We start from the raw sequence: 110,665 nt of genomic DNA, 5'->3' as shown, positions 1-110,665 counted from the left end.
TGGGGGGGGGGGGGGCGGTGTCTTCTGGTTTTTTTTAGCAAAATTTCTTCTTGTTTTCCCCCTCCACCCTCCCCCCCCCCCCCCCCCCCCCACTGGCAAGGAATGACAATTCACAGGGGTCTTCAGGGAGCCAGGACGGAGGGAGGGAGGAACGCGGCACAGCGTGGCTGCATGTGGCAATCAAGCTTTCCCACCGCCACCCGTCCCCAGGGAGCATCCCAGCTCCTGTTGTGGAGAACGAGCGGCGTCTCTCCCCCCACCTTGTTAATCCCCTTTCACTGAGCTCTCGCCGCTCTGCTCCCCACCCTGACCCCCGGGAGCCCTGGGAAAGCAGCGCCCGGTCCCGGCTGCGCCTTCTCCCCTCTGCCTCACTGCGATGTGGCGCGGGAAGGGGCGGGAGGAGAAGGGGTAATGTGCGTTTTCTTAATTGATTTTGGTGGAAAAGGCAGGCAGCCGCGGTACTGTCAAATTAATTAGTTCCAGAGCTATTTGCAGTTATGAGCCACGTAAGATTAGTGGCCATTGCGTTTTGGTGCTAGGGAGCGGCGGGGAAGAAGGTTTTGTAAGTTTTTTTGCTCTTGGAGCCTTCCTTAAAAACACAGAAGAAAATAAAAGAGAAAAGAGCCCTGGCTGCCAGCGATGCCCCCGGGCCACCTCCTGTCCTGTCGCAGCACAGAGGATGGGGGTGAAGTGGCCGGTTTGGTCCTTGTGACATGCTCTGCCCCAGGTTGAACAAGCTGCTGGCCAGACTTTCCCCTCCTCGCAAGGGCTAGCCGAGTCCTAAGAGTCACCCCGGTGCCATCCCTGCCAAAATGTGGCGGCAACACCAGCTCCTGCATCCCTGCCAAAGCGTGAAGCCGGGCAGCCAGACACACCAGTATCACCTCCGGAGATGCTTGGCCCCTCTTGCCCTCTCCCTTCAGAGAGCAGAGTGGGCTGAAGACTGGAGGAGAGGCTCCGAAACCCCCGGGTGCGGCTCACGGGGCTCAGATCCCTGATTAGATGCGAACGCCTGCTGCAACCTGATAACAGGGCAGCATCTGACAGGGAGGCTCCGGCAGCGCTCCTCGAGCCGAGCAGCGCCTATTGTTTCGGGAGATATTACCCTGCACTCATGCTTACATCTGGATATCGATAAGCAAGCCTGTTTATGCATAAACACAGTACAACATGCAGCCACATACCTCCGCATTCCTCCTCCCCTCCCTCCCCTTATTCCTTTATCTCCTTCTCATCTGCTTTTGCCTGTTAAACGTTATCTCTGCTCTTCGTTCAGAACCGAGTCCCGGGAAAGGACAGTTCTGGTGGGTCACACAAATGGGATGCTGAGGAATGGCAAATATTTCAGACAAATTTGCAAAGTTTTCAAGGGTCTGGGTGGAGGGAAGCAAGGGAAGACAGTTTTGTCAGACCACAAACCTGCCAAATAGAGTCCAGCCAGGGTAGGAAAATGCAGCATGGTTTGGCCAATATATGCAGTGTGTTCCTGAGTCTGCTTTGCCCTGGGCTTGCACCCTGAGCCTCATCTGCCCAGCCATGCACACAGGCACCCATGGCCCTACATTCGCACATGCTCTTGTGGCAACAGAGCTACATCTACTGCAAAAGCAAAAGAGCAGGAATGTGGATGTTACAGTGATTAAAAAGTATTTTAAAAATATCATCTCCCCCTTTCCTGTTCCTTATTTGGTAAAAGAAGGTCTGAGAAAAGAGCAAACGCCAGGTGTACCAAACACCACCCTCAACACCTATGGCTGTCCCCACAGACTAGAACTATCTCTGAGACAAAACACTGCCAAAACTGCCTGCTCTGGGCACACTCCACCCTGGGAGATGGGAAACATCCAGCAATGCTCTCAGGAAGGCCCAAGCCACTTTCTTCAGAGAAACACATCAGGAACTCGAGGACTTGGCTTTGCTGAAAGGCTGGTGTACATTATTGCAGGTGCTGCTCTTGGCCCTTGTGCTGGACCCTGAAAGTGAACCTTGGTGCACAGAGGAGCCTCAGTGTGCTGCCCCACACATGCCACTGGAGTTGGGGCCTGTGCACAGGGGGCTGCAGGGCACTGCTCTTCAAAAAGCAGTCTGCGGCTTACCCCGAGACAGCCAAAGCACAGCCTGCCCCAAGCACTGAGCCCCGGACACTTGTGCAAGGACAGGGAGCCACAAGGTCTGCGGGAACCAACTGCCAAGCCCATCCCCTTCACACTCACTGTGTGCTGAGGGCTTGGTCCACTTGACTGGGAAGAAAGGCATCCCATTGCATCTTCTGGTGCTCCCCCAGGATTTATTCCCAGCTCTCCTTGCTCAGACTGTCATAAACTCTGCCCTCAGCAGGACAGTAGGTTGGCACTGGGTGTTACGTCCCCACATTAGGGCTTCAAGACCAAAAGCTTTGTCCTTGGCATGGGCTGGATGAATCCTAGAAGCAGGCTCATTTCCAGTTCTCCATCTTCCTAGAAAAAGTGGAAAAACACATAATGCCAAAGGTGCTTACAACACTTAGGCAGTTTATCCAAGGAACTTTGTCCTGGACAAACTCAGTGACAGCTGCAAATCAGTTATAGAAACCTAATCTCAACCCACCTCAGAATCAGCTTGACACGTTAAGCACTGCTCCAAGAAGCTCTCCTCAAGCTCTCCGCTCACAGGGGTAACTCAGCTCCAGGGTGGGGGACACAAGTGGGATAAGTGGAAAACTGGGGGAGGGACTTGTGCATTGTTCAAAAGCTCTATCATTCCCACTCTGGAGTTCTCCACTGCAGATCAGAAGCAATGCTGCTTCGACTGATTCCGTGTGTGGGACCAATTTGCCCACACAACTCCTGCTGCTCACACACAAGGACAGGGGTAAGACCATGGAGCTCCTCTGCAAGCACCGAGCAAGGACACTTGGACCACAGGTAAATGCAAGCAAATGGCTCCTCAGTGAGGAGGGACTGTCCCTCCTTCCAGGAGCTCATCTTCAAAGACCTCTACTTGTTCCCTCACTGCAGTGACTCTGGGCAAATACTGTTCCACACTAGTGCTGGTTTCTGGGCTGAAGCAGCGGCAGGGAGTCCATGTCTGTACATAAGCAGCAAACCCCCAGCGCGCACGGCATCCCTGGCCAGTGTGTGTGTGTGTTTCCAAGCATCTGTGCACACACACGCACATGCAACGTTTTGGGAGCCAGGCAGGGCAGAAGGGCTCCCTGCAGGGCGTGGGTTTGAGCAATGGGAGCAAGGGCAACTCGTGAGCCCAAGGCAGTGTGGCTGCACTGCATGCAAGCTCTCTGGAATGGGGCTGTATACTGAATTTATGAGCTCTTAAGTCATCACATTTACAATTTATATTCTCCAGTCTTTTAATCTCAGCAATAAACTCAGACTAAACCTTTGCTGAGGCAGTGTGGAAATTTCACTGTTCCCGGCAGCCCTGTGTACAAGGTGCCCATGGGCAGGACCAGAACACACTTCCTGATGGCTTCAGTGTTCTTCTCCAGTTCCCCACTCCCAGTAAAGAAATTGGTGATTGGTCAGTCCCTCACCTGCTACCTGGGTTGCCCAGGCCCCCCTTGTTAGACATAAGTGTAGCACATTAGAAAATATGGGGGCACAGACGCTTACCATGCCTCCTGCATGTCTGTGCACATCACCGGGACCCTCACCTAAATTTTGTACCACTTAGGACTCCCTCCTTACCCTGCAAACCAGCACCACTGGTGCATTTTTTACCCATCCAGATTTGCTTTGCTTCAGAATTCCATATCAGTAAAACATCTCCAGAAGGTTTCATCTAAACAGGGATGAGTCTTCAAAGTGAGCACCTTCTTTGTAAACAGGCCTCAAACTGAGATGAAATTAGCACTGATAAACTTACTAATGGAGTCAGGCCCTCCCTGCTTGGATGAACCCCACACTTTCAGAGGAGGGTGGCATCATTTCTGCAGAATGCTTGAGTGGCCTCAAATAACACACTGATCTGTCAGGCACGAGCCCAAGTGATGGCGTGAGCCAGCACTGAAATAATGAGAAGCTGATCTACAGCTTTTCCCCTCTGGTTTATTAAATGAATGCTCCACATACCACTTCCCACTGACTGGAAACAGGGAGAAAATCCCGGAACAGTAACTCATCATCCTTTCTTCCCCTGCGAAGATTCAAGGCTGTGGCTATGTATGGATGTTGTGAAGTGATAAAGTTGCTGTGGCTTCACGAGTTACCACACATCAGCTGAACTGTGCCATCTGACCGTGCTCCTGGCTCCCTGCAACTGGGTGGTAAAACATGTTCGCTCACGATGGGGCTGGAGCAGGTACACCGGCAGCGGGCTCCAGATAAGCATGCTTTGCTGATAAGCAGTGCCTCATTAAGCCCCAGGACTCAACGGCTTGCAATGCAATCCTTGCCCCAGAAGTCCCTCCTCTTTTCAAGTTGTAGCCCTCAGTCATGGAACAAGCAATGAGAAACTCCTGTGGGAAAGTGGTCAATATTGGATTAATTCCTGTGTGTTACATGGAGAGGATTTAGGGCCAGGGACCGTGCCAAAGAGGAGGAGTGGTAGAAGGACTGGCCAGCTGTGTTGCTGAGTACAATTCAGCATAGCCATTTCTGGAGAGGATACTGCAGAGGACACGTGGAGATGACCCAGTCAGTGCAACCAAAGTTCTCTGAGTTCTGATGGGGTCGGAGTTCATGGACATGAGTTACAACAGCATTGGGGCTTTCCAAGACGGAAGCAAGGTCCAGTCCTGGATAAGGGGCATGATCTAACATAAAAAACACATTGGGCTCATTCTTGACTCCACTAAGTAGGGCCAGGCCTCCTCTTTGTCTTCATATCTCAAAAAAGAATGGTTTTGTGAGGTTCCTGCCCTTCCTCACTACCACTCAGAAGAGACGGTTGTCTTCTTGCCTGAACCTTGATTTAGACTTAAGCCCCAACCTGAGTCCCAGAAAAGCTGGAAACAGACCCAGCTCTGTGTCCCAGCCTCTGGGGGCCACTTCCAGTCAGCACCCCCCAGAGCCACCCCATCTCCCATCCCACATCCAACCTCCGTGCTGAGCTCAGAACACGGGATCAATGCACAGAACATGCTGACGCTCCCTCCTGTACAGAGTAGGGAATCTGTGTCATTAAAGCCTTTTCTGCTCAACATTCACAAAAGAAAAACAGCAGGCAAACTCCCGATCTCCTGAAACGAAGCACAGGCACCTACCCCTCTCCACTGCTCCACCCACATTCTCTAGGGATGGGAGCTACACACATTCAGGATGGGTTCTCCTTATCTAGACGTTGCTTTTGTATTTTGAGAGGTGAGGAGACATTCTTCAGGGCAAATTCTCTATTTACTTTTTAGCCTAATTCTGAAGTCAGGCAGGTCCCTCTGTGCCGCCCCAGCGGGAGGTCAGCCCAGTGTGCCTATCCCTGACTGTCATCCCCGGGAACGTGGCTCCAGGGCTGAGCACAGCATCCCTCCTACAGGGCTGACCTGCAGGGAGGCATCTAATGACAATTTGACTGGTGGAGCAAAGCACGATTCATGTTTGTTTGGATAGTCAAAGGACTTGGAACAAATGTCTCTGCCTTGTGTTGGTTTAGATAAAGGGACCCCAGAATCGACGGGGCTGATGAGAAATCACTTGTGTAGACCTCCTCTGTTCTCAGCCGCTTTTAAAACAGAAAAAAACCATAACAACAACAATAATAATTATTCTTTAGGTTGGAAAAGACCTTAAAATAACCAAGTCCAACTGTTAAGCCAGTGCTGCCAATCCCACCACTAACCCACCACAACCACATGGCTTTTAAATACCTCAAGAGATGGTGAGTCAACCACTGTCATGGGCAGCCTGTTCCAATTCTCGACAGTTCTTTCATTGAAGAAACTTTTCCTAATATTTAGTCTAATCAAAATAATAATAGAAAAATATTTTCACAACTTGGAGGTACTCAATCCTTTCTGGACTAGGGCTCACTGGGGTGCCAAGAGCCAGATCAGGGATTGGGGCTGCATGATTGGGGTCACCTGTCATCTGGGTGACCAAAAGCTTGGGACATTTTACTGTGTGGTGCCTTCTGCTTTGCTCCCTATCCTGAGCTGTCTGACAATCCCTGCTTTTACAGACCCAGTGTCTGGCTGTGAGGGAAGAGAAGGTTGGACATGGTGGTGCCTGGAGTGGGGAACTGGGGGGACAGGGACTGCTACGTCCACATCCATCTGGCATACTGAAGCAGGGAATGAAGGAAAAGGAAGGGGGGGGGGGTAGAAAAGAAAATCCCAAAGATCCTCGGATAATAAGCACCATTAAGGTTAGTCTGTCTCATGATTGTTTCTTATTAAAAAGAGACTGTACTTTATCTGTGCAGGATATGCTGTTTGGATGAGGGAATTAGCAGAGTGACTGCCTCCATATCATCTAATTAGCAAAAATGTTGATAAGCAGATACAATCACATATGATTAGGATCCTTTTAAAAAGCCACTCCATTAATTAAATAGACAGAAAGGCCGCCTCCAGCCCTCGCGTGCCACTGATTAGAATACAAATATTTACACTAATCTCACCTCCATCAGCCATGGGACACTTTTGAGTATTTTTAGTGACATCAGATTACTATTGATTTTCATCCCCAATGTCAGACCATTTTGTTAGTATCTGAAAGTGCTGCCTTCAGTTTCGGATGCTTTAAATCATGTTAAGGGTTTATCTTAATGACGCTGCTGATAACCACTGTTCAGGTCACTCGTACTTTCTCTTCAAAGAACACAGTCTGGGCTGGTTTTTATTGTTTGTACTTGAGATTTAAGATACGAAAAACATTTCTCATTTCAAAGCCTTGGTTTCTAGGGATGGGGCTGCCAGGCCAGTTTGGGTCTAGTTACTTGATGTGTGCATGTCTAATTTCCCTTTCTCCCTGCCTCTCCTCGACCCTTTCTTTTTTCCTTGCAAACCCTTTTGGCTCACAGCAGTGGCCTGTCTTGAACGGCTGCTAATCACTGACGCCTGCTGCAGGCAGCAGACAGACAGGCAGTGAGCATCCTCCATTCGGGGATGACAGGAGAAAAATACTCCCTACTTTTCAGTTGGGTAGGATGCACTAAATCTAAGACAGATAACCCAGTCCGCCAGCCAGTCTGAGATGGGCTCTCAGCATCAAAAGAAAGTCGGGGAGGAGACGCTTTGCAAAGACACAGCAAAAGGCAGGGTCACCTCCTTCCTTCTGTGCACAGGCCCACTCCCCGCAGTTGATAACTGGCCTGGAACCCTCTCCAACAGACTTTTCTGATGTCCCATTTTCCCTTCTGGGTAATAGAGAGTAGGAACAGCAATACTTCTTGAAATGTCTGCCAAGCATCTGCAAAAGGACCATGCTGGCAGTGGCTAGGAGCTGTTGGCACCTTTTGGGGGCTTGTGGGGTGTAAGCTTGGATCACCCTCAAGTCCAACGGACAATCCTTAAAAAATCTAGTTCCTTTTGTGAAGATTTCAAGCATAAGACTACAGTCTGAGTCAGCCATCAAGTCTTAGCTCTGCCCTCAGTGTAGAAGACCACTTCAGGGTGTTTTGGGAATGCAAAGAGCCCTCTGAGCTCAAATAGGCAGCAGCAGCTTGCTGTTGGGCCCAGGTTACTTTTGCCATTTCTACAGAACAAACAACACCCAGCAGAGAAATAATTCAGGTGGCACAACCACCCTGTGGTTAAGAAGACTTCTGTGCCACAGGAGGCAAAAGCTGAGATCTCCCCAGTGGGGTGAGCCCCCAGGACCACGAGCTCCTCTGCTCCTTTGCACCTCTTTCAGGTCCAACCCCCAGGACTGCACTGCCCTGCGGCAACTTTTACTGCCCAAATCTGACAAGTACCTCTGTGCTACTGCCCCATCACTGACCAGTGAGAACACCAGCAGTACAGATATCTTTCCCAACATGTGTCAGCTCAATTGCCTTCCTCCCTCTGTCACACTGCTGTCTCTAGGCTGACATGGCTGCCCCTTGCTTTCACAGCCCTACCCAGAGGGTGTGTGTTAGGACAGCAGCCAGCTCATACGCTGTGCACATGCTCTTTGGTCTGGCTGGCTCCTGACTTCTTCCCAAAGTGTGGGATAATGGAAAAGAGGGCAGCGATCTGCAACACATGCTGCTATTAGTAGGTGTTTATGACACTGTGTTATACACAGATGAGTTCTCATTACTGGCACTTCCTTGGAGACCTTCTTCATGCGATGATTCCCTCTGAGGATATTGTATTTCCCACCAGAATGGCAAATCCAAGGAGCAGAACAGATGCAGGATAACCCTAGATTTGATCGTCTGTGTCGAGTTCCTGGGCCATCCCTGTTGTACATGCATACACACCTTGGGACAGGTATCCAGAAAGGCACATAGAAAAGAGGCTAAGGGTGGTAATTCTGAGAATTTAATTTACTACCAACATGAAAATGAGGCTCTTCTGAAAGTGTTAGGCTTGTCTATAAATTCAGAAAAATTTATGATGGCCATCTAATCATGATTTCAGGAAAAATTCCCACACAGGGTTTAAAAATGGCCACATGGGGAAGTTCCAGTGATTCGCTACCTTCATAAAGAAGGATGTGCAATGTATTTTGGGTTTAAATTTGGCTAATAACACCTTCCAACTGCTTTTCCTGGGAGCCTGAAGATCCCTGTGGCACTGAATTTCTGTTCCCATGCAAGTTCTTGCTGATTGTTATGTAGCTGGCATTGAACTTCCTCTTTTCCCAAGTCTCTCACTCCAGAGCGTATTTTCCAATCCCTTAGTCACATTTTGTGGCTTTTCCCTGGGCTTTCTCTGATTTATCAACACTCTTTCCAAATTGTGAGTAGCCAAACTGCAGCTTCCCTATAGCCACTGCCATAGGGAATTGTGTCCCATGGGATAGTATGACCTGACTACACCACACTTCCCTGGATTGCACACCAATCAACACTGAGTATCTGAGAACCCCACTGTAGGGCAGGTTCAGGCAAAAAAGTAATCTGGCAGTGATAAGGGTGGTAAAACAGTGAAAGACCTGTCCCAGGGAAGCTGTGGATGCCCCATCCCTGGAAGTGTTCAAGGCCAGTTTGGTTGGGGCATTAAGCAACCAGATCTAGTGGAAGGAGTCCCTGCTCATGGCAGGGGGTGGGGATTAGATGACCTTTAAAAAAGGTCACTTCCCACCCAAACCATGTTATGATTCTGTGGCAGTCCTACATCACAGCTGTGTCAGCACAGTTACATCCAGCAACTACACCACCACGGGCATGATCTACATTTAAAAACAGAAGGCCATTGACAACCAACTCTGCCCTAGAATGTGGTCAGGACAACTGAGCCGGGGTTGGCTGAACCCCCTCTGAGGTCACAATCTTATGGTTTGTGAGATACAGGTTTGAAAAGAATTTCTATGGTCAAGCAGCTCTCAGTGGCCTCGCACTGCAACAGGACAGAGCAGCTCATGGGGTGGACTGAGCAGCTCCCCACCCCTGAGGAGTGCAGTGCCATTGGGTGTCCAGGAGTCTCTGCATGCTGATCAACCTTGGTAGGAAAGAGGTAACCAGGCATCTTCCAAACAACCCCAGCGTTCCTCTGAGATGGTGGATTACTACAAGATCCTTGAACTGCAAGAAGATGCCTCACAGGATGATATTAAGAAATCCTACCACAAACTGGCACTAAAATGGCATCCTGATAAGAATCCCAGAAACAAGGAGGAAGCTGAGAAGAAATTCAAAGAAATTGTTGAAGCATATGAGATTTTGTCTGACCCTCAGAAGCGATCACTCTACGACAAGTCTGTTGAGGAGAGCAGAGTCCACAGAGAAAGAGCTGCAGCGGGTTATAACAGCTTCTTTGGTTCCCATCATGGATTCCCCCATCAAGAAGAGGTCTTTGAAAGGATGTATCCATTTACATGTATTTTCTTGAACCCTTTTGACATCAGAATCAATGGTGAAAACCAGCAGAGCACAAGTGGAAGAGGAGGAAGGTCCAGGGAGCCGTTTGTGCATTGGAATTCGTTCTGTTCCAGTGGTCACCCCACCACCTCCTTTACTGAAAACACAGCTGGGCCATATGGTGTCAGAACAGTGATAACCACTACTGAAGAGGTCAATGGCAAGACTATCACCACCCAGAAAATCATTGAAGATGGGCAGGAGACAAAAGAAGTGGAAGAAGATGGCAAACTGAAGTCTGTGATAATCAACGGGAGAGACTACCTGAATTCTTAATGTCACCAGCACAAGCATTAACTGCAAGCTGTGGGATGTGCTCTCATAGCTCAACTGATGGGATCAACTACAAGCAGTATTAATAAATGCTGAGTTCATGACACAACAGATGTTGCAGACTTCTCAATGGCTGGGAACAAAATATTTTGCAGGTAAAGATATTGTTATGCTAAACTAAAGAGTGTGACTCCTCAAAGCCTTAATGAGGGGAGAGATAGTGATTGTTCAGTAAGTACGTATCACAGATACATGTGAAAGCCACCTTGCTGGTTTGCCAAAGAGACCAAGCGGATTAATACAGGAATAGGAGACAGGCTGGTTCATGGACAGGTAAGAGAGCCCTGTAACAAGGCTATAAGTTCCCTTCCCACTCCTTGAGATGCCAGTGTTAAAGTCTACCAGCTGGATGAATAAAATCTTGTGTGACCCTCATACACAACCCTGACACAAGGGGAAGAAGATCCTACCTACTTTTGGTGTATGAGAAGATGCATATCCACAGAAAAAAGGTTTTTATATACTGGCAAGAAGATAGGCAGGGGTCAGTGGGACATGGAGAGCCTAGAGGAGAGAGAATGGCATAGAAAAGAACAAAAGAAGGAAGAAAATGTCATTCCTCAGACTGTAAAAGAAAACTGGGGATTTTTTGAGAATGCCCTGCAAATTATGACCAGAGGTCCTGATGGAAGTCTTGCATAGTTCGGGGGTTGAAAGTGAGCAGGGAAAAGGTGAGAATTTGGCTCTCGGACTGGAACAATCTATATTCCCTCTCTGCTTGGAGTCATTCAAACACAAAGAGCTAAATTCAAGCCATGAGCCAACAGATTCCAGGGGGCTGAGTTTAGCTCCCTCTTTGTGCAAAGCTGGATGTGGGGACTTAGATGGTGCTTTACCATCCTTATTGTCTTGCTCACAGCTGCAAGAGCCAGTTCACAATGCATTTCTTGCACGGCCTGCCAGCACACTGCTCTCATCCTCCACTGAGCTATGGAACATGCTCCCCACGTTTCCGCCCTCCCCTGGGCTGGCACGAACTGCTGAGCCTTGTTTCTTGCTTGGCCAGGTCACCTTAAGCATTTAAAATCTTACACACCTCTTATTTTCAGTCCCACGCTACATCCCCTTGAGTTTCCCAGCTTTCCCTGCCCAGTGATGTCTCCCTGGAGACTGGAAGTAGTTTTCAGGGACATTTTCACTCTAATCCAGATTGCAATTGCTGCCTGTGTTTGGGCAGGTCTTTGCATCTGTTTCCTCTGCTGTAAAATGGGAGTAACAGACTCCTTTGCTTTGAAAGAGACTGTGAGGTAGTGTTGCTAGTACAGGGCTTGGAGAACTAACCAATAAGTTAAATTAGACAGAATGCTGCCACCCCTTATTCAAAGCCGTTTTCTCTTGTAAAGACAAATGTAGCTTAAATTGCTGTCCTTAGCAATTGATGACATGTCCAGCTTGGAAAAACAGACAAAAACTGTATTTGTTATGTTAAGGGCTGTTAAGCCCCTCTCCCAGTGAGAAGACGACAGCACTGGGCAGCAAGTGAAAGCTTAACTGCAAGCTGGGTACATGGTGGGAGGCCAGTGGCAATGGGAGCAGGGAAAACCTCCATGCGGGGACAAACCGTGTCTGCTGCTCCCCCACAGTTTGGGAGCCACCAGCAGTCCTGCAGGCACTGGGACTCTGAGAACTGCAAATATTTAAGGAGCTTGATACAGCAAGATTATTTTGGTCAGAGCAAACACGAGTCAATATTTCTACCGATACCTCTCCTGTGGACACCATGTTCATGCGACACGGCTTCTTGAATTTATGTAATGCTGTCTCAGAGGAAGTCCAAGGTAAAAAAAACCAAAACAAACAAAAAAACCCCAAACAACAACAACAACAATAAATATCAAACTGCACATTTTGGATCGGAAACTGAAATGGTCTTTGATCAAAATAACATGTTTGGAAATCTGGACCAGAGTTGAATTCTCAGCTCTCCAACATTTTCAGCTTCCTAGGGCTAAAAATTTGCTTCAGTCTTGTCTCTAATGGAATATTTATTTATGTACATCAATATTTCTTGATCTGAGACAAAGGTATGCAAGTCTACATACCTCTTAGACCTGTCTTGCCTTGGGTCAGCAGCTCCCTCTCCTGTGCTGGTATCTAAAGCAGCACCTAAGAGCAAATTCTTCCTTTTTCCATCCCTGGTTCAGAGCATCTCTTGCTGCTTGCAGTAGCAGAGAGCTCCTGGGGCAGCTCTGGCAGCTGCACATATCCAAACCTGCTGGGACAAATATGGGAACACAGACTGGGAAGAGACCCAGCTCACCCAGAAAGTGTTGAGTCCAGGAGGACCTGCAGATCCTCTTCCATTTCTTTCTGTGCACTGCAGACCACAGAACACCCTGCAGCACTTTCTGTGAGCTAAATATCTGAGATTAAAAAAAAAGACAGGACAGTCATAAAGGTCTGGTGGTAAGAGAGCAGGTCAATCTGCATTAGCAAAGTCCTGCATTCCTGCAGTAGCAAGCAATCTGCCAGGTGTGCCCAAACCACCCCGGGAATGGGTTGTGTCTCTGTTACACACAAAGGTAAGTGAACCCCAACACACCTCGTCTTGGAAGCAAACCCTGTTCTGTCCCAGGACATTGGATCAGACTAACACTGAGCCTGCCAACAAAACACCAACACATTCAAGGAGTTTTAAAAAGCTTTTTCTCATGCCATTTAGCAGCTGCAGCACCGGAGGAGGCAGCACCAGATGTCTAACCAGCCACAGCACAAACTTGTGAGTCTTTGCCTTGCCCAATTCCAGTTCTCTGTTCCTCTTCCAAAAATGCCTCTTCCCTCCAAAAACCTGTATTTTGGGACCTTGCCTGGTCAGTGGTGAGTCTTTTAGGTGTGCTCATGGCTGAAGGTGTTTGCATGCACTTGCACATGCAGTCGATCCCCCTATGAGGACCAGGGGTACCAGCTGCACACCCTCGTGCTCAGCTGCTGATGGAAACCAGCCCATCATCCTTCCAGTGACTGCTGGACTTGATGGGCTGATTTCCAGCACCAGCTCTGCTTGAAGATGTCACACTTGGGGGCAGCTGGAAGCCTCCCTTCTGACTGCAGCTCCAGACCCAAGCGTGTGGCCCTGGCTGCCTGTGGCACCAGCAGAGCAGGGAGCGAAGGTGGATGGAACTCCGTCACCGAGCACGGCCAGCAGCCTGTGCTGAGAGGCTGAGTCATTATTTTATTAGCAGGGCCCACAACTACTTTAATGTGGGCTTAGGCTGCAAAAACAAAAACATACATAAAAGCATTTGGAATTACTTCATAAAATGCTAAATCACGATATTAACCGACTGACCTTTGCTCTATGCAGACCTGCTAATTTTAGCAATTACAGCCATCAACTTGAACATATCAAGTGGGCAACTGTTTAACAATAATGACATCTGCTTGGGAAATCAAATTATGTCTAAACATCTTTAAATCCCCACTAGGGGATACCTGCTTTCTTTTTGCAACTGTTAGTCCCTGTTTAATAGGATTTTAAACTCACAGCCGGCTGCACACTGTGGTGGCAGCGGCCTCTCTCCCCGGAGTGACAACAACAGGACAGACATCCCATTAAGCAGGGAGTGAGTCTCTCCTCGGACAGTGATGGAAGTGGTTTGGGTTTTGACAGCTTAATCTGATAGATGGGTGCATTAGCTGGATCTCTTTGCTCACCAGTGCCCCTGCAGATATTGCTCCCCTCCGCAGCCCCCCGGGTTATATGTGCTGGACACATCCAGGGCTCCACTGGCTGTTGCTTGGGAAGGACCTTGCCACCAAGATGGGCTTTGCAGCCCTCAGTGCTGTTTGTGGAACAACTGTCATGAGATTTCCTCCTGCGATGTCCTCAGACACAATCCAGTTTTATTTTCAGTGATGACTTCTGTTTCTTCCCTCTCTTTTCTCCCTTCTCTCCTCCAGTATCCCCAGCTTAAATCCCTCCCTGCTGCTCTCTGCTTCATGGGTGAAACTCCAACACTGAGATCTGTTCTTCTCTATAATGGGAACCCCTGAAAGACAACAGCTCTGCAGTTGCTGTTGTAGCCACATTTCAGGCCTGTAGGTTTTTCTTGCCAAGAAAAGTGACACTGGAAGCAAATGGGACCAGTGAGGAAGAGTGAGCACAACAAGACCACCCAAATCTCCACTGAAGCACACCAATGCAGACCAAGACCCTCCACTGTAAAATCAAGCTCCGTATTCAGTCCCCAGTTAGGTTGCTACAACGCCCTGAGCTCTCTGCTGATCTGGGAACAGTCTCAGCTCCATGGTCCCACTCCTGATCACTTAGCACCCTGGGCTGCAAGACTGTTGTCAGATATTTGAATTGAGATACAAGAACAGAAAATTTCCGCCCCTTCTCCTCCCTCCCTCTCTCTCCCTCCCCGGCCAGTCTGGCACTTTTCTGATGGAGCGTGCAGCAAAATCACAATCACATGTTTGCAGCAGTAGGAGGCCATTGGCATGGAAGTGGCTGTGATGTCACTACAAACATTTCCACCCTATCCCATTTCTCCAGAACAGTCTCCGTTTTTATGACCCCATCCTGAGATCTGCAGGAAATCAAATTGTCCTGCTTCTATTTTGAGCGCTGGTGTCATGGCATCAATATATAACGACGTGGTGTCAAGCCGGAGAGGCTGGAGCGCTCCGTCGTGGTGCCGCAGCCGTTTGTTTTGTGCGGCTCACGGCCTGGATCGCGGCCCCACGGATCCCGCGCTTGCCGTGCTGGGGCCCTTGGGAGGTGTGGGCTGAGCCAAGGGGGTGAGCTGAGCAGGGCAGGCCACAGGGCAGGCCTGGCTTTCATCCATCAGCAGCTCCCTCACCCCGTTGGAGGTTAGCAAATCCTGGAGCACCACGGTACCAGGGGGCAGAGCAAGCGCACAGGCACGCGGCATGCGGTTCCTACACCCAGGCACGCTGGATGCCAACCACCCTGGGGGCTGCACGCGAGGGAAGAGCATGATTGCAAGGCATTCGTGAAGGGCAAGAGGAGATTTGGGGAAAGACAGACACTGGCAACTTGCCTAGGACACAAAACCAAATGACAATCTGACCAAAACAGGGAGAAACAGCACCCAGCAGCTACAAAGGCTTGTCTGAACTAGGATTGCCATCTAAACAGAATGAGCCATGGGTTAGATACCCCTGTCTAGCAAACTGAGATTTAAACAGAGGTTTAGATTCCGCTGTGCTCACAAAACCTTCCTCTGATACTTCCTACCAACACATAAACCCCTGCAGACCGGAGCTCTCCCTTGTGCCTGTGTCTCACAGGGAAGAATAAGGTCTTGCAATATCTTTTGCCAATTAAGCTCCAGTGGCATCCCTACCTGATTCATCTCTGCACCCAAATCTTATCTTCTCCTCAAAGAACATCAGATCTAACACATGGCATACACAAAACACTCCTGAACTGAGATCTCCAACAGAAGAAACAACATCTGCAGCAAAATTTTATCTATTGGACAAAGCTTATCCTGGAAGAACGTAAGAGCCTGCAGAGTCCCCTGGAGCAGAGCAGGAACAAGCACCAGTTTGACTAAAAATAAGCAGTGGGAGAGACATGGTGGTGGCCCAGAGCTCCTAGTGAGTAAGAAAATAGGAACTGCTTCTCAGAAAGTGTAGTGGGAGCTTCTCTGTTATTTCTTCTAACGTAAGGGGCAGGACAATCCCATATCTTTAAAGTTTTTGCAGAAGGGTACAGGTTTGAATCCTACATTAAGAACAGCTCCTCTAGGAGAAACGTTTTTATCAGGCTGTACTATGGAAAGCTAGAGGCTCCTTGTGAAGGCAGAGGAGAGCCTAGTGACAGAATATGAGCGTCTCAAAGCTGACACAAAGCATACCAAGTGCTCATGTGTGCTTGCTCTCCAGAGTACCAGAAAATACCATGCTACAACCCCAGAGAGGAAAGGCTATTAACCCTTGAGGCACTTTGTTTCTGATTTTGCTTTCAGGCACATGGTGTGATGGCTGGGGTGTCCTGAACAGAGCCAGGAGCTGGGCTCAATGAGCCTGGTGGGTCCTTTCCAACTTAGCATATTCTGTGATTCTGTGATAAAACTGCACTCTCTCATCTGAACCTCACCAAGACCAAATGTGACTTTATTTGCCTTTAGCCATAACTGCTAAACTCACTGCATCCACAGGAGTCAGTGCTGAGACCAGACAACCGTTCTGTAACCTCCTGTATGGGGAACATTAGTAATTGGAGATAGCGTCCAGCAGCCTCCCAGCCTGAGACAACACGTCAGTCCCCATGAAATTGCTGGGTCATTAGTCATCTCCTCCAGCTTTCATTTTCAAGCCCTCCTTTATCTTTGGCTATGATTAGCACTCAATTGCATTCACCTTTGGTCACCCTCCAAAAAGCACCAGGCAAAAGAGCTCATGGGACTTGAATACCACCCACTTCTGAAGCATTCAAGAAAGTTCTTTACTGTTTGACTTCAGTATCTGCTTTCCCATCTTCCATGGGGCTATGCCCTGTAACTCTTTCTTCGTGGCTGGCAGAACTTTGTGCCCTTCCTTCCCCAGGCTCAGACCTCCCTGGTGCCACCACAGGCAGCTCTTCACTTTCCCATGCCCTTGATCACTCAGCATCTTGGCTCAGTGATGCCATCCACCCCTTCCAGCTTCTCTGCTTCCTCACTTTACCCTGAATTCCTCTCACCTCCCTCCAATGCTTTCCAGGAGCTGCTTTCTTGCCTTCCTCCTGCTGCTTGCAAATTCTTTCCTTCCCGCTTTGGACACTGCACTCCTGTAAATAAATAGTTGCTTGAACTGCTCAGTTAAGAACCTGGCCTCTTCCCACTACCCATGGCATGAGGAAAACCCTCAATGGTGTTTAAGCAGCTGCAGAATGAGGCCCAGCAGCATCGAGTGACTTGGCAAGGAGTGACATCGGTGTTACAGAGACACACGTTCCAGCGTGGTCAAAGTGAGGAGACCATGTGGGGTGATAAGATTTTCTTAATCTAATTTTTTTATTTTATTGTTCCCTCTCTTGTGGTTCCTCCCGTTCCCACAACGAACAGGGGTTTCTATTGCTGGGGTTAAAAAACACGAATTTGCATTACATCCTGGCTCCTGCTGTAATACTTCAGTCTTGTTTCTCTCTCGTCCCCTCTCCAGAACAACTGATGCTATCACAGCCTGATTTAATTTCAAAGACGGATTGTGATTTGGCAGTCAGGGAAAAAAAAAAAAAGCCAAGTTAATCAAAAGTCACCATCTGCTGCGTTGCCATGGGGATATTCCTCCCCAATAAATGTGCTCTTTGCCAAAATCACAGATAACAGCACTATAAAGGGTGGGAGGTGGAGGGGGGAATCAAAGAAAGAAGTTCCGACACTAGGGGGGAAAAAACGAAAGAGAGAAACAAGGGATAAACAAGAGGCAGAGAAGAAGTGGGAGAGGAAGGAGCACGGACTACTGAGGAAAAATGACAAATGGACCAGCTAGGGACAAGGAGGAAAACAGAGAGACTAACAAGCAGCTGAGGGTGACAAAGTGCTGGAGGGAGACAGACAACTGGAAAAGAGGAAAGAGGAGAGACACCTCGAGACACCCTGCTGCATAGTATACCAAAACAAAACAAGCAGAGATAAGAGAATTGCCCTCAAAGCTTTGTCTCAGGGGAAGGGGAGAAAACTGAAGCATCAGTGAGAATTCTCAGGGATGTTGGTTGGAGCTCAAGTAGAAATCTTACCACTACTCACATTGTAGTTACCAAAAATAAATGCCTGGATGAGACGAAAGGTAAAGCGTGGGCATGACAGGGTCAGGTCCCTGGTGTTTCAGCAGCCCGGATGCTATCAGGACCCTGTGGTGAGCTGGAAAGGGTTCTCATGCTGCAACACAGCACCAGGACCTGGTGGGATAAAATACAAATTATCTGAAAATGAGCATCTTCAAGCATCTTGAGATGGCAGAGAGACGGGGGCTGGTCACTCAGTTTAATTTCCCCTTGTGATACTGAGCAGCAATTTGGGATATGGAATGTAAGGGCAAAGAGTGCATCTGTGCAAGGGGACACTGCTGTCCCCAGTGCTCAGAGGGGACCAGCCAGGCCCCCACAGCACTGTGCACCCCAGGCACAGGGCAAGGCAGTTGCCCAAGGAGAAGTGGGGTCACCTAACATGAAATGAGTAAAAGCTGTCAAATTTCAGGTCACAATGTGTTGGCTGCCCCCTGACCCTGCTTAGAGTGTGCTTGTGTGTGTTGAGTGCCCCTATTAACCCCAGCAGCTAACGGAGATATGGGAGGCATCCCACCCCCCTCCCCAGCCCCAGTAGGAGCCAAGCAAAGGGGTCACTTAGCACCCAGGCTGGTAGGATGGGATGAATTATTCACAACAGAGGCACCACCAGCCTTTTTCTTCCTCCTTCCCTGTTGGGGAATAATCCCGGAACAGATCACAGGTTGTATGAATTCTTCACTCAAAAAATAAGTGAATGACTTCTGCATGAACTTGGTTTGCAATTCAACACTAGCACTGATAAGAAATGGTCGCTGCACAATGACGGGAGAAGCACAACACCTCATTGCCCATATCCAACAGTCGAAAACTTGATCAGTTCTTCACTCTTCCCTTTGCTCCCACCTCCTCCCCACACTAAGAGGTGCTGTAAAAATCAGAAGTCTTAAACACAGTGTTGGATGACTTTTTCTGTATAATCATTTCAGGGCACTAGAGTCACACTTCCATCCTTCTCTGCTCAGCTGCATAAATGTTTTGTTTTGAAGGAAAGCTAAAGAGACTCCCATCACACAGCTCTGAGAACTGGGGTTTAGAAGTGTGCACTAGGTATGTCCCACAAGGGCATTAATGCCACTTTAACCTATGCACATGGGAAGAGTGAATTAATTTTAAAATTACAACGAGAGGTATTGAGTAATATTTTTCAGAGTAGCTTTAGTGAAGACTGAAGGCATTGGGACCTCTGAGCTCAAATGGCCTCACCTGTGCAAATGGAGCCAGATGGGCTGTCAGAACAGCAGAGTTTCTGTATTCCACATCCCATCCTCCCCCCATAACTCTAACTCAAGCCTCCCAGAACACCTCTCCCAAGCCAGGCAATGTCTAGGGAAGCAGAGATGGCCATGGAAGTAATGAGGCCCTTCCAGACCCAACATCCTCTCTCTGTTGGCACAGTGGAACTCACCTCTGGCTGGAGCTGAGAGAAGGTCCAACACATTGTCTAAAATCCTCTTTACCCTCTGCAGATGCAGGATGGTGCCCTTAGGGAGCACCATGGGACTTCCATGTCATGCCTCCCCCTTTCCTCTCATTGGACTGTTACAACATTTTTACAGTGCTGGAAGAATGGTAGTTTCAGCAAGACAAGGGACAAAAATAGGAAACAACGTAGATTTTTTTAAATTAGAGAATTTTGTTAAACAAAACCTTTTCCTATGCAGTCACCCTATTGCTACTACATCTTTTCTCCCCCCCCTCCCTCCCCAATTAAACAGCAAATTATACTTATCAAAGAAAAGAAGGTAAAAAGAAATCTGAAAGACTGTAAGAAATCTTTAATTATTAGTATTGTGGCACGAAAAGCTGTTGATCCCCTTAGAAACATACATGGCCAATTATAAAAAAATATAAGAGATGCAGACAGAAAGGTTTGTCTAATAAGTATGAATCGCAGGGCCATTTAGAACATCAGTGTTAAAGCATTAGAGTTAAATGGAAAAGTAAAAAGGGGCTGATGGTTTTAACTATTTCACAGGAGGACAAGAGGTTGATACTGATAAGACAAGCAGTATAGTGAAGTTAATTATCTGCAGCCCTTGGTGCACAAAGCTTTTTGAGCTGGTGATTAATAGAGATAAACCATTCAAACTTCACATTTCTAAGGTGAATGAAGATGGCAGAGGAGCTGCACAGCCCCAGCATACCAACAGCATACTCGCAGCATACTAACAGCACCCTATCTCCTCTGACAGTGAAGGGCTGGCTGCTGCAGGGGGCACTGGGTGGGTTTATCAAACCTGATCTGCTTCCCCTCCTCTAATGGCAGGGAGGTTTGGGAAGTACGGAGAAGGGGTGGCCACACACCCCCAATGCCTCTGGGTGTTGCTTCATCGGAGATGGCTGGGGCAGCTTCCCTCTAACTTATACAAATCATCTTTACAAATACTCCAGCATTACTTCTCTGACAGTAACACAGTCTGGGGGATATTTATGTGCAAGTATTTAATGCCAGGCACTGCATTTGCTCTTTGTCCAAGGCCTGCTTGCTGCTGGGTGTGTGCAGGGGACCCTTCAGCCTCATCCCACCCTTTATCTCGGGAAGAAGTATTGCAGCCTCCCTGGACCAGGGTCAGTGCAGCAGACAGGACTTGGAAGCTTGAAGGAAGCACAAGTCCTAAGTAGGAGTCCTGCAGGGTACCTGCATGGAGGATGGGAATAAATCAAGTGGTCTGCTGCTTTGGTGAGAACTGGGGAAAAAAAAGATGTGAAGGCTGACCCAGCTGCTGGTCTTTCTGAGAGAGATAAATCAGGCACCAGGGGGTTTATCATGCTTGGGTCTGGCAGATAAGACCTAAAAACTGGAGAGTCTGGATGTAAAATCAAGAGAGACAGATCTTGACCTTAAAAGATTTCTAGCCACATCTCCAGACCAAAGCAGTTTAGACATGCTCCCAAGACAATCCTAACCCCTAAACTCTGGGATTTGGGTCAAATATTTCTCCACATCTCCTGGAACTGAACAATTCCCAGAAGATTTCTGATACTTCCTGCTGTACCCCCTAGATACTGCAAGGACTGGTTTTCTTCTTCTGATACTTCAGTGTTTCTATCTAGAGCCCAGTTAGAACAATAAAGTTCAGAGACAGCAGCAAAAATGGTTCAGGAAAAATGAACTTCATTTCTAAGCTTCACAAACTACTTGGTGCGTAGGTTTCCAGTTCAATTTGAATTATAGGATGACTTTGGGGTTGGCTGTTATTTTCTCCAAAGTGGTTGGTTGGCTGTTATTTTCTCCAAAGAGGTTCCCTTGTCCTTGATAAGTTTGGAAAGGCATCTAAACTTCAGCATCTGCGAACAAAAGAATCTTATATTTTTGGCCAAACTAAATTGAATAAATTTTGTGTTTGTTAATTGCATCCAGGCCAACCTTGTGCAGGGCCAAGTTTCAGCCCAGTGGGATTTGCACATGGCCTGGATACAAGCTATTGTAAATGGGGATCCCTGAAGGAAAAGCTGACAGATGGTGATTCTAAAAATGTTTGCCAGAGCCAGCCTTTGTGACACAGAAAACCCATAGCCAAGGGGGTCCCTGAGTTGGAGAGATGGTTCTGAAATATGTGGAAGGCCAGGGGAGTTCGTTGGTACTGGAGAAATTTGACTGGGCCTCTTCTCATTGCTTGCCAAACCCATTTCCCTTAAAACCACTTCTCCAAGATCTGGTTATTTGGATAAAATGGAAATTGGATCAATGCTGCACCTGGTTTTCCAACTACATATTCCAAACCCACTCTTATTTCCATGCTCTAAAATAGGACCAAGATGGAGATAGTTTATCCAAGTTACACAGAAACCCTCCTCAGCCAGTACCATGAGCAGAGTTACAGTCTGGCTTGTGCTTCAGCATTCTGGTGATGGGATCAACACCCAACTCCTGGGTCCATTTCCCTGTTAGTACTACTTTTCTTCTAACTAAATGGCTGCATCCAAAGTCTGGATGAGGACAGGTCCCATCCAGCACACATAAGCAATTCACAAGGAAAAATTTCTCCTTGTGATTTCCTTGTCAACACTGCAGATTCAGAAGTTTCCAGGCAAGGAAGATAAGATCCAAAAATGAATTTCCAAGTTGGCCCCATTCATAACAGCAGCATCCCAAGACACCAACAGCTTTCCCAAAGTGCTCTGCAGCAAACATCAAGCTTTTGCAGTTAAGAGTCATTCTTGGAAACAACAGGTCTCTCCCTTCCTTTGCTCATCATCTTCATCAGTGTCAAGTTTCAGAGGCTGCCAAATAAAGGGGTTTCAGTAGCTCCGTGCAAAGCAGTGGGAGAGGAGTTAAAACAGGATAAGGTGCTGTGAGTCATCTCTGCCCCATAACTCCCGGATGGGGGGGTGAGGAGCTGGAGGTGCCTGGGCGGAGGAGCCCAGGTTCACAGAGATCCCGGACACCTCGGGGAGAGGGGAGCTGGCTCCGTGGTGGCAGCAGCAGCTCCAGGAGAGGTTACAAGGCCCTCGCAATCAAGTTCAAATTACGTATCAGACACACGCTCCCGCAAACAGACTCCAGACACCAGCTGCTTATTTTTAGACTGGAAAAGCCTTTTCTTACTGACACAGGTGGTGGGGCTGGAGCACGCAGAGCACCAGCAGAGCCAGCAGAGCCATGCCCGCCCGTCCCCAAAGGGGCAGTGCCAACGACCCTCCGAGCGCTTTCTGTCATCTCTCTCCACTTTCACGGTGGAAAAGGATGAGAAAGATTTCTGAATTGCAGCAGAGGGGACCACGAGAAGCTCTCCTGACACGCACAGGGTGTGCACAGCCCCAGCGTGCCTTGCCCTCGGTGACGACCAGCCTTGAGCTCTCTGCTGAGCTCATCAGTCCCGATGTTCAGCAGCACTCATTCAGAAACTTAAAGAAAACAATATAGCATCTTGGGAATTGCTTGTGCTTCCTTCTTAAAAACCCTCAGCTTTTCTTCATTGCATTCCTCATCACTATAGCTGTAACCAAACTAGTTCACAAGTCCTGACATCCTGCTAGCTCCTTCAGCAACTGGACAAATCATTTGGATCAAATTATTTATTTAATGAGTTCTGCTTTCTCCCTGCAAACAGCAAGTAAAGAGTCTGCAATTGTTTTGGAAACATTTTTTTAATTTTCTGCAACTAATTTTCCTGACTTGCATCACTCATTGCAGCATTTGTCATCCGAAAACTGAAATTTAAATCCTTCATCTGGCTCCTAGCAAACATACCTGTCACATGCCCATTTAGGTGGTCAAAAAATTAGGAAAACACACTAAAAAGAGTTTAAAGCTGCCGCTCACCCCTCAACATTCTTTGCCATTAGCTTGTTTTATCTGTTGCCAGTCATATTCATATACATATATATGCATGTGTATGCCAGGATATTAATGGAAAGTCAATACAAATAGGAAACAAGCAGAGAAAATACATTTACCATAACTTCATGTCAAATCACTGCTCTATGAAAATGCACATTCTTCCTCTTACATCTCTGCAGTTATATGGAAAATGCAAGAAACAAGAACTTGTCTAAGAGATACCCTTTACAGGGATAGAAAAGCAAAGTTCACAAAATATTTCAGACATGAAGATAAACATATTAAAAAAAAAAAAAAGAAGAGAGAAATGGCCTATTCAAATCTCTAAGTTTAAACAAGAGACAGCATTAAACAAAAAAACCAATCTTTCCCTCTCAGGGGAACTCACCTTTTTGAACTCTGACTGCAACACAAGGCTCTGCAGAGCCCTTTGGCTCCTGCCATCTCACAAGATCCTACAAAAGAGCATATTTTTCTAAAAATCAGTAAGAATTCACTGGGGGTAAGGAGATATTTCTCCAGGAAAAAATGAAAAAAAAACCAAAACCAGGTGGCTTCTAGAAGCCTAAATTTTATTTAATGCTCTTTCTGCACAAGACATTCCTTCTGGAGGTTTTGACAAGGAAGGTTTGAGGTGTGTGCAGCTCTGCAGTGACAGTCACTGGTGTGTCCAGGCTGCACATTTGGGGTTTGCACCCACATGCTGGGGCCTCAGCGGGGCACAGGGCTTAGCAGCAGCTTACACATGGCTAGCACAGCAAGGACAGGGGATCCTGAAGGAGCCCAGCTTCACTAGGAACAGTCATTTCTGCATAGGTATTGAAAAATAATGCCTGAAAATTTGGGAGATGTATCCAGGCCAGAAGAATTTTTTCTTTTGAGCAAGAATAACTCTATGCTGGGATTTTGGCAAAGTAGTAATGGGAGAGTGTAGCAAGAGTCAGGTTAAGTGTCCATCAGAGCTGTTCTGCTCCAAATACCAACAAGATTTTTATCAAGGGTAACACAAGCCCTCCAAAAAAATCCAGTGTGGCAAGTTTGCTCCCATCTACCTTACTGCCTGGTTGTGACCTTTGGGCACGGACACAGCTCACGAGCAAACTCTTACCTATCATTTTTTGGTGGGCTTGACTTGGTCACACTATTGCAAAGGTCATTTATTACCTCTTCTCCCTGCATTACACCTCCTGCCCCAAATCTTCGTGCTGTTATGGCCGATGGCACTCCCAAGGCAACCATGAAAAAACTCCCAGTTGCTTGTGCTGCCCCATTATGGGAAGGTCTTATTCTTCCATGGCCATACCTGGGGAGGAAATGATGTAACACAGCGGTGACATCTCAGTGAAGATAAAATGTTGCTCAAAGGAAAACCAGGCTGCTTGAGGTTTCTGTTCTGTGTCTCCCCTGCCAGCCATTTGTCAGGAATTTATGCATGGTCTTTAGTCACTGTTGACTCACCTTCTCTCCTTTGCTTTTAATCACTCTTCAAATAGCACAGGAGAGGTGGAAGCTCTGCTCACTTCCTCGGTTAGGAAATCAAATGTTTGGAAAACACTGGGTGCATCTTCCTCCTGCAAGCCCCAGGTCATGCATCCTCCTTACTGGGATTGCAGAAGAATCTTCGTCCCCCCTCTCCCCCATCTCATTTTTCTAATGACTCATTTATGGTAATGCAGCAGGGGCTTCCCAGTTTTTCAAAGCAGAATAATCCCAAAGTACTAAGGCAGCCCGGAGAAACCCTTCCCAAGCATGTTTTTGTTACAATAAAAGCCCTTAACTCAAAGGAAAGACCTGGGCACCCAAAGGGCATGTTTTGAGCACCCTGACTCAGCCAACACCCATGAGCTGTGTGGTTTCCCAGTACTCTTCAGGATGAAAGGCTTTCGGAGAACAATTCATAGATGTCTTTGGAAGTCATGGAAGGCTGTAAATTAGCAACAGCAAGACATGCAAAAGGTCTATTCCATCATGCAGTCTCTGCTATGGAATCTTTTTTCTGAGTTGTATTTTAGTACAACTAGTGATGATAACTAACTATAAAGCCCTAATAAATTTGCTGAATGGCATTTTGGTTTGGTTTTTTTTTCACGTAGGAGCCATGTAGCCATATGCTCAACTCCACTCCTTTTTGCATAAGTTAGGCACGTACTTGGCATCTCCAGACTCTGTGTCTGAATTCAGACATGACAAAATACAAATGTGCGTGTAACTGCACAAATGGGTAAGTGACTGCTGGAAAAAAGGAAGGTGGACATCAAACAGATTATATAGTTACTTGGCAAATGCTGGGAGATATTCTGGTGAATTTTCACGTACAAAGAAATAGAAATCTTAGTCATAACTTACTGGGATATTTTAATAAATAAAGTTTAAACAAGGGAGAACTTCAAAACAGCAACTCTAACATTTTTGTGACAGAGGTGAGATTGACTGTTATTTGAGGCAGGTTGTAAAACACATAGATTGGAAAGATGGGGATCACAGTATGAATGATTTGCAAGTTGATGTTGGGTTTCAGATTATAATAGAGATTCACTTAACCACTATTTGCAAGGGATATGATGGGATCACCTCAAACTGCAATGATTAACTGCTCAATTATTTCTAAAGCATCTAAAGGCAAATTATGTTTTGCTCCAGATCTTCATTTTCTGTGAGGAAATTTGAATGATCAGACTTCTTTTGCTTCACAGTACTGTTTCCATTGCTAAAACCTGAAGTACATGTTCAGGCTATAATAAAGGAAATTTGGTTCTTGCTATGACACCATGAACTTGCATTGAGTTTAAAAAAAAAAAGGATGAATTTTATCATACTTACTTTGAAGCAGTAACTACTCTCTCTCTCACACATGTGCTCATAATTACTATTTTTGCCTATATGTGTGCATTCATTACATAAACATAGGTATGTATACAAGTATAACATCATCTTCATGCCCAAACCAAGTGGACTGCTCATTGAATTCAAATAGTTTCTGCTTGCAAAGTTCTCCCATAAAATCCAACAATACATTTCAGAATAACAGAAAAAAAGGAGAGACAAAAGAGAGAGAAAGAAACCAGCACTGCTGAATGCATATGGAGCCTGGACTACTTCATTTCTCTGTGTTGAAACTAATTTGTTGCATTATGTTTCTATCTCTTGCATGTCCACATTGCCACAAGGTCTTATTTTTACAAAACAGACCCATCATTCTTTCCCACAGGATGAAAACACGGCTAAATACTTGCTGTAAAAAAACCATTATGTGATGTGCTAGCCAAATGATACACTAATACTCCGACGTAAGTGCTTTTTTGGCAACTACTCAAAGGAGCAAAAATTACATCGTTTTCAACCCCAGTGATGATAAGAAAGAAAGCAAAATATACAAAACGGGTTGATGATAAATATTGTACAATAAATGGAGAATAAGCCGGTTTTCTTGCTGTCACACTCTTTGCAGTTTTCTGCAATTTTTCCATCACTTGAGGCAGCCCTACCAATTATTTCCATCATATTGGGTGTCCCCTGAAAAAAAAACCTGACAAAAATAAGGATTTGAAAGATTCCTTTTCAGGAACTTCCTCTACCAACTATTTCCTCCTTTTCAAATGGGGCTTTCAGAGAGGAAGTGGTGGCCAGCAGTAACATTCCCCATGGGAGGGACCCATCTTCCCTTCACATGTGGAGAAGCGAGAATATCCTCTTATGAGGCAGAGCAGGAAAAGAAATCATCCTTTCATCGGCAGTGTATTCCGACCGGATAGGTGTCTGGTGCCGTGTCCATGATGGTACCTTCTGAGGAGTCATTGCCAGTTGGCTTCAAGCCCCACATTGCAGAAGGACAATCAAGAGCCCACTGGTTTATCCTCTACCCTACTTATTTGGGTTGGAAGCAAATCAAGACATTAACAACCAAATGAAAAAAAAGCAACCCTTGATCTTCACTCAGATTCTCCACCGTGGAAAGATTTTCTTACATCCTCAGTGAGATGCTCAAATATTTCTCCTTCTTGCTAGCAGGCACAGAGTTGGTGGAAATGTTTCTTGCAGCTTTTCATCTTTTTTTTCCCCAGTTTGCAAACCCAGTTTCCTGCCTTCTGAGTATTCCTTTGCTCCTTATGAGCGCTTACTAGGTAGGTAGAAGGAACCAAATGCCAAGGTTGCACAGGAGCTGTGTGCTTTGAATATATTTTTTTGTATTTAGGTATGTAAATCACAGCTGAGCTCCCTAGGCAAGATTTTAAACAGAGGGGAAAAAATAGAGGAGTACAGTTAGGATGAGGCATGGACTCAGTGGATGGTAGAGGGGGAAGTCTGCAGCAGAGAAGCCATCACCTCCCTTATCATTCTCATTAGACGCAGTGTGTTTATTGCAGTATCCAAATGTCTGGTATCCCACAGGAGCAGCAGCCGGTGGACCAAGCAGCAGCTCTGCCTCCAGCACCAAGGCATCTGATGGCACACACCACACCCCCAGAAAGCATCCAGACCACTGGGGAGCCCCGAGCACACGCTGCTGGCCCGGGCTGCACGATGCAGCCACGCAGCCGCCACATGTGGTCCAGAGCTGAGGCTGCCCTGGGGAGCCAGACGAAAAGCAGGCGCTCGCTGGCGGCCCGGCAGAATATCCCTTGTGCACAGATGTTTGGAAAGGCAGGCTCAGGGGGGGCACAGAGCAGGACAGCGTCCCCGAGGTGTGATACCACCAGGAACGTTTGCAAACACCATTTAGCGGAAGTCAGATGCCTATTTATCGCTTTCAAAGGGAGACGAGATCGGCTGTTAGTGCTTGCAGGATCAAATGGGTAAATTAGAGGCATAAAAGATCGCCATTCAGGCTAATAGGATTTACACTCTCAAATCAAGTTACGTGGATGCATTATAGGGAGTTCACATTGAGGGGAGCCAATTACCCCATTAGCACTAATAGGAATTGCACTAAGGCATCATGTGAGAAGACACATGCAAAAAGATCGCAGCTTTCCCTCACTTAGGCAGGATTGTTTTGCTGAAACAAGGCAATAACTGGTGGATTTTTTCCCTCTAAACACGGGCCAGGGTTTAGATGTTAAGTATTGGCTCCATCCAGCCCTTTCATTCATAAAGCTGGGAAGAACCCTCTTCCTGGAGAGCAGTTATGAGCAGTTATATCACCTCTCCTGTACCTGTTGCCACCTCTGTTAATACGCAACAAGGGCATAAACCGAAGTCCTTCTGCTGCTAAGGAAGCTGCATCCAGGGATCTGTGGTTCCTTCTGACTCTCTGAAGCTGCTCCCTGGCTTTGTCTCCAGTTGCTGCTGTTTATCACCATCTCTTCACTGGCGAGTGCCCAGCGGACACATTTCTTTCCTCTGCAGTGCATGGAGGCATCTTAAACCGATACCTGTAAGCCTAATGACGGTTCTGTAATGAAGAAAAGGCAGCAAAATTAAATGCGAGTGGCACATTACCACACTTGTTTTTAATTGATATTTAATTAAAAAGTTAATTATTAATTAAGTTTATCAATTGCACATCAGTTGTTCAATAGAAAAAGGGCTCATTCATTTAATTATCTGCGTGCAACCGATAGTATATGCTTTTTAGCCAGGCAAGGTTATCTCTGCATCTGTTCTAATTTAGATCAGTTTAGCTTCTAATCTATCGAGAGTGCTTCTTTTTGCGAGCTTTTGATTTGATCTATAAATGTTTACTCACAGAACTGTTGGGTTTTAGAAGCTGATCAAATAAAAGGAAGAGTTACTCGGAGTTGCGTTGCGCTCACCAAAGGGCTGCGGTGGAGCTTTCTTGCAAAGAGCAGCTCGGGCTTTGCTTTGACAATGCGCCTGCTGTAAAAGTTTCAAAAAAGATAAACATCCACCCTGAAAGTATGTTAATAGCCCAAACAATGGGGAATCTTCAAAGGGCAAGAGAGGCCTGAGAGCAGAATACAGTGACAGACGGCCACCACCGCCTAGGGAACCTCCTCGCTGCTCTTGCTGCAGAGAGGATTGCGGGGCACAGACCATGGTGAGGGCTGTACAGAGGTTCCAGCTCCAGCCTAGGGTGTCAGGGAAACACTGGTGTTCCTACAAAGAACTAGGGCTCCGGCTTTCCTTTCTCTTCAAAGTTATCCCTAGGTGCAAATCAAAAGCTATTTATAGAGGATTTTTGGATGCCACATAGTAAACCTTGTAATAAACTCTTCCAGTACTTGGATAGTATAACAGAGAAAGATGCCCCGTGGAGGCTGTGACTCCAATAGTATATTCTAATAAATTATCTTGTATTTATTTTAACTGTAAATCACAGTGCTGGTCAGTTTCTAATAAAAGTAGCATTCAGTGCATATATTAAAAAATACTAAAGAGTCTTGGTACATCAGTACATTATTGGGGACCAGACCTGCTTGGTGCTGAGGATGCTGAACATCAGCAAAGTTAATAAGAAACTGAGGGTAACCAGACCTGTGAGCATTGTAGGAAGCAATAGATGGGTGCTGTGTAACTAATTAGAAACAGCCCTCAGCTCAAGCTTTCAGGCTTCAGCCCCAAAATGGGCTGCAGCTCTTGCATATCCCTGAATGATTCTCATATCCATGGCAGGATAGATGGCTTTCCACAGGCAACAACCACAGGACAGTCCCTGTCCCGGGAGTTCAACTCAAATCATGAACGTGTGACAAAAAATGCAGCAAACTGCAGAGGGTAAGGCAAGGAAAAGGTGAGAGAAAAAGATGCTACAGGACAGAGGGCGGATGGACTGCCTTGAGGGGGCAATGCTGAAACAGATGTGTCTTTTCAGGGCTTAGTTAATCAAGCAAAGGAAATGTATCACAACAAGTAAATAGCTGCAGCACAGAGGTTCATATAATTCAGGTGAATGCCCAGAGTCTGCAGCCTGTATTTGATCTGAAGACAACAAGCCCAGGGCTGTCTCCCATCTCCTGAATGAAAAGCACTAAGGGGAGAGGGCTTTTAAAAGGAAGGTAATTTACAATGCAATATTGCCGGGGGTGGTGGTGCTGGTGTGTTTGTACAACTGGAAAGACGATAAAAGAAATCTCCATGAATAGTAACTCTATGTTTATAGATGGGTGCCTCTTTGCCAACACTGCATGCAATGTGCATTCATCTTCACCAGATATTCAAGTGGCAGGACTTTTTCAAGCAACAGTGTTTATAGAAAATGACTGTTTTGAAGCTTTACACACTAGAATTTGAGGAAACTTAAAATTTACATTTACAAACATCATCAGTCACCCTATCTGATAAATCAGAACAGAGGAATCTGGCTTAACTACTATAGATGGGCAGCAAACAGCAGTTGGTTTCTCCGGAGATTTGCTAACGTGGGTTGAAATAAGAAATGTAGCATGCATCTGCTCACAGATACTTTGAAAAAAAAAAAAAAGCCAAACGTAGCAAAGCACTGATTTGTGAGGAATTATATACGCCAGGTGCTCTTTCTTGACTAGGGGACAAAACTGGAAAATTTCCTTTCTGTTTTATCACCCCATTTTGATGTAGCATTGAGCCACAGGATGCTCCTTTCCCTCCAGTGACAGGACTAAAGTGAAAATAAAGAACTTCCACATTGTCACAAGTTATCAATGAAAGTGGCATACAAGCCAGCAGCTCTGAGAGATGGGAGACAAGGGAACAAAAAAAGCCAGTTTGTTTGTTCTTTAAGGTGCCACTGCACAACAAGATGGTTGATAAAGTGAGAGTTTTTTTGACTGGAGCTTTTCCACAGCTGGGGGACACCAGAGAGCCCTTTGCCTCCCCCTTGACCCCATCCTCTGCTTAGGATCCTCTGCTGTATGATAAGGAGTGAATTAACACTGCAACTGTTTCCTAATAGGAGTGCTAATTTAGTCTGTCATCCCCAGTCAGCCAGCTATTCTCACAAAGCCTGTAAGAATTTCATATGTCTGAGCTCTTTAGGCTTTGCTGCCAAATGAGTTTGAAGAAGTCACTTGGGGAGGGATTGAGAGATGCCTGATGTAGGCCTGATGTAGGACGCCACACTATTTGTCTTTGAATTCTTGGGTTGAACAATTTCCACATCAATTGAGCAGTAGGACTTTTAGGATGAGACCATTTCTTTATAAGTTATGAGAAACCAATAAACACCTTCCTTCCATCCCCCGCAGATGCAGAAGTTAGTTAAAAAGTACTGGGTTCCTCTAAACTTATGGCCCAAGAGGGTCCATGCTTGCCTGAGTGTTAACTGTGACTTTCTGCCCCAAAGGGTGAACCTCTCCAGTTGTCAACAAGCAGTAAGCAAGCCATCAATCAAGGAAGAGCCAGGTCTTCACACAACATTTTGATTAAAACTTTGGTTTCAAAGCTGAATCTCCTGTGCCCTTCTGCAGTCCTGGGCTCCACTGGCAAACAAGCGCAGAAGTGCCGCTGGGGAAAGCATGTTTGTGTGAGATTTCCAACCCAATTTTGCAGACTCAGATGTTAGGCAGTTTAGATAAGGGGATGATTAGAGGTCTAAGCCTAAGGTTTGAAATACCCAGACTTCCTGGAACCACTGGTGCAAATCCCAGCAGGGCTGACTCAGCCTCCACCTCCCGATGAAGATAAAGTGAGCTCCATGCACAAGTGTGACTTGTGAGGCTCCACCAGCCAAGACCCCACTGGGGTGGAGATAACGATGGTGTCAACAGTGTAGAAGGGGATTCCTGATGTGGTGAAGGCGAAGCGCCCTGGGTCTGTCTCCACCACAGTGCTGGTGCTCCCATTCCTGGGCTCTGCCACAAGTGATTTATGAATCCTAAACTTTTCTAGAATTTCACTCCTGCATGTCCTGGTGTGTATGTCCAGAGTCTTGCAGTGCTCCTGGCAAAACTATGGCCCTTCTTATCTTTCTGTTGCACCACATATTGACCCCTTCAGGGGAGCTCTGTATCAGCACACTTTGTGACTCACTCAGAGAAAAGCCCTACAGAATCATATTACATCACTTTTCTATCAATCAGTGCTGTGATCTATTAATTTTTACTTCAGAAAATAAACCAAATTCCCAAATTTCTGGTATGATCTTCACACAAATATTTAGTTTGCCAAGTGCAACTACCCAAAAGTTATCAGCAAAATCCTTTTAATAAACAATCAGAACTAATCGATTTATCCTTTCTTTTCCTTTCAGCTACTGGACAATTAGCCAACATGACAAAAAATTCTAGCATGCATTTCCTCTTTGAAATTATTCATAATGTTCTCCTTTAATAACTCACAGAGTACTTGCAATTTATTCTTTTGTGCCGTGTTCTGAAAATTAAGTCATCTGATCAGGGGCTCCTCAGGAAAAAAGATAAAGAAAACCATACAATTTCTGTAACCATCAAACACAGCATTGATGACTGATTTCACAACGAAGCCTATCATTTGAAATGCACTTTAGGAACGTATTGAAACAGCAGAGCTAATTAAACCTTTGCTTTCCAGTAGCATTCACCTCATTACAGCTCAGACATTCACAGGGCAGCAAATCTGCATGGGACACACATACTTGAATATTCTCAAGTAAAACTGCAAAAAAGACAGAACCAGACCCACATTTTGTCATTCCTCACCCCATACCAACAGATTGATCACATTGACCAAACCAGGTAACAGGTACTCAGTTCTATTACTCAGTCCAACATAAAAACAGCAGTAAGAAAATTTTAACCCATTCTCTCTCAAGCTCCTGTTTTCACTTTGGCCAACTGGATGATTACTCATCAGCACCTTCACTCCCAAAATGTTCTTCAAGAGAGGCAGGAGATAATGTGCTCATTTCAGGGTTCTTTGAGCCACAAGAAGCATCTCCAAACTGCCACCCATGCAATCACACAGGCGAATTCAAAACAAACAGTTAACTTCAAGGGAGGTGGAAATAAAGACCCTGTTTTCCTGAACTTCATGTTCCCATGGTTGAATTTTCCTGTGTCCTAAAAGGTACAAATCTCATGGAGGTGTTATGACAGAAACACTTCCAATGGCTGCAGGACAATACCTTACCCTTCTCTTCCTCTTTCTCATATCGTTTTATGCTAATTATACTGCTTCTGCATGTGCAAAATCTTTTCTTTTGGTTAAAATAATGGTTTGGTTGCCTCTTCTCCAAGTGTTTTAGTTTAACAAAACAAAACAGGAACACAGTATTTCTGAGACTTCTACCTGCCTGCCATCTTTCACTGAACCTTGCACATAGGCTCCAGTGTTACTGAGAGAAGGAGTGAAACATATTTCTTTTATGCCAAGGCTTAAAATTACCCCAGAAGACATGCATGCACACAAGGAAAACTAAATTACTTAGTGGAATCCTTGGCTTTCCTAATAAAAGTGTCCACCTTCTGGTTTTTAATAAAATGCAGCCAGCATTTTCACTCTGCTTTGGTCTTGCTTAAATTTAAATTCCCTTGGGGCAGTGTCTTTGCCTTTCTATTTGCTTTTAAAATGCCCTATGTGCCCAGCAGCTCCAAATATAATCTCTAGAGCTGCAGGGAGAAAAGTCTCCATGAGGACGCGCCTGAATTTTGTAATGCAGTTGTCTCCATCTTGAGATGTTCTGGTGCAGAAAAATTTCCTCGACAGGGTTTCACCAGCACAAATACTTGTTTTTTGTCATTTCATGTTAGAATACACATGAAGACTGCATCTGAGCTTCGGTATGCATCACATCAGAGCAGCTTTGTAAGTGAAATTCCTGCTCAGAGAACAGAAAGAGTGATTTTTCTTGACTCATCCCAATTCGGCAATAAAATTCAAATGTGGCAAACCAGACCATCCAAGCTTTTTATTTTTCCTTTCTTTCTTTTCTCAATTCCTCACCCCTCCCTTTTTTTTTCAAAGCAACAAACATTTTGTTGAATTGTTCTAAATAATGACAACATTTGAAACCACTTCAGTCTGTTTAAGATCTCAAGGGGAAAATTTGGTGAATAAATGACTCAGGATAAATCAAATCATTTTGTCCTAATAACTGTGTCTCTCACTCTCCTTATCTCAATTGCTGTCCCTACTTCTATGTGCTCCCAACTCCTGGGCATCACCCTTTGCTCTGAAGTCACTTCACTTGTCTCCAACTCTGCAGTGGTCTTCATCCCACCTACTCTCATTGAGCTCTCAGGTTTCCTCTGTCTCATCTTCCACTGCAACTCATTTCTCCATGCAGTTCCCAGCCTGCATCCAGCAGCCCCACTCACCTGGCAGTGCCTCCTCTCCCTCCCTGCCCATCAAGCCTGCTACACAGCTCTCTCCGTTGTTGTCTGCCTGCTCTTCTCCCCTAAAATCAAGTTTCACACAGGTACAACCCCACCTGGACCAGACTCTGGTACCTCTCTACACCTCATTGCAAAACGAAGCCAACATCCTCCGCTTCTCCCCTCTCTCCCCTGCACCACCAGCCCTCCCCATGCTGCTGTTCAGCGTTTGGCACAGTAGCTGCAAAGCTGACAGCGTCCTTTCCTACCGCCTTTGGGTACGGCCTGCATGGGAAACGCCACGGGACACGGAGCTGCCTCCCGTGCCCAGGGTGCGTGGCAGAGTCAGGAGAGGTCAGGCCGCTGGCTTGACCTCCTGAGCCCATCTGCCTCCACGCAAGGGAAGACACATGCTCTAAACATGGATTATCTTTTCAGGACATTTGTTTCGGGAGCGAGTTGCGCTAAGCAAAGGTACGTCAATTGATAATAAACCTGCTCCACACTGTCATTTGTGGGTGATTTGAGGAAAACCAGACCATGTAATCAGGTCTAAGGGGTCCCTAATACCAGAGACGCTGGTGCTGTCAGCTATAGAAAATAATTAGAACGTTATCCCTGTGGCAAGGAGAATGTAAATACATCTAAAATACGACATAATGACATTCTCCTCTGTAAGCCAGGGGATCTGCTTCAAATAAAAGGGCCATTAACACAACAATTAAAGCCGAGGGGGCCGGTGAAGTAGGGAGCTGGCCTGGTGCAGGGCGAGGCGAGCGAACGCCCGGCGTAAATCTTTCGCCATCCCAGCCAGGAATGTGACTATTAGCCCTCTCATGACCCGAGGGCTTCCCAATAATGCATCTGCTCTCTGTCAGGGCCAGGATTTCGTAACGCGCTCCAGTGCGAGCCCAGGGCTGACTCCACGGTGCGGCGCCAGAGCGGGAGTCGGCGGGAGCGGGGAGGCTCCGCGCTGGACCTTGGCCCCAGTTCAGCAAAGCACTTAAACCACGGCCCCTGGACACGTCTCCTCCCAGGGATGTTCGGGCACTCAGACATGAGCGATGGGTGGGCTTCACTCGGTCGCTTTCCCGGAGCAGAGCTGGACCTGTGGTCATCTCCAGCAGTCCTTCTCTCCATCTCCGTTGTGGGGAGGTGCCCGCGGGATGGGGAACGTCCTCATGAAACTCCAGCTCAGGGAACCTGCAAGAACCAAGACACGGAGAGCACCACGGAAATTAAGGCATTTTTCAAAGGAAATAATGTCACTGCTTTCACCATGCAGGCAGCAAACACTCTGAAGAGGCTCCAAGCAACGCTGAGATAGTATTATCTATAAGCTCTTTGGCAAACTTTCGGAAATGATGGACAAGTGCTTGGAGAGGCCAGCAGTTCCCACCTTTCATCCAGTCTGAAATAGGTGATGATAAAAGTCCCAAACGTATCAGGAACTTTGATTCCAGACAAAATGCATCCAGCACATCCCTGCAGGTTGTTGGCAAAGGAAAAATACCGCTGAACTGGCAAAATCAGCTTCCACAATAACATCAGGCTCAGGCATAAGTTTTCCTAAAGCTGACAGGTTGGGTCACAAATGAAAAATTTATTTGATTCCTTGTAGAGAGGAAAGTCTCATCAGGTTCAAAAGACTTTGTCTTATTTTTTTTCTTTGTTTTTGATTTTTAGTTTTGTGACTTTTTGTGGTAAATGCAAAATTTTGTATGTCCGGTGGAAATTTGTAAATGCCAGAAAACAGGAAATGGTTGAGTCGTGCAGGAAGAGAACAGTACCAAATTCAGCTCTTTGGGAAAATCTGTCAAAAGTCAGTTTTATTGCACCTATCCTCTTTTTCAATTCTAATAATGCTTCTAAGAGCATGACATAGCAGGGTCTTCAAAACAAAACAAAACCCACAGAATTGTACTTTTAAGCCCCAATGTTTCAAAGGTAACCTGCTACCCATGTCCTGTTTTGGGCATATGGACGTTCCCGCTTCCCACCCCAAATGAATAAATAGTTGCAGAACATACAAAAACTTGTAAACCTAGTTAAAAATGAATGCTGATTTAAAAAAATAAGGTAATTCATGTCCTCTCAACCTTTATAAGCAAGGAAGATCTGAAAATAACAACTACAGAAGTCACATTTCCCTTATGAAATCATATGAAACACCCAGAAGACACACAGAGATAATTTCTCCCTACATTAATGACTTTCACAAAAGCAGCCCTTGTTTAAGAACTGAGAAGCAGAATAACTCAAGGTACACTAACTGAAAACAAGACCTTGATATCCAGAAATATTTGCATCTCATGAAATGAAGCTGGGCTCTGGTTGCCAAGAAATTCAGAAATTCAGACCCAGTTTTGGGGCAAAGAGAAAATGTCTCATACTGTCTGGGTTGTGTGGGCACTCAGTCCATCTCCCACTGATGGATACAGGATTGAGACTCTTTAGGGGATGGACAACTGAGCTAAGAGAGAATTATATATGTCAAAGTAGAGCTCACAGCACAGTAGGATCTCAATATGGAAAAAATTACATAAGCAAAAAATTATCTGCATGTCCAATATAGAATAATCTTTCAAGATACTCATTACAAGTAAACACAGGATAATAACTAATGGATAAGCTAATTAGTCATGCAAATCTGATGGATTTTCACTGCCTCCTTCCAGCCACTTACTTCTTTAGAAGGCATTTCATTTTCTGAGTAGTGCACAGTTTAGCATCCAGTTCGTATTAGCTGGGCAAAAAGACAGTCCTTTAATCTTCTGACACTTGGGTCCTCAGTGTGAAACACAGGGAAACTGTCCAACGGAGAAACAAAATGAGTGATAATAAAAAAGAAAATATTAGCAAAAGCTCCCATGGAACAAAATGAGGTGGTGTTCTCTGGCAGATCTCATGCCTGAACATTGTGGACAGCAGTCACTTATAACCTGCGATTGCAGGGACAGCACCCGACACATGTGTCCCTTTCAATTATGTGAGCTGCCTTATATATAATAAAGCTGGTAAAAAGGATCTGAAATAAACCACAGCCAGCCTTTATAACTAAGGTCACACTGGCCAAAAGGGTTGTGAATGTTCCAGCAAGCTAGGAACAAGTTTCTAGACAGCTGGAGACATTTTGAGCAAACATGGGCCAAATTAAACCTACGTGGGAAGCCAAAGTGAAACCAGTAAAAGCTTGCCTACTCAGATGACTTTTGTTTGAGCTGGAAGCTAAATTCAAACAAAATTCCTGGGATGATGCTGCTTTGACTGTGACAGCAGATACCTGAGTCATGTGATAAGCACTTTGCTTTAAAAATTCCACCGTGTCACTCCTGAGAACACTTGCATATCAGATCCATGAGAAGCAAAAACAAGGGGGGGGGAAAAAAGGAAAAATAAAAGCTTTTGTACAAACCCTGTGAACCAAGTCCCCTATGTCTCTTTCCTTCCAGACATTTGTGAAAAAACAGCTCACTGGAACCACAAAAAACAACAACTGAGCAGCATTCTAATATGGGACATCCTGCTGGACCAGCCTGAGCCAAAGGAAAAAAGAAAGCCACAAACGTCAGAACTCAAATTGGACACTCAAACCTAAAGCCTTACATTTTGGTGCATTTTTTTCATTTAAACTAGTGTAATCAATTGGTCACCATAATAGAGGCTTCAAGCAGCTGGCTCAGTTAGGTCCATCTGTGACGAACCCTGGAACCAAAGCCATGTGTTCTAAAGTACACACGCTTGGAAACACAAATAAATGATCTGCTATTGTGTCTTAAAATATCTACAGTTGACTTTGTGCATCACCACTAATAAGTATTATAGCACACTGTGTAGTCCTAATGTTGTCTGTGGAGCTTCCAATCAGTTCCCTAGAAATACACTTCATACAGTATTGAGTCCTAGGGACAGATTTTCTCTCATATCAACTTAAAAACCATGGGTGAAGTTTTATCAAGGGTCATTGCCTTGGGCTAATGACCCTATCTTGGGAAAGGCTGCAGTTCAGAGGGCACGAGAAATAGTATGAAGAGATTATCAAGAAAGGAAAGACTATAAAACAAGATAGGAACTTGGGAACTTCCCAGGAAGCGGTAAATGGGAAACTGGAAGGAAAAAATCCTTCCTAATTAACTTTAAAGAATTCTTTAAAAGCAGACCCTTAAAAAAGATTAGTGACAAGGTCCACAAGTAGGTCTTATCCACCTCTCTCTACGAGGTAGTCTCTACTTTGCTTCCTCCCTGCCATCTGGGCAACAAGACTTCATGGCTCCCCTGAGTAGAGCAGGGCACTGTAAGATACCCCCACACTGGTCCCCCAGTGCCCACCAACCTGAGAACAAAAGGCTGCAAGGATGAAGCACAACTGAGCCCAGTCCTAGCATGGCGTCAGATCATGGCTGGACCACGACTCCCAGCCAGAGTCCAGCTTGGACCCAGGAGCTGGAAAATGCTCCTTGGCCCCTATTCCACCTCTGGGATGTTTTTCAAAACTGAACCTGCTGCAGAGCCAATGTCTGATAAAATGGAACCTGGGACTCGACCAGGCCTGTTTTTTGGATTTACAACCCCAAAATCCAGCAGCCAAGACACCACAAATCCAACAGGATGCCTGAGAAGTTGGGCTGCTGCAGGCCCCATGCATTTAAGGTCCACATTTGGGTTTACTGTATGTTCCAGTATGGTGAAACTCTCCCTTTCATGGCATTTTACTTCAAATAGGACCCACAGGTGCTAGGTTTTGCTGTCTCCACCTTCTCCACCTTCACTTTCTCTCTACTCTCCACTACTGCTGCCTTTTTCCATGTTTAGCAGCCTCAAAGATAAACTCAGTAAGTAAATGGCCAAGGGATGTTGAGGCTGCTGCAAGAACAAAACCAACCACTGACTCTCTTTTTATCTATTAAAGCAAAGGCTTAAATTCTCCTAAGAATAAAATGGGTTTTGTTGCAAAAGAAAGAAAAATTCCTAGCAACAACAAGAACAGAGATAAATGTCCTAAGAGAATATCATGGAACTGGAGTAAATTACTTTAAAATAAGAAATCCAGGGTAATGGGGAAACTCCCCAAAAGTGAACAAGTGCTTTTCACATCTCAAATAAGGAAAAGATTCCCCCCCCACCCCCCTTTTTTTTCTTCCTTTCTTTCTAGCAGCTAGAAATCCCATCTGGTTCCTGTTTCTATTCGTCTGATCTCCCAGAAATTTCTAAAAGCCATAAGCATCAGCCAAAAATTCCCCAGGCATGGACTCCTTTCCAAAATAGCCCACAAAACGGCATTTTTTAGGTGGGTTGGTTTGGAAGGAGCAGAAGGGGGGAGTGTTGATTTCTGTAACATTCCTAGGAATTTCTTGCATCTATTCTCCCCTGTAGAATTTCTTCTCTGCCTGAATTCACTTTCTGCTGTCACGCTGGTCAGCACTGGGAGTGCCCACTCCCATGTGGCAGCATCCAGCTCTTCTTGTGGGAGCTCACAAGACGATGAGAGGCTTTTATCCCCAAGGAAGGCAAATGAAGTTGCAATTCCCTTGCAGTTGAGGTTTCCTCTGCTGGGCTGGTCTCTGTGCTGCATAACTGGACATTTTCCCTTGCTAAGGTGTTGTCAAGATAGGAATTTTTGAATTAGAAATTGGTGTAAATAGGCAAGATGGATGAGACAAAAAGGCCTGGATCAACTCTAAATGCTCTACTTCATGGCATTAGGGACAGGTGGAAGAGGTTTTCCAGCAGATCCCCAGCTCCCATCTCACCTGGAAGCAGAGGCAGTGCCGTGTGGCATCATCAGCTCTCATGGCTGAAGGAAACAGGGGCTCTGAAAAGCAGCCAGTGTGTTCAACTTCTGCACGCTTAGGATCTGATCCAGGCAGGCTTTGTAAAGGTGGTTAGCTCTCACTGACCTTGGCGTGTGCTTAAGAGCTTCCCTGGACACTTTACATAACTAAGACCAAATGAAAGCAGCCCCATTTAATTCATCATGAATACACCTCTTGATTGCACCCATGCTTCTTGTAAAGGTGCACAGACCTATTATGGAGACTCCAAGCTTCTTGGTCTCCTCTGCTTTTGAAGCCTTATGATCCTTCACTGAATCAAGCAAACTTTTACAGTCTCTCAGACAGTGATTCAGAAACACAGGGAGAACAGGGCAGCTCCAGAGATTGGATGTGGACTCTAGAGATCTGTCCCCCAACAAAAAAGCAGCCCAGGTCACTGATGACTGTAGGTTGCTACTTTTAGACATCTGAATTAATGAAATTATTTTAACCTCACAAAAGAACCCAGCTGCCTCACTGGGTCCATCCAGTATTTATAGTAGAGTAACAGAACAATCTAAAAGGTCACAGCCTTATCTCTACACCCTGCACTTGCTTGTGCTTGCTTAAGAAAATAAGCCAGAGGCATAAGAGAGAGCAGGCTGGCTCTAAGGCTCTGTGGCACAGCTGCATGACACAATGCCATGCTGTACAGAGTTCAGCACATTCTCTTGTGTTGTCAAAACACATCCACTCAACAAGTCTTGGGTCATCTTAGTATCTAGTCCTGTTTAAGAAGATACCACTGGAGTTCCCTGGCTCCCCTGGCACAGCTGTGGCATGTCAGAGATCACCAAAAACCCCATGGCATCCCTTCGCCCTTCCCAGTCACAAAATATTTAACTTAGCCTGCTTTTTGTACCAAAAACCAACTGGCATTTCTTGTCCATGCACGGTCTGAGATGCTGCTAAGAACATCTCTCAAACCCTCTGTACAATTAAATACTTCATCAATAAAAAGTAAACACACTTCATTTTCTATTATAAAAGAATCTCTCCCTCCCCCCCGCAATGTTTTATTTTAGCAAGTGCACTCAACCATGTTCTCAATCTGCACTTCATTTCCTCCTATTCAGTTTTCTGTGGTTCACAGACAAAAATACCTGGGGGAAAAAAAAAAGCACAATACCAGATCCCAGGGGGCTCTGATTTACCACAGGAGAAAAATGTGTAGTGCTGTACAACAGGAGCCTGCTGCCCAGGATGGGAGCTGGAGACACAATGGGTGGGACAGCAGTGCCAAGAGCTTCTCAAATCCTCTCCCAGCCAAGGGTATCCCCAGGAGAGTATCCCTGTCTTCTTCATCTATCCTTTATCCCTGTAGAAGTAGTAAAAAAAGCAATGGGGTCTTCTTGTGCAGGGCATTCCTCCAGCCCAAGGAAAACAGCAAATAAGAGCTTTAGTCCCTGTTCCTGCCAGACCAGGCCCTTTCATCATAATGGAGTAAATATGGAGAAAAGCATTTCTGCAGCCATTTCCATCCATGAGGATCCTATAATGCTGGGTATTTTGCAACTGTGGTTGGCATACGACATGAAAGCAGGCAGAACCTGACAGCAGATCGCCATGGAGTTTATAGAACAAGATGTGCAGCAAGATGACACGGCCATTCTCCTTGCAATTTGGGCAGAAGGAGGTTTGGGAAGAGAGGTTTGGTGTTCTTGGCAATGAGGTTCTTCTCACCCGCTGCAGCACAGACTTTCCTCACCAAACAGATGCTTCTGGTGCTGCTCCCTGTCAGAGAGAAAACAGGACACAGGTGAATCAAGCCAAAAGAATAATCTATCAAAAGAGAGCCAGCAGATCCTCCTCCTCCACTGCAGCAAGTCAGGGCAGCCAAGGGATAGCAGGTAAGGCTGGGGATGGAATTGTGTCCATCCCAGCAGGCATGGTCCCACCCCACCCATTCCACTCGTCACAGCGATGATGGAAACCACAGCAGGGAGTTCACTCACACATTTTATCACATCACTTCACCCCAAGTAATGTGCAACTAGACACTAAATAGGTGACACAGCATTAGAAACATCAAGGCTTGTCTCTGTGCTCCAGCTTCCCCTGCTATCCCCAGCGGAGAATTGCAAATTACAGGGTTTGTTGGAGTTGATGCAGCACAGAGGAAGGAGAGCAACAGAGCCAGGCCAGAGATGAAAAAAATGGAGAAAGGAAAGACTGGAAGAAGGAGGGCACCTGGGGCTAAATACAAGTGTTAGGGAACAGAGAAGAGTTTGTAAGCACAGGGATGGGAAGGCAGAGAGGGAGAGCCAAGGATAAATTGTTTTGATGAGTGCTTCAACCCTGAAATAAATATAATCACCCAAGGGGGCTGTGTGACTCAGTCTGACATTTTGGCTATTTTTTTCGTGCCACCAGATGTAATCAATTTAGCTGGGGGGGCGAGGGGGGAAGCACACACATATTTTTATTGCGTTCTAATATCCGCAAAAAAAAAAAGTACGTGTTTTGTTTTGTTTGGGTTTTTTTCTAGTCATAGTATACGGCACTTTGTGTAGAACCAAGCACAAGCAGAACTTTCTCCTGCCCTTTACCATCACAGAAACTGGAGTTTTGGGGACTGGGTGCAGATCAACCCCCTCATCTCCACTGCAGCAGGGAGAAAACCCCCGAGCTGGAGGAGGATGTAAGGGGTAGCTGTGCAACTCTATTCACATTTGCCTCAATACGCACGAGGGAACAAATATGGCCAATAACATCCTAAGATATTGTCGTGCTGAAATTCTTTGTTTACCAAGAAACGACATGTTGAAAGCCCTTGGCATTTATAAAGCAGATGATTTCTATTCATTTATTTGAAGCATTTTACAGTACTTACCCAGACACTTGGAGTGATTAACTTGCCAGATCTCATGTGGAGGACTGGGGCAGATGGGTGAGCTCCAGAAAAATCTCTCAGTGTCCTAGAGGAAGAGGTACTCGGGTGGGTGATGCTCACCCTTCTACACTCATCCAGTACCAAGGTAAGGGAGGGGGCCTGTACTGCTTGTTTCTTTCAGCTGTATCTTCAACTGGGCATTCAGAAACCTTCAACTCCTGTCCAAAACTTTGGGGAAATGTTTCTGTTAAACAGCTCCTGCATTCCACCCAGGGGCTGATGCTGTTCTGTGGTAGGTGAATAATTCTCATATTTACTCTCTGCAAAATATTTTGGACTCTGGAGAGTTTTTGCTCAGACAGCCTCCTCCTGAATTAATAACAGCTTTGCCTGAGCAACAGCTAAGAAATGAGAAGACAGTGCTGCAGAAATCCATATTTTTTAATTCACCTTGGTCATGGGCTCTGCAGATTAGAGTGCTGGTGGGAAATACCTACTCCCCTCTTTCTGTTATACTCTGTCTGCCTCTACCTCCTGCCCATGTGTCTTTGAAGGAGCCATAGGAACTTAGCCCAACACAGGACCTAGGATCACACACCCAAATCTGAACACTGAACTGGTTGCCAAGCCTCCATCCAATGACCAACATAATGCCCATTATATCCAACATCTAACCCATAACTGAACCTGCATTTATTTCAAAATCTGCAGAGATGCAGCAGCCCTCAAGAGTTATTTCCACCATGACTAGATTTTTGTGTGTCTTCTCCTTGGATGGCTATTGGCATGGAAAAGAAGCCCTAAATTTTCCCTTGTAAGGCCTCTGTTTTTCAGCTCTCATTAAATTAATTCCCCTCCCATTTCCTAGGAGGCTCTGTGCTGAAGGCCATCAGGAACAGGGGAGTTCTGTGAGGCTGCTTAGTTTTTAAAGATGGTCTCTAGTATATCTTAATTTTCAACTCTGAGCACACATTTTTTTCTCTCTTCAGCACATCCCCAGAATCTTAAACTCTATTTCAAAATCAAATCCATTGCATTTATTTAAAGTGTCACAGTTGCTCTTATCTGTCGTGTTAATTATAAAGACTTTTTTCCCTTTAAGTGGGAGTCGTTTGAAATATATATAAATGATTCCATAGCATGACTTCTTATCACCTATTCTAATGTTTCAAGTCAAGTCATCCACCACGATGCATCCTGGGTATTTTGGAAATTAGCCATTTTGAATGTGGTTTTTGTGCAAGGAGCTATTTCTTGTGCTCTGTGCATAGTCTACACTGATTCTGTACATGTATGTACATGTCTGAAAGTGCCAAATTTAGATCTACCTGTAGGGAGAATCTCTGAGCATTCAAGAAGTTGCCCCATCACAATGGGGTAGAGAAAGGGAAAGAGAAAATTCTACAGCTGCACAATGAGTTTGTATTAACTCTGTAATGCCATTAATCCTTGGACTGGAACTTGCTAACTTTTGAAGATTTAATTAGTTAAGCTTGGTATTTGGTTATCCTAGCTTTCTAAGAAAAGGAAGGTTGTCTAAGGAAAACAATCTTTAAGTTTGAAAATCCTGAGGAAAAACACATATTAAAACCACAAGCCTCCTATAAATGATAAATTCAACCCTGGAATCACTGGTTCAGAATCACCATGAATGGAGATCTCCCAGTTCCCAGAGGTAATTTTTAATCCTGCAGTCCTAAACAGATTTTTCTGCATTTCAGCTGTCCTTAAAAAAAACCCCAACCAACCAAACAAAAAACCCCCACCACAAACCAAAAGCCTCCTACCAGAGATACCCTTAACTAAGTTAACACCAGGTTTTTAAGTCTGGCATCCTCGACCCAGATAGCAAGAAAGGCGAGCTGCAAATCCAATACTTGCGCTAAGATACCCATTTTAAATTTCCACAACTTTATAACTGATAAAATGCTTTTCCTTAAGCAGAATAATTTTTCTAGCCTCCTCGCTAAGGAGATGGAGTTGAAGTAATGATAAAAAAAAAAATTGATACATTAGATGTAGGAAGTGGAGATTTTTGCCTTTATGTTTCTGAATCATCCTTAAAAAGTAGAGCAGATGAAAAACTAATGATCAAAATATTTTTTTTCAATAGAAAGTGTATTTTTTACAAAATCTGAATGTTCCATGGAAAAACTTTAATTTTGCCAGAGCTGCTTAGTTTTCCACTGGGGAAGATCTAAACAAGAGATTTCCTTTTAAGTTCTAGTTGACTGAAATGTAAGATTTTAAGTAACTTTTTCAAATAAATAAACAAATAAATAAAGTAACATCCATCCTCTATGGATTTTCTTCAGCCTGATGTCTCCTGAGACATGAAAGATGGACCACAAGGCAGAGATGAGCAAGGAGTTCCACAAAGAGGACTCCAACAAGCACAGTCCACACCTTCAGCAAAAATATGTCGCTAGGCTAAGACGAAGCATGGAAAATTTCAACCCAAAGGGAGTGAGCCTGAGAAAGATATGAGCACAAGTGGTGGAGGACAGGCAGGAATAGCAGTTGGAGCTCTACCTCCATTCCAGCAGCACTTGCCAACCATTAATAAGTAACAGTCCCCCTGTGCAGGCCCTGCACAGCCAAGGCGAGATAGACGCAGTCGCTTGTGCTGCTTAACAGCCTGCAGCAGATACCCGCTGTGGCTGCCTGAGCAGAGATCCACACCATCATCCTTCCTCCCACGGACATCATCCCTTGGGATGGGATGTGTTAAGGACAATATCCTGTTTTTCTGAGCTTCCATGTATGGATCCCTCTGGCTGCTGGTGGCTTGGGAGTCCTGCAAGCAGAGGTGTGGTTGGGTACCACCACCTCATGAACACCTCCAGCACAGACTCAGGTCCTTCTGCATGTTTTCCTTGAGCATTGCCATGACTTCCAGGTGACCAGCTTGAAGGGAGCCTGTCTTCTTCCACCTCTCTGCCTGCCAGGACTGGCCTCTCTTGCAGAAGATGATGCTCCTGTGGGGAGGAAGAGTTTCATGGAGCCTTTCCTCTGCACACCTGACCTCTCCTTGTCCTCCTTGAGAACCTGGCATTGCTGAGACCTGAGAAGAATCAGAAGCAACTGCAACCTGAGTCCTGTCCCAGCCTGAGACCCCCATGCAGCTTCTCCCCACACGTCTCTGCCCTCCCTCAGAGCAGGGCGGCTGTCTCCAAAAGGCAGCTCTTGAGACAATTTTCAGACAATCCAATACAAACAGAATTTGAAAACCTATTTCTTCACAGTTTCTTCCTGCCCTGAAGCACCTTTTCTTTTTGTTTGCAATGCTGGGGCTCAGCAAAATGGAGGGTGGTTTTCTTTTTCTCTGGAAAACAGAAAGAAAAACAAAAAAAATCAGTGTTGCCAACTCTTGCAATTTTAATCCCACAGTACTTGATGTTTTTCTTCACCCCCTCCCCAGCTTCTTGCTTCAATGTGTTATGCAAAAATCTCAGATTTCATTTTTAAAAGAGAAGAAAAAGGAACAAGCAGTTCATGGACTTCCAGGTTCTAGAAAAAAGCTGAGAAACATAAATTCAGAGCATCCTAAGGCACCTCCAAACCGAAAAAGCAAGCATGGAGAAACCAACATTTATCACCTTTTTTTTTTTTTTTTCCTTAAGAGGTGAGTAAAAAAACCTCTCATGATCAGAATGACCCAACTGATTTTTGAGCCCTTGGGATGAAGGATCAGCTAATTCCATAGGTATCACCAGTGGCATGCACAGGCCAGATTTCAAATCCCCGTGCAAAAACATGGAGATGAGGAGATGTTGCGTTTTTTAGGAGCAGGGCTAAGTTTCTACCCCACACCTTGGCCTTGTGGAACAAAAAAGGACTAAATCATGGCTGGAAGAGAAGGAAGATTGCACCTTAGTGGGATTTCAAAGTTGCTCTGAGAGATGGTTCTGGGGGGGTCTGTCGTTCCAGGAAAACAAGTGCCCGGGTCAGCCATGTTTTTTCCTGGGAAAATCAGAAGATCCAAGGAGGTTAAAACACTGGACAATGCTGAGAGGTACAGAGTGCACACTGAGAGTATGGGCACATACTCACGAACCCCATCGTGTGCTGGGAGATCAGTCAACCCCGGGAATGGTCCCTCCTGTACTTGCTGGGTCTTTGCACTTTTAAGAACTGAGCCAAGAGAGGCCACTTAGTCCCTGTGTCAAGAACGCGTTTCTGAGGGAGAAGATGTACTCAGACAAGAAGAGCAGCTGAACTGCTTGGAGACTTTGCTTTTCCTCTGTCTTGTTCTGGCATTTCATTTTTTTAAAAAATCTAAAACACAAGACATCCAACCTGAAATTTTGTGGCTGCTGTTTATGTATGGAAAATATTTAACTGTTCAAGTCAGAAAGCCCAATATTCAGAAACTTAAGGGCCATCCAAAACTCCTAGGGTCTTCACAATCAGACTAAAAATACTGTCAGAACAGGCTTCCTTGGAACAGATACTAATTTTCTGTAGCAGTGTGAAGGAATTAAAGTTGTCCTTAAGCACCAGCTGGGAGCTGCCCTGGCATTTTCATGTCATCTGCTCCCTGGTCCTCTTGTGAAGGCCATGCAGTGATGGGCTGGAGGCTTTCAGGGCTCTGCTATAATCCAGCAAACCTTGGCTGGTAGAACCAGCCCCAGAAGAGATTCCAGCTGGCTTAAGTTAGAGCAGCCACAGCGCTGCTCTAACTTAAACCACCTGCCAGTTCAGTCCTGGGCCAGCTCTAGGATCTGGGAGGTAGAAACGTGGACAAAAGACAACTTTGCCTGCTGTCTTCCTCATCTGTCCCAATAGGAGCTAGAGGTCCAAACCCCATTTAGAGATGTCCCTGGTATAAGACGTCAGAGGGACTCCTTTGAGCTCCTGGGTACCTCTAAAATCCAAGAATGCCCACTATTCAGTCCCATCTTCCTTCCTTACCTTCTCTCATCACAGCGTTTGCATTCACAATATTGAAGCCTGAACATGAGGAAATGTGCAAGGATAGGTTATTTCCTGGAACAGCTGATGCTTTCTGCCCTCTTTTGACTTTCCAGGCAGCCTCTCCCCTGCAGCTCTGGTGCCTCCACTCCTGTAAGGAACCAAGCAATATAGACCAGACAGAGAGGGCTTTTTGCTCTTTTAAAGAGTGGAAAATAAGAAAGTAAGCTAAAAACCAAACGAACAAAACTTTCCCCCAATATTTCCAGAGCTGCTGATCCTGGTTTGAGCTTTGGCAGTAAGATCACAATGGATTTAAACAGCCCCAATTCACCCTTTTACAGAGACACACATAATCATGTGCAATGGTAGGAATTACCCTGATAATACAGCCTGAATTGTCCTGCCCTTGTCCTTCCTCCTTGCCTTTCGCCCTGCAGCTACCAAAGATAATGAGTAACAGTGATATTAAACAGGGATTTGGGGTTTTTTTACCTTTTTTTTTTTTTTCCCCAGAAAGTGGATAACACACTACAGTAGATAGAAAAATCCATCCGACTTTATTTAACTGTAACATTTATTAAGAGCAGTGAAAAGGTCAGCACGGAGCTACCAGTGTATGGGCTAAACTCCTTTCCCCAGCCTTGAATGCGACAAGAAAGCAGATCCTTTAAGATGCAACTATCTTAAGCTCCCCTCCGATGGTTAAACTCTTAGTAATTCTAGGTTTTGGAGACAAACGTCAAAGCAGAGGGCTCTTCCCTTCATTATTCAAGAAAAGGCCCCATCAATATTATCTGTAATAAGAATCTGCTGTTGACATGGCTCACCCCGCAGTTCCTGTTCCAGGCAGTAGTCCCTGTCAATAGGATTAAAGTGGAGGAATGCCTTTGACAAGTCCACTGGCTGCTGATTCATTGCTGCCATCAGGCTGCCAGCTGGGAAAGGCAACGGGCACCATGAGCCAGTCCTGCTGTGGCCAGGCAGGGACAAGTGCCCCTGAAGCTTTGATTTCTTGTGCCAGAGGGGACCTCCCTGGAGCTGCAGGGGGAAGTGGGGAACGGGGAAGTCTGCGAGTGGTGTGCACTACTGGTGTCCTACCCTGTTGCTGTTGGCTGAGCAATGGGCACATCAGCTCATGGGAAACTTTGAGGTGGCTTGATGAGCAATGTTGGACCCAGTGGCACAAGGAAGCCATCCACCATGTACGGGACGGGAAGGAGTGTTCCTCAGCCTCTGCCACCACCATCTCCTCATCAGCCTGGGAGATTGCACATTGAGATGAAAGAGGGACTCTGCTCTCACACTGGAGTGCTCTCAGTGCCAAGCAGCCCCCAGGAAGCCACGAGCAGTGACACCTGAGCAGTGCTGCCCAGGTGCAGCGATGGAAGCTGACAGACCTGAGGCACAATGGCCCCGGGAACCCACAGTGAGAGGCACCAGTAACTTTCTCTGGCTCGTCTTTCTCCTGGAGCTTGGCCTGTGCTTCACTGGTCATAAGGATGCAGAGATGTGCTCAAGGGAGCAGGAGTAACACCATGGTAAAAATGAACCACTGTGGTTAAAGCCCTGGAAGGAAAGCTCTGGGCACCAAGGGGTGCAGATTGCTGGTGCATAGTTGGGCACATCCAGACCTTGACAATTCCGACTTGTGTTTTCCCTCTCCTTGTTTACCACAGCTCCCTACACAAAGGCTCTGTCATCACCCCCTGGCTTGCACAGCTCCAGGTTTGCAAAGGCCGTGGTGCCCACTGTGGACAAGCCAGAGCAGGGAAGGTGCAGCCCCTCTAGAGCCTGCAGGGTCTGGCACTGGCTAAAACCCAGCACCTGACCACAAAAGTAAGGGAAAAAAGTCTGCCGGGGAAAATCTGAACCTCCTAACCTTCTACCTCTCAACTCATCGAGTGGAGCATGCAGGACACATATGCAGACACACATACACATTAACACCCTCATCTTTTCCAGTGACTAAGCTCCTGTCTAATTCATTCTGTTCCTGTCCCCTCAGGTGCTGAGGCCAGGTCAGGAAGCAGGCAGCCTAGAGTAAATAGATTAGCTCTTTTTTAAATAAAACCTCTATTATTATCCTTAGGAAAAAAAATAACAACCCTCATTTTCAGGAATTGTTACATTTAATTAGGCTGCAGGTTCCACTGGGCTCTACAAATGGAGCCAAGAAAGCACAAATGTCAAAATATTCTGCACACAAGATGAAAAGCCCTGAGCTGGGCGATCCAGTGAAAGGGAGCCCTGTCAGCCCGCCTGTCAACTGCACTGCAGATTTTTCAAACCTAATTAAAATGATCTTTAATTTTTTTTTCTTCTGCTTTTAAAGAAACACATTTTTCTTCTCTTTTTGAATTTTTTTTTTCCACTTTAGTTTTTAATCAGTCTGATTTCCTGCATAGAGCCAGCCAGGAAGAAACTGAAAGGGAGACTCACACAGGCATCCAGCACTGGAAAACAGGAGGATGGGTGGCTGTTCAGGCAGCAAAGCCTTCGCTGCAGCTCACCACGCACCAGCTGTTTACTCATGTGAGATCAGCCCTAACAGGAAGAACAAGGTACCAAATTCTGTCCCTGCCTGTTTCCTGCCACCGTTGGGGGAATGGGACCTTTCGGTCTCTTTGTAAATAAACAGGAGTGCATCAAAGGGACACCTGACCACTTCACCCATTTTTGGAAAAACTAGAACAACTTACAGGCACTTGAATTTTTGGCTGACAGCTCAGACCAAAAAGGCCTTTACTGCCCTGGGATTAGCAGCTCTGATGCTTTGGAGCTGATAGAGGAAACCAGTTTGCAAATCCTGAAACAGGAGCTTTATTGGAGAGCTTGAGTGACCGATTAATTTTGCTCACATCTCTGCCTTGCCCCTGCGGGGCCCTACCAATCCCCTCTCCCTCACTGGGTTCATTGTTTGTATGTGTGAAGTTATTTGGATGGGCTGATCTCAGCGAAGTGGTCTGTAGAGTTCTGCAGCAAAACGGGAGGTTGCTGAGATGAAGGTGGCAGCACAAGGCAGAGCAAGTCATTAGGACTAATAACCAGCATGATAAAAATGGGCATAAATAGGGATAAGGAGATTTAAACCAAGAAACTAATGCTTAAGGGGCGGTTGGGTCAACAGCTATATAAACACACACTTCCCTTTCCACCTCCCCTGCTCTAGTGTCTCCAAGAAACATATTTGCTTACTTCAACAACCATTTTTTTCAGCCTAGTTTCCTAGAGAAACAACTCTTTTGTGATCATGCTGTGGGTGTGTCTGTCTCTCTCCCTAATAAAACTTGTGAACTCCCTGGCTGATTTCAATCAACTTTACCAGAAGGACAGAGTCCTCAAAGATACCAACTACTTTCAAGTCTTGCCAGAGCTGGGTGGACAAGAGAACACTGAACCCACACTGAGACAAAGGCTGCAGCACGGGCACTCCTGATACTAAACACCAGAGCATCCAACCTGGGGTTGCCTCATACGTTTCTCTGCAGGAAGCCGCAGTTCACTGAATCACCCTGAGTGCCCTGTAGAAATGGCATCGTTTGGGCTGAGAATTTAAAGTCGTGGTCTCTTTCTGAGAAATGCTGCAAGAGTAGTGTCAGCATGGGAAGGAGTCCCAGCCAGGTAAAAGGAGGTGCCTGCAGGCACAGGGTAGCACTAGCACTGCTCTCCAGCCACCCAAGCTGGTCCTCAGCCCTTCCTGCACCAAAGCCACCTCTTGGGCATTAAGGGAATTCAAGGCCAGCAGCAGGGATGGGGTCACCTTCTGCTCCATGCAACATCCCAGCTGCAGGGTCTTTCCTGCTTCTTGGGTGAGCAGAAGTAGAGGTAGGAGCAGTCTAGCTACTGTGGGAGTCAGTGACTCATAAACTGAGAGCATTTGACCTGGGATCAGCCAGAGGGAAGGACGTTCTCACAAGGTCACTCTCCTACAGCATCAATTTTCAGGCTCAACTTGCACTTTAAAAGCAGATTGGGAAAGGCCTGCTTCAGATGTCTCTCTCTCATGTAAGGGCATGGAGATGCTCCTGGTTGGGGTGGGAGCATGGAAGTGATCTGGGACCTGCCATACTCCAACAGAGCTCAGGTGCTGATGAGGAGGGGCTTGAAAAGGACAATGGAATAATTTGAGAGTCCCAACCAGGGCTGCTCAGTGCCCAGCAGAAGAAAGTGTCCTGATTAAGAGGGTCTCCTTTTCACTAGGTTGGGTTTAGGATGGTTTAGTGCAGTCAGATTTAGGATGCACTAAACGCAGGAAAAAAGTCAAGAGGGTTACCAAAGGTTTGGATGCAGCCACGAGCTCCTGTTCTCCAAGATGATGGAGACAACAGAGGATATTTTTAATGTGGAGGATGTCGATTTCAACAATCTTAGCCCTGCTCCCACATCATTTAAATTTGGAAATCTCCTCAGAATATCACAACATTTTGTGATATTCATTTTGTTGTGAATGTCCTGTCACTTCTTCCCTCTCATCAACTCCCTATTATCTCACTGGAAACACCCTCTCATCTGCTGAAAAAAATAAAGCATCTCCTGGAGCAAGAAAACCCTTCAGCCAGAGCTAAAGGAAGCCTGGCAGGTTTTACCCTGTGATTGCTCAGGGAAAATTCGCCCATGTGACCTTCGTGTCCCACGGAAGAGATGAAATCGAGCCTTGCGCAAGGCGCTGCAGGGAAGGGACGGACGGGTGGGTTTGCCCTCCCAGTGACCAAACCAGGATCTTGCATGCCTGGGAATCATGTCCGTAGGGGAACAGATGGAGCTGGCATTTTTGGGACCCTGTGACTGGCTGTCCAGCTAGTAATTTAGCAAAGGGTGAGCAGATAATTTCCTGTTGGACTGGTCTGTTGGAAGGGCCTTTCCCCTCCGGGGAGCTGCTGGCTACGCAGCCAAGCCTGAAGACACACGGGAGCAAAGCGTGCTCCCTCCTTTTATAGCAGGGTTGGTTTCCCCGCGTTGCCGTCATCCCGGGGGTGAGCAGCGCCGTAAGACATTTGAGGCTCTCCCCCACAGAGGGTAAAAAGTCAAAAGGGTATTAAGCTGTCACATTGGGGCAATTTATGCGTATAAACAGAGCCCTGTTTTGCTGATTTACACTCTGATAGCACATGGCCCACAGGTAACGAATGCAGCACATCCCCACATCTGCCAGTGGAAGCAGTTTGGATTGACTGACCCATAAAACTGCAAGGCCTGAAGTTATCTGGCTTCACATCTACATATACACACGCAAACAGCCGCAGCCAGCAAGTGCTCATGGAGTAACACGATATAAGCAATAAACGCTTTCCCCTAGCAAAAGTTAGGGGAGAGATTAGATAAGGTGGCTAAAACAAACTTTAACCACCACGGTGGGAGCTTGACTGGGCTGTCCTTTTACTCAGCTGAATGAGCCACAGTGTAGGGAGCCCACAGCACCAGTCACCCCATAGTGTTGGTTTCCCAAAGGATGCAGACAAACCAAATAAGCCAGCACATCTCCACTCTCTGTGAAAGCACTCTTATCCCCATCATTATGAGAGAGCTGTGCTCCCTCCCAAGCTCAGGGTCCAGTTAAGTCTTGCCTCCCTCTGGAGAAGGGCCCCAAATCCTTTTTCCCATTCGGGAGTGCTCCTGTTGGGAGCTGGAGACGTAGCTGGCCTTGGTGGGCACAGGGAGGAGGGAGGCAGCTTTGGTGCCATTTCTCCCCTCCCAGGTGGTGCAATAGAGCTCCTTTCGACTACATTGCAAATCCCACTCCCTCCCACCTTTCCAGGGAAAATCATGTTACAACTGACCTAGAAACTTCATCCTTCCCCCTTCAATGACACCAAGAAAGCAGATTACCCCCCAACCACCGACACCCAAAGATAGGACTGATGGACACACAGATGGATGCCTGACATACCATGCGCAGCGTTTGCTTCCCATCACTGCAGTCCATGCCTTCACATCATCGTGCCACTGCGGGGATGTGAGCAGCCACTACATTCCCCTTCTGCCCAGCAGACTTCAGTGTCAATTTCATGCTTTGGGCAAAAATAACAATTGGAAAAAGTAATTGCATTTATCATGTTGGCGACTCAGCCAGCTACATAAGAATGTTACATAGCAAAACCACAGAATTCAGCCTGTTTTCACACAGGCAGCAGAACAATGACTGGCAGGAGTCCCCTGACATCAGACGCTTGCCTTTAACTCAAGCAATTCTTTCACCAACATCTCCAATCCACCAACCTGGGATACCACAGCAGTCCAGCCTGCAGGTGAAGCTGAAGCTAATGAAGATACCAACAGCCAGAGGACAATTTCCGACAACAACTAAGCAGGCAGGAATACCACAGCAGACTTATTCTACTATTTTGTCAGTGGATGCTCGGAAAGATGTAGGATTAAACTTCTCAAGTCACACCATGATTCATAGGAAATTAAACTTCCCATGCTTGAGGCAGCAGTGATGGGTGACAGATTATGGAAGAGGAAAATGATGGCTCTTCCAGTGTCACCACAGACCCCACAGATCTGTGAATCGCAGCTGTGCCTCTTACTGTAGCTCTTCAACCTGCACAGCACTGTGTGCTACTTCAATCTAGACTCTCCTTCTTTCCTTAGCCCACTATCTCTGCCCCTGTGTAACCTGGTCACTGTGCTTGCACACTGCTTTTTTGCACAATTTGTCTCATTAGAATATGGTGCTAACTTGCTTTGCTGTTGTGAAGAGGGATTTAAGATAATGCAATGCCCACCTCAAAGAGTCCAAGTCAGAAAATCAACTGTTACTGAACAGGCTCCATCCACTTCTAACCAAAGGTTGCTGCAAAAATCCCACCCACTCTTTTGCACTGTAGTTACTGGGAAGCCACTCTGAAAGTTACAATTTTTCCAAGTAGATTGGACCCAATTTGAAACCAGCTCACTGAAACAGAGTCTGCCCAAGCAGCAAGAAAACCCAGCTCCTCAAATGGTTGCATGGTCACTTCATACAACACAAGAGACAAGGTGGGGCTGGAAGCAGAAGAGCTGCCTCTTTTGGATGCAGTGCCCAGCTAGATGGATTAGCCAAAACATGAATTTGTTCCCCAAAGCCTTGTAAGCAAATGTAAGTTAAAATAGGTCCCTCTTGGATTCAGTGTTCATCGGTCTTCTGACTCCACGGTGTGTAAATTATGTCAGTTGTAGACTCCTTTGGGCCTCATTATGTTGGCATAAAACACCCAAATGAATCTGCCTGGGGCATTCTTCTGCTCACAGGATATAAACAGCTGCAGTGACTGATCTGCCACTTGTCAATGCATTCTCCTATCCTGATCCTGCAAAATAAACTTCATTAGCCTAAGCTACCTTCAAGCTGCAGTAAAGCCATCCCTGGCATTAGCTTGTTCTTCTCAATGAAACTTGAACTGCCATAGATCTTGTTTAACAAACAACGTAAATACGTAGCAACGCCAGTGCAGCTACACTTAAATCAGTCCTAGATGTTGGTTCATACTGTGAATACAGGTTGTGATCGATATCCTTGTCTTCCAGTGCTAGCTGATGGTTCGACTGCAGAATGCTCACTGTCACCTCCCTAGAGAGGCTGCCACCCCACAAACCACTGATGGATGTAATCTTTTCAAGCTGAGGTGGACAAGAACCTGTTGTTTGTGGGTAAGGTAAGGTTTCAGCTATCACAGCTGCTTACATTGTGAACACCTATCTAAAGATTTGGAGTTACAACCAGCACCATCTACAGCACTTTTAAATAAATTTTGAGATGTCCATCCAAGAACTTGTACTACATTAGTTTAAAAATACTTTAGGGGTTTTTCCACATTTATGTACAGACCAGGATAAAAAGGTGCCTAAGAGCTCACAAGGGTAGTTCTATCTCCCCCAAGCCACTGGCACTTTTGGTACAGACTTCAACATAAGCAGGGCTTCAGCTTTTACTTACGTACAGGTGTCAGTCACCAATTTGGCTATGCCAGTGTAGCAGTGCTGGTTTAATCTGGCTGAGATTCTGATGCCCTGCACTCAGGTATGCCACGAGTTATTGAGCCTGGACAAAGATCCCAGACAGCACAGATTAATTCCTGATCAAGCTGACTCCTTGAAGCCTTTTTCTCATCTGACTGCCTCCACACGCAGCTTCTGTGCAGTGGTCTACTGCAGAAAAAAAAATATCCTAGTATTTACTTCACTTCCCACATCTGAAACCGGGACCAACTCTATCCTCAGCTTTGCTCTGGCGGCTTAACAAATGGGGTCACTCAGGGCTTTGCCATCTTTCCAAAACTTTCCTGCCTCTTTCCTGAATGCTCTCCAAACTTTTGATGATTTCATTCACCACATCAGCATTGCCATCAGGAGGAAATAAATTGAAGAAACCCTATGCTCTTTCTACCTCCAAGTGTCCTCCTGCTCAGTTACAGCTCAGCACCAAGACCATCCAGTCAGCTGATTTTGGCTGGTGAAGAAGCTTTTCCAAAAATAAAAAGCTTCCCAAAAGCTTCTTCTTCCTGGAGTTCACTGTCCTATAAATACAGCTTTTATTCTTTGTTCTTGCATTCACCTGCATCACCATATTTGTTGTTTGCTTGAGCCTGGCTCCCCAAGCGCTGTGTATTCCTCCCTATCAGTGACCTCCCCTCTCCATTATTTACTGTTTTCTTCTCATCACACCATCAACAGACCACAACAGTGGTGATTTTACGTTTTCTTCCATGTCATTGATAAAGATATTAAAAGCAAGAATACTGAAGGGACTTCGCTACAAACACAGCTGGCAGATGATTTACAGTTACATTTGGAGACCTGTCAGGGAGCCAGGTTTTAATCCATTTAACACACACCCTCTTGGTTTTATACTGCTCTAGATCCTTAATCAAAATGTCATGTGGTACCCAGTCAAATGTCTCACAGAAGTCTTGTACACTACTATCGCTTTTATCAACAAAACCAAAGAGAGACATCCCATTCTATTTTCCATTAACTCATGCTGATTGGCATTAATTACAATTTTCATCTTTTAATTGCTCATGGACTCCCATGAACAAGGGCTAACTTGCACCACCCAATGCACCACTAACAGCATCCCTCTGACTCATCCTTGGCATGGCCCATGTGTATTTTGGGAACAGCAATCCTGTAAAACCCGAAGCTGGAGCTGGGCACAAACAAAGCTGGGCACTGTCTGAAGTGGCACAGTAGGGGGTCCATGGTCTTGCTGATGGCTTTGCCTCTTCCAGAGGGCTGGAAGGGGAGGTGAGCTGCTCCTTTTGGACACTAAAGAAAGGATGTGAAGAATGGCTCTGTCAAGTGAATCGACTACGACCAGTCTGAGATAGCACTGATCCACACTGGAATCACCTCCCCAGGGGTGGTCAGGAGACCACTTATTTATGGTAGAAGGGGTGATACAAAATATTTCTCTCATTGCAAAGGGACCAAAGCTGTTTATTCAGCATACACATGAGACTGAAGCATACTTCTAGCAATAACACAGCATGTGTTATCTTGTTATCACAACTACTTGGTTTTGTTCCTTGAAGGTTGGAAATAATTCATTAGCTCACCACTGAGTCACTGCCTCGGTTTTTTCAACTCTACAAGTGAAATATAGGAAGAAGTCCCACAGCACCCACCCACGATACTGACATGCCTATGACCCTGGGTTGTTCCTTTTTTATCCTTTAACTCTGCAAATCATTGTCTAAGTGTTCCAAGTAGAAGTAATTCCTCACCAAGAAACTACAGAGAGTAAAAGAAAACAAGAATTTTGCTTCAAACATCCAGATCATGTTGGTTTTCATTTTGATGTAGTTGACATTTTTAAAAAATTTGGAGCAGAACAGAAGTACTGGTTTAACTCTAAACTTTTTCTTTTTTTATGAGGGAGGTACTTTTTAAAAATTGATTTAAATAAAACTGAAGGAAATTTCTAGGAATAAATGTTTAATGTTTTGTGGGAGAAGACAGAACATAAAAGTTGAAGTCCTTCCAACACAATAGCAGAGGCACATCAGAGTGAAGTCACTAAACATTTCAGCATCACTAAAACAGCATTTGTTTATTTCCTACAAATATCTTAGCTGAGGGATTTTTCCAATCACCAGTCTTGGTCAGTTACTACTGGAATTCAGCTGCAGCCTGTCTCCATTTCAAGTGTGCAATCCCTAGTAAAGGGTAGAGATGAAAACCTCATTACTACCACAAAAAGTAATTCCCATAACAAGACCTGCTTGAATGAAATTGAAGTACCTGATGTAACTACCTAGAAAGCCCTTCTGAAGCTTGAGTTTGGAGCCCCATAAACCTGAGCATCAGAAGCAGAGGAGGGTGGGGGATGTAAGATTGCAACTCCCCAGACAGGACCATTGTCAGTGGTTTTTCTGTCCTTTTTGCACTTGTCCAACACTGAAGAAAATGACTGTGCTGGACAGCAGGGATGTTTCCCTGCTCAGTGCTGATTATACACAGGCTCTTCTCTGTCCCAGGGAACAACACAGCAGACAGCACTTTTCAGCTGTAAGACGCTCCAGTTTCCATCTTTTCTCTGTTTAAGGCGAAATCTTGGCAGAACACACTGGAAAAACACAAAGGATATTGTAGTCTTGGGGTTAATGGCTACACTGCTGAAAACTTTGCAGAGCCTTTGACTTATCTCATTAGCAAGCCAGGGAGCTGCTTTGGCATTAGATGTCACCTATGCATTTGGAACAATCTCCAACACCAATAAATCTCAGCAAACATCCCCTCACTGCAGCCCAAACGCCTGCAAGGGTGCTAATCCCCAGCCAACATTCACTTGGCTAAATTATTTTTAAAAGATGATGCAGCTAATACTCCTTATTCCAGAGAATCCTGCATTGTTTTCCTTGCAAATTGCTCCTCCAAAAGGATAAAAGCTACAGCTTCTCACTTTCCACTCCAAAATAACCCTTCTCGGCTGGAGCAGCAGCCTATGAATTTCCCCAGGAAAAGTGAGATGCATCTGGTGAGTCCCAGCTCAGTCCCCAGCCACGGCCGGAGTGATGGTCCGGGGCTGTGGCTGCGTTTTATCACCCGTTGCTCTTTGTGCTGTGCCTGGCGTTTATGGCTGTTTCCCTCCTGGATTTGGACGTCCCTCCCCGCCGGTGGGGCTGGGGAGCAGGAGCAGGGCCACGCAGGAGTCAGCGGCATTGAAGGGCTCTGCGCTGGCAGAACAATGGGTTTGCTCCAGGCAGAGCTACTGACTTTTAACAGCTCTTTGCCAGTAACCCCATACGGGATTGCATCATGGAAAATCCTAGTGGAAAGCCAGGAACAAAAGAAAGATGTCAGGCTGCTTTTAAAAGGGACTTGTTCTCAGGGCAGAGGAAGCCCTTTGGTGGCCAGAGTGGGAGGCTCAGCCAGAGGAACCTGAGCTCTGTGAAAGACTGGAGGCAAATCTGGAGACATACACCAGATGGGAGAGATGAGAAAAGGGCAATGCTCAGGAGGCGACAGCTTTGCCTCGTTTTGCAGCGTTCCTGCATTGTCTAGGGATGAAGTGTGTGTGTCTGCGTGGAAAAAATTCCTATGCAGACGTTGTGTCCCTTTATTGAATTGTCCCCATAGTCCCTGAAGAGTCCAGAGTGCCGATCAGGACAGAGGATGCAACAATGCCCACAAGCTACTGAGCTCTCATCTTTGATCCAACATCCCCAGAAAGGGAGCCAGGCAAGAGACATGTCCCTGAAAAACAGGGCTTGGGACACTGCTTGGACTCTGTCCAGGCTTGGGTAGCTGAAAAGCACCCAAGGCTGATTTTATAGTGCACAACAAGAGATTTTGGTCAAGAGAGGCTCTGTTCTTCAATAGAGAAGCACAGTGAAAGGTACAGTCACCACTCCATTTCTGAAGGGATCACAGCTCTAAGTGCTATCACATTGTGAGCCCAATGAGAAACCTTTTGATGAGGGATTAGAAAAGCAACACTACTTCTGTAAGTACGGAAGAGATTGCTCATGAGAAGAGGGAAAACTCCCAAGGAGAGCCCAGCAAAGATGCCCTACGCTGCCCAACCGTGGGCTCACTGAAGCCCACATGCCGTGTGACTTTGGCTCTGATGTGATATCTAACTTACAGAAAAGACCTTCTTGTCTGCCTTTCTTATTCTAAACTGGTCTTTCTTTAACTCTCCAGGGACAGCATGTGGAAGGATAGTGCACAGCAGGTGCTTGAGAGGCTCTGCTTCCTACTTTGTTGTTCCACTCAAAACACTCAATTTCTCATCGGCAACACAAGGACAACCCAACCAGCCAGCGTGATGTATGAGATCACATGGCAAAAGGAAGGACACTGAGGTGCCATCCATAGAAAGGAAGCAGCAGAGGCTGTAAGCAAGCCTGGAAAATGAGCACATTTGCATTTTCATTAGCTATATGGAAAACAGCTAGGAAGATTTTTTTGGCAATACAGCTAGCCATTGACTTGCTTACTTGGCGGAAAGACTGATGCCAAGGAGCAGCAAAGCAAAGCAAGAGAGCTGGCCTTGAACCAAGGGATTTTGCAGATTTCTCATTTTGCATTCATTTCCCTTAGTCCAGGGGTCTTAAGTGTTGTCAATTTTAGGGCATGAGTTGGAAACCAGATTGCAGAAGGAGCTCTCCCCTATTTGCATACGGGTGTCTCTGCCTTTCCTTTCCACTCCATCCTTCGCTGAACAGTCCAGATTTTGGACAGAAAATCCCTCCCAAACTCCAGTGCTCCCATGCTTGTGAGTGTACAGGTCTGGCTGGCTGGAGCAGGGAGTGGAGCAGGGCTGGCCCTGCCCTGGCAGCACGGTCACACCCGCAGTGCCCGGCCAGCTCTCCCTGCTGCTGGCTGGGGATGGATCTGCTGCCACTCCTCGTCACAAAAGACACTCCTTGCTCAGCCAGCAGCGCTGGGCACCGCTCTGGGCTGCCTCAGTCCTGGTAATACTGGCAGTGCTGCTAGATGGTAAATAACTGAGGGCACAGCTCCCTTGCCTGAGAGCCCCAGCATGGACTGGATATCTCAATCACCTTGTCCCAGTCATCTCCAGAAATGGCAGCCACAGCAGGAGCAGCACACCCCTCTCCTGCCTGCACCACACACCATGCTCAGGGACACGATGGCCCCATGCAAACACCATGGAGCAGCCTATCCCAGAGTGCCAGGGGACTGGGAATGCTCCTGGTTTTCCATTACTGTGGCATTATGTGGGACTTTGCTTGGAAAGGTTTGCTGCTCTGGGTTGTCCTGAGAAATCCTGACAAGAAATTGGAAAAGAGTGAATCAGATATCAGCTGTGAAGAGAAACCCTTCTCCCAGCACCTTCCTTTAAGGTTGGAGGTGGTTACATATCTCAAACCTTTTTCCCCACCGTCATTTCAAATAAATGGTTTAAATTTTGTCTGCCTGCATTCACATGCTTTTATGTTTGTTTACCAATAATATTCTAACAATAGAATTTACTGTCAGGAACATTTATCGAAATGGCAAATAATAGAAACCTCATAAGCACAGCAATTCAGACCCGAATCTGGTTCTGAAAGTCACGTACTAGTATTTCAGAGAAGAAACAATGCCGTGTGAATGTTCACCCAAGCCAAAGTCACCAGCACAGCTGAGATTTCAACCATTCACTAGTAACAGGTTCATTATCAAGATATATTGCCTGAATTATTTCTAGATGTTATTCAGAGAATTATTTCAAATAATTAATATATGTAAGAAAATTACTGGGTCTGAACAGAAGAATTGAACGTGTCACATTAGAGCTGAATAAATGCCCTGCAACTATTCACTCCTCTCTTTTGGATACACTGATTTCATCAGATCCAATGTTTAACCCCGTTGGGGCTGAAGGAAATGTTCTCCTATAGCTCTGCTTGCTGTGGTTTGGGACACAATCCCCAGGAACACCATCCCTCTCTGTAGGGGGACTGTGGCCTTGTCTCACGGGCTGTCCATTGTATTTCAGGAAAGAGAGTCATAGTTTTGCCTTTCACTTACCCCAGGATAATTTCTGTGGTCTTCAACAGAGCTGTGGTTGCACGTCCACGCACAGGACAAGAATTGAACCAGGTTTAATCTTGTCCACGGTTCATTGTTTCAGCATCTCAGAGGAGGTGCAGGAAACACCATGAGCAGAGGGAGATGCTGGCAGGAGGTGGCAGGACCTGGTGGTCCACGGCCAAATGGTGAGGACAGCCAAACCAGGGCAGGCTGGAACCTGTGCTTGGATCTCCGAGAAACACAGGAATCTTGATGATATTTTGGCTGGTGTCAGGAAGAGAAAAGTGAGTGTGAGCAATATGTTCAAACATATATGTGAGAGGAATCAGATCCAGAAACTGAAATTCCCTATTTGTGCTGTCACAGAAAAATGCAGTGGTAAGAACCACAGATCCACAGCAGTCATACATTTTGATAACACCTTCACCAAGTGTTGTGGGGTTTTTTGGTTGGTTTGTTTGGGTTTTTGTGCCTATGGTACCAGACACCAGAAACTGCTGTAGCTCTCTGTGCCCACAGTGCAACACAACCCCACCAACCTGCATTTGCACCACAGGGGACTTATGTCCTGCAGTTTCTCTCTTTCACAGTCATACAATGAATTCATCTTACCTGTAAGAGCAGCCTTGTCCCTAGAATCCCTCCAGCACCTGTGGTGGAGCTTCAGGAGTAAGGAGACAGGATCAGGCTTCAGGTGGAGAAAAAAAAAAATATAGAGAGACATATAAAACAAGTAGAATAACTAAGGGAAAAGGCATATTTACATGGAAGTTGCTAAATAGGTGGCTTGTTAACTGCATTGTGGCATTGTTCCTTGTCCTGTTATTCCCAAGGGTTTGATCCCTTCTCATGCAAGCCCAGGACAGGCTTAACTTGACTGAGGGCAGGGTCTAGGTTTTATGGGGCAACAGAGGTCAGTGTGGGGAAAGAGTCTGCCTAGCAGGGTTTGAAGAGGGATTTGGGTGAGTAAGGGGCCCAGCGGTCACAATGGGATCTTTGCAAGACCTCAGTGATGCAGCTCATGGCATCCTGGCTACCCAAAAACATGCAGAGCCTCAAGAGCCAGGAGAACTTTTCTGCACCAACAATCAGCACAAAAAGTAGTAGCAATAACTGGGAGCATCTGAAAGGGGTTCTTTGCTTCTCTCCCCCCCCCCCCCCCCACCTTTTTTTTTTATTTGCCTGACTGACAGAGGATTTAAATGCAAAGTGGATCTAATGCACACCCTGAAGTCGGCTGGCAGTATGCAAATGACCTGTCAGATTAAAATCTGAATGAAAGAGATAACAAGCTTATCTTCATAACAAAAGACTCTTACGGGCAAACTATTTGACGCAGTGTTGATGTTTGTTTTAACCCGTGGACTTTGGACAGTGCAATATTTCAGGGGCTTCGCTCTCCTCACTCCCCAGTGCTTGCACGCCTGTGTGTGGTGTGTGTGTGTATTTGTATTTGTACAGGCAACAAAAGGCAAGTGCTATGATAATAAGAAGAGGGAGGAGCAAAAAAAAAAAAAAAAAGAAGCCTAGCAAGGGCTCTAACAGTTGATTTCAAAGTCTTTTTTGGGGGGATGTCTCTGCAGAGCCAGTGCCAAACAAACCAGCAATAGGTCAACTCACGCTTGCGACCAGCACTACAGCTGCTGTGAGAATAAGCAAACACAGCAGCGGGGGAAAGAATTAAAGGAGGGGGCTGCAGGCGAGGCGGGCGATTTATTTTTCTGGCACGTGCAGAGGGGTTGGAGATGGATCAGCTGTATTTATTCTGTGAAAAGGGGAAAGAAAGGGAGGCAAAAGAGCAAAGCAAGTTTCATTGCAACAGAGAAAACAAAGATTTTCAATAAACTCCCCATTGCCACCCCCTCCCTGGAAAAAGGGGGAGAGGAAGAAAAAAAAAAAAGCTGCAGGTGTTTGTAAGGGGTCTGTATAGAAACTGAGGGGTCTGTATAGAAGCCATGCAGGGAATTAGCAACTGAGGCAAGTTGCCTTTGGAAAAGGAATCTGCCCTGAATAGATTTGCATTTCTTAATTTAGGGATCATCAGCAAACAAGAGCTAGAGAAAGCACCCCTCTGCAGCACCAGGGGCTTCAAAGTGAGCAGGGCCGTGTGCCGGGCGGCCTGGGAGGCAGCCGGGCTGGCTATTGAGGCTGGCCGGGCTCCCGCTGGGGCTGGGCTCCTTCGGCTGCCGCCGGCCGGACCCGCGCCCGAGTCCCTCCGGCCGCCCCGCTTTATCCTCGCCATACAATGAGGAGCGTGCGAGCATTGAGCGCCCCTCGCCCAGAGGAAGCGCCACCAAATCCTCCCCTTTCAGGTCCTTCCCAATCCTCTAAAGCCCCTCAGTTAATGCCCCGCTGCTCTGCTCTCTCCCTGCTGGCCTCAAACCACCGAGCAGTATTTACAAGCTTTTCCACACGTTGCAATTCACACTGATGCCGACCCCTTTGCTGTAGGGGACAGCAGGGGTGTGCCCATGCCACGGGGACAGTGGCAGGAGCAGAGCCCTAGGACAGAGCCTGAACCTGCACCACTGCCAAGGCAGTGCTGTCCACTCCTTACAGTGACAATGAATCCCAACAGCATCCCACACCCAAACAATTTCCTATTATTCATATATGTTCTCGTGTAAGGGCAGTCTTTGCACAGGACACCTTCCCACACATGGTCTGCAGTGCTCCCCAGGCTCAGTCCTACACTACAGAAATGTACCCGCTCCCAATTGCTCTGTGGGAAATGGGCTGGAAGAGAAATCCCAAATGCAGTTGTCTTGGATGGGACTGCAGAGCATGAAACCACAGGCTGGGGAGAGCCCTCCGGGGCAGGTCACTGTGCTCCATGAAAGGGCCTTTCAATTCTGGAAGGGAAAAGCAAAAAGAAATGTTACATAGATGTTAAAACAATGAAGGAGGGATTTGAGCACTGTGAAACTTAGCCATTATGTCCCTCCCAATCCCACTCAACAGCTCTTGGATGGGACTGCAGCAGATAACCCTGCAGATGCAAGAGAACAGATGGAGTGAAGTATGTCAGAGATACTGAGCCATAGAATAGCTTAGGATGGAAAAGGCTTTTCACATCATAGAGCTCAACTGTTCACCCACCACTGTCAAGGTCAGCACTAGCCCATGACCCTCACTGCCACCTCTACATATTTTCTAAATACCTCCAAGGATGGTGGTTCCCTCACTGCCCTGGGCAGCCTGTTCCAGTGTTTTACAGCCCAGCTGGTGAAGATTTCTTCCTAATATCCAATCCCATTGTACCTCCCCAATGCAATTTGAGGCTGTTTCTTCTTATCCTATTGTTTGTTACTTGGAAAAATCTGCACGACGACTCTCACCTACTTTTATGGCTACAGAGCATCTTATGGGTGAACTGGGATTCCTTGAAATTTATTGGTTGCCATTTGCAATTTTCACTTGCACTGTGGCTACTGGTGTGCTGCTTAGGTGTGATCAGGGATGACATGGGCACATGAAACAGCTTCTTAGCTGGATAAGTAGAACTCCCTCTCAGTTCTGTGGGAAGGGTTGAATATTCACTGATGTCAAATCTACTCAGCACAAACAGTAAATGCCAGTGAAATGTGTTGGTACAAACAGACACAGGAACCAGACAAGGGTAAAAATGCAGTCAAAAGTGGTAGTGAAAAAACCTCAATTTTTCCATATTTGCAGCCATATTTTCCCTGTTCTGGGAAACAGCTCTGCTTGGCCTTCTCTTCCACTCTTAGTTTTTTGTAGCTGGCTTGAGACCACAAGCTCACAGTGAGCTTATATGACACAAGGTTTACCCGGCAGCTTCAGTTTTAGCTCTCAGAGGCAACAAATGAGGTGAAACCAGAAGCGAGGGGTTGTCATATACACTGTGACCTGGATAACTAACTCTGGGAGGTTGGTCTTTAAATGCTCCTTTCAGAGGAGCATGAAGACGTTAGGAAGAGTATTTTCCCCACTTAGGTATTTAAGACAGGTGTCTCAAGGTGAGCACTACAAATAACCTCACATTCCTCAACAGGTAAAAAGAGTATCTAGCCTTCATTGCTTTGGGAAAAGGATGAAAATGTAGTTTTTAAAGTACCCTTATGGTTTCAAACACAGAGAGCAGGTAAGAACCTCCAGCAATTAAATCAGCCTTTTAAAACCCTTCTTGCTTGCAAGCCAAGGTCATTGTTTTGCCTGAATGTTGGATTGCAACCTCTAAATCTTGGACAGCACCACAGCAAGAAAATAGTACATTTTTAGTGATTCAACCCAAGGATTTGCAGAAGAGCATAGACCCCTTTCTTCTGAACAGGAATCCTGTAATATTCACTGCCAAGATTAAGCCTGGAACAAAGTAATAAGCAGGAGTGTACAGAAAATTTAGGTCCAGGTTGTAGGAGGCTATTTTTGTTACGGTATTTCCAACAGCAGGAAGAGCAAGTGTTCAACCAGCATGTCTGAGTAGTTGTAGGTCCATTGGGACATGCCCTTGCTAGAGAGAAGCACCCCAGCCAGCACAGCTCTGCAGTGCTTGGGGCTCATGCTCACCATCTGAGGCTCCTCCAAGCCACGACCTCGCCCAGCAGATCCAAATCCTGTTGCCTGCTGAAGCTCTGTTCAAGGCAAGAATGATCCTTAAACCAGGAACTTCTTGGGAAAGGGCAGTCGTGACTCCAGTCAAATTGACAACAAAGCTCCATCTGGCTTAATTATGTTCAGCATTTAATGCCATCATGTCTATTAAATGCTTTAGAATGCCTTCCCCAACTTTGGTGCTATATAGACAGTAAAAAGCCATGAACACAGCATTTCTGCCCTTGTCCTTTGCATCATTTGTCTGTTAGTGGTTTTGGTTTTAAGAACTAGCAGTGAACAAGAAACTGTATATTAATTAAGCCTATGGGGCACATAAGGCAGAACCTCCCTTGTGCCGGGCATTCACTTTTGGTTTTTTCTCAGCAATAAACCCGAGCAGCAGGATCCTCAGCTGGCATGACTCAACACAGCTTATTTGAACTCACACAGTGACACGCTGCTCCTCTGCAGCACAGATCCTGGCTCCGTCTACATAAGCAAGAGCCTGTGTTTGCTCCAGAAAGGTAAGATAGGATCTAGAGAGATGACACTACTAAAACGAGGGTGAGAGGGTAAAGCCAGACAGCTGAGACAAGGCAGACAGTCCGTGACAAGCTGGAATTAATATATTAATTTAAAAATTTTTTTCTTTTCTTTTCTTTTTTTTAAGGAAGAGACTCCACTGATGGGACACTGATGTGTAGTTGAGACTGGAGTTCTCTTTGTCAAGAGCCCACGTGGAGAGCCCTTGAAGTTTTTGGCTGTGCTCATCCAAAAGGATTTTTAAGATGAGTTGCTTCCAGCCATTTTTTTTCTGAGAAATGATCCAAGTCTGGAGCATCCTGCTCCATCAGAGACCAAGCTACAAAACCTTAACTCATGAGGCACACTCTCCTCCTCCCCTTAGCTCCTGTGTGCTGCTGATGTGTGTGGGCAAACTCCATCAAGTGAAGAACCTTCGGGCTGCTCTCCGGTGATCCTTGTGCATGGGGAATATCTGCCAGTGCCATGACATGGGAGCCCTGGGCCCTCTTTCCAAATCCTCCACTGCTTCACAGGCCTTCTTCATTCACAAACCTCCAGGACCTCTCCATGCCTCAGTTTCCCTGAGTATAAAGCTGACGAAAAAGAAATTCCCACTTCCCCACGCTTTTTCTTTAAATTATGATGTCTTCCTTTTACAATGGCAATGAACAGACACAGCCAAGATAAAAATCACAGAGTAAAAATATACAAGAAAAGGCAGTCCTGCTCCAGACATGGCTTTGAACACAGACTGCAGTCAATTTGAACTGGATCTGTTCATGTTTTTGCCAAAACATGAGCACTTTGTAAATAATACTGTGATTCCCTGCTTCATAGGTTTGTTTTAAACCCTCGGTCATCTTGTGTGGAAGAGCAGTGTGAGCATCAGCCTTTCCCATGCGAGGTAGTTTATACTGTTAAATCAGGGCACATGGGAATAGGCTCACGAGCATTTTACCTGTAGCTTCCACTGATTGCCCTGTTTCCAGTCAATGCCAGTCTTCCCCCTTTGGTTACATGGTGATAGTGGTCAGGGGGAGGTTGCTGGCAGTATAGAAACAGCCAGTATACAGAGCCAGAGATAAAGAGCTTTATGAAATAAAAAACAATACAGAAAATCCCCTTGCATTCCTGAATCATCAGGAATTGACTGACTTAGCTATACGAGTATGAAATAAATAAAGGCGATGTTGTTCATTTTGTGTGTGTGTCTAATCCTATATTCTCAATAAAATGCATTTAACCTTGTTCCTTTAAAAGAGCTCTGGACAATCAGAATCATCTTTACAGAAGACTGTGCCTGCTTTTAAATTAGCTTTTTAAAACACAGCCATTCCCTCTTTCTCCTTTTCCAATTCCCATTCACACTTGGCACAGATAAACACAGGCCAGAGCTAGGAACTCTCCGAATGTTTAAATGGAAACCACACTCCAGAAGAGCAGTGCTTTTCCCCCACAGCAAGTACACAGTTTGCTGTCTGCCCAAGCCGTCAGAGATTCAAAAGCTTCATTTGTCAACAGCCCCTCAAATACCAAAAGTTTAGATAAACCAGCTTGCAAAACAACTACACCAGTCCCTCATGACTTGCCTGGGAGATGGTTTTACACTCTAGTAATACCACAGAAAGCACCTCACTCCCTCAGAAACATTCCTATCAGGTGCAGGTCAAATCTATTTAACCTAATTTTTGCCTATCCTGGCTTTACATCCAAAGGTCAAGTCCAGCTCCCAGCTGCATGGGGAGCTGTTCACAGCACTGACCTCCATGTCAAGCACAAACTTGGGAACTGGTGTGGAATTTGACCTGTAGCATTTGTTAATAACCTCCTTATTAATCATCCTTGTCACTTCTCCAGTGCCTCCCCTCTGTGGATGCAGGAGCACCTTGTGAGCTGTGGTGAAAGAAAATGATGGTATGAGTTAAGAAAGGTATCTCCATTTTCCACCTGGGAACAGAGGAGCACACGGGGCTATGTAACTAATGCTCAGGAGATGTGGGCTTCTGGCAGAACACATTCCCACAGCTGCAGACACACAAAACCCGCTCCCACCGTGATCCTGAACGCACAGGGGCATCCTCCTGCAGAGGGGCTGCGGTGTGGGAGAGGAGCCACAGTGGTGCTGTGCTGGGTGGCTGGAAACGATACAGGAAAATGAGCACGTTTGTGGTCAAGGATGGCATCTGCTGGGTGGGGGAATCGCAACACAGAAACCACCAGGGAAAAAGTTTCCCTCCTGCAAATGCTGGAATTGAACCACTCTTATCATCACCGGGGCTGCGTAACGGTGCGCTTGAATGATCAAATTACTGCTCTGTCTGTGAGCTCAGGTTAAAATCCCAGCAGAGATGATGTCTGGCTTTAGCACAGGGTTTTGCACTACTTACAGGTAGCTCAGCTCAGGCAGGCAATGCTGTGCAGCTCCGCTCCCGGTGACACTGGCACAGCTGATGAGACTGATGCAGGAGGAGGTGTCTTGGTGACGTGAGCAGGGAGCCAGCAGCCAGGACCTCTGTGTCTAGGGCCCCTCCTGGGCTCTGTCTCTGAAGCCCTTGAGCCAGCAGGTTTGAGTCAGAGCCCTAGACAGACCCAGGTAAAAGGTAATGTTATATCCAAGCCTGTAATCCCAATTTTGCCACAGTGAGATCCCATCCTAACCCCTTTCAGTCCCTTGTAGCTTTGGAAAATAAGTATTATTCACTTGACATGTTTCATCCTCACATTCAACAGCAAAGCAAAATCCACAGGGTGAGGTTTTCCCTTTTATTAGACCAGCTGGAAGCACTGGAGGGGAAAAAACAGACAAGTTATCAATGTTTAAGCTCCTCTTCAAACAGTGTGTTTAAGAATATTCTGAACTGAGGTCTGCAACTGAAATTGCTACTAATTTAATAACATCCTAGACAGATTTCTTACACTCTTAGTTGAATATTTGTAGATCAGTACTGTTTTGCATGTCTCAGGAAAACAGCCCCACAAGTTAGCCATGGGGAAAGTGCAGAAGGAACCCTGGGTGGTCACACATTATATTGCACAAAGCCGTACTGGGAGTGGGAAAAAAAGAACTCCTTACATGACAAAACTAGCTTTCCAAATAAAAATGCTTTTTGAACAGAAAGTTTTCAGTTACATTTTGCTTCCTTTTCAAGAAAAAAAATTAAAAATTAAATGAAAGTGTTTTCTCAGTACTAATTCTGCTTTTTAGATAATATTTGTTTTTCAGTACTAAAAAATGCTTTGCTTTCTTCTGAAGCACTGAAAAAATAAGCATCTCTTTATACTTTTAGGGCAAATGCAGTATTTCCACTGCCCTGGCAGCAGTTTTCAGTACAATACATTTTTTAAATGGGGGGAAAAAGCATCTGCATACTTCAGCAATGTGTATTTTCAGTAACACTGACTTGACACTTCACCTTGGAAGCCTCAGATTGCAGCTTAGGGCAGCCCAGATGGCAGAGCACCAACAGCAGAGGTGCCAGTTGGTACAGACAGGCTGGATCATGTATCAATCAAATTGGTCTAAGTGTTCAGATTGAAACACTTGTATTATAAGACATGGCAGGGAGGAAAAGAGCTCTGGATATCCCCCAGTATTTAAGAAGGGGCAGATGATCTTGCAGGGAAGATGAGGCAGAGTATGGGCAGGGATCCCTGACTCAACTCATGCATCACTGGGCTCTTCCACAGCTTCCACGAGCTCCTGCTCAGAGCTGCTTTAAGGTGGAATTAACTAGTAGTTTTTCCACCCTGAAAGGTACTTTTAGTACAGCAGGACTTGCAGAAACCCATGCTTTGGAGAATGGGAACAGTTGTCTGTTTTTAAGGATTGTTATGGTAAAACTTGGGCGACTGGATGGGTTTGATGGGCAGGGGGCCAGGGAGGTGCTCGGAGACCTGGACTTCATGGCTGACTGCACGTGCAGTGGGGGATCCCAGTCAGGTGCACACACTATCTCTGTATTTCACTTTCTGCAGCAGTAAAATGAGAGCATTTCTCAAGACCGTTAAGAGGTTAAATTCACAAATATTTGAAGTTTGCTTTGAGATCTCCAAGGGACGGGACTGCAGCATGCCAAACCATGGCAGCACTGTGCACCTTGGAGGCACAGTGAATGTTAGCCAATTAACTGCAGATTATTATGTTTAGAGGAATTAAAATAAACGCCTGGATTCTGACTTGGTGCAGCCAGGAGGGTGTAACAGTCCCTCTGCTGTGTCAATATCATCCCCAGGTCCATTAGTGAGGGGTCTCTGTGGTGCAAAGAAGCCAAGCCCCTCACCAACACCATTCAACAATTGGTCATCAACAAAAATTGTCCCCACCAGAGACTGTCTGAGGAGAGCTGGCGGCATTTGCCTTTTATCCATCCTGATTTTGAGGCTCTCATTTCTTCTCACCCCCAATGTTTCCCTTCAATATTCCCTTCAGTATTGTGGGTGAGGTGAACATAGCAAACAGCACATCTGATCAAGAACTCTGTCACCCCTAAGTATTTGCTTTCCAGCCTGCCTGGCCACAGTGGGAGCAGTGGTCAGTTTCCGAAGGACTGGATATCTCTGACTCCGGGAGCGGGAATCAGAGCATGCAGATAAGGCTGCCATCAGAGATAACAGCAGTCAACAACCCTCAGTGTCATTATCTCAGCAAAGGGAAAAAGCAGGCAGCTCCCCTTAATATACAAAGTGCGGTGGTTATATATGTCTCCTTTAAAATGATAGATGGAAAGGGATAAAGGGGGAAATCTAACAGAAAGCCTTCAAAGCCAGCCTGCTTCACATCCTCGCGCTCCCAAACTGGAGCATGTTTCCATAAAGGCAGTAAACAGCCTCCCCCCAGCCCGCACCCACACTCGCCCAGCGAAGTGGCTCCAGCAAAACAATTTCACCGACACGGATCTGAGCGAGGGCTGTTTTCCCTTCCTTTGGTTAGTGGAATTTCTTAAGATGGAATAATGAAGCAGTGATTGTCAAGCACGTCTTACTGGAAGGCAAACAAATTGGCTGGATCAGACCTTTTAAATTCAAAAAAATAAATAGAATAAACGTGGATTTATTCGCAACAGTTTGATTGCTGTCTGAAGCCATTACACTGTTAAGCTCCTTTTTACCTTATAATCAAACTCCAGGAGCATAACACACTCCAGCGTGTCACTGCGCTGTGTGAGCTGCCCCAGGATTTACCCGGCTGCATCCTCCCCATGGCACACACAGACATGTGCAGTACAGGACCCAGCACCTCCCTGCCACAGCTGGCTGCTTCCAAACAGGGACCTGCGTGTCACCACCACCAACACGGAAACCCCAACACGCTGCAACTGCCCCTTTCAAACACACAGGCCAGTTTGCAAAGCCCAAGACGAGCTGATCCCCGAAGAAACACCTTAATCAAAGCCCAAGAGGAAGTAGGGCAAATAAATGAACAAAGACATAAGGAAAAGTGGCAAAAATCCTAAATAAAATGACTGGGTTTGATTTCTTTATGTGCATTTCTGAAGTGAGAAGAAGCACACAGAAGGGCATTTAATTAAATCAAAGGGTAAAGGAAGGGGTTGCCATGCAGCTTGCTATTATGTTACAGTTCACTAAAATGAAAACTTATTTTTAAACCTCTGGTATTAATTTGAGATTATTCAGATACTTAATTAAAAGTGCAGCATGTGTTAAATATTATTTCAACAAAGATTATCATCAAAACCCTATGTAATAAGATCCTTCAATGCTTAGAGCGATATTTTATGCAAATTTTCTGTGCCACCAAATGAAGGTCTCTTCAATTTTTTTCCCCCCTTCTTCATTTGCTGCAGCAAAATGTTCCAGGGAGGGGAAAAAAAAAAGGTTTCTAGAATAACAAGGATACTACAGATAATGCAGTGCAACAAATAGCAGCTCGGTGGTAGTCACGTTTCTGTGCCCAGCTCCCATCCTGATACCACTCGGCAGTAAAGGACGAGATCAAACAGGCTCCCATTAGAGCTAAAGGGCTGAATTTTGCTCCCACCATGGTTACAGATGGTGTCAGCCAGGAGTAAATTTGCCCTGGCAAAACCCTGTCAGAGTGAGAAAGGCAGGAATTTGCCCTTCATGCATCAGGAATGAACCAACAGTTCATACCTGGAACATATAAGATAACAAGGTTTTCAGGGCAAAGAATATGTTTTCCTGTGTGGGATTTCTCCTGTGGCCTTTTCTCCTGCGGATGAAGTCAGTGAAGTAGATGGGAACTAATCCTGTAAGACCAAGGTTCAGCACTAAGTTTTCAGTGTTGTTTACAGAGTTCCATTTTTTTTAAAGGGGAAAAAAAAAAAAGATTAAATACTTGCTCTAAGTGACACTATTCTGCCTGAAAACCAGCAAATGAAACCCTTAAGAAAATAATCAAATACTTACATGGACTTCCCTCTTATATAATGGCTGCATCAGTCCTGCCACAAGCAAACTTCATTTATTGATTGGGGCCAGCATTGCACTGATTCCCTAACAAACCCAGGACTATTCCTGAGCAAAGACCTCATTGTTTAAAGTGAACATAACAGTCGCGAGGAATTGCACGTACTGGTTTGAACATATCAAACACTGATACTCCACAATGCAGAACAACTTCAAAAATAGTTGTTCTTGCTATTCAGCATGCACTCAATACACTGATTTTCTAAACATTGGGAAGAACTTCCATTTATTAGAGGCTGCTGTCAAAATACATGAAAAACAACTACTTTCAGTTTGGATAATAGTTCAAGCCATCATCAAAAAACAGAATAAAAATCTTCCGGAGCACCAAAAATCAAAAATAACATTTTCAGTGTATTAAAGAGTCTGCCCATATCCAACACCCCCAGCATCATACACACACACAGCCTCTCTCGTGGATTCTTCACTTTCACGGCTGTCGCACAGTTTGAAAGCCCACACTGAAATGACGAGCCATGTATTCTGCTGAAATCACAGCCCTAAAAATCCAGGGACGGGAAAGGCTGAAGCTACATCATAGCAACTGTTAGCCAGCCTTGGACTGTGGCTGGAGGTGAGCTGCACCAGCAAGAGATAGTAGAGAAGAATAATTTTAAAATATCAAAGTCAACAAATCAGAGCAGCAGAATGCCAGCCGTGGCTTCAAGCTGAGAGCCAGGAGGGGGATTCCTCTGTGCTGGATAAGGATTATTAGTGTGGCTGTTCTCAGAACAAACTGCAGGAAAGGTGCAATAAAGTGCATTTAAGACGAAGAGAAAATTGTGGAGCTGAGGAGCAGCGCTCGTTTGTAACCATTTGCTCGGTCCTTCCTGCGGCTCGGTCGGTGCTTCGGCGGCAGCAGCAGCGGCTTTGGCTGCAAACTCAGCCGGGCAAGCAGCTCGCCCTTGTACTTGCCAGAAAAGTTCAGAACTGGCCACTGATGCTACCAACATCAGAGTAACAAATCCACGTGGGATCTAAAAGGATTTTGTTTTAGTTTGGTTTTTAAAGAATCTTGTTAATAGGCAAAGAGAGAGTTAGAAAAAGTAACAATCATGGGATTTTAATACTGAGGGTGCATGTGCTGAAAATAGCAAAGTTAGAAGCGATGAAATAAGAGATGTTCCATCGTGAAATCTACCCATAGCTGTATCTTGAAACAACAATCTGAGCATAACATGATATATCATCTTGGGTTTCATATGGACCCACACGCAAACAAAAAGCTGCTTTTACATGAACTTACATATTCTATATACGTGTTTACTCAGATGTTCCTTGGGGGGTATTTTTGCACAAGCAACTCAATACTGTTTCTAGGTATCTTAGTGGTTGTTTGTTTGGTTTTGTTGTTTGTTTTTTTTTTTTTTTTTTTTTTTTTTTCTTTTTAATAGGTCTTTAGGTTTGTTTTGTGTTTTTTTAAATTACGGGGAAAGTTACCTAGGACAACACGCCAGAGCCTCCTCACTCTGCACTGCAGTTATACACGCACACACAAAGAAAGAAAAAGCGAACAACCGCAAATAACCTCCTTCTCGCAGGGGGCTGTTGCCATGAGGAGCAGGGCCGAGCGGGGCTCGGGGCGGCAGCGCGGGACGCTTTGCGCGGGGCGCTGTGCGGGCTTTGCGCGGGGCGCTTTGCGCGGGGCGCTTTGCGCGGGGCGCTTTGCGCGGCCCGAGCGCGGGCGGCTGCTGCCCCCTATGGGCCGCGCCGCGCACTGCCCGCCCGGTGCCCGGGGCCCGTCCCGCAGCAGCGCAGCGCGGCCCGGCCGCGGCACAGCGCACACGCTCGGCTCCGAGAGGCCGCTGAGCCGCCGCCGAACGCCCGTGCTTGGGCCCGCCAGGCCGGACAGAGCCACGCTGGCAAGAGCGGCTCTGCTCACGGCACCGATTTCCCAGCGAACTTTCACTGTCGGAACTGTTAAACAAAACTGCGGCTTTATCGCGGGCTCTTTGTGCTTTAGCTCACTGCTGTATGGTTCCAAAAAGGGATGGAGACCGTGCGGGAAAAGAAGAGGGAGCGCGAGATTCACACAACAGCAGCGGACTAGATATTAAAATAAAATTTTTAAAATTAAAAAAAAAAAAAAAAAAAAGGGATGGGACTTTTGACCACCAAAGTGGTGGGGGGAAAAAAAAGAGCACGGCAATGCACAAATATTGACTTGTGAAGCCCCACACTTTGGTGCAGTCATTTATCACATGGGCTGAAAGCAGCACCCTTGCCCAGTCCCTTACACAAATGTGTCCACACGAACGCTCACCTTCAAGGAGCGCAAGTGTTCCTCTCCATCCTGTCATCACTTCCACTGGTTATGAAAATCTGGAGAAAAGCCACAAAATTAAGTTAAACCAGCAAGAGTTTAGAATCAGATTTCCAAATATAGTCATTTTAAAGGGTGAACTTGCTCGTCCTAACAATGCATAAAATATTGGTGTCAGTCCTGTTTCCACTGAAGCCCTTATAAATATGCATATACAAATTGTGTATAAAGTGATGTCTAAGTAGGAAGAGAATCATGTATGTGTGTGCATCCAGACTGTATTAAAGGTAATAAATATGCATGTTCTCTCTGCACAAACATGCATATTGGGGTAAACACTGAAACATACAAGAGAGTATATATATATTTTTCAGGCACTTAAAGTAGCTAATGAGACCAGGCAATGAAAACTTACAGAGTAAAAGTTAAGACTGTAATTTAAAGCAACTAAGATTAGATCAATCTTTTCAAAAAAGAAGTCAGACATCAGCCTGTCAACATATCCTGTCTCTCAGGTAATAGCTGAGAAAAATAAACCAAACTGTGGGGTTTGTACTAATCTGAATATGTGGGGGTGCTTCTCTGATGGGGGCACGTAACTGCCTCTGTCCCAGAACAGAGGCAGTGCAGGATGAACTGTGAGGCCAGTCAGAGCTGAACACTCATCCTCTACCCAACACTGTATTTCATAAAAACCAAGCCAAGTTTATTCCCTTCCTTAAGGTCTTTCAGCCTTACCTGCACCAATCTGTTAGTTCATAACCACTGCAAGGGTAAAGGCTGCTCCTAATTCCTGCGTCTGGTGTGAGGCAGAGGACAGAGCTGGTTTTAAAAAGCAAGTCATGGTGAGAGCATACGGTGTGATGAAAACTGAACGGGGCCAGTAACACTTTGTGATACGCTTTGCAAACTTTATCCCATCTTTTTCTTCTATTGCATTTAGAAATAAATTAGCTTGCAGAGAAAGCAGGCAGTGACGGGCAGCTGGCCTAGGTGGCATGGGGACATTTATTATAAAGTCACCTAGTCAAGATTTCTGTCACATGAAGGTCAGTGTGCAGTGCACAGACACTCCACGAGCAGGTCCTGCGGATCATGTTTTTACGTTCCTAAAAGAATGCGTCTCTACAGTAACTGACCATTTGTTTGCTTGTATGGAACTCATTAACGGCTGGGTCATACTTGAAATCCCAGAGTTTATGGCATATGCAGGGGAAATTATTTTTCAGATGATCTCTTCAGTCACTTAGAGCCACCCACATAGCCCACACCCCACTGCCAGCCAAGCCGCCTAACACTGATCAATCGGTGTTCTTAAACTACCCATGTCCATAAGCAGCTTCCCATGGACCAAAACGATAGATGTTAGTCTTCATCAAACTTAAAGGGATACCAGCACATCTAAAATATATTTGTCCTTTTTTTTTTTGACTGAAACAAAACAAGGAAGAGCTACAACTCTGTTCAGAAAAAGAGAAAATGTCCAAAACAGCAGCATGTTGGTTACTGACTGACAGCACAGTGTGGCACCAGGTACCCGAACCTGCTGTCCAAAACCTGCTGTGTTCCTACCATGACTATTAATTGCACTGAAAACCCCTTCAATTATTGAAGCCCTCAGTTATCCAAAATTCTCCCCTTCTCCACCATTATGTTCAGATAATTGAAGCTGTGTGGAGCACACTTGCAGCCAGTAAGAAGAGCGAGCATTATCTTTCAGCTGATACAACTATCAATAGCAAGTGTACAGCATATACTACAAAGGCTTTATTGTGCATATGTAGGGAGATAGAGATGAGATACGGTTCCGGGAGGCAGTTTGTCTAGTGGTTACAGTACAGAGTTGGGTGTCATGAGACCAAAGTTTTAATTACTACCTCTGCTACCGACTCTGTTACTCAGATAAACCACTCGCTGTCTCTGCATGCCAGCATTTCACCCTGCAAAAAAAGGGCACTGTGAGAATTACCCACCTTTGTCAAGCACTTTGATATCCTTAGATAAACAGCTTTTTATGTGTAACTGCTGAGTATTACTGTCCATTTAATTGCATTTCTAAAACTCTTTGGAAAGAAAGGACTGAAAAAAAATAGCTGAAAACATTTGAGAAGCATAACTTTAGTTGTCAGAGACTGGCACAAAGTTCAGCAGACTTAAATCAAGGCAGACCTGGCCCTTTAAGCATAGTTTCCTGAATGTGACATGACCAGTGCGAACAAGCCGTACCTGTGCTAGGTACAAACTACCAAATGCAAGTTCATATGTACTGCTCCAAAAATCTTTATGTCTTACCACAAACTAGTACTAGTACCTGGTATTTGAACAAGAATAATTCAGCATTCATTAAAGCAATAATCTTTGTGCTCAGTATGCTCTGAACAAAGTAATTTTGTATAGAGAGTCCCAAAACTTTCCGCATAGAAGGATCGGCACCAGTGTGTGTCCTCCCCTCGACTGGAGCCAAGCGATGCGCAGCACATCACACGCTGGCACCAGGAAAGGTGCCAGGCTCAAAGAGCACATCTTAAACCATGGTGCCATTAATGCTTCCAGCACACAAAATGCACAAAGATAATAGAAAACAAAGGTCTTTGAATAATGATAAACCTCCTGATTGTAGGTGAGGGACTACACAAGCTCATTGTACAAAGCTGTAACTGCACGTACAGTACACCCAGATACGGTGCAGACGTATTTGTAATCACCATCCACCAAACTCCTTAAGAGCAGGCAGAACACGACCCTGTGAGGTAAGGAGAAGGCACCTGATGCTCTGCTATCTTTCTGCTTTGTCTTATAAGCATCTGAAATTCTGTTTTAAGGCTTTTCTGAGTGGCGATTTCTATAAATCGCCCTTCTCAGCTGGAGTGCTGAGGTGAGGGGAAAAAATCCTGCGCTCACTTAAAGCCTTTTATTTCTCCTGTAACATGGACATCTTGGAGAGCAGATTAGCCAAAGAAGAAAAAAATAAAAAGCAAATGGAATACCGTGACCTAATCCTTCCTCTCAGAAAAAGAAAGGGGAAAGAAAGCCTCTTGTGATCTCCAAGGAGGAACTTGCCTTGTAAACTAGTCTCCTGTTTGAAACGGAAACAAGAATGTGAATCCTGATACAGAGAGGCTACTAAAGGCAGGGAACAGCTTAACAGACCAGAGATTTTCCCTTTCAGTGCAACACAGGGTATTACACTGGTCCTGCCTACATTAGAAAAACAGGCAGCAAAACTTAACAGGTTATAAGATCCTTTGGCCACAAAGACATCCAAATGCGGTTATTTTTATACTCTAGGCAGGAGCATAATCTGTGTCCAAGTTTATAAACTGTGGGCTTGTAGTTTATTAAAAGGATTCTATTACTGGCTCCCCTCTCTTCAGTTATTGCATCCAACCCCCGTGACATGCAGTTACAGCCCTCTCAAGCCTGCCCCTCTATAAAACCAGGAATGCTGCCCCTGCCCCCTACTCCCCTTAGGGAATGGGGGGCAATCAGCATTAGAATAACTAAATATTTGAAGAAGAGATCCATTTTTACTGGCAAACATTATTTGGAATAAAAGTTTGCACTTCCTCGAGTGCTTAGATAAAAGGGCACGAAGGCAGGCACATGAGCTGCCATTGTCCTCTTCTATCAGATAAAAAAGCTGAGATCTGGGGTAAGCTCATGGCAGAATTGAGAAGAACCTCTCAAAACCTCCCAGACCCCTTTGCAGCACCAAAGGTCCACTGAGCCCAGTCTCTTCGCCAGCTTCAGCAAGCCAGATCACTTAACAGCCAATTCTGGAGGCAAATTTAATTTCCCCTCCTGCATGCACATGCCCATGGCTAGGCTACTTTCACCCTCCATTTTTCATTGTCCAGAAATACTTGGAGGGGTGAGGTCTTTTGCAGTTTCTTTGAACTTCTCACTCCATTCTCAAGGAGCACTGTGAATGTGCTCTGAGCGCTGCAGTGGCATCACTTCTGTTCCCTCTGAGCAGAAGATCCAAGCATCACTGGCTCTGACACACAAACACAACTGGCATGAAAAGCTTCCAGGAATACTCACATGTTTATGCACTTGTTTTACTCTGCAGGAGCACAAATACCAGTGAAAACCTGAACAGCGAGGAACATATGCAAACAGAACGTCATTGTGGCAGCAGCCAGTTCGTCTTTTAAATTCCAGGTATTATCTTCAGACTTCTTTTTTGGCATCCTTCCCCAGCTCCTATCCAAGTATCCAATGTCCAAGGCTTCCTAAAACATGGTGGCAGATGCCATTCAGATAGGAAACCAGAAATTCCTTCCTGATCCAGCAGATTACGTCATGCCTCTGAAATGCAAGATCAAATCCAATCCAGCTACCTGTCCATCTCCAGACTGCCTATCAATTAGCATTAGACACTAATTTGATTAAATTGGTATGTTGAAATTTTATTTGATTCCACCTGAGGAGTGTAATTCCCCTTGCGTGTTCTCTGTAACCCACTAATTTTCCAATGGAATGGGAAACACAGGTTGGGATTTGGAGGCTGTTTCTTCTACTTGTTAACATGTGAGCTTAAAACCGCAGTAAAAAATAAATCCATGCGATTTGGTAGAACGAGACTTGCCAGTTTAAGAGAAAACGGCTTTCCACAGAATAACCCAGATGGGGAAAAAAAGTATACATTTAACTCTGAAACCTGAAGTGTTCTTTGAGGGAAAACGAATACATTTTAGCCTTAAAGGGATCACAGACTGCAATTATATAATTCTTGTCAACTGATGTTAAAGATAGGCTGGAAAGAATGTATGCTGAGGCCCTGCAATAAAACGAGCTCCTTTACTCCTTTCAAATGTTTGCAAGCCTTGGAGGTTATCCAAAGGTCAAATACAGGAAAAGTCTTGGTGAACAGAAAACATAATCATGAGCTTTTTTAATACGGGCTCTTTTTGTAATAAAATAAAATTATGGTAAGGGAAGGGAGGGCGGGCTCAGTCTCCTCAGATCTAAGGCCAGGGGGGCTGAGTTTTAATCAGAGGCTGCTGTTCTCCCCTCCTCTCTCCTCCCCAGCCTGTCACTGCACAGAGAGAGAAGCCAGTGGAAGTGCATGGGCACTGGCTGTGCTGCAGAGGGGCAGGGGCACAAGCCTGCACTGAAACCCCTTGGCTTTGCTGCAGTGCAAGGACATATTTCCCAAGAGGGAGATGGATCTTCATTGCCAGCCAACTTGCACAGGGCAGCAGCAGATCCTCAACAACACCCTCCTCTTCTGAGGTCTGTTGGAGAACAGCTCCATACAGTGCTGAAAGTAATCTGCTGCCCCTTCTGGGGTGCACCAGGACAAATGGCACGTTTCCCACAGAAGCACCCCTGGAAACTGGAAGTAAGAGATATGGAGAATATCGCATTCAGCTGCAACTACACAGGAGTTTAGAGATGGGTTGTCAATACACTCATGGATTTTGGGGCAGAATCCAGGCCTGCAGTCTTTACTCTTTCCCAAAGTGATATGGCTTTAGTCATGACCACCTGCAGTCAGGGAGCTGCTTTCTGTTTCACTTGGAGTACCTGGAGGCACTGCCTGGACACCCCACCTGGGCTATGGCCACAATTCACACACAAGCGCTTGCATCACCTCCTGCATTTGGTTCAGAAACTTTCTATCCAAGTACAGATTTGACCCCATCCCCTCAGTCTGCTAAACATAAACCTGGAGCAGCACACCATGAAGTACCTGGAGGGAATTCATGGAACGGGCATTTGCTGAAGGCATCAGGCACTTCTGAGTTGTGATCATCATCCATTGGAATAACCAGGAGGGGCTTTGTTCTAATCCCACACTCTGTAACACTTTATCACCATTTATCTCTTATGGTGACTGCTCCATCATCCAACTGTTGCTACAAACCTGTCTTACCTGTACCTCACAGGCTGAGAAAACAATCTTACAACAAACAATATTTTTTCCTCTCAAAAATCAGAAGCCTGTTGTAATGATCCATCTCTACTGCCTGGGGAACATCATTCATGCTGACAAGTCCACCACTGTTTTGAAGATATCTTTTCCTGTTTCTTGAATTTCTTCTGGACTTCCTCTGTCTGGCATCACACCATTATCAATCTGGATGGAGACACCTTTCCCATTCCATGCTTCATATGAATAAATAGAATTAGGGAAAAAAAAAAAAAGAAAAAAGAAAAAAGAACATACCTACCATTCCCATCTAGGCAAGAAACCCACTTCAGAGCTGGAGAGAGTTGGAGCAATGTATTACCAAACTGACTGGTAAATGCACCCACTCTGTTAGGATTTGAAACTATTTCATGTTACCAGTGCTCCAATGGACAATCTCTCAACCTACAGACATGAAAACTTGACCGCATATTTAAAGTAAATTTAAGCCTTGGGGGTGTCCTGTGCAAGGCCAGGAGGTGACTTCGATGATCTTAGTGGGTCACTTCCAACTCAGGATATTCTATGATTCTATGAAAGTATTTCTTTTTTATGTTATTTCATGCCTGTAGTATGTTTTCTGTTATGAACAGCACATTTTGTTCTTCCTCATCTTTGAGGAAGAGATGCAGAGCTACCTTTCACAAAACCAGGACACAAAGACCTTTGACAGACCCTCAACACTATTGCATGCAGAACATGCCATATATTTATTTTTAATCGTATAGTAGTTCACAACTGAGATGTGATTGGCAACCCTATTGCATTGCAGGCGTGATGGTACAAGCTCCCCATTAGGAGGTATGTCCCAGAATGTCACCTCTCCGTTTCATTTCACCTCTCCCTCTTTCATCCAACCTTCTTCCCGCTGAGTGGCATTCCTCGGCTTTATCCACATGCTCCTCCTCTTCCCTTTGAGCTGAAAAGTCAAGAGAAGAAATACATGAACACTGGAAAAGGCACTGAAAACAAACTGCTGATATTAAAAATAAAGGTACCTATTCACATGAGAACACACCAGAAGTCAGACACCAAACTCAAACAGACATTGAGAAGCCCTTCCTGAGTGAAGCCACTTGCCCAAGCTGAGGGATAAGTTAAGATATCCTACAGAAATTCCATGTGCTCAGGACAGCTCTGGGGCCCCGGAAACAGTGATAGCAGTAAGCTGACCCTGCACACCAAAATGAAATCAGAGCCCAGGGAGATGAGATCCAGATTTTCCTGAAAGCAGGAGGTAGATGCTCAGTGGTGCTGCAGGCAGGCAGCTCTTCAAACGAGCTCCACACATGGGAACAAACATGTCCAAAGGCCTCACACCCAACGGGAAGCTGCTGGGTGCTGAACGCAGCTGAAAATCTGGCGCTTGGAGTGGCACTAAGCCCTGGCAAATCCAACTCCCATCCCTGCTGAAAATCTGTCACCACATCGTCAATGTTAAAAGACAGGGTTTTCAAATGGGAAAAGTGCATTTATCACCCTCAGCAAACTCACGAACAACACAAGCCATAATTGCTCAAATGTCAAATAAAAATTCTCGGCTGAGCAAACACCACACGTGGACCTTTTTTGATCCCCAAATATGAATGCTTTAGAACAGGATGAGCATGTGGCCAGCGGGGCTGGAATGGAGAGTGCTTTGTAACCTTAACTATACCAGGCATGATAAAGTGCCCGCTATCATGAAAAAAAGCTCATCTAAAAGACAGAGGGAAACCAGATGGGAAAAGAGCACAAATTCTCAGCAGGAATTTCAGATTTTTTTTTTTTTGACATTGCTTTCAATTTTTCCAAAATAAAAATCTCTACCCATTGCTTGATGCTAAGTAGAAATATGGTCTGATCCACCTGAGGCGTTCTGAGGGCAAGGCTGAAAGGTCAGGGCTAGCTCTGGTGCTGGAGCTGCAGCCTCCCATGCCTCAGGATCTGTGAGCCCAGCACAGGGGAGCGAGTACCCCCAGCCCCTTCCCCCATCAAGCACGTGGGGCTGCAGGAGTGCCTACCTCAGCTATTGCTGACTGCAACACCTTGGCAACTTCTGATACTGCAATTCTCTCTGCTGCCCTAGCAAATGCTTCAGCAACTCTTTCTGCCGCTGGGCTTTCCGATGCTCCCGCCACAATTGCCGCTGCTCCTTCAGGAGTGACCACCTTCCCACCCAGACCTGTCCCCACTGGGCTTTCCACTTCTGGCATTGCTACTGCTTTTTCTGCTCCTTCCACCTCAGTTTGTGACTCTGTTGCATCCTTCCCTGCTTCCTCTGGTGCTGTGACAGCCAGCAGCTCCATGTCCCCTGCCAGGTCACCGGCAGCCAGCGCAGCAGGAGGACCCTTCCCAGGAGCAGTACAGGCTGGCACAGTCGTAGAGCTGGCCTGGAACCTGTTGGTAGAAACAGAGTATGTGAAGCAGCACAACTGTAAAGAAATGTGTTTTCTGGTGTCACTGCAAGTGGACCAGTGACAGGTCCTGGAGCCAGCAAGGACTGCTTTGCCACAGCCTGTCTTGTCCGTAGAGGCCCAGAGCAAGGGACTGGGACCAGCAGCACTTGTGCAGTGCAGACTGTCATATCCCAGCGCCCTGTTCTCCTGTGGGTAGCAGCCACTTTTGCAGCTTGAACTGAGGCCAAGCTCACAACTGTATTCCAAAACATCTCAATGCCTCATATCAAGTGGTTTATGTAGCAAAAAGGAGAATAAAAGGAAGGCTGACTCTTTCCCTTGATCCATTTTTGCTTAGTATTCCAGGAAAAACCCCAACATTCTCTACAGAGAAAACAGCATAAAATCCATGGAACATGCAAGTCAAAGTGTTTTTTCACATTGCCATATTTTCCAATGAAAAGAAACTGAGGGTCATGCCCAAAGGTAGGGCATAGCAGGCTTGGGTCAGATAGACATGGTGTGTCTTGTCCCAGAGCTTCTGTAAATGCATCTCACTTCTGCACCAGCCTCCCTGCTGCAGTCTGTACTCCCCATCCACACCTTGGGCTTCAAAATCTCTGCAGTCACACTAAGTTTTCAACTGGCATGTTCCTCCCAATGCCATGGGAGGTACAGGTAAAATTTTGACAATCCAGTTATCTTTTCTGGTAAATACCCAAGGGACACTGGTAGAAGAGATCCATAACTGTCTAATATGTGTGTACTAATCACCTTTGTATTAGAAAGGTCCTCTACCAAGTGTAGCTGCTATCAGATCAAAATACAGGTTGCAGTGAGGTAAATGAGTAATTCCCATAAAAAACTGTGAGAGGTGTTGTACTGTAGATATTGCTACTCCTCCCCAGTAATTCCTACTCCAGTCTAGAAGTCAGGACAAGTCTGAGTGGTGATGCTGGATGGACTAAATTGTATGAATTCAGAGTACAAGCTTAGGAGTCAGAAAGAGCCATTGAGTCTGTCCATACCCACTGACTTGGGCAAAAAAAAAAAAAAAATCTCCATTTGATTAATTCCCACATGTTTTGTCCCATCTCTCCTATGGAGACCAGCACAGGCACCGGATTAACACAGAAGTAACTTTTTGGCATCAGACTACACAGCAATACAAAGAGATTCCTGCAGCATGGAGGCATCCTCACGCTGGCTGTAACCCAGCCAGCACACCACCAGGGTTTGGCACAGCTCACAACCCCCTGCACACCTCCACGGGCAGTCCCAAGAAAAGGACAAGTAACACTTGACAGATGTGCTGAGAAACTGAGATCGGCGGGGGACCCTGATGCAAGCACACGGAGGATACTGGCTGTTCCCAGCTCACACATGCTCCATAAACCACTGGCAGGGAACTTGGGCAGGCCTGATGAAATAGTGATGATACCACTGTTCAATGCTGCTTAGCATCAGTAATTAAAAAAACAGGAGGGAAAAATAAGGTGGAGAGCTATGAAAGGACAGGATGGAATAAACAAGAGTTGCTAGGGTTGTTAAAAAGGGGAGAATAGTAGAGAAAAAAGGTAAAAGAAGAGCAGAGGAGGTATAGGGGAAAAACTGGAGAAGAGGGACACAGGCTACAGATTGTCACTGCTGAGAGTTGTGCCCAACTCCACTTAGAGACAAGACCAGGGGTCGAAAGCCACCTGAAGCGTCCTGTCACACACACCTACATCCTTGTGGACACAAGTCAGTCACTTGCTCACTGAACAAGTTACCTGCATATCTGCTTCATTAAATAGTAACCCTGTAGGTCTGCTGACAAGAACATACTTCTCTCTCCTTTGGTAATTAGCCCTGAAGGCTGGTCATGCTCACTGGCCATGAAACGCTGCAACAAGCAGCCTTTTCATGCCTCGAGCTTTACCTTTGTCCCTGTCTGTTCCCGTCAGGCTGGTAAAGGCAGGCGCGATGCCCGCCCGACACTGGTGCTCCCCAGCTGCATTCATGCTCTCACCCCGCCCAGAGGGTGCCGGCATCTCTCAACAGGGCAGATATGAGCTCGCTGGGACAGTCGTGACTGTAGAAACCGGGAACTTCCAGCCTTTTCCTTCTGCTTGGAAAAAAAAAAAAAACAACAAGGGCAGACTCAGGAGCAGCAATCTGCTGCCAGTCAGCTTGAGACAGCTGCAACTCGATATGCTGGGAAGAGGAAGAGTCTTACGAGGCTCCAGAGATACAGGAGAGGAAGCACAGGGTTTTGTGTCAGGAGCTGGACAGGAACTGGAGGCTCAGCCCTTCTGCACAGGCTGGGCACACTGTTTGCTCAGCAAACCTCTTCCTGGGGCTGAGCAGCTGTCTCTCACTTTTGCCACCAAGGGCAGGACTTTGCTACCCACTGTGTGTGCCAGCTGTGGCACAGCTCTGGCCCCAGCCAGTGACATAGCCATAGGAGCAGGAAGAGACCCAAACCAATTTAGAAAAACATAAAATGCCTCCTAAAGTTCCTGCAACGTGGGTTGAGTTAAGCTAAAGCTGACATGAACTCTGTGTAAGGGATTAAAACGGTTTTGGGTTTTTTGGTTTTTGTTTTTCTAAATTACTCTCCTTGTCAAAAAACAAAGGAGGCAGGTTACTAACACTTACCCCTTTCAAACCCGTTAGCAGCCTGAAAAGAAGCATGCATAGCCCAAAGCTTTAGCTTTATGATCACATTTCCCCTCCAAAATATTTTGGAGATAAATTCCAGGCACTTCAGCCTGGAGAACTTCACTGGAGAGCAGTGCAAAGATTAAAACCAAACATATTGCCAGTAATTCCTGGCAGCCTGTTCCAGCAGTGAGACCGTGGACCTGGGAATGAACCTTCAGCTGTGCTCTGGCTCCAGATAAGACCTTGAGTAAGTCCCACCTGCCTCTCTGGCCTGCAGTCGTCTGCAGGGGCGATGTCTGAGAATTAGCAAAGGTTATTCCTTATTTTATGGTGTCTGAGGTCTGGTCACTGCTAGCATGATTTTTCAAGAAGTTTGCTGCCTGCCTGCACAGTTTTTGTGTAATGTACATATTAGCATTTTGACCTACATTTGCATGGGGGCCAATTTCACCTCATAACCTCCAGTTTAACCTCATAAATTCCCTCTAAGCCACCAGAACATTATCCTGCTGTTCCCCCAGGAGAGCAGGCTGGCAGGATTTTGGATCAAGCCACCACTCAGCTGCACCATACTGTCAAAGTCCATCACCCTCTGCCCAGGTGACTCCGATGGCAGACCTGCACACTAAGAACAGTCCCAACCTGACCTCCTTTTCCCAAGCACTTGCATACCTGGCTCAAGGCTGCTATGTAGGTGAACTCCCTTGTGCTATACAAGCCCTGTTCCTTCCACTAGAGACCATTTCAAGGTCTGTTTTCTGCTCTGCAACAATTCTGTTCATTCAGGGACACAGTTTGCAAAGCCCCTTGTTAATAATCTCTCCCATCGTTTGGCACTTGTGTAATTTGCCCCCATCCCAATTGTTTATGTCTGACTACTGTTCATTGCTTCAAAATGAGTTTGTAGCTAATCCTGTGTCTACCAATTAAATGTTTGATGGAATGACATCAAAATCAAAACAGACAGAAAAAAAATTTTCCCTTTGATATGCTGACCACATTGTACAAAACTCACTATTACAAGGCTCAGGTTGCTTAGAATTTTGCCAGACTTTAATCTTTTGAATTAAAGCTTTCGATGCTGGTTGTCTGCCCTGCTGGAATTTAGGATGAAAATTTCAGCTAATGCAGATCTTCCACTACAGGAAAACTTTTTACGCCAGTTAAAAAAAGAGAAAACAACAAACAACTGATCTCTGATGCAAGCTTTTGGTTGAATTGTCTCAGTGCTATAATTTGGAGCACTGCTTTAAATTTTGGCAGAAAGGTCACAATGGTGCCAGGGAATAATTTTTTACAGGAAGAGTAATGTACCTTTGGCCAAGTTACGAGCCCCCGAAAAACCAGTTTGCACATGCTCTGTAGTGATTTGTGATAGTTAGGCAGCAAAAATATTTTTCAAAGTCCTGACTTCACAATCTGAATATTCTTTTTGTGCAGTTTTGGTTTACTTTAATATAATCTATAAAAATAACCAGTGACCTTTAGTGACATCTAAACAGGCTCCTGGTTTCCTTCCATGGTTTGAAGCCTTAAACAATAGCCCCAAAGAAATGACTCAGTACCACACACACATGTACTTGATGCCTGGGAAATTGCTGGTTGTTGGGCAGCAAGAACAAGGAGATTCACACAGCTCTAATGCATGGCAGGTTCAGGGAATTTGGGGAACTCAGGCATCAAAGGCCGGGGATGCAGGAAGCCAACATCCCCCCAGCCACCACTCTGCACTCCAAGCTGTGTGAGGATGCCCACAAGTTTTGAGTGAAAGATAACAAGGGTAAAAACCTTTTGGGATTCCATGGGATGTAGTGAATCCACTCACTGAGCTGCAGGCACAACACTTTCCATGTGCTGAGCTCCCAACTTCTTAGCACAGGCTGCTGAAGTCTTTCGGTGTGGCAAGTGGAAGATTTGTGCTCCCAAATCAGTATATTCCTATAGTTAGGGCAGGAGCATTAAATTACCCTAGTTCTTAAAAAAGGAGGGAAATTCAGAATCCTATTAGGCAAAATTCACCTGACAGCAGCTTTTAACGTGTGTGTGTGTGTAACCTCAGCCAGAAAGAAACCTTTGGCAGCTCAGCTGGTGGAACTGTTGCCTTTAGACCACAAGCAACATGTGTGAAACCTGAGAGGAAATAATGCAGGTTTCTGAATAAATCAGGATTCTGCAAGTGGGGTCAGCCTTCTGGCTGACAGTCACAATATGGCAACCACCAGTGTCCAAGGACAGTGGGCAGTTTGCAGATGAGTTATGTCATTGCTCTGAAACCCCTGTGTCCTAAGGACTTCTTGTCTCTATACCTGCCAAAGCTGCTATTTACCCAACATAGCCATAGCATTGGGTCATTAAACAATACTGATGGCAATGCCCGGAGAATTCCAAGCACCTATTGTACTATCACCGAATTCCTCCTTTGATCACCATGGTCAGAAATATCTGATTTTTATCACTCTTTAATAGCTCCCAATCAACTTTAAGAAGTTACCACAATGCTCATGGTAGAACCTTTGTCAGACCAGGCTAATCATTGACAAACCCAGAACAGCAGATCTCACTAGCTCCCCATTGTCAGTCATATATGACCTTCTCCATGGGCTTGAAACTCCAGGGACAGGGTTTGAGCTTCCATGTTGAAGATTACTCTGCCTGTGTCAGAGCAAAAAGAGCTGTAAATGTAGAAGCCTTTTTCTGAGCTTCCTGCAAAACCCACAGAGATTAATAGGAAAGAAAATTTGAAGTGCATGTGAGCAATCTCAGAAGGACACACACTTCTAAGCATGAAATAGGAACTTCCACGTTCATGCTGTTATTAGATCACTCAAGAGAAACACATCTTTCCTATACTTAAGGCACAACAAGACTCTTCCTTGTACAATTCTGCCACCCTTCACCTGTGTACCAGACAATGCTTACAAATAATCTGGCAACGATTCCCAGTTGCTGTTATAACCTAGAGAAGCCTGCACTCTTCCCCCTGCTGAGATGGTCTAATTCACACATATCTAACCCCAAGCAGCTGCTTATTCAGTATATGCTTAGCACTGACAGCTTCTGGTTCAGATTTGGAGGGCTCGTGCGCCTCAAAGTTTGCCTGAGCTCTCCAACCTTGCTGCTGCATCTAATAAAAGACACTATCTCTATGTACAAGCCTTGTCCAGCAGTAATCAGAGAAATGTATCTTGTCTGATTCCAAAATTTGTCAGTTGAAAGGAAATTAAAACCCAGTGCTCTGACGAATGCTTCTGCAAACAAAATGGTCAAAAGAAAGGAATCTGAAATCAAGTTTATAAATTAATAGAAGTTAATATTGTTTTACAAATCCCTGTTTTCCGTATGCTGCTAATGTTGCTCTCGAGAGGCTTATTCTTGAAACCTAGGAAACCCTCAAGAATCAAAACCACTGGAAGTGAGTTGAGACTTCTCTTGGTGAAGGAGACACACATCAACACCCAAGGCTGCTTGTTTCAGTGAAAACAAAAAGGGCTATCCCTGGTTTCAGATGCATTCTGTGAAACTAATGAAGATTATAACCCAGTTGCAACATTTTAAATGAATCACAATGTGCAGATGACAGGTCATTTCATCAGAGGAAAGAACAAATTTGCAACAGCCACTTGAAGAGGGAGAAATTTTAGGTAATCGTAAGTTATGTAATTACATAATTAATGCTCTAGTTTGTAGGTAGTCAAAACATGGCAATAATACATATAACAACATGTCTAATCCAGCTCCATAATGTGCAGTTGTAACCCCAAGTTCAGATAAGAATTTCTCTCTTTATTACCTACCAGGTGATGCACACCCTGGGAATTCCTGGATTGACACTGAAGCGCCAGGCATTATCTAGAGGCAATACAGTGGATTCAAGGGACAGCTGTCCAGTGTATTGGCCAGTTTGGGTTAAACAATAATGGGAATTTACAAGACTTGCATGTTCCTGAGGAGTAAGGAAAAAAAAAAGGAAAAAATCACATGTGTCTAAATGAAACTTTTAGAGTAGGCATATTGGTAGAAGCTACCTGGGGAAGATGAAATAAAAAGCATAGATTGTGTTCACCTCACCCAAGAAGCAGCTGTGTATTCTGGTGGAAGTGTTGGTTTCCTGCCTCTAACATGTGCACACATTCATGTTCCTCAGTTGCAGGTCACAAAACTATTAATCCAGTGAGTTGATTTGTATAGTTTATGAAATCATGAGGATTTTCACTCTCTGGTGTATTTTGGGCATTCTGCAGACTTTTCAGTGCTCCTACTCATGTCAGCCACACAACCAGATGATAAAGCTAAATTAAATTAAAAGAAAATCTTTATTTGATACTTCAACAAAACCACTGAGCTCTAAAATACTGAAGTGTTATTTAATGGCCACTTTGGCAGTGTGAGAGCCAGATGCAAGCTGCTCTGTGCTGTCCAAACTCAGCTCCCCAGGGATGATGCTCTGCATGACACAAACCCTCCTAGCAACGAGTCTGATGGCACAGAGTAGCTCCACAACATCTGAGTCCTTGACCCAACACCCAGCCAGGGAGAACATCCATCTCCTCTCGCTCTGGGTGGGACAGAGGGGCCGAACTCCCCTTCACAGCAGCCTTATGTTCCATTATCCACTGAACTGCATCCACCTCTCTCTGCACTGGCTCACAGAGCTGCTCTTGGGCTCTGTCTCTTCCTACTGAAGCCACTGGGCATCTTGTAAGGAGCAAATGGGAAAAGGCCTTGGACTATGCTTATGCTGTATGGCAGCACAGTCCATATAGAGCATGCATATAGAATAATTGAACCTTTTCCACAAAGCAGCTGTCTCAGGCTTAGAAACCAATGTCTCTTTGCTAGTTAGCCAATAAAAAGATTTAGGGTTAATAAAGAATAAATATCCATTCTCTCAGGGAAACCTTTATATGGATGTACCAAGCTTTTCATTCAGTGAGGTATAATTACCGAAAATGCCACAGATGCAAGCAGCCAGACTGTGCTCAGACTCTCAGAGGGACACCTGAAAAGCTCTCCTCTAATCACCACACAGCATCAGAGAAGCAGAGTTGGAAAAATTCAAGCAAATCCTTTCTGGATTCTCAAATGAAGCTCTAATACAATCCTACCATCTATTGAAAAATTCTGGTTTTGAAGGAAAAGGACCTGTCTCCCATCATGAAAGTTTCCTCCAACATCTGAGCTGAGCCAAGTGCAAATGAAGCCTTGAACCTATGCCCAGAATGATCATCAGGAACTGAAACTTTTGAATTAGGACAATATAAAATATGCCAATAAAAATTTCTTTACTGCAGGTCCTGTTCTGATGTATAAATCCTGCCTCACGTCCCTCCCAGCCCAGCTAAAACCTGGGCTGTGCAAAACCCCAGGGAGACCCCACTCATAGTATTTCTGACACAAGCCAGGGAGCAATTGAAATTACAAAAGACAGTTCTCAGATCAAAGAAACCCACCTCCATTTGCATGGACTTTTAGATAAACACCAAAAAAAAGTTAAAAGTTCACTGAGGGACTGACCCTTTTCTGCAATCACCCTCACACAAATCCTATATTTGCCATTTGTCTTGATGGTGGTAAGGTCTTAGGGCAGGCACCACAACTTCCTCTGCATTAGTTAAACACCAGCACCATCAGCCTCTGGTTCTAAATGGAGCCTGTGAGTCCTGCCACAGTATAAATAAAATTCATAACCTATCCAAGCCCTAACATGACTTCATGAGGACCCTCCCCTCATTTATCCATGCTGCTCTAAGTTCCTGAGGTCAAATTTAGTGAGGTTGGACATGTGAAATGGACTCATGCATGGTACATCCAAATGATCAGAGACTGGGAAACAAGATGAATGACCAGGTCATATCAGAACAGAACGGAAAAATTTATAACAGAACTCATCTCTCTCTCATTCCTCCGTTGCTTTAATCACCAGATGTTCTCCATTCAACCACCTGCTACCCTCTCTGAGATTTAAATTAGGCACAAAGTACTCCCAGAGACATGATCACAGCACTGAAAGGTTATAGGAGAAATACACTTTTGCCTTGGCATCCTACAACTGGTAAGAGATATGAAAAGAACTAAAAATCCTGTGATGACAAGCTAGCTTCGGGCACCCTAACTAAGAGCTCAGAAATCTCACTCTTTCCCTTGTATTAGAGAGAGCAGCTTCACAAAGACTCAAACCCTAGATTATCTTCAGGGTTATTGTGAGGTGACTGTGAAGCTTTCTCGTCAGGCTGCCAGTGGGGGGAACAAAAAAAAGCTTTCTGAATCAGGCCCTTATCATTTATACCACATTACAATCCAAAATGAAAAATGACTTGCTCCAGATTTGATAGAATAAAGCATCTTGAGATGCCACAGAAGTACCCAATTTTCAATAAAGACATTAAACCTAAGCTTCAAAAAAAGGGAATAATTACATCGTTTTTTGCTTTGAGTTCTAATGTTAAAAGTGTCAATTTATAAAACTAGGTGAACAACCACAATTCCTAAGCAGACTGCAGCTAATTAGACCCCTTTTGATCTTTTATTTTGCCTAGAAGCTTATTTAACAACTTTACACAAAACTCAAGGTTTTGACACACTAGTGGACTGGGGGAGGGAGGAGACCAAGGAAAGAAAATTTTTCTCTGCTGCTTGCTGAGGTGGGAGGCTGCTCTCTTCCTGAAGCACACTCACTCACAGCAAGCCTGGGAAACCTTCTAGCCATGAAAACAAACGCCTCTTATTTGAGCTGTCTTGATGGAGACATGATGCAGAAGAAAATATTAAAAACCAAATCAAAGCACAAACCAAGTTGTAAGAAATGCTCCAGCTCTACACACACAGTTTGTGTGTGAGAGTTACTGGTTTAGATGGAGGATTACAATGCAGAAGACCAAATGTTGTGACTCCAGAGCGCTGGGAGGGGTTGCCTTCACCTGCTACTGCAAATAACTGGGCACTGACATTGCAGTATTCCCCAAAAAGGCTGTGCAGTGCAGAGAGAGCAGGGAGCTGCAGTTTCCTACGTGAGCAGCATCCATCTGCACTGCAGAGGAGGGGTCCAACAGGGTCTGGTGGGAGTAGGACAGGCAGAGCTGGTCAGAACAGCAGAGCCCATCCTGTGCTGTGTTGCACAGAAACAAATCTTTGAGCAAGTTGATTCCACCTTGGGGCAGTGGCAGGCAATAGACAATATCTCCATGTCCCTTCTGGCCCTCCTTCCCATGAAGAACTGACATTAAAATAGCCATGAGGGCTGGGTGACACAGAAGCCACTAGGACTTGGGCCCTTTTCACTTCTGTGACCACATCACATACCCCTCCTTTCTGTAACTGGAGAGACAGACATCCCTAGCTCCCAGGAACTCACCACAGCAGCAAGGTCAGGAGTGTTAAGGGCAAAAGCTCCTTGTCCTGTCCTGAAATGAAACAATATCATTAGACTTGAAGGACTCAGGCTGTAGGGCTCATGTACACAGACAAAAGCAGAGGACACAAACATCCTTCCCCCTCAATACAACTGGGAGACCATTCCCCCGGTGGATAATCCCCGCCCTGCCCGGGCATACCAGTGGGTGTCTCTGCAATCTTGCCCAGAGGATGACAGTTCCACAGCATCCACATATACTGCAGCAGCCTTTCCACTCCCCTGGGGTGAGGGTCAGCCCTTAAAGCAGGAAGCCAGATGTGGAGAGGGAAGAGTAACAGAGGGAAGGGAGAGAGGGAATGAGCTGCTTCAAGCAGCATAGCTGTGTCTGCAGTGACATGCTCCTGTCTGTGAGCAGATCCCTTCAAACAGGGATCTGGATAAATCTGAAACAACCATAACCATCTTGATTTACTGATTTAGCTGTGTTAATCCTCTAACTAACAAACCTGGGGCCCGGTGCAAACCTCAGTCCGATGTTAGTAGCAGACCTCTGATGTTTCCCTGTCACCACTTCACTGTCCTCAGTCTTGAGGTGGGAAAATCTGAGCTTGCCTGATAGCTGAATTTACCTAAGATTCTTTGTTCAACATGCTGATGGCAGCTCTCAGCCCCCACTGAGCTGCTACAGCCTCCCCACACCCACAGCCAGGTACACCCAGAGGATTCAGCCACAGCCCTTGGCTGTGTTCCAACTCCCCCACCCCAGGCTCACAACCACTAAGAAAGCTTTAAACATTGCTAATTTTTGGAAAAATTGTTCTTCCTCACCCCGTTCCAAGGCTGTCCTGGCTTGCAACTTCACTTCCTTTTCTCCTCACTCTCCTGCAGGTGCATCAGCTGAATGATGGCTCAAGAAGGAAGTGATCAGAGGTGGTACCTGCACAGCAGCAGAGCTATTTCCCCCTCATGCTGCACATTGCAATGTTAATGACTTCAAAGAAAACCATCTGCAAAGCTAAAAGCTTAATGTAGGAACAAAAATCAATACTGTGCTCACTGAAGTCCCCTGGTACTGAAGACTCTAAAGCATCATTCAGGTAGACAGCAGTGGGCATTCCCTCCTTAATGACTGCCTGCAGACCATTAGAGAGGGGACGCTGCTTTAATTTATTCTCTTTGTCATTCTAATATAGATCTTCCCTTTTAAAATGGTGTTTGTACTTTACACTGCAGTCTGGGTTCAGAAATAGAACAAGTCCTAAAAGCTGGGATCAATACATCCCACATCACCTTTCAGAAGGGAGGCAGAGAGCACAGTGGAGAGGGCCAAATGCCCTGCTGGCATAAACAGTGAGATCCTTGATGCTGCTGTTTAAAATATGAGTCAAAGTATGGACTCAAACCTAGCTAACTAAATGAAAAATAAAAAAGGGAATTAAACAATAAAAAAATCCAACCCAAGCCAAAAAACTATTCATCTTTTTTGCCCAGAACAGCTCTCTGCAAATAAATTCAAACCTTTTCCAAATGTTAATAATTTATAATGTATCACTGCTAATAATGCTGGCACACAGTACTGTTGGGATGCAGAAACTGAGCAGGGAGTCTGACCCACCCAAGGCAACAGGCCAAAGAGAGGAGCCAGCCCACCTCCCTGCTGTCCATGCTGCCTCTGGCACAGAAGAGTCTCTTCTCCTTTCCCAATACTCCATGCTATCCAGACACCTGAGAATTTTAAGTAATTATCTGTAACTAACCACAAGCAAAACAGTAAACATAAAGGCTCCTTTTGCCTGCACAGGCAAATGCTGTTTTAAGGTACAAAATCTTAAGGTTCTGTGAATCCACAGAAATTATGATCCCTGGTTCCAGGAAACTTCAAATGCTGTGAGTCTGGACTGTCTCTTTTCAAGAAAGGATTATTCCCAAGGTTTTCTTGTTTGTTTTTTTATGCCAGACTCCTGCCCTCTGAGCAGAGGTGGAGCATAGGAAGGCATTTCCCTGTGCTGGCCACAGTGGTCTTGAAAAATCTTCCTAAAGGAAGCAAGCTCAATAAACAACAGCAATCAGTCCAACAAGCCTCCTCCTTGGCTCCCAATAAACAAAGAGCAGAAGGAAGTAGGTTGAAACAAAAACCACACACTCCCCCCAAAATACTGGAGGGAAGATTTTGAAAAAGTGGCCTGTCAGTGTTTCATTTTGCTCTGTACATCAATGAAATTTCTAAGAATTTGCGTGTTGTGGGGAAATTTCAGAATGAAAACAGATCCGTGCATGCAAGTTCCATGCAGCTGCAACAGTTAAACAAGAACTAGCTCTAGACAGTTTATGGACACTGGAATGATGTTCAGGTATGGAAGATGATCTCCAAAAGTTGCAGGGACAAGAGAGAGGTTAGTGCACAGTGTGATGATGTATGTAGGTCACCCCTGGGTGCTCTGGGGTATCCCTGTAATGCAAGACCATTCATGCATCCTTAGAGGAGAGAGTGCCACAGGCACAGAAATTTAACAATAATTTGGTTTTTTCTGCTCTAATTGATACAGGTTTCTCAATCCGACATTGCCCTAAGGGTCAGAGATACTTTCTACTTTTATTACATACAGATGCCAGATCCATATAGCTCCATTCCACAAGAAAGAAATCCCCAAGGATTCCAATTGTTTTAAATAAAAAACCTAAGCAAATGAAAAACAAACCCTCTCCTGCCACCTACTCAACAAGCACATGCAACCCTACCCAAACACACTGCTGCTAATGCTTTGCAGTAACACTTGCTCAACACCAAACAAAAGCACCTATAAGTCACCAAGTCAGTTGGTAAAATCAGATCTAATACATCAAAATATTTCAGTTTCACCCAAACACTCTTGGTTAGTTAGTGCTAAATATTCATTCCATCTCTTAATCCTTCTGCCAGGCAAGCCAGATTTCCTGCTAGCAAACAAAGTCAAGCAACGTGTCTAAGATCACAGAGGAATGTTGCCTGGACCAAAGTAATAACCAACATCTCATCCCTCAGTCTGCCCTCCTCCAAAAAACAAGGGTCCACTCCTTCCACTTCAGTACATTTCACCTTGGCTTTTATCCACTGCTTATTCATCTTATTTCCTCTCTCCTAGAATCCCATTAAATCTGCATGGTGCTAACTGAGCTCCTACAAAACAAATGGTGGAAGAAGGGCATCTCATCCCCCTAATTCACTGAACAGCCCAGGCAACCCAGGACAGCCAGCTGCCATGTGTTCCCTGGGGCCTGCATGGCCCTCGAGGGGACTCCTTTGGGGGAGCACCCACCATTTCCTCAAGGAAGCCCCTGCAGCTCACTGGCTGTCCCTGCTTGAGCACTGGGGCTGGAGCCTTCAGTTTTGGCTTGCTGCGCTGTCTCCTGGGTTTGATCCAGTCCCTGAATCCTTCCACCCGTTCTTGGGAGCTGAGGTTCACCAGGGAGCATCAGGACACGTTTACAAAACAATGGCTGAAGAGTGTCCAGAAAGTTCTATGAGTACAAGTGCTTTTGTTTCCACAGGAGAAATGTCCACAGAGTTGCATTTGGGGAAAGGGCAAAGAAACATCTGTGTGCTCACAGCAGCAGCAGCAGCACAGGCACAAGCTGCAGCTGCAAAGCCTCTCCAGCTTGGCTGGTGCTGTCTGCTAACTGCTGGCATAAATATAGTAACGGGGTTGCACATATGGCAGGCTGTTTAATTTTAGAAATCAAAACTATCGAGTGATTAAGTTAGTCATCCTTCCTCAATTTGGGACCAATACAACACTACCAGAGGCAGTGGTCATAACCACTGTGGTTTGCCAGAGAGAAGGAGAGCGCATGTGCTCCCACGGCAGTAGGGAACACCAGAAACCCCGTCCTGCTCTGCCCAGCCTGGCTTCTCAAGGATCAGACAAAAGGAAGAAAATCCAACTTAAACCAGCCTTCAAATGAAAACTGAGAGCCTACAGATTTGCACACATGAACATGCACAGCCTGCAACATGTTCTGGATGGGGTATGGCAGAACTGCTACTCTGAACATGGCACTTCTAAAAAGTGAGATGAAAATCACACTGTGCCAATTGGTCTCTGGAAGTGAGATCTCACTCAGGGATTTGAATTTCCCGAAGGAAACTCATGAAGAGGGAAATGGGAGCCCAGTTCAGCCAGCATGGCTGTCTGGGTGCAAACATGCCTGGGTCAGCAGTAAGGGCAAGCCGTGTGCTGGGACACTGCACAGCCCCTTGTCACCAGCTGGCCGAGTCCTACCGTGCTCAGCAGCCCAGCCTGTGCCAACACATGAACCCAGCCCTGGCCAGGAGGGGCCTTGATGCACCCCAAAACCAGCTGCTTCCTCTGCAGAGCCTGTGGCTTATCCTCAGCTGCAGCACCAGTGGCACCAGGAGGATGCAGCCCTGCAAACCCCGCCGGTATCTTCCCCTTCCAGTGAAAACCAACAAATGGAGAAAGCAAACAAGTCATGGAGGGATTTTCTGTTTCTCTAGACAAACATTCTAAGAACAGTTCAAAAGAGGCTAATTAAATTCCAAAATCCCTGTGCAAATACATTAATAACGATTTTGAAATGAGCAGTTAACCAAGGAAGTTTTCAAGGTGGGAAGTGTTTGATACAGAAGAGTGTGTGAGGAAGAGCTGCCCAGCCTACATTAGAGACAATCTCTCTGGCCAGCACATGTGTTCAGGGGAGTGGGCATAGCAAATGCTCCTGGGCCCAGGAACAGCAGTGTCCCCAGGCTGCAGGGGGACAGAGAAGCCAATCCTCTTCATTCCAAATCACCAGGAAGCCACGCAAACACTAAATGACATGGCCATGAGTCTGAACTGTCACTGCATGGCCTCACCAAAGAGCTCCTCTTACCCATTTCCAGGATGGAGGAAAAGCAAAAGACCTTTTTTTCTGTTGTGCTGCAATTACAGGAAATTTCCAAACATCAGATAAATCTTTTTTGCCTTCCCACAAAATCGTAGGCAAATCAAGTCTGCCTGCCCTGTGCATGAAGCATGAAACAATGAAAAATGGATAACTTGTTATAATTGCTCATATGACAGTGGAAAAATCCAATATTGTTGCATGGTCTGCACTCCTGCGGTTCATGGAATCTCTCAATGTTAAATGCCATCATTCGCACAAGCAGGAAGGACAATAGTATCATTTTTTGTTTAATGATGGCAAACCAAGGAAAGAAGTGATGTGAAAAAAAACACAGAAAGGGAAATGATGAGTCCTTGTAAAGTCTGTGGCAGAGCAAGGACTTAAACCCACTGGCTGAGGCCCAAAGCACCAGGTCACTCATCTTAGTCAAATCTCCAACCATGGTCACAAGATTCTCTCTCCTATTACTCTCCTTTTGTTCTCTACATGTCTTTTCCCAGCAAAATACAATTATGTTTTTTTCATGTAAGATCTCATGAGATACCGATTCATATGCTTGTTAAAACCCAGATCCATTATACCTCTTTTTGCTTTCATTCACTAATTTTATTGTGCTATAAAATAAAAGATTTTCTGGTGAGATACATTCACTGTGCCGCCACTACTGCTAAAGGCACAGAGCTGCCATCATCTTCCGGAAACAGGTTTGTTTAGTTCATAAATCCTGCTTTCAGTATTCTGCTAAATACAAAAATTACACATAGGATAATAAATTCCAGGATCATTCTTCCTTCAGATTTGACAAATAGAACTGCAGTTCTTTCCCCAGCCCAGCGGTACCTCTTTTAAAGAGCAGTCAGCAGTCTGATAACTTTAGATAAACCATTTAATTTCCAGAAGGAGCCTTGTCTGTATACACACAGTCTACTGGGTGTTCTCCTTTCTCCCTGACTGCTCCCTGTTGGGAAGCAGAGGCTTTGGTTGAATAACTGGCAGTCTCAGCTTTCTGCATCACAAAGCTGTCTCATTCAAAATTTAAGAATCACTTTCATGAACCACAAGAAACTTATTTACCTCCGCAGCAATCCAAGTATGCTGTTCTACAGTCTCACAGTCTAGGAGAAGAGGCTCAACATTTTTTTTTTCTTTGTTTTTATGAAACTAGGAGGGAAAGTGGGAAATAAAGATAGAATAAAAAATGACCAAGAATTATGGGGAACTGTTTTAGGAGGGAAAACAATGAAAGAGTGGAAAAGACATGCAGCTCTGATTCCTGTTAAAATGTTCCAAGAAAGAAGGATAACTTAGAGGTAAATCCAATTGGTAGAACTAGAAGAGAAGGAAGGAAGTTAACTGCCAAATTCAACTAGATCATGAGAAAAAGCCTCCAAGCAGTTTGATTCATTATGCCATGGTTAATCCTGCTCAGGGAGAGATTTCACATTTAAAAGCAGCTCAGATAAAAGAAACCAGAGGTGTGCTCACCACACATGAGCACACATAAGCTACCTTTAGCTAAAACTTGCACTCTGATAGCAGCAAAGGCAGGACAGGACAGCTCAGTGCAAACTGGTCATCAACATCCCCACAACTTCAGACAGAAACAGCCCTTCAGAATACACACATTTTTGTGAGATCTCTGTCTAACAAAATGCATGGAAGAGTCAAGATGGCAGAAGAACTCCAGGATGCCAAATTTATTTCCTTGTAACCATCTAATTCTCTTTCAAGCTTGCCCTAGGGCTGAGGCAGCTGAGCGCAAGAACGAGCTCTGCCCAAGGTGCTCAGGGCAGCCATTCCCACTCACACCACTTATGTCCCCCTTTTGAAATTTCACGTGGGTAAATCAACCTTTTTGCCCAACTGCTGCAGCACACACCTGTCCTGCTAACGTGGAGCTGCTGGTCATCCAACCAGGAAAGCCAGTCACCTGGAGAAGGGCTTGCACCATTTGGGTTTGCACTGGGGCCCTTTGCAGAGCACACAGAGATCCTCCAGAGATAGCAGCTCACTGCCAGTGAGGGAAGGTGGGCAGCAGAATTTCTGGGGGTGTTAATCTGTCATAATGGAAAAAGCATGTTTTGCCCATGCTAATGCTTCTTTTTGTCCGCCTAAAACTCTCTAGGAACAGCCAGTGTTAAAAAGTGCAGAATAAGGCCCCATAAAACCTCCTGTCTGCAATCTAGGGACTATTAATCAAGAACACCAGTGCTTTGCACAAAAATATTGTTAGGTTTTGTTGTCTGTACCTTTTCATGCATCCTTGGGTAAGGATTTCCCCCCACTGTTCTCAGAGCAGTTAACAGGACTGAACTGTTCAGAAGGAATGGCCACAGAGTGAAGATCCTCACTGCAGAGATTTTACAGTCTTTTCCAAATCAATGACTAGAGACATACTAGGTTAATCCTGATTACTAACAGACACCTTTGCTGCGATTATATTGATAATAACCACTTAAGGCTTCTTATGTCACGTGGACCTCATTTCATTCTCACAGCTGTGTCTGGTGGTTTTGCCACTTCTCCATCCTTTTTCTCACTTGTCCATTCTTCCACATACTGCTATAATTGAGGAAAAGAAAAAAGGAAAGAGCTAGGAGTAATTATCAGAATAGAAAACTCCCACTACCACTACTTCTCCCTCCAGCTGAGGATTGCACTCCTGTTGGCTCTCCCTTTCCCTAGCTGAGCTTGGGAGTGCTAAGCCACCCTTAAAATCGTCCTTGTTAAAACAGATCTATCACATTGTCTGGGATATAATGGAGTTAAAAAAAAAAAATCACAAACCAGCAAGGCCGAGTTGCCAGGAGAATGGTGCTATGCAAACATTTCAGGTACCTGCACTACACAGGTGTTTATACACCTTATGGGCTGCTCCTAGAGGCAACAACCCCTGGCCAAGCACCACTACACAAGGGCTGGGATGACAGGATGATCCAGCAGTGTGGTGAGTGTGCAAGCACTCAGCTAGATGTTGTGGGATAGCAATGGAAAGAGCTGGCACATGCAGAGCATCAGTTTTTGGGGAACAGAGACAATTCCTTGGCTGTGCTAAAGGTTGCCATACCTCAGTAAGCCCATTTGCAAGCTGGCTTTCATCATAGGCAATACAGCAACATCAAATCCCAAGAAACACTCCACTTGTCTGCAACACATTGTAACGTGGAAGAACACAGAGGTTACTTGCAACAGACACCAAGCACAAGGAAAGCATCTGCTTTAACCAGCTGTCCTTTTTGCCAGAAGAGGTCGGATGTCAGAGCTGAGATGCCTGAAGGTCAGCAACATTGGTCAGTGGGCCAGAGCAGGGCATCCTGGTTCCCATCCTCTGCTTGGAAGGGTGGCTCTGTCTCGGAGTCAAAAGCAGGTGAACCAAGATCAAGATTTTGTTCCTCATTCAACACTGACTCACGCCATAACCTTGAACAAGATCCTACACCACACTTTCCCCATGTGGGAATGGTACAATTTATCAATTTCCCTGTGCTTGTGTGCCTGGTGCAGCCGGTGCCCATGAGGTACTGTCAGGTCACTGGCTCAAGTGTGCCAGGCAAGAAGAGAATCTGGCTGTTTTAATACATCCTGGCCTTGCTCCACACAATATTAGAGCCTGGGTCAATGCATGTGAATTTTTTCCAGCACACCATGAGTTTTTCTGTATAGCAAAGTTAAAGCAAGCAAGAGAGAGAGAGAGAGAGAGAGAGAAAGAGAGAGGTTCCCATTTGATTGGCTGTGACTAGCTGCAATTAAAAACTATAATTTATTACCCTGGATTATGAGTATAATTTCAATGCAGAGAATTAAGGTTTTCTTCTGAGATGGAAATAAAGATTAATTTTTAATTTCCTTTCTCACTGCACATTTAAGAGCAATGGACTCCATAGAAAACTACAGGTCAAAATAGTTTTATGGAGGAATGACAATGTTCCATTGCCGAATAATTTAATGCTCTTGCTGCCTTTTTAATATTTGACTGCAGCTCCCTCATGCGAAGCAGCGGCAGCAGACGCTGTACACGTTTGCTGCAGCACTCAGGTCAAAGTGACTTTGAAACAACAAAGTTTCAATGCTCAGGACGTGGGCAGCTTTTGGAGTTCCCTGCTGCAGGCAGCTGCCTTCCACAAGAAGGGAACAGACAGCCCTTGCATCTGGGCAGGCAGCTGGTCTGGGGATGGGGAAAGCAAGGATGGAATTAAAGCTTGAGGAAAGAGAAGGGCACTGGAGCCTGAATGGAATAGGTGCACAGCAAGTGCCTCGCAGCTGGGACATGGACAGGCAGGTTCAGATAAAGCAAGAGAAGTATTTCCACCCTGGAAATGCTGCCACAGGACAACAGGACTCTGTGGGTTTGCCTGCACACAGACCATGTTATTCCAGCCAGCACAGCACATCAGCAGAACACAGGGGAAAACTGGGAACCATGAGGTCATGAATTCATTTGGTCATGGACCATGACTAGGTCACTGCTTGCCAAAACTGCTCCCAGCCCCCGAAGAAAATAGCCTGGGAAAAGCTGGGAAATCCACACAATCACACAGTGCTGCTGGGTGACCTGTAAAGGAGAATCCAGTGCAACACGAGGAAAGAGAGGGAGGCTATGTCCATTCATTCCTCCCAGAACAAGCACCTCTCAGGACAGGATTTTCTGCTGGTGTTCACAGCAGGATGATACCAGCACATGCCTTAGGCCTAATATTTTACTCTGGGCAACTGGCAGTGAACAAAAATGTCACTGAAATTCAGGAACACTTTAAATCCTTGCTCTGGTAGTAGAATTTAACAAAAAAAAAAAAAAACAAAAAAAAAAAACAACAAAACCCCAAACCAAACAATAAAACCGTGCCATACTAATTGCTTGGATTCCAGTTAATTGAATAACCCTGTGCTGACAGAACTGCATCCTCAATGGCCTGGTAATATATAGTATAACCTTTCCATTGCAGGGTTTTTAAAATTTATTGGCATCCTATACCTGGCATCTTGGGTTATAAATGCAATTAGATGCCTAAGTGATGCAACTGCTGAGCACTGTGCAGGGTCACCAGGACAAACATCCCCCAGGGACACTGTGGGGACAGTGCTTTCAATGTGGACCAGGTCCTCTGAGTGCTAAAGGTCCCCAGCTGTCTTGGTGGCCTTTAGAGGAAGTCTGTTTAAGGAGGGGAATGAAGACTTTTTGTGAAAATCTTTTCCCTATGTGAAATCTGTTCACAAAGAGATCTTAGGGGAGATTTGGACAGAATAATGAAACAAGTTCTCAAAGTTTTGGCAGTCTCTCTCCCTCCAGGGCTTCCAGGAGGCATATAAAGTAGATTCATTTTCAGTGCAGAACAACAACACAACTAGGAGCCCAGTTTAGGACAAGTAACACCTGTCTGTTACTCACAACTTGGCTTATAAACTGGTCCTGTGTGAAATGGCAGTTTCATGAGGCATCTCCTCAAAAAAAGAGGACAAAAAAAATCAAATGATGCTGTTGTTCGCCCAGAAGTCTCTACATAAGCTGTATCTCAACCTTTTCATGTTAAGTCTCAAAATAGAAAATGTAACACCCACAGACACAGCTTCCCATAACCTTCACTGCCAAGGCAGCAGGACTGCTCTGAGTCTGCTGCTCCTGCAGGGACAGCTCCAGCCATTTGATGCAATTCTGCTCATCAGTTCAGGGAAAGACTCCTCTGAGCTCTCAGGAAAAACCAAGATGAGCAGTTATTTGGAAACCCTCTAGAGAAAGCATAGAAACTGAAAAAATTAAGGTCACTGAATGGGGAGTGCTTCTTCCTTCTAGTCAGCACTGCTCCCCAGACAAACCTCTTGCTTTGTGTGAGTTTGGAAAAGAGCTCCAGCCAACTAGAGTGACCAGAGCTGCCCCAGCACTTCTTGCAGCAAGGATGCTGAGTAACAGCTAGACTGATTTCTACCCCAGGCATTTATCACATCCTGACACCTTACAGAATTCCCTGTAGATTTCCAGTTGCCTACATTATTTTCTTGCACTGTCTGTCCTAAACAATTGTGCCCAGACATTGTTCTCTTTAATCAATCATGTTTCTATTCCCTCGTGGCTGCCTTTCAGCAGCAACTGAAGCACTCACTAACTACAACAAGTTTTATTCTGATGGCTGATGACTCACAAATCCTGCAAAAGGGATACACATGAGTCTGGATGTCACCAGACTTTGTGCGGGTCCAGCTTTATTCAGCACAAAGCACATAGAATTTTGGTGAGTTTTTCAGAAGTACTTCCCCCTCCACTGCTGCAATGCTTGTGGCCACCTTTGCCAAGCATCCCAGATATTTGGACCACTTGGTACTCCAGTTTTGGAGGTCCAGGGAAACAAAGGAGAGCGGGAACCATGAGCTACAATGGAGCATCTTTCTCAAGAGCATTCATCATCAGCCCTGTCTCCAGCAGCCCACCCCAGTATAACCATTGCCTGAGTGCAAAGACTGGTGTGTGTCTCCGGAAATGGAGTTTAGATGTTTGTCTTATCTGAACAAGTTCAGTGACTGAACACGCTGCACAAAGAGCGTGAGTAACCCTGACAAAGCAACTGCCGCCTCCTTATCACGGCCTCCAAAAGGACTGAAAAGAATCAAGCATCAGAGACTTATCTCTTGAGAGATGTTCAGTGCCCATGCCTGGCTTACCAATCAGCCCTAACTCCCTTTTTCACTAGGGTTCTTTTGCCTTGTTTTTGGCCACACAGGACAGCCTTGCCACTTCCTGAGTGTGGAGGACTCATGAGGGGAAGGGGGGTGTGGAGGATGGGCCCCTTTGCCCATGTTATTTTCTTGTGTTTCTGGACAGTGGGATGTTTTTACCCATGACAACTTTACCGTTGTGATAACCATAACAAACGGCCATCCTGGTACCACAGAAAGGTTCTGAAGGTTTGTGTGATGACAAAAAAACAGAAGGTGAGGACAGGTTTTCTTGAAGCCACATTAATCTGGGGTCCCTCTGACAGCCTATCCATGCTCAATTGGGGGTCCTGCTGCCAGCGTGCCAGTTGTGTGAAGGAGAAGTGCTCACCCCAAGATGGGAGAGGGCTCCTGGTTGTGGCCTACTCCCAACTCCATATGTGCCTTTTGGGTTAGGGTGCTGCTCAGCAAAAACAGAGCCATCACAAGGGTCGCTCCATGTTAGTGGGACACATCTGCCAACTGGCATTTCTACATTTTTGGTGCCTGGATCTAATGGCTCAACGCCTTGTGTCAGAACCTGCCTGCAAGAAACAGGTTGGAGCTGGTCCCAAACCAGCCCCATTGGTAACACTGTTGTGATAGTCATAACCCTCAACTGATCTCCTACATTAACAATGTTCAAGATGGTAGAAAATTGAAATGCAGAAAACATCAGCTGTAGAGAAGGAGGATTCTGATTTTCACTCATGTCTAAATCTCAACCAAAGTGTGCTAAACCACAGAACAGCCTATATCTACACCTAAAATTGTATTTGATCTCCTTTCACTGCCTCATCTCAAGTTCTTGAATTTCTACAAGCAGATGTGTTGATTTATACAGACCTATAAGCTAATACACACTCTTGAGACCACTCTGAGTTTTGATATTTCTTAAACAAGAATATTTTTCTTATTGTCCCTTCATTCTGAATGCAGTAAAGGTGTAAAACTAGCATCATGCTTTATCCTTAAAACCAGCAGCATCTATCTCCTCAAAATCTCAGGATGTAAGGCAGACACCATGAGAAGGATGGTAAAAACACCAGAGAGAGCTATAGCAATATTATCACTGATTTACAGGGCAATTCTTATTTGTCATTTGCCCACATAAGCCTGGGGGCACAGCAGTGTTTGAGGACTGGGCAGAGCCAGAAGAGCTGCAGCCTGGCCCAGCTTTGTTCCTACATTCTTGCACGCAGCCCTGAGCAGGTCACCTTACCCCTCATGCTCACCCTCCCTCTGCTCAGCTGTCTGCCCTGGCTAGGACTGTCTCAAACTATTTGTAGCAAGGTGTATCTCCTCAAGCATATTCTGTACCTTGTTCAGTGAAGCCCTACTCTGACCTAAGATCTCTAAGCTCTTCTCTGAGACATATATTCAATAATAACATGAAACGGATGCTAACTGGTTGTGCAAATACCTCCGTTCATTTCCATATTTTAAAATCCTTCCTCCAGAAAACCCACATAATCAACACAGATGTCTGCCTGTAATCATGCAAGGCTGAATTCACAACAGATGATGTTTATGGAGAAGTCTCACCAAAGGAGCTTTGCACAGCTAAAGTTCTTTTATCAGGCACTCCCCAAGCAGCCCCCCTCTCACGCTGTGCTCAGCTAAACAGATACAACAGGGGTTGGAGGGGAGTTTTCAGCTGGCAGATAATAACCAAGACTTGGACCCTTTTTTCCAAATCTGCAGATTTCAGAGTTTTGGCACACTGGTCATTACGAGCTCAACTTAGCTCACGGCTTCACCTCAATCTGTACAGGACACAGTGGAGCTCCACAAGACTTGCTCAAACCTCTCCAGCAGCTGTACCAGAACCTGAACTATAATAAAAATTTCTCAGCTATTTGTCATTAGGCTTTTTCTCTGGGAGGATAGGGACCAGGCAAGGCAGTGCTCCTCTGCATCTCCAGCCCCATCAGGGCTGCCCATTCAATCACAGTCTGCCACTTCCCACATTTGATAGGGTCACTTAAGGAATGACTCCAGAGCCTTGCCCACAGGGTCTATGCCACAGGCATGCTTCAACATAAAACGGCCATCCATCAGCCTTTGCTGCATAGCCCCAAAATAAGTTTTAAAGTTTGGATAACTGAGAACTTCTATTGAAAAAAAAAAAAAAAGAATTCAGCAGAGGCTGTAGGTAGCACTGGCTGGCCACTGCCCATGGGGTACCCATGTTCCATGGAAATCAACATGAGAAGAGACTTTATCGCAGCTCTGATCTACCAAACAGAGCTCTGAAGAAAAGGACATCTTGTTTTCAAATGTTTTCCTCTAACAGGCATTGAATGAAGAGAGGAAAAAACCCCAACAAAAACCCCAAGTTCTGATGAGAAAGATAAATTCTCAAAAACAGCGACAGACGCACAGAGCAGATACCAGGGGAAAAATGCCACCAAGATCCGATTAGCCCAGTGAATCAGCACTGTGGACAGTATCTTTAAACCAAACTACTCTTCCCTTTTCCCCTCCCACACTCTTCTTCCCATCATTGCAAAGTCCTCCCAGCCCAGAGCTCACACCCTGGCCAGGGGACTGGTGCTGTCAGTGCTGGCTCACACAAGCCCCTCTGTTGAGGCCAATGAAGGCAATGCTGGTGTAGGCACTTGGGATAGCTCCCCTCTCCACAAACACAGTTGCTGATGCCTGCTTCCAACTTACTTTTAGACTGCATTTGGGATGATTTCTGAGCTCATGCAATTGGAAGGGATTGGGTTGGCATGTAGGGAAAATATCTTTATGTGAAAGATGAGAAATGTCTTCTTTTTATCAAAGGAGGACACACAGTTGTGAGATGGGTGACATTCTGATGCATTTTCAGCCAGGGTGCACTGCCGATATCAACACAGGTTTCCTCCAGGGGCTCTTGGAAGTGTCTGAAGAAGAAGGAAATAAACCTTCTAAAAGGCTTGTTGATTTCATAGCCTTAGGGTTTGGAGGCTTGAGTGAAGAAGTGTCCGATTCCCTACTCCTGTGCACTGGTCAGTGATGAAGATATCACCAAGGTATCTCTACACCACCCAGTCTGCCATGGGCTGTGGTTCTTGGCTGGATGAGGAACCTGCACCAGGCTCTGTGAAGCCATAAGTACACAGGCAGATTGGCTCAGAAAAGTTGTGATTCAGCTACAGCCAAGGCAGATCTACCTCAAGTGCTTTCCACCAGCTGAAGCAAGAGAGGACAGCAGCATCCAAGTCAAGCAGCACTGGCCAGGCTGCCTCTGCTCTCAGCCTCTCCCTGGGAAAGGGAAAAACTACGAAGGGTGTGAAGGAGACTGAGAGAATACTGCTCTTCCATAGCACTGAGTTTCTTGTTTTCCTAGAGGGACCAAGTAACAGCCACAGTGAACCATAGTAGTGACTGGAGCAGAAGCTGTGAGAAGAAAATTTATCTCCAGAATAACCGATTGTGGTCAAAGAGCGAAGAGGCAGGAAGAGGAGTGGCAGGAGGATCCTGTCCTGAGCTGACAGAGGAATTCAGTCAGGTTTTAGCTATTTACAATCCCCCTGCTAATTAACTAGCAGACCTTTCAGTGACTTTTCCCAGCAGTGAGACAGTTCCCATACTGTAAGCTGCGTCATATCACTCCTGTGCCAGCCAGATCGAGTCATAGTTTCCAGAGCAAAGGGGTACCATTTTGGTCTCTCCAAACTCAAGAGACAAACCCAGAAACAAAGCCTGGAGCAGACAAATACTGCAGCCTTTCCAAACCACTGGCAGCAGCTTTACCATGTAAACATGAAGCTGGCCTCTGTTTGCCAAACTGCAAGGGGGCTGCTCGAGCCCCTGGCCACAGAGTGAGCCCAGTGCCACTAAGCAGAGCAGCTCTCCCAGGCCTCCTTCTTCTCTGTTCTGGGGCCAGAATCAGCAATATTTCTGTGGAAATAAGCCCTAATAGTTGCTCTGGGTCCAGCAGGAGGAGCTGGCTAAACACACATTTTTGTCTTAATGTAGGGCCTAAATAAACAGTCAAATAAGAACTCAATTTAAAAAATCCTGTAGTTTAAAGGATTCCCTCAACTCTCAGTATTTCTTTTATTCGCATGGCAACTGATACGAGTCTGATCTGCAGCCCAAATATTTTCTCCTGCCTCCTTTTCTTGTGTCAGTACAGTTGGCTTGTACAGTTTTTGCAAATACTGTAACACATTTATTCTAAGTGATTGGTGGAAACACATTGCATTCTTTAAAAATACACATCAACTCCACTGAGGTACAAAGCAGAACATCTAGTAACTGAGAGACCCAGAACTACTCAGAGATATCCTACCCATACATCTGAAGGCTGCAGTGCAGGGACTCAGTTAACTCTTAGTTTCAGGCCATGGCAGAGTCCATTCAGGCAGGCAGGCGTGCACAGACCACTGCTTGGTTGCCCATACCAACCCAGCAGTAGCCCAGTTACTTCTGCACACTGACTGCACAGCCAGCAGAGTTCAGCCAAATGCCATCAACCCCAGGTTTCCTAATAACCATCCTCCTTTCAGGCCCTGCTGCTACTGCCATGCCATTTGGCACTTAGTGCAATAGTCTGGTCGGCAAGGTGGTGATCAGCCAAAGGTTGGACTCAAAGATGTTAGAGGTCTTTTCCCATGTAAATGATTCTATGATTTGGCAGGAACAGCAGTTTCTGGTTCCTCTGGTTAATGAAGGCCAAGTTCAACCACAATTCACTTGCCATGCAGGAGCTGGAACCAAATGGAAAGACCCTCACTTTAATTATTTGGTTTAAACAGAGACGTAGAAAACCATCATCTCAGTCTTCAGGTCATCCCTTGTGATTTTGTCATCTGCTGGCCAAACTGCCACGCTGAATCCTCTTAAATTCCTACACCATGGTAATAAAGAGCTTGCAAGACTCCCTTTTATTTGGCACACCGACCAATTTATTTAGCAGAGTTTGGATCACTTTTCAAAGGGTCCATGCTCCTGTCACCAAAATATACATTTCTTGAGACCTTTTAAAAGCTTTGTAAAATACCTTGCTCAGCACCTCCACCCC

At 45.6% G+C, this 110,665-nt stretch overlaps 1 protein-coding gene and 2 long non-coding RNA genes across 3 annotated transcripts; 1 reads left to right on the top strand and 2 right to left on the bottom strand.

Annotated features, from left to right (window-relative positions):
* Positions 1–9,435: 9,435 nt before the first annotated feature.
* DNAJB8 (DnaJ heat shock protein family (Hsp40) member B8) lies at positions 9,436–10,286 on the top strand. Its single transcript, XM_042053932.1, has one exon. The coding sequence runs from the start codon at positions 9,577–9,579 to the stop codon at positions 10,213–10,215; it is 639 nt and encodes a 212-aa protein (XP_041909866.1). The 5' UTR covers positions 9,436–9,576; the 3' UTR covers positions 10,216–10,286.
* Positions 10,287–44,843: 34,557 nt separating this feature from the next.
* LOC121659207 lies at positions 44,844–49,811 on the bottom strand. Its single transcript, XR_006014211.1, has 3 exons — positions 48,029–49,811; positions 46,987–47,077; positions 44,844–46,439 (listed from the first exon to the last, which is right to left on the bottom strand). It is a non-coding gene; the product is annotated as an uncharacterized LOC121659207 (long non-coding RNA).
* Positions 49,812–57,912: 8,101 nt separating this feature from the next.
* Positions 57,913–109,350, bottom strand: LOC121659202. Its single transcript, XR_006014208.1, has 10 exons — positions 94,909–109,350; positions 94,081–94,129; positions 86,005–86,190; positions 83,709–84,084; positions 75,789–82,624; positions 69,466–69,657; positions 64,704–64,848; positions 62,609–62,684; positions 61,994–62,260; positions 57,913–58,577 (listed from the first exon to the last, which is right to left on the bottom strand). It is a non-coding gene; the product is annotated as an uncharacterized LOC121659202 (long non-coding RNA).
* Positions 109,351–110,665: the final 1,315 nt, after the last annotated feature.

The sequence above is a fragment of the Corvus kubaryi genome, unplaced genomic scaffold (genome assembly GCF_017639235.1).
Source record: "Corvus kubaryi isolate FWS band 111438036 unplaced genomic scaffold, C.kubaryi_AGA036_p1.0 136, whole genome shotgun sequence".
Lineage (NCBI taxonomy): Eukaryota > Metazoa > Chordata > Aves > Passeriformes > Corvidae > Corvus > Corvus kubaryi.
This window is presented reverse-complemented; position numbering and strand designations above follow the sequence as displayed.

Excerpts from the sequence above, each read along its gene's own strand:
- DNAJB8 (XM_042053932.1), top strand. The coding sequence starts at position 9,577 with ATGGTGGATTACTACAAGATCCTTGAACTGCAAGAAGATGCCTCACAG.